The sequence below is a fragment of the Salvelinus fontinalis genome, chromosome 33 (assembly GCF_029448725.1).
Source record: "Salvelinus fontinalis isolate EN_2023a chromosome 33, ASM2944872v1, whole genome shotgun sequence".
Taxonomy (NCBI): Eukaryota; Metazoa; Chordata; class Actinopteri; order Salmoniformes; family Salmonidae; genus Salvelinus; species Salvelinus fontinalis.
In genome coordinates this window covers 37,659,582-37,798,900 of record NC_074697.1, presented here as the reverse complement: position 1 = coordinate 37,798,900, position 139,319 = coordinate 37,659,582, and the positions used below count along the sequence as shown (strand labels likewise).

The 139,319-nt window shown below is 41.9% G+C and overlaps 5 protein-coding genes and 1 long non-coding RNA gene across 16 annotated transcripts; 5 read left to right on the top strand and 1 right to left on the bottom strand.

Moving 5' to 3' along the window:
* Nucleotides 1-18,403: 18,403 nt before the first annotated feature.
* LOC129832159 (alpha-2-macroglobulin-like) lies at nt 18,404-46,158 on the bottom strand. 3 transcript variants are annotated; one of them, XM_055895985.1, is made up of 35 exons: nt 46,073-46,158; nt 45,308-45,488; nt 44,822-44,978; nt 44,515-44,567; nt 43,576-43,596; nt 43,079-43,244; nt 42,875-42,959; nt 41,754-41,904; nt 41,503-41,623; nt 41,070-41,179; nt 40,753-40,923; nt 40,274-40,507; nt 39,997-40,063; nt 37,939-38,084; nt 37,191-37,340; nt 35,189-35,338; nt 34,891-34,978; nt 30,819-30,975; nt 26,947-27,172; nt 26,669-26,795; nt 26,419-26,540; nt 26,280-26,331; nt 26,118-26,201; nt 25,803-25,979; nt 24,844-24,919; nt 24,468-24,624; nt 24,232-24,306; nt 23,666-23,828; nt 23,066-23,256; nt 22,569-22,784; nt 22,261-22,379; nt 19,741-19,831; nt 19,115-19,183; nt 18,850-18,958; nt 18,404-18,748 (listed from the first exon to the last, which is right to left on the bottom strand). In XM_055895985.1, the coding sequence occupies exons 1-35, from the start codon at nt 46,156-46,158 to the stop codon at nt 18,708-18,710; spliced, it is 4,389 nt and encodes a 1,462-aa protein (XP_055751960.1). In that variant the 3' UTR covers nt 18,404-18,707. The 3 variants fall into 3 exon arrangements, with proteins under 3 accessions (XP_055751960.1, XP_055751961.1, XP_055751962.1); XM_055895986.1 differs by having other exon boundaries at nt 30,819-30,972; XM_055895987.1 differs by having other exon boundaries at nt 30,819-30,942.
* Nucleotides 46,159-52,840: 6,682 nt separating this feature from the next.
* LOC129831597 (murinoglobulin-2-like) lies at nt 52,841-62,740 on the top strand. The gene is made up of 12 exons (XM_055894945.1): nt 52,841-53,029; nt 53,340-53,496; nt 53,732-53,784; nt 54,569-54,649; nt 55,131-55,226; nt 55,431-55,500; nt 60,032-60,141; nt 60,287-60,457; nt 60,703-60,959; nt 61,224-61,443; nt 61,602-61,751; nt 62,732-62,740. The coding sequence occupies exons 1-12, from the start codon at nt 52,856-52,858 to the stop codon at nt 62,738-62,740; spliced, it is 1,548 nt and encodes a 515-aa protein (XP_055750920.1). The 5' UTR covers nt 52,841-52,855.
* Nucleotides 62,741-63,176: 436 nt separating this feature from the next.
* LOC129832177 (uncharacterized) lies at nt 63,177-67,296 on the top strand. 4 transcript variants are annotated; one of them, XR_008755876.1, is made up of 6 exons: nt 63,177-63,660; nt 63,809-63,933; nt 64,616-65,567; nt 66,749-66,854; nt 66,964-66,994; nt 67,193-67,296. It is a non-coding gene; the product is annotated as an uncharacterized LOC129832177 (long non-coding RNA). The 4 variants fall into 4 exon arrangements; XR_008755877.1 differs by lacking the exon at nt 63,177-63,660 and having other exon boundaries at nt 63,667-63,933; nt 64,616-64,739; nt 65,037-65,567; XR_008755875.1 differs by lacking the exon at nt 63,177-63,660 and having other exon boundaries at nt 63,667-63,933.
* Nucleotides 67,297-78,427: 11,131 nt separating this feature from the next.
* LOC129832170 (upstream stimulatory factor 1-like) lies at nt 78,428-84,925 on the top strand. Of its 5 annotated transcripts, none has more exons than XM_055896015.1 (11): nt 78,429-78,628; nt 79,203-79,266; nt 79,451-79,500; nt 79,613-79,764; nt 79,942-80,055; nt 80,352-80,505; nt 81,097-81,184; nt 81,422-81,480; nt 81,635-81,747; nt 81,947-82,075; nt 84,405-84,925. In XM_055896015.1, the coding sequence occupies exons 2-11, from the start codon at nt 79,223-79,225 to the stop codon at nt 84,492-84,494; spliced, it is 993 nt and encodes a 330-aa protein (XP_055751990.1). In that variant the 5' UTR covers nt 78,429-78,628; nt 79,203-79,222; the 3' UTR covers nt 84,495-84,925. The 5 variants fall into 5 exon arrangements, with proteins under 5 accessions (XP_055751991.1, XP_055751990.1, XP_055751992.1 ...); XM_055896017.1 differs by having other exon boundaries at nt 78,431-78,628; nt 81,635-81,729; XM_055896018.1 differs by having other exon boundaries at nt 78,432-78,628; nt 79,613-79,731.
* Nucleotides 84,926-85,838: 913 nt separating this feature from the next.
* gkup (glucuronokinase with putative uridyl pyrophosphorylase) lies at nt 85,839-98,355 on the top strand. Of its 2 annotated transcripts, XM_055896006.1 has the most exons (23): nt 85,839-86,049; nt 87,743-87,849; nt 89,302-89,346; nt 89,537-89,690; nt 89,810-89,881; nt 90,012-90,100; nt 90,245-90,401; nt 90,677-90,754; nt 90,985-91,076; nt 91,207-91,312; nt 91,446-91,525; nt 91,615-91,683; nt 91,824-91,884; nt 92,154-92,170; nt 92,354-92,411; nt 92,504-92,596; nt 92,720-92,780; nt 95,716-95,829; nt 96,068-96,125; nt 97,091-97,159; nt 97,460-97,523; nt 97,617-97,688; nt 98,014-98,355. In XM_055896006.1, the coding sequence occupies exons 1-23, from the start codon at nt 85,993-85,995 to the stop codon at nt 98,110-98,112; spliced, it is 1,872 nt and encodes a 623-aa protein (XP_055751981.1). In that variant the 5' UTR covers nt 85,839-85,992; the 3' UTR covers nt 98,113-98,355. The 2 variants fall into 2 exon arrangements, with proteins under 2 accessions (XP_055751981.1, XP_055751982.1); XM_055896007.1 differs by lacking the exons at nt 85,839-86,049; nt 87,743-87,849 and adding an exon at nt 88,701-89,050.
* A 234-nt stretch (nt 98,356-98,589) lies between these two features.
* Nucleotides 98,590-137,220, top strand: LOC129832165 (ubiquitin-associated and SH3 domain-containing protein B-like). The gene is made up of 14 exons (XM_055896005.1): nt 98,590-98,966; nt 119,945-119,998; nt 120,673-120,859; nt 121,446-121,644; nt 122,710-122,879; nt 123,205-123,413; nt 123,663-123,810; nt 124,302-124,425; nt 124,626-124,748; nt 124,867-124,959; nt 132,390-132,534; nt 133,756-133,862; nt 134,218-134,327; nt 134,561-137,220. The coding sequence occupies exons 1-14, from the start codon at nt 98,839-98,841 to the stop codon at nt 134,696-134,698; spliced, it is 1,935 nt and encodes a 644-aa protein (XP_055751980.1). The 5' UTR covers nt 98,590-98,838; the 3' UTR covers nt 134,699-137,220.
* The last annotated feature ends 2,099 nt before the right edge of the window (nt 137,221-139,319 follow it).

Below are 139,319 nucleotides of genomic sequence, written 5' to 3'. Positions count from 1 at the left end.
TCGAGTCAAGATTCAAGACCGTGTCCATGACCGAGATTAAAGTAACTGGGGAAGTTAACTTCACTGGAAAAGTTACCGGTGTCAAGTTTGTACCTAGAGAGTTGGAGAAACTTTTACAGGTCTGGCTTTAATTAGTCTCTCTGTCCCAAGTCCATAAAATATATGTGTGTGTTTTCCCTACTAGATCCCCATCAGCCCTACTAGATCTTGTAGGCATGGTCAGAAGCATTTTGTTCACTTAGGAATATGGGCATATCCTCGTGATGATAAATGTAGAAGTGTACAGTGCACGTACCCAATAGGGGTGTAGTCAAGATTCAATGAGTAAGATTATTCCAAAACACTCTCAAACCACCTGTCAAAATGACTCTCGTCTTCACACTATGAAATAAATGATGTGTCTGGGCCTCTGCACCACTCTCCAAATGTTGTGTCTAAGTCATTCTCTTCATTGGCATATCTGTAATGACTTATAAAGAGGCTACGTAAATAAACTGACACCTCCATAATTCCATGTGATTGACACTTATTTTACCAGGTAAATTGACTGTTGAAACATTCTCATTTACAGCAACAAACTGGGGAATACAGGGGAGTACACAGTGGTGTAGTGGGCATTGCGTATATTAATTTCTTAATCCCCACTGATGCGTATCAATGTAGTGTAGTGGAGGTATATGCCGTATCAATTATGTAGTACAATAGAGAAGTCATGCTCAAAGTAACCTACAACGCAAAGCACGTTAAATATTTGGCATATCCAACCACACGTGAAAAAATGCAAATGTTACATTTAAAAACGGCCGACAAAGAAATAATATGCACGAGAACATCAGCTGAAATGGCTCTGATTGGCTGGTCATTCAGAACGTTACGTGCTTAATCATAGGTTGGCGGTAGGTGGGGGTGTGAGGTCCAGTATAAACAAACTCACTTCCTTGACAACTTCCTTCACAACAGCTCCACTCTGCGAAGTGCAAGAACTACACTATATGTACAGTTTCGTGGAGGAGGAATAATGGTCTGGGGCTGTTTTTCATGGTTCGGGCTATGCCCATTAGTTCCAGTGAAGGGAAATCTTAACGCTACAGCATACAATGACATTCTAGACGATTCTGTGCTTCCAACTTTGTGGCAACAGTTTGTGGGAGGCATGACAATGCCCCCGTGCACAAAGCGAGGTCCATACAGAAATGGTTTGTTGAGATTGGTGTGGAAGGACTAGACTGACCTGCACAGAGCCCTGACCTCAACCCCATCGAACACCTTTGTGATGAATTGAAACGCCGACTGCGAGCCAGGGCCTAATCGCCCAACAGACATCAGATTGACCTTGCAGAGCCTTTAAAGTGTCTGTTTAATACTGTATGTTACAACTTGATGCACGTGCGTTGGTAGCCTAGTAAAGGAGCCCTTTGAAGTGATTGTTTGACAATCATATGAAAACATCATGACTAGTACTGTTTATGCTACAATTAAAAGGTAATACATTTTAAAAGTGAAATGACAAATCTTTATGGATAGGCCCACAAAGATCCTATTTAATTAAGAGATTCTAAATGTAATTATTTGATTAGGCCCATAAGCACGTGCGCACAAAGGAGGTACTGGGAAGAAATTAAATCTACTTTTATCCGTGAGTATACAGTGCATTCGAAAAGTATTCAGACCCCTTGACATTTGTCATTTTGGAACATTATAGCCTTGTTCTAAAATTGAATAAATGTTTTTCCCCCTCATCAGTCGACACAGAATGCCCTATAATAACTTCTTGTCAATATAGGGGGTGCTGTTTCGCATTAGCATAATTTGCTCTACAGATTAAACTGCCTAGTACTCAATTCTTGCCCGTACAATATGCATATTATTATTGGATAGAAAACACTCTCTAGTTTCTATAGCCGTTGGAATTTTGTCTCTGAGTGAAACAGAACTCCTTCTACAGCACTTTTCATGACAGGGAGTCAGATTTCAGACATCTTGGCCCCTGATCCCAGGTCGGTTTAAAGGTCCCTGTAAATGCTATGGAGAAACAGACACTTCTTGTCTTCCCCTGGATGTCAGTACGTGATGACGCTTTGAATGGAGTCAATTGCGCAATCAGGGCCTCTATAAATCACCAAATACCGGAAGTAACTTCCTTTTGCTGCCTGCGCCTGACGCACGAAGGACGTCGGACTAGCCTCCTTCCAACCTGTTGGTTAGCCAGTAATATTTCTCCGGTCATGTTATTACTCGTTATAGGTGTTAACAGCATCATAAGGTAGTTAATTTGAACCGTTTTATAGCAATTTATATCCGTTTAGTGCGATTTTGAGGCATTGCTTTGTGGTGCACTTTGAAGCGCCGGGCACGTTTCGGGGTCCCGGTCGAACGTTAGTGGGTATTTTGACAGACAAGAGGACATTTTTCGACCAAAAGAAGATTAGACCCAAGAAAGGATTCATTGCCCAAGATTCTGATGGAAGAACAGCTCATAGTAAGAACAAGTTATGATGATAAATCGTGTTTCTGTCGAAAAATGTTAAACGCTTATGCCGCCATTTTGTTAGGTGTAGCTTCGCTTGGCGCAACCTGTATTGAAAAGTAAGGATAATTTAAAAAATGTAATTCAGCGATTGTATTAAGAATTAAATTGTCTATCAAATCGCTGTCCACCCTGTATTTTTTTGTCAAGTTTATGAGTATTTATGTATAAGACTAGATCACTGTCTAATATGGCGCACGACATTTTCTGACCAGCTGGGCTACTTTTCTCATTGTCTAACCATGATTTTGGTGGCTAAATATGCACATTTTCGAACAAACTCTATATGTATGTTGTAATATGATGTTACAAGAGTGTCATCTGAAGAATTCTGAGAAGGTTAGTGAAAAAATGTATACATTTTGGTGGTGATAATGCTGTCGCTCTTTTTGCCGTGAATCAATGCTGGGGTAATGTTTGCACATGTGCTATGGTAATATAACGATTTATTGTGTTTTCGCTGTAAGACACTTAGAAAATTTGAAATATTGTCTGGATTCACAGGATCTGTGTCTTTCAATTAGTGTACGCTGTGTATTTTTACGAAATGTTTTATGATTAGTAATTAGGTAATACACGTTGCTCTGTATTTTTTCTAGTCGAGTTGTGATGGTGGGTGCAATTGTAAACTATGATTTATACCTGAAATATGCACATTTTTCTAGCAAAACCTATCCTATACCATAAATATGTTATCAGACTGTCATCTGATGAGGTTTTTTCTTGGTTAGTGGCTATCAATATCTTTATTTGGCCGAATTGGTGATAGCTACTGGTGTTGAGAAAAAATGGTGGACAAAGAAAATTGGTGTCTTTTGCTAACGTGGTTAGCTAATAGATTTACATATTTTGTCTTCCCTGTAAAACATTTTAAAAATCTGAAATGGTGGCTTTCTTCACAAGATCTGTATCTTTCATTAGGTGTCTTGGACTTGTGATTTAATGATATTTAGATGCTACTATTTAATTGTGACGCTATGCTAGCGATGGTACTCAGTGTGGGGGGGGGGGGGGGGGGGGGGGGGTGCTCCCGGACCCGGGGTAGAGACCCGTGAAAGGATAATAAAGCAATAACAGGTTTTTCGATATTTTTTTTGCAAATGTTTTTCAAATTAAAAACTGAAATGTCACATTTACATAAGTATTCAGATCCTTTACTCAGTACTTTGTTGAAGCACCTTTGGCAGCGATTACAACCTTGAATCTTCTTGGGTATGACACTACAAGCTTGGAACACCTGTATTTGGTGAGTTTCTCCCATTCTTCTCTGCAGATCCTCTCAAGCTCTGCCAGGTTGGAAGGAGACTCAGAGACTTGTCCCGAAGCCACTCCTGCGTTGTCATGGCTGTGTGCTTAGGGTCATTGTCCTGTTGGAAGGTGAACCTTCCCCCTAGTCTGAGGTCTGAGCGCTCTGGAGCAGGTTTTCATCAAGGATCTCTCTGTACTTTGCTCCATTCATCTTTCCTTTGATCCTGACTAGTCTCCCAGTACCTGCCGCTGAAAAACATCCCCACAGTATGATGGCTAGGTAAGTTGAGCTTCCTAGGCATAATGCAAGGCAATATCCCTGGGATACATTTTTTTTTTAAATATACATTTAACATTCACTCTTATCCAGAGCTGTATTGCATGCTAGCACAAACCCAAAGACAAACCCAACTACCTCTAACTTTCTTCATATTGGACACAGACATAAAAATGGTATTCACAAGTTCATCTGACTCGGTGGAAGTGTATCCCTTTAAGTGCCCTGCTCAATGGCACATCAACCTATTTTTCACCTAGTCAGCTCAGGGATTCAAACCAGCAACCTTTCAGTTTCTGAGCAAATGCCCTTAACCACTAGGGTAACTGACATGATGAGGTAACAACAGGGCCTGGTCTATAGTAAAAGTGTTTAAAAAAAAGTACAAAGTGTTTTTTAGGTGTTATGTGTGTTTTAAAAGATGCTTAACAAAGAAGTGATTGTGTTGAATTTAGTTTGGGAAATAAAGATAAAGATAGACATGGTTTTAGAAAGGTAGTGGTAATATTTCATCCAGTACAGACATTTGTAGGCGACTTAACTTACTCTGTCATGCGGCTCAACTTACCACATACGTAAGTTGTGCCAAGAGACCGCTTTTTTTGGACAAGCTTTGTTTTCAAAACTAATGTTTACATGAATTCTGATTATTTCCAGGGATACACAACATCCTGAAATATATATATATATATACATCCTTGTTAGAAAGAATACTATAATTTCATTGATGAAGTAATACTGAATGTAAAAAAATGGCTCAACTTACCCCAATCTCCCCTACTCTGTAATACACCTTAATTATTAAAGAGGTTCAGGTTCCTAAACTACACAACTACTGCATGTGTTGATATAAGGCAAGAGATAAGAGGGCTTTCACCCGAAGTTAGCCTCACTGTGCAGTGCTCTTACCCAACTTCCACAAGATCCCATATCCATGTCTCGGGGAAGAACGTACGGACTGTCTGTATGGGTGGTGGAGCTGGAGCGGCAACAAATCCGACACCAGCTACATGATGTTGAAGTCTGGCCGTGGTTACAGGGTAGGAGTAGCATCCGTAGGCTGCCACTAAAACAAAACATAGTCATTATGCTCGTGTTAGAATCAGCCTGATCAAACCAGACTGAATACTGCTCTCAATGGTGATGCATGCAGTGTTCAGACTGGTTTAACCAGACTATGTTTGAATAACAAAAGCCATACATTTCTCAAGATTCACTGAATACTTCTGGCAATGAGAAGAGTAAGAGGTTAGGAAGGATATCTTACCATAGGATCAATGGTACTGTTTCCCCTTGTACGGTGGGGAACAGGAAGGAACCAGATTAGTTGTCAGCTTCAGTCCCAGTTTCTATAAATGTCCAAATCAAAAACAATAGAGTTCAATCTGAATGAATAACTCTGAGTTGTATGTTTCTATTCTGTATGTCTTTTATTAAACAGAAGACAACAGACTGAAACGGGGAGGGACTACTTGGACTTGCTAAACGTTTTTAACCCTCGTACTAACGACTGGGGTCATTTTGACCCGAGAGGCATATTTTTGATCTTATCCCAAAGATGGTTTATTCAATACTTAAAATATAAAAAAGTATTTGAAACCAGGTTTCTCTGGAGATATAATATTAAGTTATACATGTCCGCAGAGGGTGGAGGGGGACCTGTATCAGTGATTTTGACAAAATAGAATGATCACCTGCAGAAAAGAAGAACCTCACGTGCTCAGCTATCTTTATAACTGGCAGTTGTTTTTATCACATAAATATCACAAAATTAGTATTTACTTAAAAATTCTAAAAATGAAATGATGCTGCAATAAAATTATGGTAAATTGGCTTTTTAGTACATTGGAAAAAAGCAGCACATTATTTAAGGGAGAAATGTATATTTTTGTTTTACAGAATAAGCTAATTAACTGTAATTTCGCTGAAAAATACCAACAGCATGATTCTGCAACCACCATGCTTCACCGTAGGGATGGTGTCAAATGTGACGCTTGGCATTCAGGCCAAAGAGTTCAGCTTTGGTTCCATCAGAAGAGAATTTTGTTTCTCATGGTCTGAGAGTCTTTAGGTGCCAATTCTTAAAATGTTTCATGACTTTGACAGTCAACTTGTTCATAATAAATCTAAATAATTGTTTAAATATAGACTTTGTGTTCATTTTTTATACCCCTTTTTCTCCCCAATTGGTAGTTACAGTCTAGTCCCATCGCAGCAACTGCCGTACGGACTTGGGAGAGAGCCATGCGTTCTCTGAAATACAACCCTGCCAAGTCGCACTGCTTCTTGACACACTGCCCGCTTAACCCAGAAACCAGCCACACCAATGTTCGTTCCAAGATGGCATAGCAGTTCAGACGTCTTTTTTGTCCTCGTATTGTCGTGTCCTGTATACATATATATTTACAACTTTCTTCGCATATCTTTATATATTTTATTATCCAAGAACTCAACTACAAAAGCTTTCCTGCAACCCGCCTCACCAATTACAAAAAAAAATATTATTTACCTCAAATCTGAAAATCCACAGTGAAAGCTAGCCAGAGGCTAACCAGAAGCCGGCCGAAACTAGCCAGAAGCTAGCCTGAAGCTACCCAGAAGCTAACTAGAAGCTAGCCAGTAGCTGATCTGAAGCTGCCCAGAAGTTAGCCGGTTTGCTGGCTAGCGTTGGTGTTTCAGCTGCCCACGTTTTGTGGTCTTCAGCTATTCCTTTAGCTCGATAATCTATCGGCACTTTTGTGCAACGCGACTCGGACCGGAGCATACCGGGCCTATTTTTCTCAGTGACCCCGGATTTCAGCCGCAGGCTCTGGACGTTTGCACCTTGATTTCGCAGCTAGCTAGCTGCAAACCGTGTGACTATTGGTTTACGTTTATCCCGGAGCAAACTTAAAATACTCCGGAGCTAGCCAGCTGAGGAGTTCCATCAGCCATTCCTGGGCTACAGTCACCTATCCGGACCCGTTTTTGTTTTTTTGTTGTTGCTGCAGATGCGGAGCCCCATCGGGCCTTCACGACTGACTGCCGACATTATCTGCCCGAGGGAGTTATCCAACTGGCACCTCCGTCGCAACGTTACCTGAACGCTCATCTGGGGCCCGCTAATCGTTAGCTGTCTTATCGGCTGCTATCTGAATAAGTATATCGGACAATTTTTCTTGGGTCACTATATCTATTTTGCCAATTGGATTGATCCCCTCTACCACACGGAACCCCACTAATCTACCGACGGAAACGCACAAGGTGTCTAAAAATAGACATCCATCCTATGCTATCTTGCTACCGATAGCCATCTACCCGGCCAGCTGTCTGGATCGCCGTGACCCCAACCAACCTCTACTCACTGGACCCTTATGATCACTCGATTAAGCATGCCTCTCCTTAATGTAAATATGCCTTGTCCATTGCTGTTCTGGTTAGTGTTTATTGGCTTATTTCACTGTAGAGCCTCTAGCCCTGTTCACTATACCATATCCAACCTTTCAGTTCCACCACCCACATATGCGATGACATCACCTGGTTTCAATGATGTTTCTAGAGACAATATCTCTCTCATCATCACTCAATACCTAGGTTTACCTCCACTGTATTCACATCCTGCCATACCTTTGTCTGTACATTATTCCTTGAAGCTATTTTATCGCCCCCAGAAACTTCCTCTTACTCTCTGTTCTAGACGTTCTAGACGACCAATTCTCATAGCTTTTATCCGTACCCTTATCCTACTCCTCCTCTGTTCCTCTGGTGATGTAGAGGTGAACCCAGGCCCTGCAGTACCTAGCTCCACTCCTATTCCCCAGGCGCTCTCTATTGATGACTTCTGTAGCCCTAATAGCCTTGGTTTCATGCATGTTAACATTAGAAGCCTCCTCCCTAAGTTTGTTTTGTTTACTGCTTTAGCACACTCTGCCAACCCGGATGTTTTAGCCGTGTCTGAATCCTGGCTTAGGAAGACCACCAAAGATTCTGACATTTTCATCCCTAATTACAACATTTTCAGACAAGATAGAACGGCCAAAGGGGGCGGTGTTGCAATCTACTGCAAAGATTGCCTGCAGAGTTCTGTTTTACTATCCAGGTCTGTTCCCAAACAATTTGAACTTCTACTTTTAAAAATCCACCTCTCTAAAAACAAGTCTCTCACCGTTGCCGCCTGCTATAGACCACCCTCTGCCCCTAGCTGTGCTCTGGACACCATATGTGAACTGATTGCCCCCCATCTATCTTCAGAGCTCGTGCTGCTAGGCGACCTAAATTGGAACATGCTTAACACCCCAGCCATCCTACAATCTAAGCTTGATGCCCTCAATCTCACACAAATTATCAATGAACCAACCAGGTACCACCCCAATTCCGTAAACACGGGTACCCTCATGGGATATCATCCTAACCAACTTGCCCTCCAAATACACCTCTGCTGTTTTCAATCAAGATCTCAGCAATCACTGCCTCATTGCCTGCATCCGTAATGGGTCAGCGTTCAAATGACCTCCACTCATCACTGTCAAACGCTCCCTGAAACACTTCAGCGAGCAGGCCTTTCTAATCGACCTGGCTGAGGTATCCTGGAAGGATATTGATCTTATCCCGTCAGTAGAGAATGCCTGGATATTTAAAAAAAAATGCCTTCCTCACCATCTTGAATAAGCATGCCCCATTCAAGAAATTTAGAACCAGGAACAGATATAGCCCTTGGTTCTCTCCTGACCTGACTGCCCTTAACCAACAGAAAAACATCCTATGGCGTTCTGCATTAGCATCGAACAGCCCCCGTGATATGCAACTTTTCAGGGAAGCTAGGAAACATTATACACAGGCAGTTAGAACAGCCAAGGCTAGCTTTTTCAAGCAGAAATTTGCTTCCTGCAACACAAACTCAAAAAAGTTCTGGGACACTTAAGTCCATGGAGAATAAGAACACCTCCTCCCAGCTTCCAACTGCACTGAAGATAGGAAACACTGTCACCACCGACAAATCCACTATAATTGAGAATTTCAATAAGCATTTTTCTACGGCTGGTCATGCTTTCCACCTGGCTACCCCTACCCCGGTCAACAGCACTGCACCCCCCACAGCAACTCGCCCAAGCCTTCCCCATTTCTCTTTCTCCCAAATACAGTCAGCTGATGTTCTGAAAGAGCTGCAAAATCTGGACCCTTACAAATCAGCCGGGCTAGATAATCTGGACCATTTCTTTCTAAAACTATCTGCTGAAATTGTTGCCACCCCTATTACTAGCCTTTTCAACCTATCTTTCGTGTCGTCTGAGATTCCCAAAGATTGGAAAGCAGCTGCGGTTATCCCCCTCTTCAAAGGGGGGGACACTCTTGACCCAAACAGCTACAGACCCATATCTATCCTACCCTGCCTTTCTAAGGTCTTCGAAAGCCAAGTTAACAAACAGATTACCGACCATTTCGAATCCCACCATATCTTCTCCGCTATGCAATCTGGTTTCAGAGCTGGTCATGGGTGCACCTCAGCCACGCTCAAGGTCATAAAACAATATCTTAACCGCCATCGATAGGAAACAATACTGTGCAGCCATATTCATTGACCTGGCCAAGGATTTTGACTCTGTCAATCACCACATCCTCATCGGCAGACTCGACAGCCTTGGTTTCTCTAATGTTTGCCTCGCCTGGTTCACCAACTACTTCTCTGATCGAGTTCAGTGTGTCAAATCGGAGGGTCTGTTGTCCGGGCCTCTGGCAGTCTCTATGGGGGTGCCACAGGGTTCAATTCTTGGACCGACTCTCTTCTCTGTATACATCAATGATGTCGCTCTTGCTGCTGGTGAGTCTCTGATCCACCTCTACGCAGACGACACTATTCTGTATACTTCTGGACCTTCTTTTGACACTGTGTGAACAACCCTCCAGGTGAGCTTCAATGCCATAACTCTCCTTCCGTGGCCTCCAATTGCTCTTAAATACAAGTAAAACTAAATGCATGCTCTTCAACCGATCGCTGCCTGCACCTTTCCGCCTGTCCAACATCACTACTCTAGACGGCTTTGACTTAGAATATGTGGACAACTACAAATACCTAGGTGTCTGGTTAGACTGTAAACTCTCCTTCCAGACTCACATCAAACATCTCCAATCCAAAGTTAAATCTAGAATTGGCTTCCTATTCCGCAACAAAGCATCCTTCACTCATGCTGCCAAACATACCCTTGTAAAACTGACCATCCTACCAATCCTCGACTTCGGTGATGTCATTTACAAAATAGCCTCCAATACCCTACTCAATAAATTGGATGCAGTCTATCACAGTGCCATCCGTTTTGTCACCAAAGCCCCATACACTACCCACCACTGCGACCTGTACACTCTCGTTGGCTGGCCCTCGCTTCATACTCGTCGCCAAACCCACTGGCTCCAGGTCATCTACAAGACCCTGCTAGGTAAAGTCCCCCCTTATCTCAGCTCGCTGGTCACCATAGCAGCACCTACCTATAGCACGCGCTCCAGCAGGTATATCTCTCTGGTCACCCCCAAAACCAATTCTTCCTTTGGCCACCTCCTCTCCTTCCAGTTCTCTGCTGCCAATGACTGGAACGAACTACAAAAATCTCTGAAACTGGAAACACTTATCTCCCTCACTAGCTTTAAGCACCAGCTGTCAGAGCAGCTCATAGATTACTGCACCTGTACATAGCCCATCTATAATTTAGCCCAAACAACTACCTCTTTACCTACTGTATTCATTTATTTATTTTTGCTCCTTTGCACCCCATTATTTCTATCTCTACTTTGCACTTTCTTCCACTGCAAACCAACCATTCCAGTGTTTTTTTTTTTAACTTGCTATATTGTATTTACTTCGCCACCATGGCCTTTTTATATTTTTATTTATTTTTATATATACGTAGCTTCATAGAGACAACAGGTGAAGTGTGTGGGTTACCTCCTCAGTGATAGAGTCCAGTTCTGCACTGTAGGTCCCAGCCGGTGTTAATGACCCGACCGTCTCACTGTGGTTCTGCACTATTTATTTTTATATATATTTTGTTTGCCTTCACCTCCCTTATCTCACCTCACTTGCTCACATTGTATATAGACTTATTTTTCACTGTATTATTGACTGTATGTTCTACTCCATGTGTAACCATGTGTTGTTGTATGTGTCGAACTGCTTTGCTTTATCTTGGCCAGGTCGCAATTGTAAATGAGAACGTGTTCTCAATTTGCCTACCTGGTTAAATAAAGGTAAAAAAAAAAAAGCAGAGTTGATATTATGGTTGGATTATATTGAAGTGGCCTGATAGTCATCTTGGTGATGGTTAGGTTATGATGGTTAGGTTATAATGGTTAGGTTATAATGGTTAGGTTATAATGGTTAGGTTATGATGGTTAGGTTACACACAGATGGTGCATCATGTAATGGACAAGGAAACCTACCGTCTGTCTGTGTTCTATGGCTCGGTGGCGAACTGCTTTGATTGTGCACTACCAGTTCGTCAATGAAAGGACAGCGCAGATCCTAAATCCTATTCTCCGTTTGAGACGCGTTTAAAGATGGGAGCATTGAGTGTAGCGTTTTTGGTTCTATCTGAGTCTCTGTGTACGAGCGAGGGTCCCATCTGGCTAATTATGTTATCGCTGTAAACCTGAGTGCTCGTGAAGGAGAGCTGGGAGAGAGTGGGGGAGGGAGCTGTCCCCTTTTCCTGGTGCTGAAATAGGATACGCATGCACACCCGATTGAGTGGTCTCTGTCGCTCTCCTGTGTCAGATTATTTTTCCTCATTTTGTCTGTCATAGTTGAAGTGTACCTATGATGAAAATTACAGGCCTCTCTCATCTGTTTAAGTGGGAGAACTTGCACAATTGGTGGCTGACTAAATACTTTTTTGCCCCACTGTATGTTTTTTAGCTCGTCTGGTAGGCTCGTGTCACAGGGCAGCTCTCGGCTGTGCTGCCCTTTATAGTCTGTAATAGTTTGCAAGCCTGCCACATATGACGAGCGTCGGAGCCGGTGTAGTACGATTCGATCTTAGTCCTGTATTGACACTTTGCCTGTTTGATGGTTCGTCGGAGGGCATAGCGGGATTTCTTATAAGCTTCCGGGTTAGAGACCTGCTCCTTGAATGTGTCAGCTCTACCCTTTAGCTCAGTGTGGGTGTTGCCTGTAATCCATGGATTCTGGTTGGGGTATGTACGTACAGTCACTGTGGGGACGACGTCGTCGATGCACTTATTGATGAAGCCAGTGACTGATGTGGTGTACTCCTCAATGCCATCGGAAGAATTCCGGAACAATTCACTGCTTCCTGCTTTAGTTTTTGCTTGTAAGCTGGAATCAGGAGGATAGCATTATAGTCAGATTTGACAAATGGAGGGCGAGGGAGAGCTTTGTATGAGTCTCTGTGTGTGGAGTAAAGGTGGTCTATTGTTTTTTCCCCTCTGGTTGCACATTTAACATGCTGGTAGAAATTAGGTAAACCGGATTTAAGTTTCCCTGCATTAAAGTCCCAGGCCACTAGGAGCGCCGCCTCTGGATGAGCGATTTCCAGCTCATTGAGTGCGGTCTTAGTACCAGCATTGGTTTATGGTGGTAAATAGACAGCTACGAAGAATATAGATGAAAACTCTTGGTAGATAGTGTGGTCTACAGCTGAGATACTCTACCTCTTTAGACTTCCTTAGATATCGTGCACCAGCTGTTGTTTACAAATATACATAGACCACACTAAAAGGTGTAATATACATATACAAATATACTGTCTTACGCAACCATACCAAACATAATATATCATACTCATTTGCATGTCCTAGATTTACTTTACTATGTTTTTATTTAACTAGGCAAGTCAGTTAAATAAAGGTAAAAAAAAAAGAAAAAAAAAAGACATCTAGTCTATGAGACCAGGCTGTTTCAAGACAGTTCCTCCATTCAACAGGTTTATTTCCATGCAATATTTCAAGGGGGAAATGTCTTATCTTACCATTTTCACTGTTGACTGTATTTCAGGGCTGTCTTCGATGTTCACTTGGTTCTAGCTTCAGCAATGCAATACGTATGTCTTTTCTTTCTCATTGCTAGGTCATGAGGATTATTGCTGCTTTTCAAAAGTAACATTCTTCACAGTATACTCCTCTGTTCATCATCTCAGTATGAATGTTTTCATGTTTTTTGTGTGTGTTGTCAACGACAGGGCTCTATAGTATCTGTTTTGTGGGTGTATCTGTTTGTGTTATGTTGATGGTTCTGTTACTCTTTCTCTAAATGGATTTGTGTTTGACTACATCTACATTAGTTCAATAAATAAGGAGATATTCATAATGGAGATTATAGCCAGGACCAGTGGTTGATTTTAGCATGTAAATCTTGGTTGGGCAAACAAAGTATTGCCACCAAAGACATTACACTAAACAACACATTAATTGCAGTATAACGGTGACAAGTGGTGCCTACAAACTGTTAGGGCCTACATAAAGCTGTCCCAACAGCAGTGCTTTCTTTTCAGCAGCATGGAGTGAATCCTTAACACCGCTACACCTGGCTGAATCCTTAACACCGCTACACCTGGCTGAATCCTTAACACCGCTACATCAGCGGAGCCTTGTCTGGCAGCGAAACAATTAATTCAGCCTTGTTTACTGACTTTTTAAAAACATAGCTGATATGGCTGACTTGTTTAAACAAATGTGGTTTTTACTGACAATTGAGATGTACAAACTATGGCATAAGGGAATGAAGAGCGGATAAGAGGCATTCCGTTATTTCGATTAAGACATTAATGAGCGAGAGACGACAGACGTAGTCAATATAACTACGTGTTCAGCACTTTTGAAATGTACAGTGACAGACTGCAGAACATGGGCTGCTCTTACAGTATTTTCCCTGTACACCAAAGTCAGAACCATAGGATAAATAAAGGGAGCATATAAGCAATGAAACCTCTTACAATATTAGATGATGACATTTCTGAAAAACAGGTTATATGTGCAGCTCCACCGAGTCAGAACAGTAATGTTAGGCGAAATTAAGAGGTGAAAATAGACCAAATTATTAGGGTGAGGCACTACAGTATACATATCTCCCTGGCATATTACATAATTTATGCAGCAGCATATAAGACATTTTGGGACTCACCTTGTTGTGCGTGGCGGTCCTTTGTTGGCAAATGTTGTCTTCAAAGAAAGATTTACAATTCCGAGTTGGATGACCATTCAAAACTTATTTTCTCAGTCTGAGCTCGTTTTTTCCCGACTTCCAAGGTTAGCCACTGTCACCGATTCCTTCCAAACAACTCATTGTTGAATTTGTGATTTCCAACTTGTTGTGTAATGTTTATGTCCAATGGCTGATGAGCACCGATACGTTTTATCTATAATTTCTATTTATTATTTATCTTCATATGACAAGGATTAAAAAGCATTTGCCAGTAGACTGTCGACTTGATTCATGATGATGACTGCTAGCTAAGATTTTTAAAGTAAGACGTTGATGATCAGTCCAATCAAAGCCACTCTAGATATAATGTGTTTTGACGTAATTTTATCTGTGTCCAATGACCTTGAGCCTTCTTGGAAGGGCACTTCTAATCTAAGTCTATGGCAGGTCCCAAAGGCCTCACATTCTTGATGTCACTTCTTATGGCTGCAATCCCGCTAACGGGATCGATATGACAACAGCCAGTGAAAGTGCAGGGCGCCAAATTCAAACAGAAATCTCATAATTAAAATGTCTCAAACATACATGTGTCTTATATCATTTTAAAGGTAATCTTGTTGTTAATCCCACCAAAGTGTCCGATTTCAAATATGCTTTTCAGCAAAAGCACTACAAACGATTATGTTAGGTCACCACCAAACCACAATAAGCACAGCCATTTTTCCAGCGAAAGATAGCAGTCACAAAAAGCAGAAAGAGATAAAATGAATCAGTAACCTTTGATGATCTTCATCAGATGACACTCATAGGACTTCATGTTACACAATACATGCATGTTTTGTTTGATAAAGTTCATATTTATATAAAAAAATCTGAGTTTACATTGGCGCGTTACATTAACTAGTTCCAAAAACATCAAGTGATTTTGCATAGCCACATCGTTTCAACAGAAATACTCATCCTAAATGTAGATGATAATACAAGTTATACACATGGAATTGTAGATATACCTCTCCTTAATGCAACCGCTCTGTCAGATTTTTTTTAAACTTTACGGAAAAGCAAACCATGCAATCTGAGACGGCGCTCAGAACAATAGCCAAATTAGCCGCCATGTTGGAGTCAACAGAAACCAGAAAATACATGTTAAATGTTTCCTTACCTTTGATGAACTTCATCAGAATGCAGTCCTAGGAATCCCAGGTCCACAATAAATGCTTGATTTGTTCGATAATGTCTGTTATTTATGTCCAATTAGCTACTTTGGTTAGCGCGTTTGGTAAACAATTCCAAAGTCACAAAGCGCGTCCACTATAATGTGACGAAATGTCCAAAAGTTCCATAACAGTCAGTAGAAACATGTCAAACGATGTACTGAATGAATCTTTAGAATGTTGTTAACCTGTTGAGGCTGGGGGCGCTGTTGTCACTATTTATGGTAATCTTGTAATTTTTGAAACGGCTTCCTACAAAATTCTTGATCGTACAATATGCATATTATTATTATTATTATTGGATAGAAAACAGTCTATAGTTTCTATAGGAGTTGAAATTTTGTCTCTAAGTGGAACAGAACCCATTCTACAGCAATTTCCCTGACATGGAGTCAGATTTCAGAAATGTTGGCCCCTGATCTGGAGTCAGTTAAAAGGCCACTGTTATTGCTATGAGTATACGGACACTGCTTACGTCTTCCCCTGGATGCCTTTATGTGATGACGATTTGAATGGGGTCGATTGCGCGTTCACAGGCACTACAAATTAAAAAACCCTGTAGCTAGTCACTCTTTTGGAGCTGCGTCATGCGCCTGGAGGACACCGACCCGCACCTGTTCCAAGCATTAGTGTTGGGAGTAATCTTTCTCCGGTCATGTTAAGACTCGTTATAGGAGTTAAAAACATCATAAGGTAGTTAATTTAAAGCGTTTTATAGCAATTTATATCCGTTTAGTGCGATTTTGGGACATTTATTTCTGAAACGCTGTGAATCGCTGGGCACGCTTCCAGTTCATGCTGAACGCAGTTGGCATTTCCACATGGCAAGAGGACAGCTTTCCACCAAAAGACGATTAGACCCAAGAAAGGATCCTTTGCCCAAGATACTGATGGAAGAACAGCTCAAAGTAGGACATTTTTATTATGATAAATCGTGTTTCTGTCGAAAAATGTTAGTGGCTTAGGACGCCATGTTTTTTGACGTAGCTTCGCTTGGCGCAAACTGTATTGAAAAGTAAGGATAATTTAAAAAATGTAATTCCGCGATTGTATTAAGAATTAAATTGTCTATCAATCGCTGTCCACCCTATATTTTTTAGTCACGTTTATGAGTATTTATGTATACGAGAAGATCACTGTCTAATATGGCGCACGGACATTTTCTCACCAGCTGGGCTACTTTCCCCATTGTCTAACCATGATTTTGGTGGCTAAATATGCACATTTTCGAACAAACTGTATATGCATGTTGTAATGTGATGTTACAGGGGTGTCATCTGAAGAATTCTGAGAAGGTTAGTGAAAAAATAATATATTTTGGCGATGTTTACGTTATCGCTCACTTTGGCTAGAATTAATGCTGGGGTAATGTTTGCACATGTGCTATGCTAATATAACGATTTATTGTGTTTTCGCTGTAAGACACTTAGAAAATCTGAAATATTGTCTGTATTCACAGGATCTGTGTCTTTCGATTCGTGTATGCTGTGTATTTTTACGAAATGTTTGATGATTAGTAAGTAGGTAAACACGTTGCTCTATGTAGTTATTCTAGTCCATTTGTGACGGTGGGTGCAATTGTAACCTATGCCATCTACCTGAAATATGCACATTTTTCTAACAAAACCTATCCCATACCATAAATATGTTATCAGACTGTCATCTGATGAGTTTTTTTCTTGGTTAGGGGCTATAAATATCTTAGTTTAGCCGAATTAGTGATAGCTACTGTTGTTGGTGGACAAATAAAAGATGGTGGATTATGCTAATGTGTTTTTAGCTAATAGATTTACATCTTTACATATTGTGTCTTCCCTGTAAAACATTTAAAAAATCGGACATGTTGGCTGGATTCACAAGATCTGTGTCTTTCATTAGCTGTATTGGACTTTAATGTGTGAAAGTTAAATATTAAAAAAAAAAAAAATTTTGGAATTTCGCGGCTCTGCCTTTTCAGTGGGGGTGGGGGGGGGAGTGCCGCTAGCGGCACCCTCAACCTAGACAGGTTAACATACATCTTGAATAACGTTCCAACCGGAGAATTAGATTGACTTCAGTTGAGCGATGGAACGGAGTTGCCTATCACGTGAACGCGCGTGGTCAAAGCATGGTCAGCTCGTGGCAGTGGTGACTAATTCCTGTCTCCTTCGGCCCCCCTTCACATTAGAGTCACCAGACAAAGTTCTATTGACTGTTGACATCTAGTGGAAGCCGTAGGAAGTGAAAAGTCATCAATATCTCACTGTAATTTCAATGAGAGCTTGGTTGAAAATCTGCCACCCTCAGAAAAAATCCAAACAGGAAGTGGAACTTCAGGTTTTGCCTGCCATATGAGTTCTGTTATACTCACAGACATAATTCAAACAGTTTTAGAAACTTCAGAGTGTTTTCTATCCAATAATAATAATAATAATATGCAAATATTAGCAACTATGACTGAGGAACAGGCCGTTTACTCTGGGCACCTCTGTGCATCTTTCATCCAAGCTACTCAATACTGCCCCTGCAGCCATAAGAAGTTAAAAGGCAGGTGACGTAGTCTTCCCATGAGTGACAGAACACTGAGCCAATCACGGTGCAATGCTACTATTTTCTGCAGGCCTGCCCCACCACAGAAAGCACTGAGCTAGGCTGAAACACCTGCATTTGGAAGCTGCCTGTAAGCGGCTTTATGTACTCAATGATATATTTTTTTTTTTACATTGTTTGCAAGCTGATGTGTGACACATATTAATGCCAAAATAACATGCAAAACAGGCACTTTGTATAGTTGGCAACATCGACGATTAACAGCACATTGCAGCTCTCTGGAACTTAACAAAAACAACCTTTAATATGGTTGGATAGGACAGGTACACCCACAGATACTAATTGCCCAGGAAGAGACTCACTGTCTTACATAAATCCTTTCAATATTCCCCTTGTCTCCTGAGCCTGCACCTTGGAACTAATTTCTTGCCACAGTGTGACATCAAAACTTACACGCAAAACGATCTGGAAAAAATGCTCAAGAATAAGGTTTTAATTAAAAACTTTAATTCCAGTAATTTACATCCTTTACTTTAGAGCTTGAAAGATGCCTCAAGGGTTGCATGTGTGACCTCTGTTAATGTAATTTTCTTCTTACATCTTCAAAGCGGCAAATACAATGAATAGGTCCATGTAAAGAATTCTCTAATAACAAAATAGCCAGCATTTAGGTAAATTAATAAAGGAATATTACATATAGTATAAGGGTCAGGCCAGCAAAATAAATTTACTAATAATTCAACATCACCAATAATTATAGATTTAACATAGGACAGCAGTTTGTAACCCCTACTTGCAAGGGAAGACATATTCTGTCTCTGCCTGGTCACCTGAATAAAACAAAAAATACAGGTAAGTCTCAGGAAATGAACTAAATGTTACTAAAAATGAGGGAAAAATACATCTTGGGGAAGGTTAGATTTAAACTTACTCGGCTGGTAGTAGTCGTAGATCTTGACCACCGCTGGCTTTAGATTTTGTACTGGGAGCTCCTGTATGATGTCCAGGGTGTGGTTGAAAGGTGGGAACAGTGATGGTAACTGTTGGGAGAGAAAAAAACACATTTTTGTTACACTTACTTAAACCCTCCAAGCAGAAGTGGTAATTTTGGTTTTGCTGACTTTGAAGGAGATTAATTCCATTATATTGAGAGTGTTATGTGCACTGTTTCAAACTGATGGATGATTTGGTCTCACCTCTCTCAAGTACATTAACACATGGTCATCTTTAGTATCGACACGATCTACCAGAAGTGAAACCGACAGCTGTGAAGACAAGCCATTCACTGATTATTCATATTGCATCGACAATGTTGTAACTTTAATTAGGTTACAGAGTTAATGTTTACAGTTAATTAATTGAGCTGTATTTAAATATATTTCTCTTTTACAGTTATTTACATACTGTAATTATAAGAGTAATTGTGTTATAATTCATATGATGAGATTGAGCGAACTACAGTATGTACATATTTCTGTTGTATTGGCTGCAAGTACCAGAATGCCTTGCGACAGGAAGTAAGAAACAAGAACGCGCCAGTTATGTACAAGTGACTATTATGTAAAAGTGATTATCCTGGCTTTCGCTAGCAACTTTCTTTTATTGTTTAGTAGAATCTAAAGTGGTAAAATATAATGTGAACCAGTATTATTACTACAATAAGCTTTCATCTTACAACCGACGTCTAGAGTCATTACTTTGAAGATAGTTATTCCATTGACAAAATATATGTTTCAGTAAGGTTCACAGATGAGAGGAAAGAGCTACATGGAAAAAGGTCACAGGTAACACCATAAACGTATGTTATCAACATAAAACTCACTCTCCCCAAAGACTCTGGGTCTGGAGCAAACCCAGACAGCATTTTCAAATCCACTATAATCATATTGGTGGTCAGCTCCTTTCCATGATATCTGTGAAAGAAAAGAGATGCCTGTGATTAGAGGTCGACCGATTCATCGTATTGGACGATTAATTAGGGCCGATTTCAAGTTTTCATAACAATCGGTAATCTTAATTTTTTGGACACCGATTATGGCCGCAAGGATTATGGCAGCAAGGAGCCATGGTAATTTGCTAGCTAGCATTAAACTTATCTTATAAAAAACAATCAATCTTAACATAATCACTAGTTAACTACACATGGTTGATGATATTACTAGTTTAACTAGCTTGTCCTGCGTTGCATATAATCAATGCGGTGCCTGAAATTGTGTCACTTCTCTTGCGTTCAGTGTAAGCAGAGTCAGGGTATATGCAGCAGTTTGGGCCGCCTGGCTCGTTGCGAACTGTGTGAAGACCATTTCTTCCTAACAAAGACCGTAATTAATTTGCCAGAATTTTACATAATTATGACATTACATTGAAGGTTGTGCAATGTAACAGCAATATTTAGACTTAGGGTTGCCACCCGTTCGATAAAATACGGAACGGTTCCGTATTTCACTGAAAGAATAAACGTTTTTTTTTCGACATGATAGTTTCCGAATTTGACCATATTAATGACCTAAGGCTCGTATTTCTTTGTGTTTATTATAATTAAATCTATGATTTGATATTTGATAGAGCAGTCTGACTGAGCGGTGGTTGGCAGCAGCAGGCTCCTATAAGCATTCATTCAAACTGCACTTTACTCCATTTGCCAGCAGATATTCGCAATGCTTGAAGCACAGCGCTGTTTAGGACTTCAAGCCTATCAACTCCTGTGATTAGGCTGGCAATACTATAGTGCCTATAAGAACATCCAATAGTCAAAGGTCTATGAAATACAAATGGTATAGAGAGAAATAGTCCTATAATAACTACAACCTAAAACTGAGAATAATTAAGACTCATGTTAAAAGGAACCACCAGCTTTCATATGTTCTCATGTTCTGAGCACGGAACTTAAACGTTAGCTTTTTTACATGGCACATACTTTCTTCTCCAACAATGTGATTTTGCATTATTTAAACCAAATTGAACATGTTCCATTATTTATTTGAGACTAAATTGATCGATTTTATTTATGTATTATATTAAGTTAAAATAAAAGTGTTCATTGTTCATTCAGTATTGTTGTAAATGTCATTATTACAAATATATATATATATATATATATAAAAATCGTCTGATTAAATCGGTATTGGCTTTTTTTGGTCCTCCAATTGTCACATTTCTGACCTTATTTCCTTTGTTTAGTCTTTGTTTAGTTGGTCAGGACGTGAGCTGGGTGGGCATTCTATGTTTTGTGTTTCTATGTTGGGTTTGTTGTTTGGCCTAATATGGTTCTCAATCAGAGGCAGGTGTTTGTCATTGTCTCTGATTGGGAACCATATTAAGGTAGCCTGTTTGCACTGTTTGTTTGTGGGTGATTGTTCCTGTTTGTGTGTTCATCTGTTCTGTGTTCCCATGTTCAGGACTGTAGCGTTTTCGGTTCCTTCTGTCAGTTTGTTGTTTTTGTTCGTCGTTTAAATATCCTAATTAAAATATGGTTTATCATCACGCTGCATTTTGGTCCTCTTCTCTTTCACCCGAAGACAGCCGTTACACCAATAATCGGTATCGGCGTTGAAAAATCATAATCGGTCGACCTCTACCTGGGATATCAAAGTTTGATTTTGATAAAAAAACTAATTAAACTAGTTTGATTATTTTATCCATAAAAAGGCCAGGTTGACAGATTTTTTTTCTTACTGTTCCTGATCCAAGCCTAGGTAGAAACCAGTGGAGGCTGCTGAGGGGATGTCACACCCTGACCATAGAGAGCTGCTTATTTTCTATGTTGGTTGGGGCGTGACAGTGACTAGGGTGGGTTATCTAGGTGAATAATGATCTATGTTGGCCTAGTATGGTTCCCAATCAGAGGCAGCTGTTTATCGTTGTCTCTGATTGGGGATCATATTTAGGCAGCCATTTCCCCTTTGTGCTTTGTGGGATCTTGACTATGGCCTGTTAGCACTATTATTAGCTTCACGTTTCGTTTGAGTTTTATTGTTTTGCTGTGAGTTTCACTTAGTAATAAAAAGATGTGGAACCCAGATCACACTGCGCTTTGGTCCACTTATTATAACGATCGTGACAGGGGAAGACGGCTCATAGTAATGGCTGGCATAGAATGGCATCAAACACCATTTTTTGATACCATTCCAATATTCCACTCCAGCCATTACCATGAGCCTGTCCTCCCCAATTAAGCTACCACCAACCTCCTCTGGTAGAAACTAGAAGTGAAATAACCAATAGGAAACAAAGTGATTTGGGTCAAGTCCATTCTGTAAGACATGCTCCATAATAACACTTTGGAATGTCATTAATAAACGTATTGAAATAATTATCCTGTAAATGTGTCATTCATTCTTACTGAGACTGGAGTTTCAGCGTGACTCTGGGCCTCAAAGAGTTGTTGTTGCAGTCTGTCTTCACCTGGATACTGAGTGTTGTGCTGTCAGTAGGAGTAGGGATGTTGTAGTGGAGCGCCACCTGGGAAAGAGGGAAGATGTAGTCAGGGGAACAAGGTTGACTAAATATATACATTTTACAAGCTTGATTTTTTAAAACTTTTCATAAACTAGATAACAAGCCAGACAAAGCTTCTTAAATGTTTGAACTTCACAGTAATATAAAAATCTGATCTTGCCACATAGGATTGGGAGGAGTGTCTTCACTGACCTGCACTGAGGCACAAGCACTGCCCTTCACTTCCACCGTGTACTTCCCTTCTGTGTCCTGCAGCGCACTCTCCTGGTAGAGAAGCTTGTTGTTTTTGTTAACTTCAAAGAGGTGCTGTCCCCCGCTGGGAGACTGTACTGTCACTGTGCTGGTGCCCTCTCTACTGAACACCCTGGTGGAGTAGAGAGCCAGGGCCTGGAGGGCCACCACTGTGTCCTAAACACACACACCAACAACAGACAAATCTGTTCAAAATGAATGGAGCTATCCCATTTTACAGAAAGGTTCATTTTACATTGGTCAGTTCCTAGAGTGACTTTCTCATTTCATCCATGATGATTTCTTGGCTCCACTTCAGTGGAAGTTAGCCTCACCAGGCTTGACATGACAAGAAGCACACACATACCTGTGATCTGGTAAAAGTCAAGGTAATAACGCCTCACTACTAGTGCACAGCACCGAATGCCTTTTTGGAACAGAGGCGTTTTGAAGTATACCTGTGTGGAAGAGAAGCCTCCGTAGGCGTTCTGCTGTCTCACCAGCCACCTGACGATGCGAGAGGCGTAGCCCAGGTCAGTGGCAGACAGAGGGGAGGCACTGAGGGAAGCCAGCAGAACGTAGGAGCTGATCTCCACTGCCAGGGAGGCTGAAGTCTCTGAGGAGGTCTGAGTCCAGTGCAGGAGACCCCCTGAGGGATGAGGAGCGCACGTGCACACACACACACACACACACACACACACACACACACACACACACACACACACACACACACACACACACACACACACACACACACACACACACACACACACACACACACACACACAGAGAGAGAAAATAGGGACTCGCTTATTCATCACTATACAGGATACAAAGTTCTTCACTGACCTTCACAATGAATTTTATGACAAACTGAATTTTATTACAGACACCTGAGTTCAAATCGTATTTGTGTTCTATAAAATACTTTGGGTGTTTGATTGAGCCTATTTGGAGTGCCAGACGGGCGGAGGGTTTGCACTTTTGGGATTACTCCATTGACTAACTCAATTAAGTCAAGACAGCACAAACAGATCTTGGACCAGGATATGTTTCACCCTCTTGTAATGCGACCGTGTCCAGGTGCTGCAGAAGTTGGGCCCGAGTCTCCATGTCCCCTGCCAGGGTAAAGGTGTAGGCCAGCAGAGCAGTAGTGTAGGTGTTGGACAAATCACTGGTGGAGTTCTTCAGGCAAGACAAACTGCCGTACACAACAGGATCCTAGAGCACAAAATAACAGAGCAGCACATTAAGAGACATGTTACCCTGGTCCCAGATCTGTTTGTACTGACAAGCCAATACAAACAGATCTAGGACTAGGCTACAGACATTCATGCTGAAGCACATCTAGTTTTTTAGCTTGCAGTAGTAACTAAGCCTACTCAGTTTTAACAGCGCAATACCATTTAGATCTGCTTATGGTAACACATATTCTTATACTTATTGCATAGGCTACTTTGAGAGAGAGATTATTTAACGGAATTTTAAATACACAACTTATTGCATTGCAGATGACAGTTGATGTAAGAGGTACACAACAGACTTCATACAGGAGGCTAAATCAGTTTCCTGTAATGGACGTTGTTGTCTTGAGAAACAATGGTTATCTGCAGATGCTACTTACCGACACTGACATATTGAGCTCCAGCATTGAAGCAGTGATGTAGGCCGTCAGCGTGACTTCATCTGTCACCCCACCCTATAAAACAATGTGTCAAAATACTACAATGTGTATTAAACTACAATTCTGTTGAAAGCATCATTCACAACTTCATGGCTGGTCTGATGAGACACACAACTACATCTTCTTCCATCTTCCTTCAGTTTATTATCAACTATAAATTTGATATCATTAAGTACCTTCATTCTGTTATTAAAGAGTTTCCCCAATCTGACGAAACACCCATGTTTGCCTTGCTGACTTTCCAACCAAGTCGTGGACTCTTTAATTTTCGCCGGGTCAATATAAATGAAAGACTGCGCTTTGCCAAAGGATCTCAAGACAAAAGCAGTCAGCCTGAGGAAAGAGAACTATATTTGAATGTCCCGTCATAATACCCACATAAGGTTGTCATAAACATGACTTAGAGCTTGACATCACATGCAATGACAGCTTATTTTAACTTATGTCACATCCATGGTCTGTCAGAGACAATGCCATTTGATTGGTCAATACTTAATTGAAACAAACACAGTTATAATGTGTTTACCAGGAGTTGAAAAACACTATACTCACCAAGTATTCCCCGAGCCTTGTCCAAATGTGCTGTATGCACCATTATAATGCTTGTAGTTCAGCTGCCTTTGGTAACCTGTCGGTGTGTTTTTAGAGTGAACAATAAAGTGACCAAGTGTTTTTATAGTCACTGAGTGTATGCCCTAAATAATACCCTATTCCGTATATAGTACACTACTACACTAAAAAATAAGTGTACTGTGTAGGGAATAGGCAGGGTTGGGTAGATTACTTTCTAAAATGTAATCCGTTACAGTTACCTGTCCATAATTGTCATCAGTAACGTAAATTGTGGATTACTCAAACTCAGTAACGTAATCTGATTACTTTGTTACTTTTGGATGACTTTCCCCTTAAGTATAGAAGATAAAAAAGTATCCACCAAACACATTTGGTGACTTGTGGTCAGACATCCTCAGGTGGAACAAACTCAAACAGCCTTTTTCAATGCTGAATTGAATGTCATTGAGGAAACAGAAAGGTGTCAATGTGTTTTTTTCAGCAAACATTCTTTCTGAATTTAAGTTAGCAATGATCTAGATTTTGAAAAGTATCTGTAATCCGTTTACAATATTTTAGCTGGTAGCTGATTACAGTGACTATTTTTTCGGGGGGGTAATCAGATTACATGGAACTGATTAGATGTAATCAGTTACTCCCCAACCCTGGGTGTGCCATTTGGGATGCATCCTCAATATTCTCTGATCAAATTATTTCAGTGGGAAAACATCCTGAAGTCCCTACATGTGTTGAGTCAGTGATGCACTGTTGATAAAACACTGTGATGCCATCTCTGCTGGAGCTCTATCATTTACATGATAGCAGGGTCGTAGTCATTAGGGCACACTGTGGTGAAACGTTAAAAAAAGGCTCTGATTGGACAAATCCAGCCCTGTTTCAGTCAGTTGTCTTCCGTTTGGTGTCTAATCAATACGATCTATATTTTGAGGGACTCTTACCACTAGTGAGGAACTTGTTAGCCTTGTCTCGAATTGCTGGAGTGAGCTGCTCTGTGTTCCTCAGGTACTCCAGGATGTAGATATTGGGGGCGAGGAGGGCCATATTCTGCTCTCCACACCCATACGGCATCTGCAGCAGTCCATCCAGGTTCTTGAGGGCCCGACCCAGGATGTCCCCTACAGAAAAACATGGGACTCTGTAAGACTGTCCTCTTTAGCAAGCAGCAGCATTATCGCTGGAGAAGGGTTGCTTTTCCCACCACTATGCCTCAAAAAACTCACTACACCTCTCTAAATGATACAATGGTATATTACCCAGGACTGAGAGAGAAATTCGATCAGATCCATCCACCACATTCTTGGGGAGTTGCAGTTCCACCTCCTCTGTCAGAGCTTCTCCTGTGGACACAGATGATAAGATGAATGGAGATGATCAGTTCAATCACAGTGAACATTCAACGTTCATGCATTACTGACCAGTTGGACACAGCAACCAGTTGTAGGTGTCGGTCTTCTCTGTTCCCTCCGCCTGAGAGGAGAGGAGCTTATTTTCAGTCAAAGGCACTAGATGGTATCTGTACATCAGTAAGTTCCATAACAGCAGTAGACTACATACCTTCACCAGCAGGCTCTTTGTAACTGTGTCGATGCGTCCTCTCTCTGGTACGTTCACAATCTCATTGTCACATGCAGTGTGGGACTGGACAGCCTCTGCACTAACGGACACATTCAAATCCCCTACACACACATTGACAGACAGAGCGCAACACAGGTTACAGAACATCCAATACGGTGACTGAGAGTACACAACTCAGGTTAACATCCATTCTGCTGTTTGAACAGTTGAATGGAGACTGGTGACTTACCCAGGACTGAGGGTGCCATTGTCCAACTGAAGGTCTTTCGTCCATTGGCACACAAGCATGATGAATACTGGACATCATTCAGGGGTGTGAGAGTGTAGTCTAAGGAAGGAGCCGGAGTCACAGAAACCTGCCCAAGAGGAACACTTGTAAGATTACATGGAAATCCCAAGACTGATACACTGGGTGTAATAAAAAATAAATAAACACTGACTAGGCAAACTGCAACAAAACACCACATTTTATACAACTCGAGAAACGATCATGATGCAGTGCCGTACCATGATGCATTTGGACAGGTAGTTGAACACAGTGGCCTTCAGCTCAAAATGCTCTCCACGGATGATGGAGTAGGGCAGGGTTAGCTCTAGGAAGAAAGGCTGGAAGACAGTGATCTCCACAGGAGGAGCCAGACCGAAGCCGCTAGGGGCCAGGCAGAATGCCTCTGTCTCCCAGGTGGTAATGGTGTCTGGGACTGTAAGGGGAATGTCTAGTGTTCCAGATTCCCTGTAATAAAGAAGTCAGAGGTCAAACAGAAAGCCACTAAGTGAAAATAGAAACATTTAGCCAACGGGGTAAATTGAGCCACACTTGTTTCTAGGAAACCATACACAAAATGTATAATTTAACCAAATATTTAGTAAGAGGTCATCATTTGATGGAGTCTGTAAAGGAAGAAAACACATGGAAAAAGTGGTAAGCAACTTATGTCCAAAGAACAGATATTTTACCAAGTCAAATTAATTTATTGTTAAGATTGTTCTATACATCATTTGGGGTCTCTATAAGCTACATTGAATAGATAGCACACTAGTTCCAATTTGGAAATACTCACGTTAATAAATAAAATAATGCTGTATTAGATTAAACTTTAAGCGTTTTAAAATATCTGGTTATAGGGGTGAAGGTAATCCAAAAGTAATCGGATTACATCACTCATTTTGAGTAATCCATTACATTGCCGATTTATTTATTTTTCAAGTACTGTAACTATAATCAGTAACGGATTACATTTTTTCAAGTAATCCGCCCAACCCTGAACAGGCTTAATGCATGGCGTTATCGCTGGGATATGACGTAACAGGCCTGGCCTGTGTTTAAGTGTTGTTTTTTTAAAGTACAAAGCGTTTGTTAGGTTTTATACTTGTGTAAAAAAATGCTTAAAACGCTTAAAACGCTTGTTGTGTTTGTGTTGAATTGTGTTTCGGAAATAGAGAGACATGAACCAAGTTTCCATCCAACCGTTTTGCGCTCATAAAGTATGTCGGATAAACATTTTTATGGCCTGATGGAAACAGATAATTTGTCTATAAAAATGTTTAATTGTAGACCCCCAAAAATATGCAAGACAAGGTGGGACCTTATTGTGTCAGTAAAACAAATTATGCGAGAAATGGAGGTAGAAACGCTTTTATGCGCAAATATTGATATAATAACCATCATATCTAAGTAAAACTTGGAATCATGCGATGACATGGTGTGTGGTCCTCCCACTACGACTAGGAAAAGCATGTAGTTCATTAGGCTACAGATGAAATAAATGATGAAGAACTTCATAAGGTGGTGAAAGTGCAAGGTGATGAGGTTGATGCTCCTTTCCAATAAATATTGAGGGTTTTATCCTGGTGACCGATGCTTGGCCGTCATTTGACAAATAAAAATAATGTCCATAATAATCTCATCATAGTTAATTTGATGGAAACATCTCTGGTGTGCAAATACGCACATTGATTTTATGCAGATTTAAAAAAAATATTTGCATGGAAATCTGTCCCCAATCGGATGGAAACCAAGCTATGGTTTTCAAAAAGGTAGTGGTAATATTTCATTCAGTACAGAAATTTGTAGGCAGCTTACTTATACCCTGTACCGTGGGGTAAGTTGTGCCAAAATAAAAAAAATTGGGACAAGCTATGTTTTCAATACTCTAATGTTTACATTAATTCTGATTATTTCCAGGGATACACAACATCCTGAAATATATGTAGATATCTTTGTTAGAAAGAATACTATATTTCCCTTTGCGGAGTGATGTTGAATGTAAAAAAATGTATACATTTACACCACGCACCTCTACTCTGTAATGCAGTTTAATGAGGTACAGGTTCCTAATCTGGACCACTAATGTATGTTTTGATATAGGCGGGTTGGTTGTTTTACAACAAAACCGACACGTATGCAACTATGGGGCAAAATAGACAGGGTTGCCTTAGATTGTTGACAACAAGTAAACTACACTGCTCAAAAAAATAAAGGGAACACTTAAACAACACAATGTAACTCCAAGTCAATCACACTTCTGTGAAATCAAACTGTCCACTTAGGAAGCAACACTGATAGACAATAAATTTCACATGCTGTTGTGCAAATGGAATAGACAAAAGGTGGAAATTATAGGCAATTAGCAAGACACCCCCCAAAACAGGAGTGATTCTGCAGGTGGTGACCACAGACCACTTCTCAGTTCCTATGCTTCCTGGCTGATGTTTTGGTCACTTTGAATGCGGGTGGTGCTCTCACTCTAGTGGTAGCATGAGACGGAGTCTACAACCCACACAAGTGGCTCAGGTAGTGCAGTTCATCCAGGATGGCACATCAATGCGAACTGTGGCAAAAAGGTTTGCTGTGTCTGTCAGCGTAGTGTCCAGAGCATGCAGGCGCTACCAGGAGACAGGCCAGTACATCAGGAGACGTGGAGGAGGCCGTAGGAGGGCAACAACCCAGCAGCAGGACCGGTACCTCCGCCTTAGTGCAAGGAGCCCTGCAAAATGACCTCCAGCAGGCCACAAATGTGCATGTGTCTGCTCAAACGGTCAGAAACAGACTCCATGAGGGTGGTATGAGGGCCCGACGTCCACAGGTGGGGGTTGTGCTTACAGCCCAACACCGTGCAGGACGTTTGGCATTTGCCAGAGAACACCAAGATTGGCAAATTCGCCACTGGCGCCCTGTGCTCTTCACAGATGAAAGCAGGTTCACACTGAGCACATGTGACAGACGTGACAGAGTCTGGAGACGCCGTGGAGAACGTTCTGCTGCCTGCAACATCTTCCAGCATGACCGGTTTGGCGATGGGTCAGTCATGGTGTGGGGTGGCATTTCTTTGTGGGGCCGCACAGCCCTCCATGTGCTCGCCAGAGGTAGCCTGACTGCCATTGGGTACCGAGATGAGATCCTCAGACCCCTTGTGAGACCATATGCTGACACATGCACATTTGTGGCCTGCTGGAGGTCATTTTGCAGGGCTCTGGCAGTGCACCTCCTTGCACAAAGGCGGAGGTAGCGGTCCTGCTGCTGGGTTGTTGCCCTCCTACGGCCTCCTCCACGTCTCCTGATGTACTGGCCTGTCTCATGGTAGCGCCTGCATGCTCTGGACACTACGCTGACAGACACAGCAAACCTTTTTGCCACAGTTCGCATTGATGTGCCATCCTGGATGAACTGCACTACCTGAGCCACTTGTGTGGGTTGTAGACTCCGTCTCATGCTACCACTAGAGTGAGAGCACCGCCAGCATTTAAAAGTGACCAAAACATCAGCCAGGAAGCATAGGAACTGAGAAGTGGTCTGTGGTCACCACCTGCAGAATCACTCCTGTTTTGGGGGGTGTCTTGCTAATTGCCTATAATTTCAACCTTTTGTCTATTCCATTTGCACAACAGCATTTGAAATTTATTGTCAATCAGTGTTGCTTCCTAAGTGGACAGTTTGATTTCACAGAAGTGTGATTGACTTGGAGTGACATTGTGTTGTTTAAGTGTTCCCTTTATTTTTTTGAGCAGTGTATATTTGGCCTCCAAATGTTTATTGAAAACATAACTACATTAGTACAATGAGCACTTGTTGTATCTCAAATGCATCGTTACAGTTGTTGGTTAGCTAGCTAGAGAATTTTTGCCATATTAGCATAGACATGACATGAGTCAAAACACCTCAAAACAAGACATGTTATCAATAACAAGATACAACGAGCTGAAACGAGCCACCGACTATTCCCCACATGGCAGCTTCTTGTAATTGTTGCTAACTAGCTGACCATTCAGAATCATAACATCACACAGCCTTCTGCCTCAACGATGCGCGCGCATTATTTTTGTGACATTGTCAGCCAACCCATCTATAAGGCAACAGCCTCACTGTGCAGTGCTCTTACCCAACTTCCACAAGATCCCATATCCATGTCTCGGGGAAGAACGTACGGACTGTCTGTATGGGTGGCAGACGGGCTCCGTATATTCCAGGAAGTCCAGCTTCACCCCTTAAAAGGCTGTCCATGGCTATAGGGTGAGAGGAGTGTCTGTAGGATACTACTGAAACAAAACATAGTCATTCTCGTGTTAAGATCAGCCTGGTCAAACCAGACTGAATGCTGCTTTCAACGGTGATGCATGCAGTGTTCAGACTGGTTTAACCAGGTGATGGGTTCTGACTTCTAAACTTGAAAATATGAAATATCCTTATTCATGTCACTGAGGGAGAGAGGGGAATGTATAACATTTACATTCTGTCAGAATATGTTATTGTTAGACATCAGGGATCCTTTGGAAAGGAGAAGAGCCACAGTCTGGTACAAGTCAACAGGACAGCTGTGAGTTGGGAAGGAGTGAGGAAATTGTGCCGAGATCAAGTCAGATGAATTGAGTAATAACCAATATCACTAAAGTTCTGTCTAGCAACAGAGGTGTACTGGCTGTTCCGATGTGTAAGGAGGACACCCAGCATAGGAGGAAGGGTTAAATACCAGTGCTTATGGTGCCGAAGAGGATGGCTGACGTTTTACATGCCCTCAATCAGCCCGACTAACCTGTGTCTGTATGTAGCCTCGCTACTTTTATTGCCTCGCTAATGTATATAGCCTCGCTACTATTATTTTTCACTGTTGTTTTGATTTCTTTACTTACCTATTGTTCACCTAATACCTTTTTTGCACTATTGGTTAGAGCCTGTAAGTAAGCATTTCACTGTTGTATTCGGCGCACGTGACAAACTTTGATTTGATTTTGTGCAATTTCATTCGTTTTTCACGTTTGTAACTTATGCTTTAACTTATTTTGTACATAATGTTGCTGCTACCGTCTCTTATGACCAAAAATAACTTCTGTACATCCGAACTGGGATTACTAACCACAGACTGGAAGAAGCTTTTTCCTTTAACAAGCCCAACGAGAAAGATATACTGCTCTCCCGGGAACAGACCCAGATCCCCGTCATTTGCGTGAAGAAAAGACGGAGGAAAAGAGGACGCAGATCAGGCTGCCTTCTGAGAATCCGTAGGTGAGCGAGTAACTCCCATTGCCATCAATTCTACTTGCTCACATGTAATCATTAGAAAATAAAAATGGATGACCTATGTTTATGATTATCCTACCAACGGGACATTAAGAACTGTAATATATTATGTTTCACTGATGTTTCACTTCTGCACCAGCAGAACAGAGAAGCTACGTATGGTAAGACGAGGGGTGTGTGTCTTTTTGTCAATAACAGCTACTGCGCGATGTCTAATATTAAAGTCTCAAGGTATTGCTCGCCTGAGGTAGAGTACCTTATGATAAGCTGTAAACCACACTATCTACCAAGAGAGTTCTCATCTGTATCATCTGTATTATTCGTAGCCATCTATTTATACCACAGACCGATCTTGGCACTAAGACAACACTCAACCAACTCTATAAGGCCATAAGCAAACAAGAAAATGCTCACCCAGAAGCGGCGCTCCTAGTGGACTTTAATGCAGGGACTTTAATGCAGGCAAACTTAAATCAGTTTTACCAAATTTTTACCAGCATGTCACATATGCAACCAGAGGGGGGGGAAAAACTCTAGACTACCTTTACTCCACACACTGAGATGCATACAAAGCTCTCCCACACCCTCCATTTGCCATATCTGACCATAATTCTATCCTCCCGATTCCTGCTTACAAGCAAAAACTAAAGCAGGAAGTACCAGTGACTCGCTCAATATGGAAGTGGTCAGATGGCGCGGATGCTACTCTACAGGACTGTAGAGTCACGCTTTCAAGGAGCGGGACACTAATCCGGACACTTATAAGAAATCCTGCTATGCCCTCAGACGAACCATCAAACAAGCAAAGCGTCAATGCAGGATTAAGATTGAAAACTACCACACCGGCTCTGACGCTAGTCGGATGCGGCAAGGTTTGAAAACTATTACGGACTACAAAGGGAAACCCAGACGCGAGCCTACCAGACTAGCCGAATGCCGTTAATGCTTGCTTCGAGGCAAGTAACGCTGAAGCATGCACGAGAGCACCAGCAGTTCCGGATGACTGTGTGATAACGCTCTCAGTAGCTGATGCGAGCAAGACCTTTAAACAGGTCAACATTCACAAAGCAGCGGGTCCAGATGGACTACCAGGACATGTCCTCAAAGCATGCACTGACCAACTGGCAAGTGTCATCACTGACATTTTCGACCTCTCCCTAACTGAGTCTGTAATACCAACATGTTTCAAGCAGACCACCATAGTCTCTGTGCCCAAGGAAGCGAAGGTAAGCTGCCTAAATGATTACCACCTGTAGCACTCACGTCGCTAGCCATGAAGTGCTTTGAAAGGCTGGTCATGGCTCACATCAACAGCATCCTCTCGGATACCCTAGACCCACTCCAATTCGCATACCGCCCGAACAGATCCACAGATGAAGCAATCTCAATCGCACTCCACACTGCCCTTTCCCACCTGGGAAAAAAGGAACACCTATGTGAGAATGATGTTCATTGACTACAGCTCAGCGTTCAACACCATAGTGCCCACAAAAGCTCATCACTACGCTAAGGACCCTGGGACAAAACACCTCCATCTGTAACTGGATCATGGATTTCCTGACTGGGCCGCCCCAGGTGGTAAGGGTAGGCAATAACACATCCACCACACTGATCCTCAACACTGGGGCCCCTCAGGGGGGTGTACTTAGTCCCCTCCTGTACTCCCTGTTCAGCCACGACTGCGTGGCCAAACACAATTCCAACACCATCATTAAGTTTGCTGATGACACAACAGTGGTCGGCTTGATCACAACGATGCGACAGCCTATAGGGAGGAGGTCAGAGAACTCGTGCCAGGACAACAACCTCTCCCTCAATGTGAGCAAGACAAAGGAGCTGATCGTGGACTACAGGAAAGGGGGGGGGGTGGGGCTTGGGGGGCGAACATGCCCCCATTAACATCGACGGGGCTGTAGTGGAGCAGGTCAAGAGTTTAAATTCCTTGGTGTCCACATCACCAACGATCGATCATGGTCCAAACACACCAAGACAGTCGTGAAGAGGGCACGACAAAATCGTTTCCCCCTCGGGAGACTGAAAAGATTTGGCATGGGTCCCCAGATCCTCAAAAAGTTCTACAGCTGCACCATCGAGAGCATCCTGACTGGTTGCATCACCGCCAGGTATGGCAACTTCTCAGCATCTGACCGTAAGGTGCTACAGAGGGTAGTGTACGGACCAGTACATCACTGGGGCCAAGCTTCCTGCAATCCAGGACCTATATAATAGGCGGTGTCAGAGGAAAGCCCATAAAATTGTCAGAGACTCCAGTCACCCAAGTCATAGACTGTTTTCTCTGCTACCACACAGAAAGCGGTATCGGAGTGCCAAATCTAGGTCCAAAAGGCTACTTTTAACAGCTTCTACCCCCAAGCCATAAGACTGCTGAACAATTAATCAATTGGCCACCGGACTATTACATTGACCCCCCCATCCCCCTCCATTTGATTGGTACACTGCTGCTAGTCGCTGCACTAGTCACTGTATGCATAGTCACTTCACCCCTACCTACATGTACAAATTACCTCTAACCTGTACCCGCACACACTGACTCAGTACCGGTACCCTGTGTATATAGCTCGTTAACGTTATGTTATTGTGTTCGTTTTTATAATTTTTTACTTTAGTTTGGTAAATATTTTCTTAACTCTTCTTGAACTGCACTGTTGGTTAAGGGCTTGTAAGTAAGCATTTCACGGTAAGGTCTACACTTGTTGTAGTCGGCGCATGTGATAAATAAAGTTGGATTTGATTTGTGTGACTATGTCTTTGTCTGTTCAGCAGTCTGACCCATTGGGTGAATAAACTTGGCTTGAGCTTATTATAGTTGTCCGTTTTTACTCTGTTATTTAGAACCTAACACAAGCTATGTTAGAATAACAAAAACCATACATTTCCCAAGATTCACCAAAGACGTGGTAAGGAGGACATCTCACCATAGGAGCGATGGTACTCGTTCCCCTTGTAACTTAGGCAGGAAGGTGCTCTTATAACCAGGTTAGTTGCCAGCTTCAGTCCCAGGTTCTAGAAATATCAGAATCACAAACAAGGGAGCTCAATATTAATGAATGTCTCCGTTTAATTGTTCTATTCTGTATGTATTTTTTTGACTCAAAAAGGCTATTTTAGAAATGTACAATTTAAGAAGATGAATGCATGGTAACAGAATGGTAACTGATTCTTACGAGAGAGGAAAACAGGCTTCAAGTTAAGAGAAAACAAGGCAGAAGTTACCTGAAAAACTTCAAAAGGTTCATTTTTTTGGTCAGTTGGTCCTGGGTATGGTATTACATATCTCCTTGGTCTTACACGTAAACATGACACTGGATCTTCAAGCTGGTAGGGAATGTATGTTGTCTCCTTGACTGGTAACAAATCAAATATCTGGAATGAGATAATAAGGAGACGTGAAATTACCTTGTTCATTGGGCACCAAACAGAAGGCAGTGACTACTTGGACTTGTCTAATAAGAAATGCTCAATGTCAACAGTGAAGAGGCAACCCCCGGGATGCTGGCCTTCTAGGCAGAGTTGCAAAGAAAAAGCCATATCTCAGACTGGCCAATAAAAATAAAATATTAATATGGGCAAAAGATTACAGACACTGGACAGAGGAACTCTGCCTAGAAGAGCAGCATCCCGGAGTCGCCTCTTCACTGTTGACGTTGAGACTGGTGTTTTGCAGGTAATATTTCATGAAGCTGCCAGTTGGGGACTTGTTATGCGTATGTTTCTCAAACTAGACACTCTAATGTACTTGTCCTTTTGTTCAGTTGTGCACCATGGCCTCCCACTCTTTCTATTCTGGTTAGAGCCCGTTGCGCTGTTCTGTGAAGGGATAGTACACAGCGTTGTACGAGATCTTCAGTTTCTTGGCAATTTCTCGCATGGAATAGCCTTCATTACTCAGAACAAGAATAGACTGACGAGTTTCAGGAGAAAGTCCTTTGTTTCTGGCCATTTTGAGCCTGTAATCGAACCCACAAATGCTGATGCTCCAGATTCTCTTTTTTTTATAAATTTTTTTTTTATCCCATTTTCTCCCCAATTTTCGTGGTATCCAATCGCTAGTAATTACTACCTTGTCTCATCGCTACAACTCCCGTACGGGCTCGGGAGAGACGAAGGTCGAAAGCCATGCGTCCTCCGAAGCACAACCCAACCAGCCGTACTGCTTCTTAACACAGCGCGCCTCCAACCCGGAAGCCAGCCGCACCAATGTGTCGGAGGAAACACCGTGTACCTGGCCCCCTTGGCTGGCGCGCACTGCGCCCGGCCCGCCACAGGAGTCGTTGGAGCGCGATGAGACAAGGATATCCCTACCGGCCAAACCCTCCCTACCCCGGACGACGCTATGCCAATTGTGCGTCGCCCCACGGACCTCCCGGTCGCGGCCGGCTGCGACAGAGCCTGGGCGCGAACCCAGAGACTCTGGTGGCGCAGTTAGCACTGCGATGCAGTGCCCTAGACCACTGCGCCACCCGGGAGGCCCCCAGATTCTCAACTAGTCTAAAGAAGACAAGTTTTTTTGTTTCTTTAATCTGCACAACAGTTTTCAGCTGTGCAAATATAATTGCAAAAGCTTTTTGAATTGATCAATTAGCCTTTTAAAATGATAAACTTGGATTAGCTAACACAACGTGCCATTGGAACACAGGAGTGATGGTTGCTGATAATGGGCCTCTGTACGCCTATGTAGATATTCCATAAATAAATCTGCCGTTTCCAGCTACAATAGTCATTTACAACATTAACAATGTCTACATTCTATTTCTGTTACTTTAATGGACAAAAAAATGAGCTTTTCTGTCAAAAACAAGGACATTTCTAAGTGACCCCAAACTTTTGAACGGTAGTGTATGCTGCTGGCTCATGTGAGTATAGTGTAGAGAATCATTGTACCATCTAAACCATTGTGAAATATATTTTCCATAATCCAAAATATTGGTGTTTCAGCTGTTTGAAGATGGTGTACAAAACCAAAAGTAAAATAGAAATAGCACACATAGAACAGATATACTGCTTCTTAGACTTGCATTCACGTAGATCTATAACTCACATTTCCACTTTAAGTACCAATTGGGATATGCTTTCCAGCACACCAAATGGCCCACTGTGAACAGACCCACTCCATATCTGCTATAGGTACTTCTTATTCCCCTGAAGCTGGTTGTTGTGGCTAGCACCACAAAAGCTGTTTACATGGTGGTTGACATTCACTTCAGTGAGCTGTTACCTTGTCAGCATCCAGCCTCTTCCCTGGCTCCATGATGTGAACACTCTTGTCCACAGTGCTGAGGCCACAGAGGGAGCCGGGCTGGGCCGAGAGCTGCAGCGTGTTCTTCTCCCCTGGGACTGCTTGTGAGGGTGAGAACTCCACAAACACCTGGCACACAGGACATACATAAGTGTACATGATACACCTTTAGTGTCTGTTATAAATATGTACCATTTGTGTTAAAGTGGTTGCTAGCTAGCTCGCGTACTCCCTTTAGCGTTAGCATTAGCATTGTCGTCGGGAATGCATTACTATTTAGCATGCTTATTAGCGATTAGCATGTGTTAGCGTTTGTCTGTGGTGCTAGGCTATTTTCGGTTGTAGGTCGCTCATGCTTATTATGTTTCATAATGTGTTGATCTTTCTACATTGCTCTATTGTTTATTTGTGCATCTAGCATGTGTTTGGGTCCACAGCTTGTTTAGTTTGTTGACATGCAAATAGGCATATTTTTCTCATACTGTGCTATAGCCTAAGTTCTCCTATTTTTTCTTTACAGAACCACAATTAGTATCAGAGAGGGTGGTGTTGTATTTCTGTGTGTGGATCTTCATTAAACCCTTGAACTAGAACTACTGCTTCCTCGTGTTCTGAACGGACACCCGTGGTGGTTGCTTCCAGCCTAAAATCCAGCACCTAAGTTTTTTATTGGTCCTTCGAATTCATAAACGACTCATATTTGTCACATACATACATACACACACACCTTGTGTCTGAAGCATTTCTCCGTGGGGAAATTCATGCTGTGGGCGATTACAGTCTCGCTGGGTAGCAAACTGTACACCAGGACCTGTACCAACGGCGCCATCTCTGGAACCACTGCCAACTTCAAGGTGACTTCACCCTCAGTTACTGCAAAGCAAGAGCATATCACACTGAGTACGTTTACATGCACCGTAATAATTCGATATTAAACTGATTATGGCTGAAAACAGATTATGCAACCTTACTCTTTATCTTAATCGGCGTAAAGCCAAACTCAAACAAAGCATACACCGATTAAAACACCATGGGCATATAAAACGTTGGGTATCCACAAAATATGCCCCTAAACATGCATGCCCAGTTTTCACTCAAAAGTTGGTATTTATAATAAACTGAATTTGAAGTGAGAATGTGCTTATCCTCCTGTAAACTTCAGACCATGCGTACGCACAGTTTCTAGTGGTTGAAGTACTGCATTGCAAGATGGCAAAAGTAGCCTTGTGCAGGAATATATGACACTCTTATTCATAACAAAAAACAGGTAGCTAAATATAATAATACTACTAATAATAATAATAATTTCCCCTTAGCGAAAATCGATGTATTTTATCTTTGCATTCTAAAAGATGGTTATTTCTAATTATTAATTTCATTACCATGATCATTGCAGAATAAATCCTCACCTTTTCTGGCTGTGATGGTTTCATAGGCTACCCCCGAAACAGCCTATAGGCCTACAGCAAGTTAGGATAGGCTACTTGAATTTCTCAAACATAATACATATATCATGCAGAATAAATTCCTCACATTTTCTGGCCATAATGAGTTCATATTCCCGAAGTAGCCATACAAGAAATTACCATGTACATCGCTCATGTAATTGGGCCTATTAGATAGGCTATTATACTGTAATTTCACGTTTTTACTTTTCGCATCGGACAGGGAGCGCGGTTTATAACATACAGTATAATTTAACAGGTGAACAGCAGTTGATTGTTTGTATTGAAGTGTGGAGGCTACCACTGTAAGTAGGCCTACTGTAGTTTTCATTTTAGATAATGTTTCAGAATTCGTGGGCAGTGCAGCATATTTGTTTCGGAAAATAATTCTGCAAAATATTATTGCATTCAAACAATATTTTTTTATTTCACCTTTATTTAACCAGGTATGCCAGTTGAGAACAAGTTATCATTTACAACTGCGACCTGCGATCTGTTTAGAGGTCCACAACAATTTTCAATTGGTTTTGTCTTTCAGAAATGGCCTGGTAGCCTACAGCAAATGTCACTGCAAAATAAATAATTCTGGCAACACCTCCAAAGACATTTGATCAAGTTCGCCATTACTATTTCCTGTGGCTATTGTCTTGGCCTAATTCCAATACCATAAAAGGTGAACGATTAGCGTTTTCTAGGCGGAGTTATAATGCTCGTTGATGCGCTCTCAGTTTTATAACAGGTCTGAAGTATAATCAGAAACATGCGTATGTATGGCATGCACCAAGCTTTATGGATCTCAATATTTGTGTGTATGTGCAGTCTTTTCAGAAATGGTGCACGCAGATATTTAGTGTTAAATTTACGCAACGGTTATGAATGAGGCCCCTGGTTTTCTGTACAATCATTCAAATTATTAGTATTTGTAAATGCCTTATTCGGTGATGCAAACATGTAAACACCTTAATGGTGTTCCAGCAGTGTATTTGAACTGCTCATGTGCTAGCACCAGCCGAGCGATCTGCCTTCTTTAGCGCGAGGGAAGTGAGTTTGAATGTATGTGTTTTATAAGTAGTTTTCACATACAAACTTTATATGTCCGAACTCAGAATAAAATCTTTTTTTATTATTATTTATCAGTAGCCTGATTTCAGACTTCCATGTTAACAGGATTATTAGGGAAAGTGTTCTTCTTGCAAAGCATGTAAACGTTTTAATCTAAGTGTTATATTAATCTGCCTATCCACAATAATCGCATTATTGTGTGCATGTAACTGTACACACTGTCATTGTCATCAAGCACCTCCCAGTAGGTCCAGAATGACTTAATAAAACTTCCTCACCAGGACTCCCCTGCTGTACAGTAACCTTCATATGTCCATGCTGAAGTATCGCCCCTCTGGATAAGGCCTGGAGGAGGGAAAAACAGTTTTCCCATCAAGTCAGGAAGAAGGAGATGAGGAATATTGGTGTTGTATAGGGCATCCTTCCTTTAAAGGTGAGAGGCTGGGACTATGTCTGAAATGACCCTGGTCAAAATAGTGCACAAGGGAATAGGGTGTCATTTTGGATGCACCCTGGGTTTGCAGGTTGTCACAACTTGTTTCTGGTTCTACTCACCAGGTAGATGACATCCACGGAGCCCTTTGGGACGGTCTCCCCTACGATAGCGTACTGGATGGTAATTGACACTTCCTCCCCACATGCCAGTGGTTTCTCTATCTTCTGAATAGCCAGAGAGCTGGACGTTTTACTGTGAGGGACAGTGGGCTGGATCAGTGAGAGTATGTGTTGCCCTCTGTTGAAATAGGGGACCCTGTATCTAGTGTTCTCCGCTTCTGGTGTGTTGCTTATCTGGAAATCAACAGAGGGAAGAGAGAGTATAACTAAAGGCCCAATCCCAAATCGACCCTTAGAGCTCCACCTCACCCTCTGATAGGCTAGTTGGAAGTTTCACCATATTGATTATTATACCAATGGAATCTCCTCAGATCTCCACAAGAGCATGATAGACCTCAGGGAGTAGGGTCAATGGGGTGATTTGGGATTGAGCATAAAGAGTCTGAGTCTTTCAAAACCTTAGAAGGAATCATACTTACTATGAGGTTAATATCCTCTTTGGGCATAGTGGTTGTGTTGAGGGAGAAACTGGCAATACCATGACTGTCCGTGGTTAGGTTCTGGAGACGATGTGAGGACCAGCCTTTCTTCTCCAACAGGTAGACTAACATGTCAGAGATAGGTGTGTTGTTGAAGTGAACAACGTTTATCTGAGGGAAAAAGGAGGAATGTGATGCTACATCTGTTTGTCACTGTTACCTACTATTAGTAGTTAAGTAAACAGGAATGTCAAAGAACAAATGGCATCCACAATTCAACAAAGTACAAGGAACAATAACACTGGATTTGGACTTACCTTGCCCTCGATAATTGATCCATGCTCATAGATTTTGGGTGTGTCGACAAACGTGAGTTTTCCAATCACATAGGAGAGCGCTATGTGTTTTTCCTCTGAGCGTGTAATACCTGTCAAAGGAAAACAAATGAGAATAGGATGGTTTATTTAACAAGAACACATGCCACCATGATGCACAATGACAGTTCACAATGCAGAAACTCAATTGCAGTGCAGCTTACACAAGATTTTAAAACATGATTAAAAACATATATATATATATATAAAACATTATGGTGTAGCACCGAAGGTCAAATACAGGTCTCCACAATCTAATTAAACATATTGACATCATGCCTTTCACTCTCAATAAAAAAAATATGTTTTCATTTGACTGCAGGCAAATGTTGTCATCATATTTCCCAACTCCAAATTGTTGTGATAAATTACTTGCCTGTCCCCTCCTCCTCTACTTTTGCATTAAAACTCAGCCTGTCTATGAGCATTTTCTGTCCGGCATTCTTTGTGAAAATGGACATGTTGAAGACATGAGAAGCACAGCCAGTTTGGTCTATCTGGGAAAAGCAAACAAAACCACAGACATTAAGAACTGATTTAAATACATTTAACCACATCACATTAAAATGTAATATGTTGGTGAAAACAATTATACTGATGATAGTTTCTACAGGAAAGCATACAGACCTTTATTGACTCTTTGTGGCAGGGGGCTGTATAATCAGGAACTCCTTGTTGAGTTGTCACATCAAATCTCATTGATATCAATACATCGTTCCTTAAAGGTCGGCACAACTCTACCTCTGCTTTTCCAGGTACAGGCTGTCCATACGTGTATCTGATTTTATTTCATAATGAAAAGCATCAAAAACATCATAGATTTCCTACTTAGAGAGACATAGTATATTATAAACCTCATATGAGACATTACAAAGGCTCATACATGCGTGCTTACAACAAGTTCAAATGCATTATACCTGCAGGCTTTCTTTAAGTCAAGTACTTTTAACATTGTCAATGCATCTAGACCTGTATTGATAAAGCCTCTCAGTGTATGAGTGTTGATCTAGGATCAGTGTAATCGTTTGTGTCACATGCACAGGGGGAGGGAGACCTGATCCTAGATCAACAATCCTACTCTGAGATGCTTTATGACTAAAGGCCCAGCTGTTCATGTAAATGCCACTGTCTCAAACTTTTAAATTATCAGGGTACTCATAGAAGCAATTTATAACATTGAGGAGTAGTAGCATTGTAGGTCTTCAATTCATTTTTGTCATTAGCACAGATCTGAGTTCAAATACTTGCATATTTAAGTATTTGTTTCCAAATACACTATTTCAAATACCCCTAGGACCAAACAGACATGGGTTGAAATGTATGGAGTATTAAAATATTTGTATTTCAGTATTTCCAAATACATTCCAATACTGAATTACTTGTATTTAAAAAAAAAAAAAAAAAAAAGTATTTATTCAGCTAGGCAAGTCAGTTAAGAACAAATTCTTATTTACAGTGACAGCCTACCCTGGCCTACCCTGGCCAATTGTGCACCACGTTATGGGACCAATCACAGGCAGATGTGATGCAATCTGGATTTGAACCAGGTACTGCAGTGACACCTCTTGCAGTGTCTTAGACCACTGCGCCACTCGGTAAATACTTACTTTGAGATGTATGCAAAAGTAATTAAAATAATTCAATTAGTATTTGACTCAATGTCTGCATTAGCGCAATGCGATTAATTAGACAGTGACATTAGTGGAGTAACAACAGTGCATTGCAAAACGGCGATAGTGTAGACTCACGTTGCACACACTTCTACTTTATACTCCTCTTGAACAATGCTGATCTCATCGGTGAGGTTCATTTTGATCTCAAACTTTGGCAAAACTAGATATAATAGAACAGCAGTTAACTCATGAATGTTCCTGAATTGTGATTTATTGATTCAACTGCCAGATCCATAATATTAACGAGCATGAAAGGTCAAATAAAGAAGCTCAACTTACCATATTTTTTTACCTTGAAGTGATGTTGTATTTTGTTATCACCAATCCACACTACAATAGCATAGGATCCTACAGGTGCTTCAGAGTTCAGCGGGTGAGAAAGCTGCAGAATGTTGCCACTAGATGATGTATTGACCCACTGTCCAATCCTGTTCTGATGAATATCCTGTTTATTCGTAGAACAAGGGACACATTTAGCAGGGCACAACCTTGTGGAACGTTCAGATACAAATATGTTATGTAGGCCAAACATGCCTGTCTGACATGTAGAATAAGGAGTCACGTCAGTTCTATTCATGACATCTCTATCTGAAATGTTCTGAAGTTTGCTTACTGAAGGTGGCCCTGATGTGTTCACATAAAGCTGATATGGAGTCTTCTGGTAACTGCCATGTGGAAATGAATGATGACCTACCTAGCTGGTGGAGTCATCGTCTTATCGTGTTGTAGTATTTAGTGACACTCTTTATAAATTGACAGACTAATAAGGGTCTTACCTCAAGTTCCACAACATTGTACTGTGAAGGGCAAGACAAAAGGTTGGTTAATGTTTTATGAATAACTCAAATTCCCACAAAATGAACAGAGGAGCAAAGCTGTCTACAACTATAGGAATTAGGCAGGTGCTTAGGTTCGTCTCTTCAACTAAATATCACAAGTAGTATTTGCACTGGGACTTTAATATAAATTCAGTAGATCTCATACATTCCAATCTGACCTACAGTAAATTAATTGAAAACCCTATGGCCTGTGGTGAATGTTTGTGGACCCTAAAATCCACCCACGCAGGTTTATTTAGAGAACCTCTGCAGAACCTTTGCACTGTGTGCTATGGGTCTCAAATGTTTGTGTAGCCTTATCAAACAGACATGGCCTAAAGATTTGGATTTTGCCCCATAGTTGTTCAAAACATTTCCCATTTCCAAAGTCTTATTGTTCATGAAGTACTAACGAGATGTGTATAACATGTTGTGGCTAGTTGATTACTGAATTAAAATAACCATTTACAGTATATTGTCCATAATAAGCCTTGTCCCTGTCCATAAGGCACGAGCCTATGTCCTGTTTCTGTAGAGTGAAGGAGCCTGGACAGGACGCTAGTCTATTGCTGGGCATTAACCTCAATCCATCCCCTTAATGTTCAGTGCCAAGTAGAGAGGCATCTGATCCCGTTCTTTGGTAAGGCTTGACACCCTAAACCTTCCATTCTCAAGGAGGACACTAACCACAAGGCCGCAGAGTTGAGTTGGTTGGACAATATCGTACATAGTGTTACATGATAGCTGATTGCTACATCTATCAGACAGTAATGTGAAATGATTCTTGAGATTCTTCTGTATTTGTCTTTTTTTAAGTAATTGAGATGCTGATCTAAATGAAGACCAAATAGAGGTCATTGTTTTCAAGATTCAATTATTCACATTTTCAAGACTCACCAGCTGATTGACAGGGCTAAAATTGGTATCCAAGGCGATCACTCTAAACTGCACTGTAAAAAGACAATGAAAAGACAAAGACAAGCACTCAATGAGACATTTAGAAGCATAATTTAGCTAACTTTCCCAGATTTTCCAGGAATCCCTGTTGAAGGATTCCCAGATTCCAGGAATCTTTCAACCGGGATTTCTGTAAAACCTGGGATTTTCGGGAAAGTTACCAGAATTTTGCAAGAAACTTTCGACAGCTACTCTGGATAGAGCAAGCAGACTAATTGTGTAGGTCACTGGCTCTGTGTAAAATTACCTGTTTGTCCTGGGTTGTAGATTGGTTTATCCGTTTGGATGAATGTCATCGGGCTGTACGGTTTGATCATGACCTTTCTCTCCTCTGTCGATAGAAACGTTTCACCTTGAACCTCCACCTTAAAGTTTTGCACTTCCTCACTCTCCACATGAGGGGCCTGTCAGGGAGACAATGGACCAATAACATATGATCCAGTGTGGCTTAGTTGGTATTAATGTGCTGCAACAATATCAAGGTTAGGAAGATTCAATCACTTCTCCTTCCATCAGTGTGTTTTTAAAATTATTTTTCTTTAGTAGTTAATGTCATCTTTTTTATGTCAAATTTCAGCTTGAATCCCAGAAAAGTTTTGGTAAGCCACCACATTGATATTTCCCATCAAATAAGATAGCATTGCACACAATATGATGAGATGCATCACAAAGCTAAAAAGTACTGTAAACTCTTATTGGAATGGTTCTGGATGTCGACCAGTGCTGGGCTGACCTGAAACTGGAAGCAGCGGTGAAACTCTTGGTCAGAACTCTCTTGGAGAAGAATTCTGCTCTGCTCATCAACAATCAGAGATATGGTCATGACCAGGGTCTCATTGGGCTGCAGAAGACTGGCACAAAGCTTGGCCTCTGAGCCTGCCTGGATCACTGCAGGAATGGCTACCATGTAAACCCTAGAGAGAACATATGCATGCACAGCAGCAAACATACAGGAAAATCAGTACAAAATGAGAGTGCACCTCTAAACAAGAAACTGCAGATGTAGTATCTTAATTTCACAAATATTGTTATGGCAAAATAATCCTGCAGCAACACGATTTGAATGTTATGTCCATAATGTTGCTTGATATGTGGTTCCGCAATTAGCTGGACAAAAGTAGGCTACAGGTTGCATGAAAAGTGCAATACTGTTAATATAACCATGTGTTAATGCAGGTTTTCAATTAATTTATGTCAAACACAATGCTCGTCTGCATTTCCTGCGGCGCCATGCATGTAAAATGTGTGTAGAGAGTACATGTAACAACAAAATAAAATATTTTGTCCTCCAAAGAGGAGGGGTGGACCAAAAAGATAAAAAAAATAATAATAATTAAAATTTAAAAAATTATTCCTTTTTAAAAAGCCTATACTTATAGGTGAAATACACAGAACAAATATCTGCAGAAAGGGTAGATGAAAAACAGTTCTAAATTTGCTCAGGACGAGACACCACATCTGATGACTAAATTCTACCTGACTGTGCAGATTTACTTACGGTCTAGGAGTTTCTTGACAGACACAAAGCCAGTGAAAGCAGGCGAACAGTATCCATCTCCAAACGTGAAGCCCAGAAGGAACCATGACTCAAGGAGAGAAATAAAAAACAGCAAGTCAGCCTATGTCCCAGTATTCCTACTGGCAAGACTATCCTACTGCACTGTGTAGAGGACAAGCAGAGGAACTGGTGTAGCCAGGTTGAATGATTGAGGTAAAAGCCTTGTGAATGTTTGACCAATTTGTGTCAATAACAGTGATTTTCAGTGATTGGCAGATTCTCTGGCATGGAGACTACACATGCACCATCAATATACATACAGTACAGTGCAGGACATTGGCTTGCACTATGACCTGATTACATCTCAATAGTTTGCATGCAATGCCTGTTTTTTACTTTGTCCATATTAAAAATATATATATATTTAACTTGGCAAGTCAGTTGAGAACATCTTATTTACAATGATGGCCTACCAGGGACCAGTGGTTTAACTGCATTGTTCAGGGGAAGAATGACAGATTTGTACCTTATCAGCTCGGGGATTCAATCCTGCTACCTTTCTGTTACTGACCCAACGCTCTATCCACTAGGCTACCTGCCGCCCCTTTATAATATACAGTGGGGTCCAAAATTATTGGATCCCTTGATAAAGATGAGCAAAAAAGACTATAAATAATAAATATTATAAATAAATAATACACATACTGAGCTACAGTGGCAAGAAAAAGTATGTGAACCCTTTGGAATTACCTGGATTTCTGCATAAATTGGTCATAAAATTTGATCTGATCTTCATTTAAGTCACAACAATAGACAAACACAGTCTTCTTAAACTAACAACACACAAACAACTATACGTTTTCATGTCTTTATTGAACACACTGTGTAAACATTCACAGTTTAGGGTGGGAAAAGTATGTGAATCCTTGGATTTAATAACTGGTTGACCCTCCTTTGGCAGCAATAAACTCAACCAGACGTTTTCTGTAGTTGAATGATTTACTTCTGTGTTTTGGGTCGTTGTCCTGTTGCATCACCCAACTTCTGTTGGGCTTCAATTGGTGGACAGATAGCCTAACAGTCTCCTTCAAAATGTCTTGATAAACATGGGAATTCATTTTCCCGTCGATGATAGCAAGCTGTCCAGGCCCTGAGGCAGCAAAGCAGCCCCAAACCATGATGCTCCCTCCACCATACTTTACAGTTGGGATGAGGTTTTGATGTTGGAGTGCTGTGTCTTTTTTCTCCACACATAGTGTTGTGTGTTCCTTTCAAACAATTCAACTTTAGTTTAATCTGTCCCCAGAATATTTTGCCAGAAGCATAGTGGAACATACAGGTGCTCTTTTGCAAAATTCACAGCAGTGGCTTCTTCCGTGGTGTCCTCCCATTAACACCATTCTTGTATAGTGTTTTACGTATCGTAGACTCGTCAACAGAGATGTTAGCATGTTCCAAAGATGTCTGTACGTTTTTAGCTGACACTCTAGGATTCTTCTTAACCTCATTGAGCGTTCTGCACTGTGCTCTTGCAGTCATCTTTGCAGGACAGCTACTCCCAGGCAGAGTAGCAACAGTGCTGAACTTTCTCCATTTATAGACAATTTGTCTTACCGTGGACTGATGAACATCAAGGCTTTTAGAGATAATTTTGTAACCCTTTCCAGCTTTATGCAAGTCAACAATTCTTCTGAGATCTCTTTTGTTTGAGGCATGGTTCACATCAGGCAATGCTTCTTGTGAATAGCAAACTCACATTTTGTGAGTGTTTTTTATAGCACAGGGCAGCTCTAACCAACATCTCCAATCTCTTCTCATTGATAGGACTCACATACCTTTTCCAACCTACACTGTGAATGTTTAAATTATGTACTCAATATAGACAAGAAAAATACAATAATTTGTGTGTTATTAGTTTAAGCACACTGTGTTTGTCTACTGTTGTGACTAAGATGAAGATCAGATCAAATTGTATGAGTAATTTATGCAGAAATCCAGGTAACTCCAAAGGGTTCACATACTTTTTCTTGCCACTGTATATGGTATGCATTTTTTTTTAAAACAATTAAATTATTTTATACTAATACAATTGTTCAGAGAAATATATTTTGTTTAACAAGTAATAACAAAAATCTCCAAAAGATAAGGGTAAAAAGGATTGGATCCCCTGTTTTCAATAATCCAAGACCCTCGCCTTATGAGATTGGAGAACACGTTGGGAGGTATCTTAGATCATTCCTCCATACAGAATGTTTCCCGATTCTTGATATCCTTCATCTGCGCTTATGGACTTTCCTCTTCAATTGAAACCACAGGTTTCTGGAGATGGAGATGGCCATTGCAAAATGTAGATTTTGTGGTCAATTAACCCTTTTTGGGGGATTTTGATTTGTACTTGGGGATATTGTCTTGCTGGAAGATTCACTTGAGGTTGTACCATGTGAGTTCATATGTGTACCAGTGAAGTGTACCTTTTGACTTTTTTGTACCTCAGGGAACAACGCCGTACCCAGAGCCGACTCTACAAGGTGGCAAAGCCGGGCATGGACCCCCCAGATAGAATTTGTGCCCCCCCAGTTTTGTTTCCCCATAAACATAACACATGTTATATGAATTACAGTGCACCTGATGACCTGTTGGACTTTGTTACATCTGCTCCTGCCACGCCCTCTACTTCTCATCCGGTGTCTCCCTAACTTCTCTAGGGTAGGGGGCACTATTTTCATCCTATGTCTCCCCTAGTGCTCTCTCCCTCTCTCTCTCTGTGTGGGTGTATGTGATTGTGTGAGTGGAGACAGGTGTGCTGGAGTCAGAGCAGATCCCCACCAGCTGCAACCTGTTCCATAGTCAAGACCTCTACAAATACTCAGCCCTGCCACTTCCACGCTGCCAGATCTTAGCCTCTACTCAGTCAGTCTGCGATTCAAGCCGTTTGTTCCTGCATAGATCTTGTTATCCTCTTGTGCCTGTTTCCCTAGCCTGATGCTGCTTTTCTCTCCGCTACAGTTCCGTCTGCTCTGACTCTGGTCCCTGTCTCCAGTCCCTCGTCTCGTCAGTCCAGCTTCCCTGCCCTGGACCCCCACTCTAATGCTTCCTTGAATTCCGCTCCGGACCTGCTTACCCTGCCCCTACTCCCCTTGCCCCAGCCTCAGTTTCTGGTTCCCTGCTACCCGCCCCAGCTTCCCCTGGCCTGCAACCATATCTTACGGCAAAAAATAGCTTCTGGATATCAGGACAGCGATCACTCACCTCGGATTAGACAAATATTTTTTCTTCAACAAGCAGGAAGCACAGGACATTCTCCAAACATCTGACATGGCCAACATCCCCATTATTTGCAAGAGGAGGAGACACAGGTATAGAGGACACAGAGCGGGATTCCTCGTGAGGACCTGCAGGAGGCGAGTGGGAAAGCTGCCGTTACCGTCAATATTACTCGCCAGCGTGCAATCATTGGACAATAAATTAGACGAGGTACGATCACAAATATCCTACCAACGGGACATCAAAAACTGTAATATCCTATGTTTCACGGAATCGTGGCTGAATGACGACATGGATATTCAGCTAGCGAGATATACGCTGCACCGGCAGGATAGAACAGCACACTCCGGTAAGACGAGGGGGGCGGTCTGTGCATATTTGTAATCAACAGCTGGTGCACAAAATCTAAGTCTCTAGATTTTGCTCGCCTGAAGTAGAGTATATTGTGATAAATTGCAGGTCACACTACTTGCCTAGAGAGTTTTCAGCTATACTTTTAGTGGCTGTTTATTTACCACCACAGACAGATGCTGGCACTAAGACCGCACTCAGTCAGCTGTATAAGGAAATAAGCAAACAGGAAACCACTCACCCAGAGGCGGAGCTCCTAGTGGCCGGAGACTTTAATGCACGATAACTTAAATAAGTTCTACCAAATTTCTATCACCATGTTAAATGTGCAACCAGAGGAGAAAAAATTCTAGATCACCTGTACTCCACACACAGAGACACGTACAAAGCTCTCCCTCGCCCTCCATTTGGTAAATCCGACCACAATTATATCCTCCTGATGCCTGCTTACAAGCAAAACTTAAAGCAGGAAGCACCAGTGACTCGGTCTATAAAAAAGTGATCAGATGAAGAAGATGCTAAACTACAGGACTGTTTTGCTATCACAGACTGGAACATGTTCCGGGATTCTTCCGATGGCATTGAGGAGTACACCACATCAGTTACTGGCTTTATCAATAAGTGCATCGAGGACGTCGTCCCCACAGTGACTGTACGTACATATCCCAACCAGAAGCCATGGATTACAGGCAACATTCGCACTGAGCTAAAGGGTAGAGCTGCCGCTTTCAAGGAGCGGGACTCTAACCTGGAAGCTTACAAGAAATCCTACTATGCCCTGCAACGAACCATCAGACAGGCAAAGCGTCAATACAGGGCTAAGATTGAATCATACCACACCGGCTCCGACGCTCGTCTTATGTGGCAGGGCTTGCAAACTATTACAGACTATAAAGGGAAGCACAGCAATGAGCTGCCCTGTGACACGACCCTACCAGACGAGCTAAATCACTTCTATGCTCGCTTCGAGGCAAGCAACACTGAGGCATGCATGAGAGCATCAGCTGTTCTGGACGACTGTGTGATCACGCTCTCTGTAGCAGACGTGAGTAAGACCTTTAAACAGGTCAACATACACAAGGCTGTGGGGCCAGACGGATTACCAGGATGTGTGTTCCAGGCATGTGCTGACTGGCAGGTGTTTTCACTGACATTTTCAACATGTCCCTGATTGAGTCTGTAAAACCAACATGTTTCAAGCAGAGCACCATAGTCCCTGTGCCCAAGAACACAAAGGCAACCTGCCTAAATGACTACAGGCCCGTAGCACTCATGTCCGTAGCCATGAAGTGCTTTGAAAGGCTGGTAATGGCTCACATCAACACCATTATCCCAGAAACCCTAGACCCACTCCAATTTGCATACCGCCTAAACAGATCCACAGATGATGCAATCTCTATTGCACTCCACACTGCCCTTTCCCACCTGGACAAAAGGAACACTTATATGAGAATGCTATTCATTGACTACAGCTCAGCGTTCAACACCATAGTACCCTCAAAGCTCATCACTAATCTAAGGATCCTGGGACTAAACACCTCCCTCTGCAACTGGATCCTGGACTTCCTGACGGGCCGCCCCCAGCTGGTGAGGGTAGGTAGCAACACATCTGCCACGCTGATCCTCAACACTGGAGCTCCCCAGGGGTGTGTGCTCAGTCCCCTCCTGTACTCCCTGTTCACCCACGACTGCATGGCCAGGCACGACTCCAACACCATCATTAAGTTTCCAGACAACACAACAGATGTAGGCCTGATCAACGACAAGACAGCCTATAGGGAGGAGGTCAGAGACCTGGCCGTGTGGTGCCAGGACAACAACCTCTCCCTCAACGTGATCACGACAAAGGAGATGATTGTGGACTACAGGAAAAAGAGGACCGAGCACGCTCCCATTCTCATCGACGGGGCTGCAGTGGAGCAGGTTGAGAGCTTCAGGTTCCTTGGTGTCCACACCACCAACAAACTAACATGATCCAAGCACACCAAGACAGTCGTGAAGAGGGCACGACAAAACCTATTCTCCCTCAGGAGACTGAAAATATTTGTCATGGGTCCTCAGATCCTCAAAAGGTTCTTCAGCTGCACCATCGAGAGCATCCTGACTGGTTGCATCACTACCTGGTCTGGCAACTGCTTGGCCTCTGACCGCAAGGCATTACAGAGGGTAGAGCGAATGGCCCAGTACATCACTGGTGCCAAGCTTCCTGCCATCCAGGACCTCTATAGCAGGCGGTGTCAGAGGAAGGCCCTAAAAATGTTCAAAGACTCCAGCCACCCTAGTCATAGACTGTTCTCTCAGCTACCGCACGGCAAGCGGTACCGGAGCGCCAAGTCTAGGTCCAAGAGGCTTCTAAACAGCTTCTACCCCCAAGCCATAAGACTCCTGAACATCTAGTCAAATGGCTACCCAGACTATTTGCAGTGCCCCCCCCCCCCCCCTCACACACACCCTCTTTACAACACTGCTACTCTCTGTTGTCTTCTATGCATAGTCACTTTAATAACTCTACCTACATGTACATACTACCTCAAATAACCGGTGCCCCCGCACATTGACTCTGTATTAGTACCCTCTTGTATATAGTCTCACTATTGTTATTTCACTGCTGCTCTTTAAGTACTTGTTACTTTTAGCTCTTTTTCTTATCTGTATTTTTTTTAACTGCATTGTTGGTTAGGGGCTCGTAAGTAAGCATTTCACTGTAAGGTCTACACTTGTTGTATTCGGCGCATGTGACTGATACAATTTGATTTGATTTGAACTAGACAAAAACATCAAGAGGACCATGACACAACGTTCTAAGAACGTCCTAAAAACATTCTTGGGGACGTCCCTGGAACAAATCTGGAACAGCAAAAAACTTGCAGTGGACCATGACTGTTTAAATTTAATTAATGTAAATGATGCATTTTAAAGTAAAATATTCTCATTGATGTGATCACATGTGAATTGTCATGGGTTTTGTTCGTAACGGAAGCACAGGTCAAGCAACATTATGGACTAAACGGTCAAATCCTGTTGCTACAGGATAATTTTTCTATGACAATACTGGTCAAATTAAGATCCTACATTACATCTGTAGTATCTTGTTTAGAGGTGCCCTATCATTTTGTACAGATTTTCCTGTGTGTTTGTTGGTGTGTGTATGGTCTCTGTAGTGTTTACATGGTAGCCATTCCTGCAGTGATCCAGGCAGGCTCAGAGGCCAAGCTTTGTGCCAGTCTTCTGCAGCCCAACGAGACCCTGGTCATGACCATATCTCTGATTGTTGATGAGCAGAGCAGAATTCTTCTCCAAGAGAGTTCTGACCAAGAGTTTCACCGCTGCTTCCAGTTTCAGGTCAGCCCAGCACTGGTCGACATCCAGAACCATTCCAATAAGAGTTTATAGTACTTCTCAGCTTTGTGATGCATCTCTTCATTTTAGTGCAATGCTATCTTATTTGATGGGAAATATCAATGTGGTGGCTTACCAAAACTTTTCTGGGATTCAAGCTGAAATTTGACATAAAAAAGATAACATTAACACAAAAACACACTGATGAAAGGAGAAGTGATTGAATCTTCCTAACCTTGATATTGTTGCAGCACATTAATACCAACTAAGCCACACTGGATCATATGTTATTGGTCCATTGTCTCCCTGACAGGCCCCTCATGTGGAGAGTGAGGAAGTGCAAAACTTTAAGGTGGAGGTTCGAGGTGAAACGTTTCTATCGACAGAGGAGAGAAAGGTCATGATCAAACCGTACAGCCCGATGACATTCATCCAAACGGATAAACCAATCTACAACCCAGGACAAACAGGTAATTTTACACAGAGCCAGTGACCTACACAATTAGTCTCCTTGCTCTATCCAGAGTAGCTGTGAAAAGTTTCTTGCAAAATTCTGGTAACTTTCCCGAAAATCCCAGGTTTTAAGATTCCTGGAATCTGGGAATCCTTCAACAGGGATTCCTGGAATCTGGGAAAGTTAGCTAAATTATGCTTCTAAATGTCTCATTGAGTGCTTGTCTTTGTCTTTTCATTGTCTTTTTACAGTGCAGTTTAGAGTGATCATCTTGGATACCAGTTTTAGCCCTGTCAATCAGCTGGTGGGTGTTGAAAATGTGAAATATTGAAAACGTTGATTTATTTGGTCTTCCTTTAGAACAGTATCTCCACTATTTTAAACAAAAAGAGAGATACAAGGATCACAACATCATAATACTGTGCGATAGACATGGCAATCAGCTATTATGTAAAACTATGTACAGTGTTGTTCAACCAAATGGTTTAACCCTTATGGTTAAAGTGTCCGCCCTGAGAATGGAAGCTTGGGGGCTCTTTTCCTTCGCATTAGTACTTCATGAACAATAAGGCTTCGGGAATGGGAAATGTTTTGAACAACTATTGGACAAAATCCAAATCTTTAGCTCATGTTATCTGTTTGATAAGGCTACACAAACAGTTGAGACATAGCACGCAATGCAAACATACTGTGCATGTCTGCAGAAGTAAGTAAACCTGTATGGGCTGATTTGAAGGTCCTCAAAAATTTACCACAGGACATGGGGTTTTCCATTCATATAGGTCAGATTGGAATGTATGAGAATGTTTTTCCTGAGATTGAGTTAATCTACTGAATTGACATTGACATTAACTTTAAAGACATTGACATTAAAGTCCCACTGCTACTTGTGATGTTGAAGAGACAAAGCCAATCACCTGCCTAGTTCATATAGTTGTATACATTTGCTAAATGCGGAATACACATTTCAGTTGAAGGCATTCAGTTGTACAACTAACTAGGTATCCTCCTTTCCCTTTCTGTTGAATTTTGGGAATATGAGAGTTATTCATTAAACATTAACCGATCTTTTGTCTTGCCCTTCACAGTACAATGTTGTGGAACTTGAGGTAAGACCCTTATTAGTCTGTCAATTTATGATGAGTGTCACTAAATACTACAACACGATAAGACGATGACTCCACCAGCTAGGTAGGTCATCATTCATTTCCACATGGCAGTTACCAGAAGACTCCATATCAGCTTTATGTGAACACATCTGGGCCACCTTCAGTAAGCAAACTTCAGAACGTTGCAGATAGAGATGTCATGAATAGAACTGACGTGACTCCTTATTCTACATGTCAGACAGGCATGTTTGGCCTACATAACATGTTTGTATCTGAACATTCCACAAGGTTGTGCCCTGCTAAATGTGTCCCTTGTTCTATGAATAAACAGGATGTTCATCAGAACAGGATTGGACAGTGGGTCAGTACTTCATCTAGTGGCATCATTCTGCAGCAGCTTTCTCATTCTGCAGCTTTCGAGTAAAGATGACCACACCCGTGGAAAAGGTCCCTATGGTGATGGGCCTGTCACCGAACTTGTCAGTTCCCGTCCTCCTTGGTTGTGACTGCCCACTCTTCCACGTGTTGTGGACCAATGCAGAGAAGCATGAGAGGGGCCGACGAGAAGAGGAGCTCACAGCACCGCATGGACCTGGCACATAACCTGGTTGCCCGCCATAAACTCCGGGGGGGAAAAGTAAACCACACGGGGCGACTAGCCAGTCTACTAGGGGAACAGGAAGCAGGATGAGGAGTCCACATGATTGCTGCGGAGGAGTCCTGGCCGGGGTTTGGCATGGAGACCAACGACGGCGACATCTATCGCTCCCCACCCTGTCCGACAGCTACAGCAGTTTCCTTTTCCGAAGACCTTATGAGTCAGTTTGGCATGGCCCAACAGCGAGATCCGGAGGTGCAAAGGCTTATGGCCAAAGTGACAGTTATTGATGGGAAGAGGCTACAGGATGAGGGTGAGTTACGTTTCCCATATTTTGCCATACGTACCGGCCTATTATATTGGGTATTTAGGAGAAGGGAGGGGGAGTTTGAACTATTGGTAGTACAGAGGTCATATCAACACACTGTGCTGCACTTGGCCCTCTCCCATGTCTTGGGCGGACATTTAGGATGGGAGAAAACGAGCGGGCACTCACCTGGTTCTACTGGTCGGGGGTGACCAGAGACTTAGCCAAATATTGCAGGTCATGCGACAGGTGTCAATGTACGGCCCCCAGGGCCCATTTTCGCAATCCCCTGGTATCTCTTCCTATTATAGAAACCCCATTCTAAACTATTGCCATGGACCTAGTGGGGCCACTGCCACGGTTAGCCTGAGGACACAAAACATCCTCATAGTAGTGGACTACGCGACCAAATATCCCGAGGCTATTCCATTATGCACCATGGCGACGAAAGGCATAGCCAAGGAGCTGGTCATGTTTTTGCGAGTAGGATTACCCTCGACTATTTTAACAGATCAAGGCACTCCCTTTATGTCCCGGCTCATGAAAGACCTACAGTTGAAGTCGGAAGTTTATATACACTGAGCCAAATACATTTAAACTCAGTTTCTCACAACTCCTGACATTTAATCCTAGTAAAAATGTCTTAAGGTCAGTTAGGATCCCCACTTTATTTTAAGAATGTGAAATGTCAGAATAATGGTAGAGAGAATTATTTATTTCAGCTTTTATTTCATTCATCACATTCCCACTAGGTCAGAAGTTTACATACACTGCATTTGTATTTGATAGCATTGCCTTTAAATTGTTTCACTTGGGTCAAATGTTTCAGGTAGCCTTCTACAAGCTTCCCACAATAAGTTGGGTGAATTTTATCCCATTCCTCCTGACAGAGCTGGTGTAACTGAGTCCGGTTTGTAGGCCTCCTTGCGCGCACATGCTTTTCAGTTCTGCCCACAAATTTTCTATAGGATTGAGGTCAGGGCTTTGTGATGGCCACTCCAATACCTTGACTTTGTTGTCCTTAAGCCATTTTGCCACAACTTTGGAAGGATGCTTGGGGTCATTGTCCACTTGGAAGACCCATTTGCGACCAAGCTTTAACTTCCTGACTGATGTCTTGAGATGTTGCTTCAATATATCCACATAACTGTCCTTCCTCATGATGCCATCTATTTTGTGAAGTGTACCAGTCCCTCCTGCAGCAAAGCACCCCCATAACATGATGCTGCCACACCTGTGCTTCACGGTTGGGATGGTGTTCTTCGGCTTGCAAGCCTCCACCTTTTTCCTCCAAACATAACGATGGTCATTATGGCCAAACGGTTCTATTTTTGTTTCTTCAGACCAGAGGACATTTCTCCAAAAAGTACGATCCTTGTCCCCATGTGCAGTTGCAAACCGTAGTCTGGCTTTTTTATGGGGGTTTTGGAGCAGTGGCTTCTTCCTTGCTGAGCGGCCTTTCAGGTTATGTCGATATACCAATAGTGAATATAGGTAGTGGATATAGATACTTTTGTATCTGTTTCCTCCAGCATCTTCACACGGTCCTTTGCTGTTGTTCTGGGATTGATTTGAACTTTTTCGCACCAAAGTACATTCATCTCTAGGAGACAAAACGCGTCTCCTTCCTGAGCAGTATGATGGCTGTGTGGTCCCATGGTGTTTATACTTGCGTACTATTGTTTGTACAGATGAACGTGGTACCTTCAGGCGTTTGGAAATTGCTCCCAAGGATGAACCAGACTTGTGGAGGTCTACAATTTGTTTTCGGAGGTCTTGGCTGATTTCTTTTGATTTCCCCATGATGTCAAGCAAAGAGGCACTGAGTTTGAAGGTAGGCCTTGAAATACATCCACAGGTACACCTCCAATTGACTCAAATATTGTCAATTAGCCTATCAGAAGCTTCTAAAGCCATGACATAATTTTCTGGAATTTTCCAAGTTATTTAAAGGCACAATCAACTTAGTGTATGTAAACTTCTGACCCATTGGAATTGTGATACAGTGAATTATAAGTGAAATAATCTGTCTGTAAACAATTGTTGGAAAAATGACTTGTGTCATGCACAAAGTAGATGTCCTAACCTACTTGCCAAAACTATAGTTTGTTAACAAGAAATTTGTGGAGTGGTTGAAAAATGAGTTTTAATGACTCCAACCTAAGTGTATGTAAACTTCTGACCTCAACTGTATGGAAGCTATATAGTGAATAGCAGATTAGAACGAGTGTTTATAACCCGCAGACAGACGGGACAGACGGGGAGAGGCTGAATAAAACCATCATGAGCATGTTAAGATGTGTAGTGGATAAGGACTGGAAAAATTGGGGCATGCTGTTGCCCCACCTTATGTTTGCCCTGCGCGAAGTTCCTCAAGCCTCTACCGGGTTCTCACCCTTGGAGTTGTTGTACGGGCGACCATGCAGAGGTATTTTGGATTCAGCAAAAGAAGCCTGGGAGAACCAACCATGTCCCTACCGCTCGTTCATTGAGCACGTAGTCCTAATGCGGGATAGGATGGCCGCTATATGGCTGGTGGTTAACAAACACATGGGGCGAGCCCAGGCTGTGCAGGCATGGTCCTACAACCGTACAGCCCAACCCCGCACTTTAAAAATAGTGGACAAGGTCCTCCTGTTAGTGCCAGCGCCACAACACAAACTCTTTGCACAATGGCTGGGTCCCTATGAGGTGTTAGATCAGGTGTTGGCTTCACAATGGCTATTGTCAAGTCCCGTTAGCCCCGGAAGATCTCCACGAGACCGCATTTCCCACACTGGAGGGGCTTTTCCAATACGTCCAGATGCCGTCCGGTCTCCCAACGGCAATGTTCCAACGACTGATTGATACCCTGCTTAGACCCCATCGGGCTTACGCAGCCGCCCATAGTGACGATGTCGTCATACACACGGAGGACTGGAACGACCACCTCAACAAGGTACGAGCTGTGTTGGCGAGCCTGGAGGCGGCCAGGCTTACGGCCAATCCTAGGTGCTACCTAGGCTCAAAACAAAGCGGAATACTTGGGGTGCGCTATTGGCAGTGGCTTCATCCAACCCCAGAAGGAGAAAATACAGGCGGTGTGGGAGTGGCCCAGGCCCGCTATCAAGAAGGCAGTGCACGCCTTCCTGGGCCTGACATGATGCTACCGGTGCTTCATACCGAACTATTCCACCATAGCAGTGCCACTGACCGACCTGAGCCGAAAATCAGAACCAGTGCGAGTGGTATGGACCGACAGGGCCGAAAAAGCTTTTAATGAACTTAAGACTGTTATGCACGACCCTGTTTTGAGGATGCCAGAATTTAACATGCCTTTTACTGTATTCATAGACGCATCAGACACAGGGATAGGGGCTGTGTTGTCGCAGGGGGAGGAGGAACACCCCATTGTGTATATCAGCCGTAAGTTGTCCCCAAGGGAGCGAAACTATGCTACTGTGGAGAGAGAGGAGCTGGCGATTTAAATGGGCGCCAGGGTATCTGAAGTACTACCTCCTGGGGAGACGTTTCCGCCTGGTCACCGACCACGCCCCCCTCAAGTGGATGGCGGGACAGAGGGACGACAATAGCCGGATAACCAGGTGGTTCCTAGTACTGTAGCCGTTTAAATTCGAGGTGGTTCACAAGCCCGGAAAACTACACGGTAACGCGGATGAGCTTTCTTGCCGAGACCTGGTAGGTCCGGCTGGTGCGAGCCCCCCTGGGTCTGGCTTGAGGGGGGGATGTGTGAGGGATCAGCCAGATCAAGTGGTCTGACTGCGCCCTCTCCTGGAGGTGGGCTGCAGTACAGCCGCTACTGATGAGCTCCCCTGAGGCCAATTGACTGATTATTGTTTGTGCTCTCTTAATAAGGACCTGACTGAAAGGGCAGAGGGAGGAGAGTGATTATGAGCTGGAGACTATAGCGAATTCCAGGACAGTAGGATTCCCTGTTATAGGGTCGGCTCAAGCTGTTGGAGTGGCGTTTAGTACCAACTGTTATTTTTCATTTGTTTTGTGTGTGGTTTTGTTTGGACAGCCATTACCCTGGCCTTCGTTGAGTTGAAAGAACTCCCAATAGTTTCCTTCTTTTTGTTGAAGTCACGTCTGCGTCTCATTACGTGCTGTCCCGCCTAGGATTTTGTCAGTGAATAGGTACGGCCTTTCACAAACCCTATTTGGTTCTAGGTAGAACCCTTTTGGGTTCAATGTAGAACTTTCTGTGGAAAGGGTTTTACATAGAACCCAAACTGGTTCTACCTGGAACTTAAAAGGGTTAAAAGTCAAATGAAAACATATTTTTTTTATTGAGAGTGAATGGCATGATGTCAATATATTTAATTGCATCATGAAGGCCTGTGTTTGACCTTCAGTGCTACATCATAATGTTATATTATATATTTTTTTAGTAATGTCTTTTTTTAATCATGTTTTAAAATATTATGTAAGATGCACTACATTTCAGTTTCTGCATTGTGAACTGTCATTGTGCATCATGGTGGCATGTGTTCTTGTTAAATAAACCATCCTATTCTCATTTGTTTTCCTTTGACAGGTATTACACGCTCAGAGGAAAAACACATAGCGCTCTCCTATGTGATTGGAAAACTCACGTTTGTCGACACACCCAAAATCTATGAGCATGGATCAATTATCGAGGGCAAGGTAAGTCCAAATCCAGTGTTATTGTTCCTTGTACTTTGTTGAATTGTGGATGCCATTTGTTCTTTGACATTCCTGTTTACTTAACTACTAATAGTAGGTAACAGTGACAAACAGATGTAGCATCACATTCCTCCTTTTCCCTCAGATAAACGTTGTTCACTTCAACAACACACCTATCTCTGACATGTTAGTCTACCTATTGGAGAAGAAAGGCTGGTCCTCACATCGTCTCCAGAACCTAACCACGGACAGTCATGGTATTGCCAGTTTCTCCCTCAACACAACCACTATGCCCAAAGAGGATATTAACCTCATAGTAAGTATGATTCCTTCTAAGGTTTTGAAAGACTCAGACTCTTTATGCTCAATCCCAAATCACCCCATTGACCCTACTCCCTGAGGTCTATCATGCTCTTGTGGAGATCTGAGGAGATTCCATTGGTATAATAATCAATATGGTGAAACTTCCAACTAGCCTATCAGAGGGGGAGGTGGAGCTCTAAGGGTCGATTTGGGATTGGGCCTTTAGTTATACTCTCTCTTCCCTCTGTTGATTTCCAGATAAGCAACACACCAGAAGCGGAGCACACTAGATACAGGGTCCCCTATTTCAACAGAGGGCAACACATACTCTCACTGATCCAGCCCACTGTCCCTCACAGTAAAACGTCCAGCTCTCTGGCTATTCAGAAGATAGAGAAACCACTGGCATGTGGGGAGGAAGTGTCAATCACCATCCAGTACGCTATCGTAGGGGAGACCGTCTCAAAGGGCTCCGTGGATGTCATCTCCCTGGTGAGTAGAACCAGAAACAAGTTGTGACAACCTGCAAACCCAGGGTGCGTCCAAAATGACACCCTATTCCCTTGTGCACTATTTTGACCAGGGTCATTTCAGACATTGTTCCAGCCTCTTACCTTTAAAGGAAGGATGCCCTATACAACACCAATATTCCTCATCTCCTTCTTTCTGACTTGATTGGGGAAACTGTTTTTCCCTCCTCCAGGCCTTATCCAGAGGGGCGATACTTCAGCATGGACATATGAAGGTTACTGTACAGCAGGGGAGTCCTGGTGAGGAAGTTTAATTAAGTCATTCTGGACGTACTGGGAGGTGCTTGATGACAATGACAGTGTGACATGCTCTTACGTTGCGGTAACTGAGGGTGAAGTCACCTTGGCAGTGGTTCCAGAGATGGCGTCGTTGGTACAGGTCCTGGTGTACAGTTTGCTCCCCAGTGAGACTGTCATCACCCACAGCATGAACTTCCCCACTGAGAAATGCTTCAGGCACAAGGTGTGTGTCTGCTGAGTTGGTCATATCCTCAGTGACTTCACATCACAAACATATTGTGAATATTTTATGGAAGATATAAAAAGTGTCAGGTATTTCCATGCACATAAATATCATACCTTGTGTAAAGGTGTATCATGTACACTTATGTATGTCCTGTGTGCCAGGTGTTTGTGGAGTTCTCACCCTCACAAGCAGTCCCAGGGGAGAAGAACACGCTGCAGCTCTCGGCCCAGCCCGGCTCCCTCTGTGGCCTCAGCACTGTGGACAAGAGTGTTCACATCATGGAGCCAGGGAAGAGGCTGGATGCTGACAAGGTAACAGCTCACTGAAGTGAATGTCAACCACCATGTAAACAGCTTTTATGGTGCTGGCCACAACAACCAGCTTCAGGGGAATAAGAAGTACCTATAGCAGATATGGAGTGGGTCTGTTCACAGTGGGCCATTTGGTGTGCTTTTATCTGCTGGAAAGCACATCCCAATTGGTACTTTATGGGTTCATACTAGTTGTGTTCATTAGGGCATGGAAAGAAATTTGAAACCGTTTAGCAATGGAAAACAAAGTGACAAGTCTAAGTAGTCCCTGCATTCTGGTTGGTGCCCAATTAACACGACAAGGTCATTTCACGTCTCACAGATATTTGATATGCTACCAGTTAAGGAGACAACATATATATTTAATACAAGCTTGAAGATTCAGTAGCTTGTTAACGTGTAAGACCAAGGAGATATGTAATGCCATACCCAGATGGACCACCTGAGGAGAAAATTGACCCTTATGAAGTTTTTCAGCTAACTTCTGCTTTGTTTCCTGTTAGCTTCAAGCCTCTTTTCCTCCCTTGTAAAAGCAATTCACCGTACTGTCACCATGCATTCCTCTTCTTAGATTATGAATTGCTAAAATAGATTGTTTGAGGCTAAAATAGCTAATATAGAGGCTACTGTTTAAGGCTACGAAGCCCATGAAACTGGCCTGTGAAAGTCTTGATGTGTTTACCAAGCTCAGAGAAGACACACTAGTATCCCTCGATCATATGTAGTACTTACTATAAAATGTTGTAGAATATGGTAGTATTATCCACAAAAACACACAGTTTTTATACCAGAGAATTTAATTAGCATTTACCCTGCTCATTCCCCTCCCCCACCCTTAAGTGAGAAACCTACCATATATTGTGTTCCCTACAGGTTATAGTTCAGAGCTTCTGCTCTTCTCTATAACCTATCTGTTCAGACCCCAGTCCTACTGATCTACAGGTTATGGAAAATTTGCTCTTGTTGTATTTCTCCCGTAGGTTTCCTGAAGGAGAAAGCCTCCACTTTTATATGTTGTGATAATTGCGTTGTTAGCTCTATAAGCAGTTAGTTCATATGCCTTGACACTGTGATAGGCCGAGACAATAATACATAAATTCAACCACACCTTTGTTTGATCACAAAACTGGAGAGCAACCTCTGTCCAGTGAAATCCACAACGCATATTGCATGTAACAAACAGTTGAATGATCAAGCAACTTAATGTTTCTGACATTTTCGGGCTACTAAACAACTATTGATTTAGAATCAGAGTTACCGCAAGTCACAAAGAAAACAGGAGCTGCCTCCACTATTCCAGCACCACTTCAACATTTCAACGTCATCCAATCACTTCTGTTTAGTCTAATACAATGACCAATCAAATGAACCAAAAAGCGATTTAGTACAGTCAACTTAAGGTAAATATGATGTGGCTGTCCATGGTTCCGATTTCTGTCTTTGTGTACGCTCCTCATCCCTCAGGGGGTCTCCTGCACTGGACTCAGACCTCCTCAGAGACTTCAGCCTCCCTGGCAGTGGAGATCAGCTCCTACGTTCTGCTGGCTTCCCTCAGTGCCTCCCCTCTGTCTGCCACTGACCTGGGCTAGTCACTCTAGTAACTGATCAATGTAAACATCTACCCTTTTAGTAAATGGGGTATTTTCTTTCATTTTGGACTGATTTACCTGTGATCTGTTGGGTGTAGTCCTCCAGGCCCTGACTCTCTACTTCACATGGCTGTTCAGTAGAGAGGGCACCAGCACAGTGCGAGTACAGTCTCCCAGTGGGGGACAGCGCCTCTTCAATGTGAACCAAAACAACAAGCTTCTTTACCAAGAGAGGGCGCTGCAGGACACAGAATGGAAGTGAAGGACAGTGCTTGTGCCTCAGTGCACATCAGTGAAAACACATCTCTCCTCCCAATCCAGTTGTGTATATATTACTGTGAATTTCAAACATAAAGATCTTTTCTGGCTTGATTTCTAGTTTATGAAATTGTAATTTTTTTCCTATCTTATAAAATGGTTATTTTTAGGCAACCTTGTTCCCCTGGCTACTTCTTCCCTCTTTCCCAGGTGGCGCTCCACTACAACATCCCTACTCCTACTGACAGCACAACACTCAGTATCCAGGTGAAGACAGAGGTGGACTGCAACATCAACTCTTTGAGGCCCAGAGTCACGCTGAAACTCCAGTCTCAGTAAGAATGAATGACACATTTACAGGAGAATTATTTCAATACGTTTATTGATGACACTCCAAAGTGTTATTATGGAGCATGTCTTACAGAATGGACTTGACCCAAATCAATTGGCTTCATTATGCCTATGTATAGATTATTTCACTTCTAATTTGTAGCTAGGCTTGGATCAGTAACAGAAATAAAACAGATCTGGTATTTTTATGGCCAAAATAATCAAAGTATCCATTCATTTGATTATCACAAGCACTTGTCAAAATCTAACCTTGATGTCAGGGGCCTCTTTTCTTTCACAGATATTCTGGAAAGGAGCTGACCACCAATATGATTATAGTGGATTTGAAAATGCTGTCTGGGTTTTCTCCAGACTCAGAGTCTTTGGGGAGGGTGATTTTTATGTTGATAACATATGTTTATGGTGTTACCTGTGACCTTTTTCCATGTAGCTCTTTCCTCATCTGTGAACCTTTCTGAAACTGAACGTTTTTGTCCATGCAATATGAATAATCAGTGAACGGCTTGTCTTCAAAGCTGAGGAGTTCACTTCTAGTAGATCGTGTTGATACTAAAGATGACCATGTTTTAACGTACTTGACAGAGGTGAGACCAAAACCACCCGTCAGTTTGAAACAGTGTACATAGTACTCACTGGCTTACTGGTGCTCTTCCATGCCGTCCCTAGGAGTGGTGCGTCACTTGAGTGTGTTGAGTCGCTGACGTGATCTTCCTGTTTGGGTTGGCGCCCCCCCTTGGTTTGTGCCGTGGCGGAGATCTTTGTGGGCTATACTCGGCCTTGTCTCAGGATGGTAAGTTGGTGGTTGAAGATATCCCTCTAGTGGTGTGGGGGCTGTGCTTTGGCAAAGTGGGTGGGGTTATATCCTGCCTGTTTGGCCCTGTCCGGGGGTATCATCGGATGGGGCCACAGTGTCTCCTGACCCGTCCTGTCTAAGCCTCCAGTATTTATGCTGCAGTAGTTTATGTGTCAGGGGACTAGGGTCAGTCTGTTATATCTGGAGTACTTCTCCTGTCTTATCCGGTGTCCTGTGTGAATTTAAGTATACTCTCTCTAATTCTCTTTTTCTTTCTCTCTCTCTCTCTCGGAGGATCTGAGCCCTAGGACCATGCCTCAGAACTACCTGGCATGATGACTCCTTGCTGTCCCCAGTCCACCTGGCCGTGCTGCTGCTCCAGTTTCAACTGTTCTGCCTGCGGCTATGGAACCCTTACCTGTTCACCGGACGTGCTACCTGTCCCAGACCTGCTGTTTTCAACTCTCTAGAGACAGCAGGAGCGATAGAGATACTCTCAATGATCGGCTATGAAAAGCCAACTGACATTTACTCCTGAGGTTCTGACTTGTTGCACCCTCGACAACTACTGTGATTATTATTATTTGACCATGCTGGTCATTTATGAACATTTGAACATCTTGGCGACGTTCTGTTATAATCTCCACCCGGCACAGCCAGAAGAGGACTGGCCACCCATCATAGCCTGGTTCCTCTCTAGGTTTCTTCCTAGGTTCCGGCCTTTCTATGGAGTTTTTCCTAGCCACCGTGCTTCTACACCTGCATTGCTTGCTGTTTGGGGTTTTAGGCTGGGTTTCTGTACAGCATTTTGAGATATCAGCTGATGTAAGAAGGGCTATATAAATACATTTGATTGGAATTTGATTACTCACAATGGAATTAATTTGAAATAATATATACGGTACCAGTCAAACGTTTGGACACACCTACTCATTCCAGGGTTTTTCTTTATTTTTACATTTTCTACATTGTAGAATAATAGTGAAGACATCAAAACTATGAATTAACACATATGGAATAATGTGGTAACCAAAAAAGTGTTAAACAAATTTGAGATTCTTCAATGTAGCCACCCTTTGCCTTGATGACAGTTCAGAGGAGACTGTGAATCAGTCCTTCACCACTAGTAAAGGACACCATTAAGAAGACTTGCTTGGGCCCAGAAACACGAGCAATGGACATTAGACCGGTGGAAATCTGTAATTTGGTCTGACGAGTCCAAATTTGAGATTTTTGGTTCCAACCGTCATGTCTTTGTGAGACGCAGAGTAGGTGAATGGATGATCTCTGCATGTGTGGTTCCCACCGTGAAGCATGGAGGAGGAGGTGTGATGGTAAGGGGGTACTTTGCTTGTGACACTGTCTGATTTATTTAGAATTCAAGGCACACTTAACCAGCATGGCTACCACAGCATTCTGCAGCGATACAGCATCCCATCTGGTTTTCACCTATTGGGACTCATTTTTTTTAACAGGACAATGACCCAACACACCTCCAGGCTGTGTAAGGGCTATTTGACCAAGAAGGAGAGTGATAGAGTGTTGTATCAGATGACCTGGCATCCAGAAACACCTGACCTCAACCCAATTGAGATGGTTTGGGATGAGTTGGACCGTAGAGTGAAGGAAAAAGTGTGTGCAAAACTGTCAAGGCAAAGGGTGGCTACTTTGAAGAATCAAAAATCTAAAATATATTTTGATTTGTTTAACACATTTTTGGTTGCTCCATGTTTTCATGTGTTATTTCATAGTTTTGATGTCTTCACTTTTATTCTACAATGTATAAAATATTTTAAAAAGCAAGCATAACTCTTGAATGAGTAGGTTTGTCCAAACTTTTGACTGGTACTGTATATTATGATGTACTTGTCGTGACATATTTCTACTCTGAAATTATTTGTGTAGAATGTCCTTCAGTCAGAAAAACTGAAATTACACTTCTGCTTAGAGCATTTCAATAATTGTGACCAATATGTTTTAAAAAATTGTATTTAATCTCCCAACAGTTACCATCACTATTGCCTTTCAACCACACCCTGGACATCATACAGGAGCTCCCAGTACAAAATCTAAAGCCAGCGGTGGTCAAGATCTACGACTACTACCATCCAAGTAAATGAATATCTATCCCTCCCCAAGATGTATTTTTCCCTCTTTTTAGTAACGTTGGGTAAACTTGTGTTCATTTACAGAGACTTACCTGTCTTATGGTTTTATTCAGGTGACCAGGCAGAGACGGTCTTCCCTTGCAAGTAGGGGTCACAAGCTGCTGTCCTATTTTAAATCTAGAATTATTGGTCATCTTTTATAGCTGACCTATATACTATACATGTACTATAAATTATTTTATTTAACTGAGTCAATATTCCTTTTACCTAAATGCTGGTCAGTTTGTTAAAGCATTCATTCCTTACATGTATCTATCTATCATTGTATTTACTCCTCTGCAGATATAAGAAGAATTACATTCACAGAGGTCACACCTGCAACCCCTGAGATATATTTTAAGCTCTAAAGTAAAATATGTAACTGGAATTAAAGTTTTCCATTATAACCCTATTCTTGAGCATTTTTCCCAGACAGTTTTGTCACACTGTGGCAAGCAATGAGTTCCAAAGTGCAGGCTCAGGAGACAAGGTGAATATTGAAAGGCTTTGTGTAAGACAGTGGGTCTCATCCTGGGGTACTAGTACCCATGGGGGTACCTGGCCTATCCACAGGGGGTACTTGGGAAGACTTACGAGGAGAGAAATATGTGATTGGGGGTACAGTAAACAAAAAAGGTTGAGAACCACTGTTTTGGACCACATCAAAGGGCAAAAAAAACTATCCCTTCTGACACAAATTATTGCAGCTCTCTGAATCTTAACAAATACAATGTGCTGTTAATCGGTGTTGCCAAATATACAAAGGTGTGTGGGCCAATGCTCTTTCTCAAGTTTGCAGGTTCTCGTCTTTTTTCTTCCTCCATCTGTAATCATCATGGACCCCCTGTAGTAATAATAAAGGCGTGGGTCTCTTTATTTCTCATCAGGGAATGGGATCCAGGAAATCCACTCACTCTAAATTCCATCAACAAGGGGATGTGTCCTGTACTGATCAAACCCATAATGAGTCCTGGCTATAATCTCCATTATGAATTTCTCCTAATAATTTATTGAGCTAATGGAGTGGACAAGGCATGGAAAGATGTAGTCGAAAATACAAATCCATTTAGAGAAAGAGTAACAGAACAATCGAGAACACAAACATATACACCCACAAAACAGATACAATAGAGCCCTGTTGTTGACAACACAGCTCACGAAATATATCAAAACTTATACTGAGAATTATGAACATATGAGTACGCTGTGAAAAACACTACTTTTGAAGAGCAGCAAGACTCTTCGTGACCTAACAATGGGGAAATTAAAAACGTCCTTGTTATGGGTTAACAAGTGTACCTGCTGAGCTGATATCAAGAAAGAGTATTCAATCACACTCCACTTTAGATGTCAATACAATACATCCTGTTTTGTTTGCTCAGAGAAGATGCAACTCAAGCCCACTTGATTGGACAGTAGCTCTTTAAACCCCATCCCCCCCTCCTCTTATTTTTCCTCCTGCTCTCTTCATTTGTGCCCTGCCCAACCTACAACAGTGATTCTCAGATTTCTGTGTTCTTATATTGCTATTGCTGAAGCAAGAACCACATGAACATCGAAGACAACCCTGAAATACAGTCAACAGTGACAACGGTAAGATAAGACATTTGAAATATTGCATGGAAATAAACCTGTTGAATGGAGGAACTATCTTGGAAACACTCCAGCCAAATTCTAAACAATTGAAAATGTTGACATGTACTCTTTGGGATCATAATACTATGGAAAACATGCTTTTCAGAGATGCTGTACAAGTACTAAATACAACTCATGGATCATCTGGTCATTTTTTTAACAACATATTTTACAGTTTCTAGTGCCCTTTGACTTCCTGTCTATTTAATCCCAATTAGATAAACAATGGCAGGAATTCTTGAATGATTTGAAGACCAATGGATAAGAATATCACACCCAATTCAGTGGTTACTGTTTTTAAGGGTAAAAGGAAATCAACTGTATTCTAATCAAAAGTTATTTTGGAACAATGTTGTCGATTTTCAAAAGAGTCCACAAGACAGGGGACACTTTTGCCTCTTGCAAAACAATAAATGTATTTTCAAAACGTAGTTCCCTTCTCAAAACACAAATACATTAATCTAAACTATATTATACCGTCAAAATTGCTAATCCACTCATCAAAAGAACACAACTGCCTGCAAAAGGATTAATGCAACCATACTTATCTCGGCGCAGACAAAACAGAAAGTTAGTCTGTCTTTAAAGATCCATGTAGATCAATATATTTTCTTGACAGTCACTAAATCATGATGATCAAAATTGGAACTAAAACTATCCAAAAGTTCAGAATTATGGGCAGTTACTCTCCTTTTATGCATATTTCACCAAACAATTTCAGGACTAGTAACCGAAAGGTTGCAAGATCAAATCCCTGAGCTGAAAAGGTAAAAATATACTAAAATAATGGAAGGTCACAATGCTGGAGAGTATAACTTAGGAGTAACCTAAAGTTATGTAGAAGTAACCCAACTTCATTCTCTGCCTGTCCGCAATATTGTAAAATATCATAGATTGCTGTTCTGCTACAGATACATTTCAACAGAGATCCAAAAAGTATTTGTATGCGATTGAGAAAAATTGTAAGACTAGGACAGCTGTAGTCAATGTTGGATACAGTAATGCATTGTTGACCCAACCACCATGTAGGCTCATGGGGGGTACTCAATCACCTGTGGACTACCCGTCTGGTCTACTGCAACTCACTGCTGGCTGGGTTCCCCTCTTGTGCCATCAAACCAATGCAACTTATCCAGAATGCTGCAGCCCTCCTGCTTTTCAACCTTCCCAAGTTCTCTCATGTCACCCCGCTCCTCTGCAAACTCCACTGGATTCAAGTCATAGCTCACATCCACTACAAGACCATGGTGCTTACCTACGGAACTGAAAGAGGAACTGCCTCTCCCTTCAGGCTATGCTCAAACCCTTCATTCCAACCCAAGCACTCCGTTCTGCCACCTCAGGTATCTTGGCCCTCCCACCCCTAAAGGAGGGCAGATCCCGCTCAGACCAGTCCAAGCTCTTCTCTGTCCTGCCACCCCAATGTTGGAACCAGCTTCCCCCTGAAGCTAGGACAGCAGAGTCTCTGCCCATCTTTCAAAAACATCTGAAACCCTACCTCTTCAAACAGTATCTTAAATAATCCTCCTCACCCCACCCCTCCCCCTTCTAGTTCTAACTCTACTGATAGCTACTTTATTGAGGAAAAATGTACTTTCTATGCCTGTGGTTTGTGGTTGTCCCACCTAGCTATCTTAAGATGAATGCACTGTAAGTCGCTCTGGATAATAGCGTCTGCTAAATGACTAAAATGTAAATAGATAGATATTCATAGTTATTCATTATAGTCAGGATTATGGGGATAGCTTCAACTTGCCTTCAACCTTGTGATGGGTGGAAATGTTGCCCCATGCTCAGACCTATTCAATTGTTTCAGAGTTCAGATCTACAGGGAGTTCCTAGAGGTGAGGCTCGAGTTGGAATTCAGAACCAGTGTGTTTTATCTCCCGCAGAGCAACACTGGTGTGTCGGGAACATGTTCCTCTTTTCCACAACACTTCTCTTCCTGTTTCTGGGTGGGTAAGCTAGGAAGCTCCAGACCAGTGCTGCACGCACAACAAGCTCATAAATCAGGAGAATCCCTGTAATCAAATCTGTCTGCTGATTGAATTACCTCGCTAGATGCATGTTGGACTTTGTCATGCTTTTCTTTTTTCTCCACTTGTTAAATTCATATAAAGACTTTATTTCATATAAAGATACATACGTTCTCTTTGCATCACATTTATACCTATGTGGGAGCTATTAGAAATGTCAGGCTTACACATGCACACTATAACAAGTAATGTGATGAAGCACTGTTTATGTTACATTCTCTTAAAGGGACATTACACTTTCAAATCAAAGTTTGTCAGACGTTTTGACCTCCAAAGTAGTCTAACGTCAAGACAAAACCATTTCCCACAACATTGGCTGAGTGCAGATCCACCTATATGCTTCCACCCTAAGTGAGTGGAAAAGATAGGCACTGAATAAAACCAGAGAATTAGATGGTGCTTATCTTTTCCATTCGTTTGAGATTGAGGCATATAGCTGGATCTACACAACAGACGGTCTAGGCTGTTGACATGGAGTACCAGTCAAAAGTTTGGACACACCTACTCATTCAAGGGTTTTCTTTTTTTATACCATTTTCTACATTGTACAATAATAGTGAAGACGTCTTCAAAGCTGAGGAGTTCACTTCTAGTGGATCGTGTTGATACTAAAGATGACCATGTTTTAACGTACTTGACAGGGGTGAGACCAAAACCACCCGTCAGTTTAAAACAGTGTACATAGTACTCACAATGGAATTCATTTGAAATAATATATAGTACCAGTCAAAGGTTTGGACACACCAACTCATTCCAGGGGTTTCTTTATTTTTACATTTTCTACATTGTATAATAGTAGTGAAGACGACATCAAAACTAAACTGTCCCTTTTTCAGGACCCTTTCTTTCAAAGCTAATTCGTAAAAATCCAAATAACGTCACAGATCTTCATTGTAAAGGGTTTGAATACTGTTTCCCATGCTTGTTCAATGAACCATAAACAATTAATGAACTGCCACGGCCGATGCTGGAAGAAGACCAAGGTGCAGCGTGGTACGCGTACATTTTCCTTTTTATTTAAAAAGTCGCGAACAAAACAACAAACGAAAGAAACAACCGTGAAGCTTACAGGGCTATAGTGCCACTAACAAAGATAACTTACCACACTGAAAGGAGGGAAAAAGGGATACCTAAGTATGGTTCCCAATCAGAGACAACGATAGACAGCTGTCCCTGATTGAGAACCATACCCAGCCAAAACATAGAAATAAAGAAATATAGAAAACAAAACACAGAATGCCCACCCCAAATCACAACCTGACCAAACAAAATAGAGACATAAAAAGGCTCTCTAAGGTCTGGGCGTGACATGAACGTGCACCTGTGGAACGGTCGTTAAGACGCTAACAGCTTACAGACGGTAGGAAATTAAGGTCACAGTTCTGAAAACTTAGGACACTAAAGAGGCCTTTCTACTGACTCTGAAAAACACCAAAAGAAAGATGTCCAGGGTCCCTGCTGATCTGTGTGAATGTGCCTTAGGCATGCTGCAAGGAGGCATGAGGACTGCAGATGTGGCCAGGGAAATAAATTGCAATGTCCGTACTGTGATATGCCTAAGACAGCACTACAGGGAGACAGGACGGACAGCTGATTGTCCTCGCAATGGCAAACCACCTGTAACAACACCTGCACAGGATCGGTACATCCGAACATCACACCGGGACAGGTACAGGATGGCAACAACAACTGCCCGAGTTACACCAGGAACGCACAATCCCTCCATCAGTGCTCAGACTATCTGCAATAGGCTGAGAGAGGCTGGACTGTGGGCTTGTAGGCCTGTTGTAAGGCAGGTCCTCACCAGACATCACCGGCAACAACGTCGCCTATGGGCACAAACCCACCGTCGCTGGACCAGACAGGACAGGCAAAAAGTGCTCTTCTCTGACGAGTCGCAGTTTTGTCTCACCAGGGGTGAAGGTCGGATTTGCGTTTATTGTCAAAGGAATGAGCGTTACACCGAGGCCTGTACTCTTGAGCGGGATCGATTTGGAGGTGGAGGGTCCGTCATGGTCTGAGGCGGTGTGTCACAGCATCATCGGACTGAGCTTGTTGTCATTGCAGGCAATCTCAATGCTGTGCGTTACAGGGAAGACATCCTCCTCCCTCATGTGGTACCCTTCCTGCAGGCTCATCCTGACATGACCCTCCAGCATGACAATGCCACCAGCCATACTGCTCGTTCTGTGCATGATTTCCTGCAAGACAGGAATGTCAGTGTTCTGCCATGGCCAGCAAAGAGCCCGGATCTCAATCCCATTGAGCACGTCTGGGACCTGTTGGATCGGAGGGTGAGGGCTAGGGCCATTCCCTCCAGAAATGTCCAGGAACTTGCAGGTGCCTTGGTGGAAGAGTGGGGTAACATCTCACAGCAAGAACTGGCAAATCTGGTGCAGTCCATGAGGAGGAGATGCACTGAAGTACTTAATGCAGCTGGTGGCCACACAAGATACTGACTGTTACTTTTGATTTTGACCCCCCCTTTGTTCAGGGACATATTATTCTATTTCTATTTCAGTTTATGTCTCAGTTGTTGAATCTTGTTATGTTCATACAAATATTTACACGTTAAGTTTGCTGAAAATGAACGCAGTTGACAGTGAGAGGACGTTTCTTTTCTTGCTGAGTTTATGAAATAATAAATATGGAATCATGTAGTAACCAAAAAAAGTGTTAAACAAATCAAAATATATTTTAGATTCTTCAAAGTAGCCACCCTTTGCCTTGATGGCAGCTTTGCACACTCTTGGCATTCTCTCAAACAGCTTCATGAGGTAGTCACCTGAAATGCATTTCAATTAACAGGTATGCCTAGTTCAATGTTAATTTCTGGAATTTCTTTCCTTCTTAATGCGTTTGAGCCAATCATTTGTGTTGTGACAAGATAAGGGTGGTATACAGAAGACCAAGTCCATATTAAGACCAGAACAGCTCAAATAAGCAAAGAGAAATGACAGTCCATCATTACTTTAAGACATGAAGGTCAGTCAATCCGGAAAGTTTCTTCAAGTGCAGTAGCAAAAACCATCAAGAGCTAAGATGAAACTGGCTCTCCACGGGAAAGGAAGACCCAGAGTTACCTCTGCTGCAGAGGATAAGTTCATTAGAGTTACCAGCCTCAGAAATTGCATCCCAAATAAATGCTTCACAGATTTCAAGTTAACAGACACGTCTCAACATCAACTGTTCAGAGGAGACTGTGTGAATCAGACCTTTATTTTTAAATTTAATTTAACTAGGCAAGTCAGTTACAAACAAATTCTTATTTTACAATGACTGCCTACATCAGCCAAACCCGGACGATGCTAGGCCAATTGTGCGCCACCCTATAGGACTACAGATCACAGCCGGTTGTAATACAGCCCAGGATCGAACCAGGGTCTGTAGTGACACCTCTAGCACTGAGATGCAGGGCCTTAAACCACTGCACCACTTAGGAGCCCCCTGGTTGAATTGCTGCAAAGAAACCACTAGTAAAGGACACCAATAAGAAGAGACTTGCTTGGGCCAAGAAACACAAGCAATGGACATTAGAACCGGTGGAAATCTGTCCTTTGGTCTGATGAGTCCAAATCTGAGATTTTTTATTCCAAACGTCATGTTTGTGTGAGACGCAGAGTAGGTGAACGGATGATCTCTGCATGTGTGGTTCCCACCGTGAAGCATGGTGGAGGAGGTGTGGGGTGCTTTGCTGGTGACACTGTCTGTGATTCTTTTTAGAATTCAAGGCAGACTTAACCAGCATGGCTACCACAGCATTCTGCAGTGATACGCCATCCCATCTGGTTTGCGCTTAGTGGGAATATAATTTGTTTTTCAACAGGACAATGACCCAAAACACATCTCCAGGCTGTGTAAGGGCTATTTGACCAAGGAGAGTGATGGAGTGCTGTATCAGATGACCTGGCCTCCACAATCACCTGACCTCAACCCAATTGAGATGGTTTGGGATGAGTTGGACCGCAGAGTGAAGGAAAAGCAGCCAACAAGTGCTTAGCATATGTGGGAACTCCTTCAAGACTGTTGGAAAAGCATTCCAGGTGAAGCTGGCTAAGAGAATGCAAGAGTGTGCAAAGCTGTCATCAATGCAAAGGGTGGCTACTTTGTAAGTGTTTAACACTTTTTTGGTTACTCCATGATTCCATATGTGTTATTTCATAGTTTTGATGTCTTCACTATTATTCTACAATGTAGAAAATAGTACAAATAAAAAACATTGAATGAGTAGGTGTGTCCAAACTTTTTACTGGTACTGTATGTATCTCAACATTAGTCTATTTTTGAGGTCTAAAAACATCGGACAAACTTTCATTTATGAGTGAAATGTCCCTTTAACCTTTTACCTGTATCAATACATGGAGTTGTTATTAAAACCAAATGAAGCAATATTGTAAGTCTTTGTATGTCTTGTACTTTCAGTCACCTGTTCACCAGAGAAGAAAGGTGATTTTGGAAAACTTACTGCCTGTATCACTGAAAACAACAGCCTCATGTTGGAATGCGAGTACCCACCATGTCCAGAGTCACCGTCCTTTGATTGTGACTTCCTCACCACAGAGGACGGGGTCCTGTTGGGGAGCTCTTACAGAAACTTTCAGATGACAAATGACTCGACCTTTCACATTACAGCAAAAGGTCGGTGTCAGCTTATTCTCATTGGCCATGCCCTAATTCATTCCAACGAGACAAAGAGTTATAACTGTACTTTGATACGGAAACGTAGAGAAGAGAGGAAGAACATCACTATAAACTACATGAACCCCCACAAAAAACGTGAGTATCAATCAAAAGAATAGATAAATACAGGTGAAATTACTTATTGACCTACAGGTAACTGCCAAAATAATTGAAACACTTGAGTAAATGAGGGATACAAAGTATATTGAAAGCAGGTGCTTCCAAACAGGTGTGGTTTCTGAGTTAATTAAGCAATTATCATCCCATCATGCTTAGGGTCATGTATAAAATTGCTGCGCAGGACATTATTTTGGCTACCATTGCTATGCCCCCATAGGATAGCAATGCCCCCATCCACAGGGTACGAGTGGTCACTGAATGGTTTGATGAGCATGAAAACGATGTAAGCAATATGCCATGGCCGTCTCAGTCATCAGATCTCAACCCAATTGGACACCTATGGGAGATTCTGGAGCGGCGCTTGAGACAGTGTTTACCACCACCACCAACAAAACACCAAATTATGGAATTTCTCATGGAATAATGGTGTCACATCCCTCCAATAGAGTTCCAAACACTTACAGAATCTATGCCAAGGTGCATTAAAGCTGTTCTGGCTCGTGATGGCCGAATGCCCTCATGACACTTTATGTTGGTGTTTCCTTTATTTTGGCAGTTACCTGTATATGCCTTTTGAAGCAATGCCAGCTACGTTACGACATTGTATAATAAGACAAAAATGTATGTCAGTGGATTTAAAAAAAACGCTGTTCCAGTCTTATGGACAAAGTTCATAAGATCTCTATTTCAAATATATTTCTGAAATCTAGCATGACCTGCATGCATTCCTATGTATTGTCAAAAGACACATATGACTGGGGAAAGTTGCAATGCAGCCCTAAAAGCTTGATGAAATTAGGTGGATAAAAACAAACGATGATAGCTGAGTGTAAAAAACACCAATGTCCACGATATAACAAGAACGCAGATTAGACCCACTGCTGACGAGAGAACTCATCCTGACAATATTCATCAAGTGGATGACTTTGTACATGTTAATGAACACAATAACCTTCCTCTCCCCAGAACACATCAAACCTTGCTCTACCATGGGGTGGATGTTGCATCAAGCTCCCACCCTGCTATGGCCTGTGGTATTCATGTCACTATGGAAGATCCTCTCCTGAATGCACAACCTACCCTTACAAGCTGAAGCTCAACTCTGTCTGAATTAGGATACTCTGTACAATTCATGACATGAAAAATAAAAATGAAATATAAATATTTAGCCTTCCTGTGGCCTAATTTAAAATAAAACAATCAACATTTGGAGTGATTTTCTGTTGAGTAGATTATTGTAAATCTTGCCATATAGGTCTAGTGAATCCCTCACTCTCAAACAGACAACCTCAGTGACTCCAGTCTGTTGTAACATAATCCAGTGGCGGATATAGGCATAGGCGACATGGGCAGCCGCCCAGGGTGGCGTCTCGTCGGGGGCGGTACGGGGCGCCCGCACAAAAACATTCGGAATGGTGACATTTGCGCGATCGATTTTCTGACCTGACCTCACCATGTGGGTCAATTAACCTTGTCGGAGTGGGCGCCCTGATTGTAGTTTGTGAGCTAGGCAGGCTACTGTGAGCTAGGCAGGCTACTTACCAGGCTACTGCCTGGTAAGGTCTCCCACTCAGAAGTACAAGATGGGGAGGGGTGTAGGTTGACCTCAGGTCTCCCCACTGGAAGCCCGAGGTAGGGGGAGCGGGGGAATCTATCAAATAGCGCATCTCTAACTTTGTACAGTACTAATGCAATTAGTAAAATCCCTCACACTATGAAATGCTACCAAATAAACCACAATTCATTCATAATACTGTGAATATATAGATTCACAGACATATTGTTGCATTTTTTTCTGGTTTGTGCGAAATCGTTAAGAATAATATAAAACCAGTCTGCACACCACCAAGGTGAATTGGTTTAGTCATGACTCTTGGTTGACAGTGTTGGGGGATGGGTAATGTATTGATGCTCGAGTGCTCGAAATTTGTCTTTGTTACTTCTTTTTTATATTTATGAGTCTTATTTATATATATAGTTATATAGTTATATAGTTTTAAATGTTATGATTATTTATTTGTGTTGTTTCAAATGTCTGAATAAAAACAGTTAGTGCAGAATGTTGAAGGGGTGGTTCGCCCAGGGAGCCATACAAGCTAGAACTGCCACTGATAATATACACACGAGACAACAATCCACAACAAGCATTATGAAGAAATGTATGGAATAACATACATTTTATCAAATAGATTACGTTCTATAGTTCGAAGACTCATATTTTCTTTTCTTGCTAAGTCACATTCTTGCTGTCCATTTTTAAACATGGAGTAGCATATACAATGTATTGAAACAAGATGTGGACGACATCGCGGTTTATGTATAATAAACGCATTTACCATACAACATACTACGCTGGTGTAGCTCAGTGGTTACTTTGAACACTTTCTTTATCAGAAATATTCTCTACCTCTGCAAAGGGGTTCGAACCACGGGCGCCGTCCAGCGTTTTGCCAGTCACGTTTTCATCACTATAGCGAACCTTTGATTATTTTGAGTGGGAAAATAAAGACTACAAGAAAACAAGAGTTTATAGTGTGTGCATACCAGGCATCGTTCGTTTGGGAATTTAGTGAACCTCTTTGGCCAAAAATAACGTTTAGTAAATGTAGCCTACCTCCCCATTGTCCCAGATCCAGCACGGTTTTAATGTGTCGCCTTGTATGATTTATAGCTACCACTTCTAAATAAAAACCCATATTTTGAATATTTTTTTGTTAAGTAGCTAGATAACTGTAAACTCGCCAGTCATATTTTCATCACTGTAGCAACTTGATGGGCATTGAGCGGGAAAATAGAGACTACGACAAAACAAGAAAGAGTTACGTTGCATGCAGGCAACATTCGTTTGGGAATTTAGATTAACTTTATCTATAATTGTCTATGATATAAAGTTGTGAAACAGTGAACCCCTTCGGCCAAAATAACTTCTAATGTAGGCTACTTGCCCACAGTCCCAGATTCAGGATCGGTTATATATTGTGTCTCCTTCTGATTTATACCAGGGGTGTGGTTAGAATGCTGATCCAAGATCTGCACAGTTGATGAGGGCCGGTAAAGATGGCCACAACACTAGATCTGTTTGATTTATTTTACCGGGCGCAGGTCTAAGGAGCAGTGGCATGGTATAAACAGGCCAAATCTGCTCAATGAGCGCGCCAGGCGAGGTAAATTAAGCGCACCTAAAATGTTGTACATGCGCAGACCATACAGTCATTGGCGCAGACAGCCAGTAATGTTGACAAACAACTGGGGAGAGGCCAATTGCACGGTAAGTGAAATATTCCGATCTTGTATGTAGCTATTGTACAAATAATGTATTCTCTATGCAATTAAATGTTTCAAACAGCGTTGTACAAATGGCTTTATTACTGGCTAAATAGCTAACGTAAGTTTACGTTAATTCACAACATTAGCTAGTAGCAGCTAGCTATAGCAAAGGTGCTTTGTTTAACTGACCCGTCGCAGCTTGAAGGAACCGCTGGAATAATGCAGATTTGGCTTTTCGAATTTTGACATTTAGCTGCAGCTGTTTGCATGACGTTTTCGCCAATGAAATGATCTGGAAAGTTACAGGGTAACAGTAGTTATTTGATGAATGAGGTTTCAAGCTCGCGGCTACATTGTAGGGGGCAACATCCACTGTAACTACTGAAGGGGCCTAAAGAGTACTGTTTCACTCCAATCAAACATACCGTATAACTGGTTCCTTGGAGGCTTTCTAGATGGATACACGCCGAGCCAGTACCAGTTTTTGGAAATCAGAGGTTTCAGGTTTGTGATTGGGTATCTATAGCCTAGTTTGTTTTCCCCAAAAGATTTCCAACTTTACCTTTTTCCTCAAGCCTGTTTAGCTCCCGGGTGAATGAAGGAGATTCTCTTTCCAGTTGACACTGTGGAAATGAAGGGGTGAGCTAACAATGCATTGATTTAACCATAATCCATTTGAACCAGAGCTACTTCCACATGATTTGTTGTAATACATTTGAGTGTTGGGCTGGATGGTCATATTCTAGCACAAGTTGAAAGAGCAGTGTGTTACTGTATATTTGTTACTGTGTATTAACATTGTTCTTCTCATTTTGTTATGTAGTCAACAAAAAAGCCCTGACCCGGATGAAAGTGCACATGTCATTGAAGAAGGTAATGTCATGTAGAAAGAAAATAACGACCCTCAAAACATCAGAAGACAAGACACCCATGGTATTTTCTTGCTGATGTTATAGAGACTGTATTCTGATTTTTGCTCTACCAGGTGCAGTGGCTACAGCAGATGACCCATCAGCTGCCATCGCCACCATTCAGTCTGCCGCCACCTTCTCCTCAGAGAATCCAATAAAGTATCTATTCAAGACGGAGGGAGCTGGGGGGCAGGTAGGGGAGCTGTACTACCCTCCCGCTGGGCAGGTACAGTTGTGAAAAGCATACTGTACAGGGCTCACTAGATCTAGCCGAAGTCCCTGAGCTGGAGCTCTGAGCCCAGCCAATGCCCATCCAAGGTTTTCTAAGGCTCAGTCTTCTGTCATTACTAATGACCGATTTGATGTTTCGCTCAACAAACCTCTGTGTTTTCTTTTGCTAAAGGTGACATACAGAGTTATCCAGGTGTCTGATGGACAGTTGGAGGCTCAAAGTGATGGAGCCACAGCGGTCAGTGTGCTAACTGGATTTCCTGCAGCCACACAGCCTGTGACCCAGGTGAGAATTTATACGAGCAGGACTTGGGGCCCTCTCAGCGGGAAACACTGGTTGAAATGATGTCAAAATAAGTAATATCAACCTATTTTTGGTTGTAATTACGTACATTTCAACCAGTTTTGCCCACCAGGCTAGTAGTATTTGATTAAAGTCGGATTCTGTAAATCAAACATAGCATTGTTTTTAATCTGGGATAGCAAAGATGATCTACTATATTCTATTCCTCTACTTCTACTACTCACTGTATACAGTTTTGATTGTTGTTCAACACTGACAAAGGTGTCCTCTTGCTGTAGGCTTTGTACTCTCAGTCCGAGGGGTTGGAGGGGGACGGCACTGAGACGCATTACACCTACTACCCTGCAACCATCGCTGATGCTGCACCAGGCGCCATGGTAACCAGCGTGGTGCAGGCATCTGATACACATCTAAGTCAGAGCACTCCCACTGGTGAGGAGATGGAGACTCAATCACAAAGAAATAGAATGAATAGATCCTATTTCTATGTTCCATCAGGTTGGGCATTTATTTCCAATTGGCTTTCCATTTTGATTGCCATTTGATATTGATACAGTTAGAGTACCAGTCAAATATGGACATAATAACAAAATAATAACAAAATAGGACCCCCAACCCTACCATGTCACAACACAACTGATTGGCTCAAATGCATTAAGGAAAGAAATTCCACAAATTAACCTTTAACAAGGCACACCTATTAATTGAAATGCATTCCAGGTGACAACCTCATGAAGCTGGTTGAGAGAATGCCAAGAGTGTGCAAAGCTGTCATCAAAGCAAAGGGTGGCTACTTTGAAGAATCTCAAATATAAAATATATTTTGATTTGTTTGACACTTTTTGGTTACTACAAGATTCCATGTGTTATTTCATAGTGTTGATGTCTTAACTATTATTCTACAATGTGGAAAATAGTACAAATCATGAAAAACCCTTGAATGAGTAGGTGTGTCCAAACCTTTGACTTGTACTGTATATTGACAATTTGGATTGAAGGAAGCAAGGGACTTCTTTGTTTCAGGGCAGTTGTATGTGATGATGTCCCCCCAGGAAGTGCTGACGGGAGCCAACCAGAGGTCCATTGCACCTCGCACACAACCTTACAACACGTAAGCTGCCATTTTGATCAGTACAGTGGGTACTGGACTGGAGAAGCCAGGAGAGTCATCACAGATACCATACTAGTTAGTCACACTGTCCTGTGTCCATTCATGAGTTTCTTTGTGTTTTTTAGCCTTGTTACTGTTTTAGCTGCACACATGGATGTGTGCATGAGTATGCTGTGTATGCCAAAGTTTCCATGGTAATATCTGTTTATTCATGTCTATACTAATTGTGTCTTGTAGAAAATCAGAGGTCCCACGCACTTCTAGAGATGACAAAAGACGAGCCCAGCACAACGAGGGTGAGACCTAGATACCCATCATAAATTACTCATACAATACTTCATATGAAATGTCTCTTAAATGCTAGTTGGATTTGGATGTCACGATGAGCACAGAATCACATGTTGCCCTGCCTACCTACTTAAATGTGTTATTGTGTAATTTGTCTTCAAGTTGAACGTAGACGTAGGGACAAGATCAACAACTGGATCGTCACGCTCTCCAAGACCATCCCAGACTGCAACATTGACCCTACCAAGTCAGGGCAGGTCAGTATCAGCAATGAGGTCAGTATCACCATAAAATGGGTCACTGTCAAGTCTCATGGGTATGGCCAGGAGTTTTTCCTGACCATGTCACCTGACTAGAAAAAACATAGCTATAAAAAGGAGTACCAAGAGTTTTTTTCTTGTCAGAACACATTCTCAAGAAAACCTCCTGGCCCTACATGGGAGAGGGTGACACGGTCTTTGTGTTTTGGTCCAGAGTAAAGGTGGGATCCTCTCCAAAGCCTGTGACTATATCCAGGAGCTTCGGCAGAACAACCTCAGACTGGGGGATGACCTAAGCACCCTGGATAGGCTCAGAATGGACAACCAACTACTGAGGCAGGAGGTAAGATACTATGGCTCTGTTTACACAATTCTGATATTTTGCCCAATTATTGTAGAAAGAGCTAATTGGTCAAAATATCAAAAAGTGGGAAAAGATCCGAATTGGGCTGCCTGTGTAAACGCAGCCTACTTTAATTTGTTCATGCTTTGTAATAGGTTCAAATTAGGTTCTGATTTGGATTTTGATGATCAGGCTGTAGCATTAGTGAGTGAGAGAGGTTTTTGTGCTGTCAATCCTGTTTACCTAATTACTGCAACACTAATCGGCTGTAGCATTAGTGAGTGAGAGAGGTTTTTGTGCTGTCAATCCTGTTTACCTAATTACTGCAACACTAATCGGCTGTAGCATTAGTGAGTGAGAGAGGTTTTTGTGCTATCAATCCTGTTTACCTAATTACTGCAACACTAATCGGCTGTAGCATTAGTGAGTGAGAGAGGTTTTTGTGCTATCAATCCTGTTCACCTAATTACTGCAACACTAATCGTATGCAATCTCACAGAACCACAGAAAACATTTATTTGAGATTTGACTACATTCTAGTCGGACTGCACAGTCGTGGCCAAAAGTTTTGAGAATCACAAAAATATTAACTTTCACAAAGTCTGCTGCCTCAGTTTGTATGATGACAATTTGCATATACTCCAGAATGTTATGAAGAGTGATCAGATGAATTGCAATTAATTGCAAAGTCCCTCTTTGCCATGCAAATGAACTAAATCCCCCCAAAAACTATTTCCACTGCATTTCAGCCCTGCCACAAAAGGACCAGCTGACATCATGTCAGTGATTCTCTTGTTAACACAGGTGTGAGTGTTGACGAGGACAAGGCTGGAGATCACTCTGTCATGCTGATTGAGATTGAATAACAGACTGGAAGATTCAAAAGGAGGGTGGTGCTTGGAGTCATTGTTCTTCCTCTGTCAACCATGGTTACCTGCAAGGAAACACGTGCCGTCATCATTGCTTTGCACAAAATGGGCTTCACAGGCAAGGATATTGCTGCCAGTCAGATTGCACCTAAATCAACCATTTATCGCATCATCAAGAACTTCAAGGAGAGCTGTTCAATTGTTGTGAAGAAGGCTTCAGGGCGCCCAAGAAAGACCAGCAAGCGCCAGGACTGTCTCCTAAAGTTGATTCAGCTGCGGGATCGGTGCACCACCAGTACAGAGCTTGCTCAGGAATGGCAGCAGGCAGGTGTGAGTGCATCTGCACGCACAGTGAGGCAAAGACTTTTGGAGGATGGCCTGGTGTCAAGAAGGGCAGCAAAGAAGCCACTTCTCTCCAGGAAAAACATCAGGAACAGACTGACATTCTGCAAAGGGTACAGGGATTGGACTGTTGAGGACTTGGGTAAAGTCATTTTCTCGTATGAATCCCCCTTCCGATTGTTTGGGGCATCCGGGTAAAAGCTTGTCCGGAGAAGACAAGGTGAGCGCTACCATCAGTCCTGTTTCAATGCCAACAGTAAAGCATCCTGAGACCATTCATGTGTGGGGTTGCTTCTCAGCCAAGAGAGTGGACTCACTCACAATTTTGCCTAAGAACACAGCCATGAATAAAGAATGGTACCAAAACATCCTCCGAGAGCAACTTCTCCCAATTATCCAGGAATAGTTTGGTGACAAACAATGTCTTTTCCAGCATGATGGAGCACCTTGCCATAAGGCAAAAGTGATAACTAAGTGGCTTGGGGAACAAAACATCAATATTTTGGGTCCATGGCCAGGAAACTCCCTAGACCTTAATCCCATTGAGAACTTGTGGTCAATCCTCAAGAGGCGGGTGGACAAACAAACTCCAAGCATTGATTATGCAAGAATGGGCTGCCATCATTCAGGATGTAGCCCAGAAGTTAATTGACAGCATGCCAGGGCGGATTGCAGAGGTCTTGAAAAAGAAGGGTCAACACTGCAAATATTGACTCTTTGCATCAACTTCATGAAATTGTCAATAAATGCCTTTGACACTTATGAAATGCTTGTAATTATACTTCAGTATTCCATAGTAACATCTGACAGAAATATCTAAAGACACTGAAGCAGCAAACTTTGTGGAAATTAATATTTGTGTCATTCTCTAAACTTTTGGCCACGACTGTACAAATCACCTCGCATCCAAACAATAACTTATTAACTACTTATACAGTGATCGAGGTTAAGGGTTCTGCACCTCGTCGTGCTCAAACTGTACCCCTCAAATATGCTGAAGATGTAACTTGCAAACAAAATACCAACAACTGTTCACGAAAATCCATGCATCAGATGTAATAATAGGCTTGTAATAATAGGCTTTGTTTGAGCTGCTTTTCCCATCTAATTTTGCACAGGTAGAAGACTGGAAATCCAAGAACCAGATTCTGAGGAACCAGATGCGACAGAATGGCATTGTTGGAGCAGCAAGCGCAGACCCTCAGTGAGGAGCAGCAAGGGTAGTCAGGGGAGAATATCTCAGTGGAATGGAACTTTGGACCTCAAACTAAAAGAAAATTCTCACTACACAAACTTCACTACAAAATCAGTCTGAAGGAGTTTGCAAGATAGTTCATTAAATGGCTGCATTTTACATAAGGAAAACCATGTTAGCTCTTGTAAGTAAAGATTTTTCCCGCAGCTCTTCAGCTGTTATGTACATAATTGTTTAGCTTTTTTATCTTTTTGACACAATTGCGCTTCATTGTATCAGGTATATATACTAACTCATAGTATAGGTTTCAAAATACATTTGACACATCTAGAGTATCGGATGTCCCCACTTGCAGAAATGACTCAATGTTGTTTTTCTAAATTTGTCAACGGGAAATATATTATAATGATATATATTGTAATAAAGGATATTTGTATTGATAAATTATGATGGAACTTCATATTTGAGTGGAAAAACTTCATGGGATTGAGAGCTTTCTGTTCAGTTTACTTATTGAATCAAAACAAATTTTATTGGTCACACACATGATTAGCAGATGTTATTGCGGGTGTAGCGAAATGCTTGTACTTCTAGCTCCAAAAGTGCAGTAAAATCTAATAAGTAATAACTAACAAATTACACAACATATACCCAATACACACAAATCTAAGTAGGAATGAATTAAGACTATATACCTATGGACGAGCGATGTCAGAGCGGAACGGACTAAGATACAGTAGAATAGTATAGAAAACAGTATATACATATGAGTTATGTAAGCATTATTAAGTGAATGAGATACTGTAGAATAGTATAGAAAACAGTATATACACATGAGATGAGTAATATCAGTTATGTAAACATTAAGTGACAAAGATACCATAGAATACAGTATAATACATATGAGATGAGTGCCAGATATGTAAACATTATTAAAGTGACTAGTGTTCCATTCCTTAAAGTGGCCAGTGATTCCTAGTCTATGCCCATAGGCAGCAGCCTCTAATGTGCTAGTGATGGCTGTTTAACAGTCTGATGGCCTTGAGATAGAAGCTGTTTTTCAGTCTCGGTCCCAGCTTTGATGCACTTCTACTGACCTCGCCTTCTGGATGATAGCGGGTTGAACAGGCAGTGGCTCTGGTGGTTGAATCTACTAAGAACATCTGGTATCATTCAGAGTTTTCATTTAATCATTGGCTAACCTATTACATAATGTATGATTGTCATTAGACTTTTTTATAAAACACATTTACGAGTAATATGGATGTACGAACTATATTTTCAATAGTTTTACTGTTTCCTGAGTGCATGCAATTTATGTGAACTCGCCGGCAGGGGGGTCATCATTCGGAGACACGGGCGCTTTAAGAAGGAGGCTACAGTGTAGCAGTCCTGTCGTCACAGTTCAACGTGAAATTGTATGGTTAACAATTTCACTATTTATTGTACCGAATCGCATAAACCAAGGTATTTGATGTCGTTTACACGCGAATAAGACAAAGGCCAAGAAAATGATCTGCATTTTATTGGTAGCTGGCCACGGCACTGTTCTAGAAACTCAAATAAAGGTAAGTTGTTTATGTGAGCAGACGAGTTTTGGGTGCAGAGGTCGTATAACTTACATGGTTAATTTCACAACACAAGCAGGTCAATGCACACAAAAACATACACTGCACTTAAATAATACCAAATCAGACTTTCCTCTGAACAAGGTAGGCTAACTACCAAAATAATTGAAAGATGTAGTTTATTCCTGAACATAACGTTTTCTCAGGAAGAAAAAGGGATGTTCAATGACACAACGTTCAGTCAGTCTTGGAGTGTTACATACAGTGCATTCAGAAAGTTTTCAGATCCATTGACTTATTCCACATTTTGTTACGTTTCAGCCTTATTTTAAACTGGATTACATTGTTTTCCCCCCCTCACCAATCTACACACAATACCTCAAACACAAAGCAAACATTTTTTGTTGTTGAAATGTGCAAATGTATTGAAGGTCTGAGGTTGAATGCTCTGGAGCAGGTTTTCATCAAGGATCTCTCTGTACTTTGCTCCGTTCATCTTTCCCTCGATCCTGACTAGTTTCCCAGTCCCTGCCGCTGAAAATCATCCCCACAGCACGATGCTGCCACCACCGTGCTTCAGACCTAAGGGATGGTACCATGTGTCCTCCAGACGTGATGCTTGGCATTCAAGCCAAAGAGTTCAATCTTGGTTTCATCAGAACAGAGAATTTTGTTTCTCTTGGTCTGAGAGTCCTTTAGGTGCCTTTTGGCAAACTCCAAGCGGGGTGTCATGTGCCTTTTTATTGAGGAGTGGCTTCCTTCTGGCCACTCTACCATAAAGGCCTAATTGGTGGAGTGCTGTACAGATGGTTGTCCTTCTGGAAGGCTCTACCATCTCTACAGAGGTACTCTGGAGCTCTGTCAGAGTGACCATCGGGTTTTTGGTCACCTCACTGACCAAGACCCTTCTCCCCCGATTGCTCAGTTTGGCCGGGCGACCAGCACTAGGAAGAGTCTTGGTGGTTCCAAATGGCCACTGTGTTCTTCAGGACCTTCAATGCTGCAGAAATGTTTTGGTACCCTTCCTTTGATCTTTCTCGACACAATCGTGTCTCAAAGCTCTATGGATAATTCCTTCGACTTCATGGCTTGGTTTTTGCTCTGACATGCACTGTCAACTGTGGGACCTTATATAGACAGGTGTGTGCCTTTCCAAATCATGTCTAATCAATTGAATTGACCACAGGTGGACTCCAATCAAATTGTAGAAACGTCTCAAGAATGATCAATTGAAACAGGGTGCACCTGAGCTCAATTTTGAGTCTCATAGCAAAGGGTCTGAATACTTAAGGTATTTTGTTGTTGTTTTATTTGCAAAAAAGTCTAAAAAAACAAACAGTTTTTGCTCTGTCATTATGCGGTATTGTGTGTAGATTGATGAGGGGGGAAATTATTTAATCCATTTAAGGCTGTAACATAACACAATGTGGAAAAAGGGAACGGGTCTGAATACTTTCTGAATGCACTGTAAGTCTCTTTTTCCCTGTTCACCTTTATGACTGTAGGGCAGGCTGAGCTGTGTGTGAGCGAGGGAGAGAGTAAAAACTGGTCACTATGCTATAAGCTTGCTGAAATATGTCCAAGTATCAACATCTTTTGGAGAATATTATTTTAAGAGGAGTAAATAAAGTTCTACGGTGTGCAACAACTTCCAAACCCACATCCCTTCACTCCTTATTTGTAATTTCTCTAGAATGATGTCACTGGTTTGTATGGACAGCTGACTGGGGTGCCAAAGGCATTGTTGCCTGGGATAGGAGGAAAGAAAATCCTAGACTTCTGGTGGGAGACGGTGAACACGTGAGTAATCAGCCAAATTTAATGACTGTCGACTGCCCTTACAGTTTTCCTGTACAACATGTCTTATACTCAGTCCCAGTTGACATAATTACATGATTAAATCCCTTTAACTTTGGAATACAGTGCCTTCGGAAAGTAAAAATCCTTGATGTTTCTACAACTTCATCGTAGTATACCTGTGGTAAATTCAATTGATTGGACATGATTTGGAAAGGCACACACCTGTCTATATACACCTGTCACAGTTTACAGTGCACGTAAGGGCAAAAACCAAGCCATGAGGTTGAAGGAATTGTCCGTAGAGCTCCGAGACAGGATTGTGTCGAGGCACAGATCTGGGGAAGGGTAACAAAACACTTCTGCAACATTGAAGGTCCCCAGAACACGGTGACCTCCATCATTCTTAAATGGAAGAAGTTTGGAACCACCAAGACTTCCAAGAGCTGGCCGCACGGCCAAACTGAGCAAACGGGGGAGAAGGGCCTTGGTCAGGGAGGTGTCCAAGAACCCGATCGTCACTCTGACAGAGCTCTGGAGTTCCTCTGTGGAGATGGGAGAACCTTCCAGAAGGACAACCATCTCTGCAGCATTCCACCAATCAGGCCTTTATGGTAGAGTGGCTAGACGGAAGCCACTCCTCAGTAAAAGGCACATGACAGCCTGCTTGGAGTTTGCCAAAAGGCACATAAAGACTGTCAGACCATGAGAAACAAGCGTCACATCTGGAGGAAACCTGGCACCATCCCTACGGTGAAACATAGTGGTAGCAGAATCATGCTGTGGGGATGTTTTTCAGCGGCAGGGACTGGGAGACTAGTCAGGATTGAGGCAAAGATGAACAGAGCAAAGTACAGATAGATCCTTGATGAAAACCTGCTCCAGAGCGCTCAGGACCTCAAATTAGGGTGAAGGTTCACCTTCCAACAGAACAACAACCCTAAGCACACAGCCAAGACAATGCAGGTGTCGCTTCGGGACAAGTCTCTGAATTTCCTTAAGTGGCCCAGCCAGAGTTTGGACTTGAACCCGATCAAACGTCGATGGAAAGACCTGAAACTAGCTGTGCAGGAATGCTCCCCATCCAACCTGACAGAGCTCGAGAGGATCTGCAGAGAAGAATGGGAGAAACTCCCCAAATACAGGTGTGCCAAGCTTGTAGCGTCATACCCAAGAAGACTCGAGGCTGTAATCGCTTCCAAAGGTGCTTCAACAAAGTACTGAGCAAAGGGCCTGAATTCTTATTTAAATGTAATATTTCTGGGGGGTTTTCATAAATTAGCAAACATTTCTAAAACAGTTTTTTGCTTTGTCATTATGGGTTATCGTGTGTAGATTGAGGGAGAAAACCCCCCAATTTAATTAATTTTAGAATAAGGCTGTAACGTAACAAAATATGGAAAAAGTCAAGGGGTCTGAGTACTTTCTAAATGCACTGTATGTATTTCTCTCCAGGCGGCAGTTGTTCAGTGAGGTCTATCTGGTCACAAACGCAGACAAGTAAGTACAGTAACATGTGGTAACAGTGTTGACACGTGCTGTATTTCATCATAGCAGACTGAACTGATCCTGCCTCCCATGTATTTACATTTAAGCCAATTGTATTGGGAGTTGTTGTCCTATGAGCTGGGAATGATTGATTATCTACCAGTTACTGCTTAGCTGTTCCCCTATTTGTCTCCCATTCCAGGTATAAGCACTATGAGCGCTGGGCAACGGCCAATGACTTCCCTGTGGAGAATGTAGTGAACGACGGCAGCACAACCCTTGAGGGCCGGCTAGGAGCAGTGGCTGACCTGGAGCTCGCCATCCGCAGCCGCAAGCTACAAGACGATATCATGGTGGTACGGCACGGCACTGATCCTAGATGTCACTTCATTATAATTTTATAATTTCCTAATTGTGTGGATTGAAATGTTCCATTCTGTGGGCATTATTTTTCAAACAACATGTTTGTGGACAGATTGCAGGGGATATGCTCTGTGCAGACCAGAACTTTGATATTGCTCAGGTTCTCCGCTTCTTCAGGTCCAAGGTAAGATAACATATGTGCTCCTTCTGGTGAATAACAACATATACCTCACCTCTGAGAAACTGTAACCACGCTCATAGCAGAGTAGGTTTTTGGCTTTGTTTACATGTTAGTATCTCTCTATTTGACTTAGCCTGGAGAGTTGGCCATATACTATGAGCTAGAGGAGGGAGAGAAGAGCAGCTCAAGGGGTATAGTGGAGGTATGCCCTGAGACCCACAGGTAGGCAACAGGAAAAATAATCTTTGGCAGAACTTATCTTGATGCCAGTATATTGTTGATAACAGTACTCCCATTTAATCACTGTATGGGTAATTTGCCACCAACAGGAAAGTCTAAAAGCCTGGGTATCTCTGTGTATTTTAGGATATCTCGCTTCCTTGAGAAGCCACAGGAGGGAGTGACAGCATTGCGTCTGGCCAGTGTGGTGTTCTACTGCCTTCGCAAAGCCACACTGCCTTACCTCTCAGATTTCCTCACCCTGCAGCCACAAGCTCAAGACAGGACCTTCGGCAGGTTCTGGGTCAGTAAGAACTGTGAACATGGGAATCTTTGGGTTTTGGCTCAGTTCAGTTTTCAATTCAGTGACTTCCGGAAGTGAATTGAAATTCAATTAATTAATTGAAAACTGTCTGTTTTATATGAGGATTTTCTAGTCATGATTTGAATATCAATTCACTTTCTGAATTGAAAAGTTGATTGACCCCAACCCAGGTTATTTTTGTATCGTTAGTACTATTTATCAAATTGGTTAGCTACTAACACATCACGAGACTCACTGTTTGTCTTTTCACCCAGGAGTGGATCATCAATGAGGAGAAGTTACCTGTGTTTGGCATGAAACTGCCCACAGGGTTCCAGCTCATTGGACAAGTGGTGGGTTGCTTTTTTCCTCACCCATACAGACTACTGTTGATTAACAGAATATTCTAATTGTCACTATTGTGTAAGTTTCAGGTCAAGTTGTTATGGCAATGAGATATGTAACTCTCCACTGGAGTGCATGTGAATAGATTGACAATCATTTAGATTATCAGCTCTATTGGAAAGAGTGATTTGATGATGATGTATATTGACCATATGTATTTATCTTCTGGATATCACAGGGGCTGTCAGACTACACCAAGTGGCTTGCCCACTATTCTGCCCAGCAACAGCAATGCCTTGCCAAACCTATAACATGCCGCTCATACGCAAGGTAGATTGCACCGCTACAAAGACTTAATGAAAAATAGTATTGATGGGTTGTTCTCTCTCCTTTTGGACTATATTCAGTGATATGTCATTTCAGTGAATGTGAGCTAACATCATCTTTCACTTCCTCATAGAGTTGGACTGATGGGGAATCCTTCTGACGGCTTCAATGGAAAAACGATCGCCATGACTATCTCCAACTTCTGGGCTGAGGTCACACTCATGGAGAGCCAGACCCTGGTAACAGTCAGGATTTACTCCAGTTAATATACACGACAGGACAAACAACATGCATAGTGTCATCTCTGATCAAATGTTAATGTATTCAACCATAAAGATAGTATGATTGATATATTTGCTCTGTTTTCTTCAGGTTCTTCTGCCTCATCCGCTCAATGACCCGACTGAATTTGGAAGCTTGCAGGATCTGTACTGTATCAGCCGTAAGGAAGGGTCAGTGTAAAAGACCTAATGCCACACATGCATGCAGGATGTTTACATGATTAATTCCCAAACCTTATTGATATTATTTTGATATACAGGTACTTGGGAGGTCTACGGTTACTCCAGGCTACCTGTAAGAAGTTTTACCAGTTCTGCTCAAAACAAGGGTGAGAAAAAAATATAATTGGAGCAAGTAACAGCAAATGCAGAGTATTCAATAACTCTGATGTGGGGGGGCTACAGCTGAACATTCTTATTCTGACATGGTTAATGCTCATTTGAGTCCCATGCACGCTTTCTTTGGCAGTATCGCTTTGACAAAGCAGAACTTCACTCTCAAGTATGATACCAACATTCCTCGCCAGGTGGTAAGTGTCTACACTACAGTCTCTATATTTAAAGGCTCACTCTGTGATATTTAGTAGGTGTTTTTGTTCATTTGAATTAATGATACCCATTCATTCTTGAAGAACATCACTTATAAATGTCTCATGAGCCGAGTTCATGACAGTGTATCCTGAGAAAGTCCCTGAGAGATCCATATGAATACTGTTTTCAATTATGTAATGCCAAAAGGCTAGTGATAATGTTAGTGACTGATTTAATTATTATTTCCCCCCTCTCTGCTTTGTTGAAGGGCCTGGCTGGAAGTAGGTAAGTGCTGCCTGGTGAACTGTTATTTTTTTTCCATATTTTATAGGTTAACCACATACTAATCAATATTTCTTCTGAGTTATATACATATGTTTTTGCCTTTTTTGGTCTTGTCATCTTTTCTAGCTCATAATTACATTTCTGTTTATTTATATAATTTTATAACGTTCTCTTCTCTAACAGTGCAATAGTGTCTGCCACCCTGAAGTGTCTGATGAAATTCTACAACATCACAGAAAGTGTAAGAAGAAGAATATGTTACTCTGGAGTTCACTCTAATCATGTGCCAAATGATCAACCTGTGTTTAAGTTGTTTTGTTCTGTTTGCCCTAGGACCTTCCCAAACCCACCAGGGCCAACTTCATCCTCAACGTTGAGACGGATGAACTCTTCATCACTGCTGGTCTTCAGGACAGAGTTGTGCAGGTCAGCAATGAAAAGACAACACTCCCCTTTTCACAATACTGAGCCGAGCTGGACTGTACTGCCCTGGCCTGGTTACTGTAAATAGTTTTTTTTCTGACAAAAATGTTCTTCTTTTCATTGCAGGTCTATGAGGGCTTGGTCTACATGGACTTTAGCAAGCAACTGATGGATGAACAGGGCTATGGTATTTGAAATGTGCAGTCTCAATAGCTGTTATGGCACATAAACACATTTTATGAACTCCTATACATAATAAGGACCGCCAATATATTAACGCTAATAATAATGGTAAATACAGCAGTGAGCAGCAATGAACAGATTTGACAGACAGGGTTCACAGGATGTCAGAAATGACATAAGATCAGTCTCATAACAAAGCAAGCACTCTATCCTGTAGGAACTTCCTTTATGTGCAACCAGTGAAAGCACTACCATGTTTATCTCTCAGTACTACAAGGATGACGCAAGTGAAGTTAAGTCTAGTGCGGTAGGTTATCTTGGAATGCAGCAGGTAATCATACTTACCGGTAATGTATTGAGTTTACTGTATATATGAATATTTATAAATATATACTATATACACTGAGTGTACAAAACCGTAAGAAAACATGCTCTTTCCATGGTATAGACTGACTAGGTGAATCTAGGGGAAAGCTATGATCCATTTTCGATGAAACTTGTGAAATCCACTTCAATCAGTGTTGATGAAGGGGAGGAGATTTTTAAACCTTGAGACAATTGAGACATGGATTGTGTACATGTGCCATTCAGAGGGTGAATGGGTAAGACAAAATATTTAAATGCCTTTGAATGGGGTATGGTAGTAGGTGCCAGGCGCACCGGTTTGTGATCAGAACTGCAACGCTGCTGAGTTCTTCACGCTCAACAGTTTCCTGTGTGTATCAAGAATGGTCCACCACTCAACGGACATCCAGCCAACTTGACACAACTGTGGGAAGCATTGGAGTCAACATGGGACAGCATCCCTGTGGAACGCTTTCAACACCTTGTATAGTCCATGCCCCAACGAATTGAGGCTGTTTTGAGGGCAAATGTGGAACGTGCAACTCAGTATTAGGAAGGTGTTCCTAATGTTTGTACACTTTGTGTATACGCTCACTGCGCAGGACTTCCAGTTTCTTATTTTCCAAAATAAAAGATCTACTTTTCACTACGTTCACACCACATAATAGGGCAATAATATGTGATTATACAGATATACTAATCACGATATTTCACATTGTTCGTCTGCATAATTCAAATCTAACATTCATTTGCATGAGACAAAGTCCACTTGATCAATAGTTATTGCTTTAGTATCCTCTGGTGCCACAGGTGCCAATGCCATCTATAGTGCCACCAACAGGTCTTGTAAGGTTGCCATCTAAGGTTGCAGTGACTTCATATTCACACAGCTTCTAAGGACATGTACATAAGATTTACATACCAAATGTCATGGCCCCATGTCCATCGGTTCAGTTCTTATAGCCCTGGTGTGATATGCTGCCATCTAGTGGTGTGGCATGGCCAACTTTGAATGCAGCAACTAATCATTCTCAGATTAATTAGAGGCTAATTCATTCAGTCTATATATCAAGTCTGGAGTCAATCTGACGTATGGTTCATGAGAAGATTTATAAAGTATTTTGTAGCATTAGCATATGTGCTAACGCAAATCTATAGGTACAGTGCGGCCATATTTGAATGCAATTTTCTTTTCTCAAAACCATTCAAGACTGATATAATGAGATATCAATACCAAATTCGGTGTGGTTCATCTTCGGGACATCCATGATAGCGACAACGCGTTTCAAGTTGATAGGCCACTGTGGTGTTGATTTTAGAGTAGTTTAAGTGGACGCATGAAATCAAATTTTTGATTTGTCAATAGCTCAGCCATCTTTTGTAGCTTTTCTCAAACTAGTTAAGACGTACCATCGGCCTTCATTCCACATTTGGTGTCATTTGGTCCTATGGTTCATGAGAAGAAGATTTTTGAAGTTTTTCTTTTACATATTGTAGGACATTAGCATATGTGCTAATATGCTTCTACTGTTATAGTGTTGCAATCTTGAATGCGTCAACATCATTTCTCAAAATCTTAATGGACTATTGTTACAAGTCCAAAGACCAGATTTGGAGTGAATCTGACATTTAGTCAATGAGATGTTTTATTATGATTTTAAGCATTAGCATTACAAAGTAAAATAAGTGTTAATAGTTTCCTTATTTTTTGAAGATATAAATGCCACACAACATGGTTCATCATAGTAATGGATTTGATGACCCTAAAATGTTTCAAATTGATAGGCCATTGCGAAGTGGATTTACAAAGGATTTAAATGAACACGTACAATCAGATTTCCTGATTTATCAATAACTCAGCTATCTCTTATCTAATCCCTTATCTTTTCTCAAACTAAGTTAAGAAATGTACCATGGACCTACATACCGAATTTGGTTCATGAGAGAAAGTTCTTTTAAATATTTTCTCAAATTTCCAAGATGGAGGAAAATCTATTCTGCTGGACCATATGGGTCCTTGAGGCAAATTTGTTCAACATGAGGAAAGACACCTACATACAAAGATTCAAGTCTCTAGGTCAAACCGGGCAACAGACATAAGGGTTTCATTGAGACTGCTTATAATAGTGCCACCTATAGGCCAATCGATGCCATTCTTTTTGATCAAGTTACTCATGATCTCTAATTTCGGTGTGCCAAATTAGGAAAAAAGTTATCAATCAATGCTTAACAACTGTGAATCCCTGCAGGGATGTCAGACTCATTCCACTGAGGTTTTTGATTTTTCCTTTCAATTAAGACCTTAATTCATCAGTCAAGTACAAGGGTGGAGCGAAAACCCGCTGACACTCGGCCCTCCATGGAATGAGTTTGACACATCTGCGGCCTAATGATTGATTAATGATAATGATTTTTGAAAGGTAATTCATTCTTCTGGGGTATGGGAGTTTTGCATGTGAGTTTAAGGCACCTGTGCATGTCTTTGTGTGCATCCTCTTACATATATCTAGAGCTGAACATTTATGTATACATTATGAAACTGAGTTTACAATGAACCTTTTACATGTTGATGTTTGTGTGTTGACTGTACACAGGGGATTACATTCCTATGGACATGAGCAGCTTGCCACCATTCTGGTTAGCTTATCTGAGTGATCCCAGTGACTCTGGTCGGATTCACAGCAACGTCAGACAGCGCTGGCTCAACGGTAAGACACATACATACATGCATACATACACACACACACTGTAAGTTCGGTTGGCAGGCAGCAATGTTCACCAAGGTCGGGGTCAATTCCATTTGGAATTTCAGTTTACTTCCTGTATTGATGGAATTATCACTTCATAGATTTTAAACTGTAGGCTAGAGGAATCAGATGATAATAAACAGGAATACCTTTGTTCTCTATCTGTATTTAGGCCCTCTGTTCACCTCCTTTTTTTCAGGAGAAGCTGAAGTGGTTGAGGCCATGAAGTCTTTTGCGGCGCTCACAGATCAAGCCAGGTTTGTGTAAGATGTTTGGAGGCTCACAGGATCAGTGGCAGTAGTGCCCCTGGTGCGATAGCAAAGGCACACCACCAGTGGATGGTAGTCATGGGATTTGAACCAGCAGCCCTCCGGTGCTGGTCTGCCCATCTAACCTCTGTCTACATACTCCCCCACAAAGTTATTGCGTGTCTCTTTGATATGGCTTAATCATGCCATCTAGGATCTTAAGCACAACAAATTCGTAACATGTAAAACATTTTTTTTTTTTTTAAATAATATTTGCAGGACGTAACATATCATATCATACTAAAGGGGGCCTCCCGGGTGGCGCAGTGGTCTAGGGCACTGTATCGCAGTGCTAGCTGCGCCACCAGAGTCTCTGGGTTCGCGCCCAGGCTCTGTCGCAGCCGGCCGTGACCGGGAGGTCCGTGGGGCGACGCACAATTGGGCTAGCGTAGTCCGGGTTAGGGAGGGTTTGGCCGGTAGGGATATCCTCGTCTCATCGCGCTCCAGCGACTCCTGTGGCGGGCGGGCGCAGTGCACGCTAACCAAGGGGGCCAGGTGCACGGTGTTTCCTCCGACACATTGGTGCGGCTGGCTTCCGGGTTGGAGGCACGCTGTGTTAAGAAGCAGTGCGGCTTGGTTGGGTTGTGTTTCGGAGGACGCGTGGCTTTCGACCTTCGTCTCTCCCGAGCCCATACGGGAGTTGTAGCGATGAGACAAGATAGTAATTACTAGCGATTGGATACCACGAAAATTGGGGAGAAAAGGGGATCAAATTTAAAAAAAAAAATCATATCATACTAAATGGATGATGTAATACAACATTTTATGACTTTGTTACGCAAAAAACGGGGACCCCTTTTGGCTAGTAGGCACCACTCAAAACTACTGGCTGAAAGTATACAAACATTTGAGAGTGCATCTTTAAGTGAGCATTACCTGGTAATGAAACGGTTGGGTTCTCTTGTCCTCCACAGGGATGCACTGCAGGGAATGGACTGGAGCAGGCTGGCCCAGTTGATGGATGAGAACTTTGCACTGCGACGGTAAAGACAAGCGTGACATCCTTTGAGTCTGTCATTGGTTTGAGGAAGTTCATCTCTTTGCTCCCATGAAGTTGTTGGGCTTTTATATATGTGACCTTGGAAAGATAAAACATGATCAGCAACTGTCATAGGGCCAGAAGATTTTCCTGACCCACATGACTTGATCAGCAAAAACTCTTGGCCCTAAAGAGTTAATTTTCATCACCGAACAGGATGATTTTACGTAGTAAGATGTACAGTAAGTGCACCTCATTGTTCACACAGGAAACCACTAATACTGGAACAATCTCTGTCCTATAGGTCTGTGTACACAGAAGACTGTTTGGGACCAGGCAATCTCAAGATGGTGCAACTGGCAAGACAGGTAAAGTATAGAGTTAAAATTTCCAAGATGATCTTATCTTTTCCTATGATGTTTCTGTGTAGTTTTTGTTTATTGTTCGGTGTGTTTGCTTAGTTTGGCTCAGCTGTGAAACTTCCCGGCAGTGGTGGTGCTGTAGTGGGCTTGTGTCTGGACCAAGTAAGACTGGTAAGACTCATACTTTCATATCTTAAACAGCAATGTATACTGTATGCTCTGTGTAATCATTGGAAAAGAGATTGTGTTTCATACTTTGGTCACTTTATTTTGATAGTCCTGTATAAACGGTTAATTGATGCTCAAGCTATCAACTGCAACTCTGTTATATAACTCGACTTAACTTGATACACCACAGCTTCCTAGGGTTAGGGCTAAAGTTTGATAGTTACTTAAGCATCTATAAACGGGTCCGTCTGTAGACCTACATAGACTATCCAAATCCAGTGTTACCGATACAGTAGTAATGCTGTGCATGTCTTTGCTTTGACACTAGGTGGAGATGAGGAAAGCGTTCCAAGAGGCTGGCTGTGTGTTCTGTGTGATTGTGCCATATAACCCATCTGGTACCATTGGAACTAACAGCCAAGACTGATTTTAAATGATCTATAATGGGCATCTTAATAATCAATCAAGTGTCAAATCTGTAGCTAAGCTGACACAACATTCTATTTTTCTGTTCATGTGGGCAAATTTGTAGCCCATGATTTCCTGTATGAATGGATTATGATGAGACCGTTGTGCCTTGGTTTGAGTATGTGCCTTGGCTTGAGTAATTTTATAAATTGAACACATTTGTATTTTTATGAACATTGAATAAATATGGTTTATTAATTTATTATGCAAATGCAGTGTGAGTAGCCTAATTTCACTTATTTATTTAATCTACCATATTAGGCTGGGTCTAACGTTACTCTGTATTACATATTGCTCACTTTATCTAAAATTCCCTTTATTTTTGGAATCAAACGTAACCTAACGTTTTGAGGACACATTGTAAACATCAAAGCTACACTGAATGGGCTATTATTATGCCATTCTGCCAATTATTATTAGGCTACTGTAATTAGGACACTCCTTGGGTCGCACCCAGAGTACATGCGAAAATTCAGAATAGATCCTGTGCACTCTGCACGTAACTCTGCTTTTTATACACAAAACGCAGCAGCAGACATAATTTGCGTTTTTGGGGGCGGGGAGGAGGGAGCGCCCGCGACCACACTGCTCACAATAATAATCGGTTGTAGTCTATTAGTTATCTTTATCCACCGCTCGCTACAGTACCGTAGACTGGATCTGAACACCAATGTAATCCTGAATCATGGCTGCAAAAGAGGATCTCTACAGCAAAATCATCCCGCGAAGACTTCGGCCGAAAGTACCTGGCACTGTGAAATATGGATCGAATTTGGACGTCCTCTTATCGATGGGTTTCCCCAAAACCAGGGCGTAAGTAGGCTATTGTGTATAACACCCTCTACTGACACTTTATTTGAGTCACTCGTAGAGGTGGACACCAGCGCTTTGGGTACAGTTTGGCATTTCTTAAAATGACTATTTGTATTTGGTTAAAAATACAATGTTTTCTGACGCGCTGTCGTATTTTACCTATAAGGCAACTTATTGATCCCCATATTCTTTGTGCAATTGGCTGGCAGCGTCCTACTTTTCCTCATGACCAGAAACTCTCACACAATATGGACTCAATAATGGGTAGACATAACATAGTAAACGAAAATCCTGGACACTCAAATTAGTATGATATGTTGCGTTTGGTATGGTATTAATTTGTTGATCCATTTTGTATGATATGTTACGAATTACACTTCGTATAATAAACTATATATACAAAAATATGCAGACACCCTTTCAAATTAGTTGATTCGGCTATTTCAGCCACCCCGTTGCTGAGCACACAGCCATGCAATCTCCATAGACAAACATTGGCAGTAGAATGGCCTTACTGATGTGGCACCGTCGTAGGATGCCACCTTTCCAACAAGTCAGTTCTCAAATTTCTGCCCTGCTAGAGCTGTCCCGGTCAAATGTATGTGCTGTTATTGTGAAGTGGAAACGTCTAGGAGCAACAGCCGAGAAGTGGTAGGCCACACAAGCTCACAAAACAGGACTGCTGAGTCCTGAAGCGCATAGCTCGTAAAAATCGTCTGACCTCGGTTGCATCACTCACTACTGAGTTCCTAACTGCCTCTGGAAGCAACGTCAGCACAATAACTGTTTGTCTGGAGCTTCATAAAATGGGTTTCCATGGCTGAGCAGCCACACACAAGCCTAAGATCACCATGCGCATTGCCAAGTGTCGGCTGGAATGGTGTAAATCTCGTCGCCATTGAACTGGAAGCTGTTATAGCAGCAAAGGGGAACCAACTCCATATTAATGCACATGACTTTGGAAAGAGATGTTCAATGAGCAGGTATTCACATATGTTTGGTCATATAGTCTGTTATGAACTGCAATTCGTACAATATGTTACGAATTTGCAATAAGTACAATGCCTTCAGAAACTATTCACAACCCTTGACTTTAACCACATTTAGTTGTTTGACAGCATTCATTTAAAATTGATTAAATTTAGATTTTGTGTCACCGGCCTACACACATTACCCCATAATGTCAGTGGATTTATGCTTTTAGACATTTTTACAAATTAATAAAAAATGTAAAGCTGAAATGTCTTGAGTCAATAAGTGTTCAACCCCTTTGTTATGCGGCAGGTAGCCTAGTGGTTGGAGCGTTGGGCCAGTAACTGAAAGTTTCCTGGATTGAATCCCTGAGCTGACAAGGTAGAAATCTGTTGTTCTGCCCCTGAACTGTTCCCCGGTAGACCGTCATTGTAAATAATAATTTGCTCTTAACTGACTTGCCAAGTTAAATAAACGTAAAAAATAAATGGAAGGCCTAAAGTTCAGGAGTAAAAATGGACTTACTCTCTATGTAATAATAGTCTTTAACATGCTTTTCGAATGACTACCTCATTTCTGTACCCCACACATACAATTATCTGTCAGGTCCCTCAGTTGAGCAGTGAATTTCAAACACAGATTTAACCACAAAGATCAGGGATGTTTTTCAGTGCCTCACAACGAAGGGCAGCTATTGGTAGATGGGTAAAAAAAAAACAGACATTAAATATCCCTTTTGAGCATGGTGAAGTTATTAATTACACTTTGGATGGTGTATCAATATACCCAGTCACTACGAAGATACAGGTCGTCCTTCCTAACTCAGTTGGAAACTGCTCAGGAATTTCACCATGAGGCCAATGGTGACTTTAAAACAGTTACAGAGTTTAATGGCTGTGATAGAAAACTGAGGATGGATCAACAACATTGTAGTTACTCCACAATACTAAACTAATTGACAGAATAAAAATAAGGAAGCTTGTACAGAATGACAATATTCCAAAACATGCATCTTGTTTGCAATAAGGTACTAAAGTAAAACTGCTGAAAATGTGGCAAGGAAATCAAATGTATGTCCTGAATACAAAGCATTATGTTTGGGACAAATCCAACACAACACTGAGTACCACTCTTCATATTTTCAAGCATGGTGGTGGCTGCATCATGTTATGTTTATGCTCGTTATCGGAAAGGACTAGGGAGTTTTAAGTAACAGCCTGGTCTCATAGACTAGACGTAACAATCCGGGCCACTCAAATTAGTATGATATGGTAGCCCTTTCCACACGTACCTGTATACGTGTTGAAAATGGTGGATTTGGGCACTAATAAGCACCTAAATTAGAACTTAGTGGCTGCTATACATGATGTCAGAGCTCTGGCTCTGCGCTTCACAGCGATGTATGGGTTTTACAAGCAGCCCATTAGTCATTTCATGTGACCACTAACGGTTGATTAAAAAACAAAATCCAACACTAGAAAATCAAGACAAACAACCAACACCATTAAAACAAGGAATCCAAAGATTGCGTGTTCGAATCTCATTGCGGACAACTATAGCATTTTAGCTAATTAGTAACTTTGCAACTACTTACAACTTTCTAACTAACCCTTCCCCTAACCTTAACCCTTTAACTTGTCTATTAAACTTAACGCCCAACCCCTAGTTTAGCTAACGTTAGCCACCTAGCTAACATTAGCCACAACAGTTCGGAATTCATAACGTGTCATACGTACTGCAAATTCATAATATATTGTACAAATTGGAATTTGTAACATATCATACGAATTGTAATTCGTGACATATTAAATGGATCCACAAATGAATACATACAATACCAAACGTAACATATCATACTAATTTGAGTGTCCTGGATTTTCATTTACTATATTACATCTATCAATGAGTCCAGGTTGTAAGTAACCTCCTGTCTATGTAACCATACCAAACATCATTATACCCTGATGAAGACAGCTTGTCTGTTGAAACGTTGGTTGTTAGGTTATTAAATTATTGCAGCTCAGCTCCTAGAGTGTGCGGCTCTCCTTTTCTTTTTCAAGGGTTCTACTCCGCTAGCCAGCACCTCGCCCAAACAGGTGTGTGTTTCTTTCTTCTCCAGATTAACCATACCAACATATATCATTTTTTTGGTTACTATGTTATGTCTAGTCTATGAAACCAGGCTTGGAAGTTGGAGTTCGGTGCTTAATAGGCATTGATGGTAGTTGGTGGAGACTGTAGATAAGCTATAATTCTTATAAATACTGATGGCATTGATGAGATGAGATACACTTCACTTACACATATATACAAATCTACAGAAAACATTTATGTCTGAGAGAGAGAGAGAGAGAGAGAGAGAGACAGACAGACAGACAGAGAGACAGAGAGAGAGAGAGAGAGAGAGAGAGAGAGAGAGAGTGTGTGTGTGTGTGTGTCATGGATCATGCTCAATCTGATCTGAATGGACTGACTGTTCTTGATGTGACCAAATTACTGCAGCACAATGTACAACTGTTATGTCAGCTGGGTCCTCACTAGGAGAGACTCACAGACAGACCCACCATGTAAGGAAGCAGTTGTCCTAATGTCACCATTATAGAGAGTAAATGCATTGTTAACTTTTAAACCTACATCAATTGCATAATTTCTATGTGATCAGGATCACAACCCACATCCTTTTTCAGTAAAATAATACATGTGCTTCCCAGTGGTTATGATCATAGTTATTCACAATAGTATTGTTTTATATCGCCCACATTTAAGTCCCGGTCTCAAGTCTGTATTATCTCCTAGACATTGAGGTCAGATGTCATAGGGAGTCTGTTGTGACTTACATTCTGAATGGACACAGACGGTACGCGTGCACACACACACACACACTCACTCACACACGTCAGAAGGAATGCCTCGAGGCTCCCTTTGTCAGCAGAGAGAGAAAGAAAGAAAGAAAGAAAGAGGGAGAGAGAATGCCTAGAAGCTGTGAGAGACGCCACAAGCTCTTTTACATTGGACAGCCCATGACTGCTTGGCCCTGACAGAGCAAGTTATGAATAGCCTCTTCCTCCCTCTCTCAAGGATTGACCCCCTACATTTCCTGACCGACTTAAAGGGACATGCCCTAGGAGATTTGTCATGTCTGCCTGCCACCAATGTCACTGACTAGCGTTTTTGATTCAGGGAGGGGGAGGGGGACAATGCAGAAGGGGAACAAAGCTGGGTCAGCATCAACAGACATTTACTAGAACCTCTCTGATGGGATGAACCACAGTAGCTACAGTGTGTGAGAGATCACTGAGGAGTGAAAGAGCAAAAGCAATGTACCGAATAACATCTGGGATGTTGAAACCCACAGTCACGAGGTGCTGTTTTTCAGACTTGCTTTCGGCACATAGTCATTTTGCCAAACATACAACCCTTCAGCAGGGTTTTGATTCCAGTTGTAACCAGGGGTGCGTGCTGTGCACTCCCAAAACAAAGATAAATATAGCTGCAAGCAGCCATTCACGCTTTGGCCCCATAGCTACACCATCAAGACAAATTGGCCACATTTCCCTTGGATGAGCTGCTCCAACACCATCATTCAGTTTGCTGACGACACAACAGTGGTAGGCCTGATCACTGCCAACGTTGAGACAGCCTATAGGGAGGAGGACAGAGACCTGGCAGTGTGGTGCCAGGACAACAACCTCACTCTCAATGTGAGCAAGACAAAGGAGTTGATCGTGAACTATAGGAAAAAGAGGTCTGAACAGGCCCCCAATAACATCAACGGGACTGAAGTGGAGCGGGTCGAGAGTTTCAAGTTCCTTGGTGTCCACATCACCAACAAACTATCATGGTCCAAACACACCAAGACTGTTGTGAAGAGGGCATGACAACACCTTTAACCCCTCAGGAGACTGAAAATATTTGGCATGGGTCCCCAGATCATCAAAAAATTATCCAACTGCACCATCGAGAGAATCTTGACCGGTTGCATCACCGCCTGGTATGGCAACTGCTCGGCATCTGACCTTAAGGCGCTATAGAGGCACATATGTACCGACCTTTCAATTGCTTGTTATAGCACCACCATGTGGCCAATTGCCATGGCAATGCATGAGAGAGTGTGGCACATGGGCCTTTACCATCATGCAAAGTTGCACCCTCCTAGGCCTTACCATTTCACTGGAATTCACATCTTTGACTAAATCCACAGAGAACCAGAATAATACACGCCTACAAATACAATAGGGTTTCACACAGCTTCGCTGCTTGAACCCCTAATGAATATACATTTTTTTAGGGCACCCCCAAGAGCCAATGATTAGTAGTTGTTGTGTCTAATGTACAACTCTGCCCTTAGGGGGAAAAGCCCTCTCTCATTTCACTTCAATGTCTGTTTGGTGTTAGTTCCTTTTGATTTGGTTGATAGTAAATGATGCACTAAACATACAACACAAGAATAGAGGGTAGGAAACAATGACCAGAGGGTATGAAACAATGACCAGATACCCTATTTTCTGCCACTGACTGACATCATTATCCCAGTCTACAAACAAATGACTCTTTTGGTTTGCATTAACATCAAGGGTTCAAAGCAATACAGCCTCAGAGATGCTTTTGTCAAATGCTGCCCTTGTGGTTTGTCGTTTCTCCCTCAGTATCTGCTACAACTGACTAAAACAGTGTTAATTAATTGGAACACGGGACAGAGTTGAGCCCTGGTATAGTTTGGATTTTTGATTTGATTAGTTAGGATCCCCATTAGCCGACACCAATGGCGACAGCTAGTCTGGAATAGCACATTATTCTTCTACTTGATTTAAGCTGATGATGACCAAAAATATATTTAGTAAGACATAGCCTATACATTGTCTTTATAACAAAACATTTACTCAATATATATATTCTGTATAACTATGTACTGTATGTCTTATCATGTTTTGATGATTATATTTACTCCCAGGAAAAGCTGGAAAAGAGTAGGTGTATAATATCTCATTATTCTGCACATGACTCTTTTCCAGAGATGTTCACCACATATTTCCTGTGTAGTAGTAAATGCGGCTTTCAGCAATTAGCTACGCTCACCGCATAATCCAAAATTGCAATGCATTGCAGGTTCCAGGGATATTTCTGGCACATACGATTTGGTTTAGCGCAGGCAAACACTGTTTTTGAGATCTCAGAACATTGCAGCGTAGTCGCAGTTCAAGTAACACAGTATGCTACGAATGCTACGAATGCTACGAATGCTGTTTTAGCACATTTCCCCGTGTTTCTGAGCAGTTTAGTTTATACTTAAAAATAAATAATCTCCACACCTCTGTAATGTTCTGAGTATTTGCTGGGGAGGTTTGTGGAAAATTGTGTAAATATGCTGGTCCCTATGTGCTGTTCCTGCCTTGCCTTCCGCTGTGATGATGAGTGGGACTTTGTGAGGCTGAGGCAGCAGTAAGCCATATCTGTTAACTGTGGCTGGAAAGTCTGAAGCGTTGGAACATGTGTGGACATTACAGGGGCCGACACAGTGGAACCTGTCTACTTTCAAGGGGATTGCTGTAGCTGCCTCCCCCTTCTTAGGCAGCAACATTGGATATAGAAGAACACTTGTATTATCCATGATGAGAAAAGATGATGGAAATGTTTTTTGTTCTTTTTTTGTTCAGGTCATTTTCTCTGTCTTTGAAATCGTTTTGTAAATGAGAGTTCCTTGGATTGCTTTGTTTAACGTGTCAGTCGGGTTCACATGTTTACCACTGGAGCCTTGAGGCATTTTATCATACATATTCAAATTCTAAGAGCAGGTGTTACGTTTACAGGCCAACTTTGCACTAACGCTGCATTAACGCCACATCACTGTCGCTCTATATCAGGAGGATCATGCTAGGGTGTGTACATGTCATGTGTTTCCTTCCTAAGAGAGTTACATCACTGAAGATAACTCTCATGTCCCTTATGCCTTTAAAATGCTGTCTGGAAACTCAGGGCACCAGATAATGTAATCATTGTTCTCCAACATCACGCAACAGGACCAGTTAAAGAGGCTATACAGAACATTTCGACAGAAATATTGTCCTGAAATGACCTCAATTGGCCAGCAAGTGGCACACCTCCCCACACCCATGAGCAAAAATATATTATTTGATTAAAACTAAGAATTTGTGTGGTTTCATGAGATAAGAAATTGATTCATATTATATCATGAACCTCAGCCAAGATTGAAGCCAAAATTGAACGTAAACAATTAGCAAACAACTAAACCTCCATAGTGTATCTTTGCTCTGTCCAGACGCTCAGATACCAAATCATGTCGTCATTGTTGTCTCCAATATCACGCAGTAGGGTCAGTTAAGAAGACTCTTTTTCAAAACTCCGTGGGTGACCTGCACAAAGGCAGAAGTGTGCCAGTCTGCTCTCCTCAATACTACCTATTGTCTCTCCAGGCTGACGACTTTGACGAGGCCTGGCCACAGTTGCTGACATACCCGCAGGTGCCCGCCTTGGCATATTTTGGGACTGACAGCTGTGCTCCTTCTGTCCCCTCTGCTACTAGTACCGTCTCTGCCCCTCTCTCAGTCCCCGTGGCCTGCGAGGCAGCTGTTGTTTGCATTAAGGCATACGGGGCTCGTTCAGAGTGAGACTGACAGTGCTGCATCTGTTCAGTGATGCCATCAGCGACGGACCACTTGGAGCTTTGCAACAGACACATGGGAGACCAAGCACATTACAGTCCAGCCTTTTTGTCCCTTCCCCTCACACAGGCATGAGCAGTAGCAGAGCTAATCCTGCTTGGAAATGTGTGGATGCAATTTGGTCTGTTGGTAATTGCATTTTAGCTAGCCATCCTTTTTCCCCTTTTATGTATTTGACTGTGTGTGTGTGTTCTCGCTCTGTGTGTGTGTGTGTGTGTGTGTGTGTGTGTGTGTGTGTGTGTGTGTGTGTGTGTGTGTGTGTGTGTGTGTGTGTGTGTGTAAGTTGTGGCCGGGCCATATGTGTCTGTGCTACCTTTGCCAGAACTGCGACAGCCAATCCAAGAGCTAGTGTCCTTCCAGCCTCATGCTTCCAGCCTCATGCTTCCAGCCTCATGCTTCCAGCCTACTACAGCATCCATCCACTGACTGGAGTCACTATGTGAGGGAGCTCCAACTCCTTGCCAGTTCTCTGTAGATTGGGTCCAAATGATCAGAAATGAAATCACAATTGATGCACTTTTACTTACAAGCCAAATTTTATATGATGACGGCGCGTGCGTGAATGATGAAATGATTACATCAAAATGCATTTGCCCTCATACTGTGTGCCTATGCAATGATATTCTGATGCCCATATGTGAGGCAGCCTACGTTATCATTGTTATGTACACAGTACATGGCTACTCTATGTATGCTGGTAATATTGTTATGCATATTTCATGTTGAGCATACTGTATTCAGCTTTCACCTACTGCCCCACTAGCAATGTGAAAAAAAGGTGTGTACCAACCCAGAGTCAAAACAACTCACTGGAGAAACAGCAATGTGTTTTATAGCCTAAATAATGCCATTAGGCTTAGTTACAAAGATACCCTTGTTTTCTGTGACCGTAGAATAGGCACTGAACCAGAGGTGGTTTCTTGGCTCTGTAGTAGAGCTGTAATGACAAGGCAAGTGTGTTTGAGGCTTGGTTTGGCAAGCACAAGGTACTTACAGTTGTGGGGAATCTTTTACGGGCTGTGGCTGTGCACACTGTCTTTCTGAACTAGATGGTTCATTTCTGAACAGGATGGTTCCTTCCTTAACCAGCAGTCTCTTCATCTGATTTTGATCAAATAGGCTAGCATTTGAATGTATAACACATGCCATATGTACAGATGCGTTCCTATTTGTATACAGCAGTTCCCTTACTATGAAAATATGCGAGAGTATCTATTTTACACCATAACAGACAATAGAGACATGCAACAGCATTTTATTTAATACAATGTGTATTAGAGTGGTATTCTACTGTAGGCCTAGGTACTCAGGTGGACTATATTGTTTGTGGGGGAAGGAAAGCTGTGTCTAGTTTGTAAAAAACAGTTCACTGACTGTTTGATTCTATGTTCCCAGGCATACAGTATTAAATTAATATTGCTCATCATACCTGCATAATAAATGTGTTTTCCTTTACACTTGACTAATAATTTAAAAAGCAAAAACAGTTCAAGGTGCAAAAATGCACACGTTTCATGGTTCTGAATATTTCAGTACACTATTGTTTTTACACATTTATGTCAAATTGAGAAGGCAGAATTGTTGTGTTCCAATATTCATGTGAAGAAGTTCAACAGTAGCCACTTCTCAATGTTATATATTTGGAATATTACATAGTTAAGCACAATCTTTGTCTGGGTCAAATTGTTTGACCACCGTTGTGTGTACCCCTGTGATTTGTTTTGTGGAGACACAAATTGGCCCTGACTGCATTAGTAGATATAATGAGGCAAGAGAAACACTTTTGTGACTCGTTTGGCAGTTTATGGATGACAGCTTTGTGAAAACAAACTGTGGACAAGTAAAGGCCTCCCTCACAAATAATTAGAGCATAATTGTAGCATGGTAGATAATTGCAGTCAGTGTGGTAGAGCACAGTGGGGGAATTTTGTCTGAACAGTAAGTCCTTCATTTACCCCTCGAGTCTTCCTCTAGACATCAATGAAATGCATAATGAGAGGAGAACACAGCAGAGAATTAGTCGTCAGTAAAAGCCTCACTGATGTTGCTCAGGGAGCTCTGAATCCAGCGAGAGTCTGCATGTGAGTGAGGGATTACAATATTCTACATTGACACGAGGTTATTAATAATAATGTGTGTGTGTGTGTGTGTGTGTGTGTGTGTGTGTGTGTGTGTGTGTGTGTGTGTGTGTGTGTGTGTGTGTGTGTGTGTGCCTGCCTGCGTGCATGTAAGTAAGTTACAATGCCTTTTAAATTGGTTCAATTTATTTCAATTCATTAAATTGAGAACCTCTGACTTTCAATTCAAAACACATCTTCTTCACAGCTCCTGTGAGTAGATCAACAAAGACCCAGATCTCAAGTTATTATACTACTTCCTTGTGTTTCTGTTTGGCTGTCTGAGAGTAGAGGCAGGCAGACACATAGAGGCTGTAACAATGTACAGGAAAACATGAAAAAGATGATTGGTTCTATTAATGTTAGGAGGACGGAATTCTCCCCCCATCACAGCACAATGCAGGGGGAAACAAAGTCTCCCAGAACAAATACAACCTTCTGTGAATAGAACAAAGCAGTTGAGAGAGAGAGAGAGAGAGAGAGAGAGAGAGAGAGAGAGAGAGCTAGCTAGCTAGCTAGCTAGCTCGTGGTCAGTGGCTTAGCCTCAGTGTGACAAGGTCTCTGGCAGGTTTGTAAACAGGAACTGTCTGGATGCAGGGGCCAGAGCCATGGGATTTCCCCACAGAGCTGAGGTGGGAGGGGTGAGAGTGCGTCTGTCTGGGTGGTGGCATTTGGTGTTGAAATGGTGTGGGATGTCCTGGGGAGACATTTCCTGTGAATCGTTGATGGGTGGTGTGTGTGTGAATGAGTGGATGGGGATGATGAGCACAACTGTTGTCAGACAATGAGGTGGGGCCATTGAATATCCAAAATCGGCCACGTTTTCTAGCATACAGACAACTTTCTTTTGAGCCTTCCCATTGCTCCGATCATCCCCCACTGAGATAGCCAGAGTTATAAAGTGAAAGCACTTTTTCACACATTTTTATAATAGATTTCACTCGTCTGATACTGACAGGCTATAATAAATATTAACTTAGTTCCCCCATTTCCAGCAATACAGTTTTCTATTTTATAGTGCAGTAATGATCAGCGTGTCACCCTTTTGAAAACAGATAAGTGCCAGAGAGAGATAGATCAGAAATATCTCAGGCACTTTGTTTAAGGCTTGGCCATTCCATGCAGTGTCTGCATTTGTGGCTTTTTCCTTCCTTCCTGGTGAGTCATGTGTCATGTGACATCACACTGTCTGTCTGCTGCTCTGGTTGGCCAAGAGTAGACTGGGAGGAGAAGAAGCCAGGGGGAATAATCATAAACGCAGTAGCATTCTGAGCTGTAAATATTACATTGAAAGGCTTTAGTGCACATGGTAACTTTGGAATGAAACAAGGGCCCTGTTTGAATATTTAAGAAATACATCCTTCCCCTCCTCCTTTCGTTGACTTAGGCCATGATTCAATACGCGTTATAGAGCAGCACACTAGACAGCTGACAATCCACCTTTTAAAAGTAATTTCCTCGACGTTTGAGGAGATCGCATTCATGATAAACACTGGAAATATCGGCTCAAACATTACTTACCTTTTAAAAGGCGTATTGTCGGCTGTCTATTGTGCTGCCCGACTAAAACGCGCCCTGAGTTGAAACCCAGCCTTAATGCCCTATATTGCTATTGCTGTCTGAGCCTGGCCTGATCACCTTGACATTTCATTGTCTCCTTGTTCATCTTGTGGTCTGCACAACACCTTGTAGGTATCAATTGTTCCTTATGATTCAGTCTTTCAACACGTGGAAATAAAGTGACTAAGGTTCAGCTTAAGGGCTGACTAAACCCCTGGTTTCCTCAGCTTCGTAGTTCATTCTTTTTCAGAACCTTTGGACAATATTAGTCATTGTCTCCATGTGTACTTGTTTTTCTGCCTCATTATGTGGGCAGTCATACATTGTGTTTGTCAGAAGGAGTAATGTAATGTTCTCTGCAGTGCTGCATAAGGACATATTCGTTTTTTTGTACACCTCAAAAACACGCACAGCGTGCGCGCGCACACACAGACACACACATATACACTCGGTGTACTATACAATACATACCTACATGAGTGAGCTGATTGTGGGGGCGTCCTGCTTAGTGCCTTGTCTGTTCCTCTTCCTGTCTGGAGAAGCTCACAGGATCTCTCTGGTTGGTAAATCTCACTTTCATAACGTAGTGGGCGTTAAACAAAGCGAGTGGTTTTCTCACCTTCAAGAATGTATAGTTTGTGTGATACAATCATTTACAACCACTGAGTGTGATCTTAATAATATGCAATCCATGTAACACAAGGCGAAACAATCGACTGAAAAGTATTATATGGGTTGTATATTATGCTGCATTGTCAGTGGTATATCAATTGATTATGGAATGGTAGATTATCTATCTAGGCTGTAAGCATTTCACTATTAATAATGACTAACTGTTTTCCAAAGCACATGCACTGTTTATTGTATTGCAGGGTACTGTAGGGGGAACAATCGATACAGTTATATATCGAGATATTATTGTTGATGATATATCGTATTTTATCGTTTTGACAATATTATTTTGCCGCTGGTGTGCTGTACCTGCACCAAACTCCAGTATTTTTCCTTCATAGCTTGTTTCCCATCTTCTTTTTAAAAAAGGAGCCAATTTTTTTCAGCACTTTGATTTCCATGACTGATCAAAACTTGTTTTCTCATGGCTCTCTCTTGTCCCTCTGCAGGAGACACACGATGAGCAATATGTTTGGAACATCAAATCGCAATAAAATCACAGTATTTCATTGTAATACACATAGATACGTGAGAATCGCTATACATATCGTATCGGGAGGTCCGTGGCAATTCCCAGCACTAGTACTATGTGTGGGTTTCCATGGGTATAGAAATACACTAGAACAGATCATGAAGCATGGACTGAGAGAAGCTGACTTCCCATGTCGCTCAATACACTGTAGTAGAGGATGTATTTCAACGTTATTTGAACAGTTATTATTGCACTACTCTCGGCACCCACAACCAAGCCACTAGATGTTAAGGCTGTCACGAGAGATTGTTATATACAGTGCATTCGAAACATATTCAGACCCCTTGACTTTTCCCACATTTTGTTACATTACAGCCTTATTCAAAAATGTATTAAATTGTTGTTGTTTTACTCATCAATCTACACACAATACCCCATAATGACAAGGCAAATACAGGTTTTGCGATTTTTTTGTAAAAAAAATCATGAAATATCTAATTTACAAAAGTTTTCAGACAATTTACTCAGTACTTTGTTGAAGCACTTTTGGCCGCGATTACAGCCTCGAGTCTACATTGGTATGACGCTCCACGTTTGTCACTCCTGTATTTGGGGAATTTCTCCCATTCTTCTCTGCAGATCCTCTCAAGCTCTGTCAAGTTGGATGGGGAGCATTGCTGCACAGCTATTTTCAGGTCTCTCCAGAGATGTTCGATCAGATTCAAGTCTGGGCTCTGGCTGGGACACTCAAGGACATTCAGAGACTTTTCCCGAAGCCACTCCTGTGTTGTCTTGGCTGTGTGCTTAGGGTTGTTGTCCTGTTGGAAGGTGAACCTTTGCCCAAGTCTGAGGTCTGAGCCCTCTGGAGCAGGATCTTGCTGTACTTTGCTCTGTTCATCTTTCCCTTGATCCTGGCTAGTCTCTATGTCCCTGCCGCTGAAAAACATCCCCACAGCATGATGCTGCCACCACCATGATTCACCATAAGGATGGTGCCAGGTTTTGTCCAGACCTGACGCTTCGCATTCAGGCCAAAGAGTTCAATCTTGGTTTCATCAGAACAGAGAACCTTGTTTCTCATGGTCTGATAATCCTTTAGGTGCCTTTTGGCAAACTCCAAGCGGGCTGTCGTGCCTTTCACTGAGAAGTGGCTTCCGTCTGGTCGGTCTACCATAAAGGCCTGATTGGTGGAGTGCTGCAGAGATGATTGTCCTTCTGGAAGGGTTTCCCATCTCCACAGAGGAACTCTGGAGCTCTGTCAAAGTGACCATTGTCAGGGAGGTGACCAAGAACCCAAAGGCCATTCTCCCCAAATGCTCAGTTTGGCCAGGCAGCCAGCTCTAGGAAGAGTCTTGGTGGTTCCGAACTTCTTCCATTTAAGAATGATGGAGGCCACTGTGTTCTTGGGGAACTTCAATGCTGCAGAAATTTTTGGGACTCTTCCACAGATCTGTGCCTCGACACAATCCTGTCTCGGAGCTCTACAGGCAATTCCTTCGACCTCATGGCTTGGTTTTTGCTATGACATGCACTGTCAAATGTGGGACCTTATATAGACTAGGTGCCTTACCAAATCATGTCCAATCAATTGGATTTACCCCATTTGGACTCCAATAAAGTTGTAGAAACATCTCAAGGATGATCAATGGAAACAGGATGCACCTGAGCTCAATTTCAAGCCTCATAGCAAAGGGTCTGAATACTTATGTAAATAAGGTATTTACATTAGAATTTTTTTAATAGTTTGCAAAAATTTGTCATGGGGGTATTGTGTGTAGATTGATGAGGAACAGAATTATTGTATCAATTTTAGAATAAGGCTGTAATGTAACAAAATGGGGAAGAAGAGAAGGGGTCTGAATACTTTACGAAGGCACTGTATGATATGAAGAGACTCCTAGAGAGTGGTACCTTGGGGTATGGTGAGAAGGCTCTCACGGACGGTCTTCTACGTTGATTTCCCCCATACTTTGATCAGTTGCAGACAACATAGTGTGTTTTGAAATGTATATATTTATTTTATTATTCCTAGAGAGATTGGACCAAAAAATTGATTAGCTTGCAAAACAGAATGTTGTACAGCATCTGTACTTCATCCGTTCTGGAAAAAAACGGATCCCACTGGATCCAAGCCTCTCGGTTCCCTTGAACCCAAACTCACAGAGCAAAATGTAGTTGATTACAAGTGCACATGAACCTGTGGGATGGTTGATATCATGTTGTTGTAGGACAAATGTGATAGGTTGGGAAACTGAGAGCAAGACATGGGTGTGTGGGGATAATAGTGTAAATGAATACCTCACGTTGAAGCTCTTCCATGCTACAAACAAACAACAGTCTAATAACTCTTCAAATATAATTCAAATTCAGTCATAATGATATTCATTTGAAATCCATTTCTAAATTGATCCCAGCCCTGGTAAAACTACTTTACTGCTCAATCAAAAGTCTATTCTGGGAACTTCATTTATTGTAATAGCCCTAGGGGAAAATAAAGTTTAATTGAATTCAAATTAATTCAGGGAGCAGAAAAAACAGAAGTTAGGATCAGTTAAGAGTCAGTTTCTTACACCATGTTCATACTTGATGTAGTTCTCATCCTACTGTGGGGGATGACCACAGCACAGCCCTGCTGGCTTTCAGTGTCTCTGTCAACTTCGCCTATGATGTGTTCACATGTGGCCGGGATCTAGCAGTCACGTTGATTCTCTCTTCATTCCAGCCGTTCCCGTTGATTGCCAGGCGTATGATCTTCACCTTTAAACACCAGTGACCACGGCTTATTTTACACCTCGTTCAGATCTGAGAAAGACCGACCACATTGTCCTCAGCTGATGTACTTCTGAGGCTTTTCCTGTCAGAAGCATATGAAGTGTGGATGGGGAAGCACTGCGATACTCTTGGGGGTTTCATTTCAGCGCAGCCCATAGACAGCCTGACAGGCTCTCGCTACCTGTTTCAGGAGGTTGGACTGAGGCCTGTGCGGTTCACAGGGGATCTCATGAACAGAGAGCAAGCCACAAGTCAAAAGCAGATGGCTGTTTTTTCCACTGCGGTCTGAACTATTCTGAGCTGAATGTAGCTGAACTCATACAACTGTGGCTTTTGTATGTATGATTGTGTTATGCACCTAACATATTCAGTTAGAGTGATGAGATCGCTACACCTCTCTGATGCACACTTGGTACATAGGCCACATTTAGCTTCCACTCTGGGACAGGGCTTGTCATATACACAGATGTAGCAGAGGTGGTGTGGAAACACACGCACTTTAGGTTTATTAAGGAGTAACTGCTCCTTAGACCTGAAGAAGAGAGATACAACAACAGAAAAAGAGATACAACAACAGAGACAAAGCAACAAAAAAAACAGCACTCACTTACACATACCTGCGCATATACAGTGGGGAGACAAAAATCCAGAAAATCACATTGTATGATTTTTAAGTAATTAATTTGCATTTTATTGCATGACATAAGTATTTGATCACCTACCAACCAGTAAGAATTCCGGCTCTCACAGACCTGTTAGTTTTTCTTTAAGAAGAAGCCCTCCTGTTCTCCACTCATTACCTGTATTAACTGCACCTGTTTGAACTTGTTACCTGTATAAAAGACACCTGTCCACACACTCAATCAAACAGACTCCAACCTCTCCACAATGGCCAAGACCAGAGAGCTGTATAAGGACATCAGGGATAAAATTGTAGACCTGCACAAGGCTGGGATGGGCTACAGGATAATAGGCAAGCAGCTTGGTGAGAAGGCAACAACTGTTGGCGCAATTATTAGAAAATGGAAGAAGTTCAAGATGACGGTCAATCACCCTCAGTCTGGGGCTCCATGCAAGATCTCACCTCGTGGGGCATCAATGATCATGAGGAAGGTGAGGGATCAGCCCAGAACTACACGGCAGGACCTAATCAATGACCTGAAGAGAGCTGGGACCACAGTCTCAAAGAAAACCATTAGTAACACACTACGCCATCATGGATTAAAATCCTGCAGCGCACGCAAGGTCCCCCTGCTCAAGCCAGCGCATGTCCAGGCCCGTCTGAAGTTGGTCAATGACCATCTGGATGATCCAGAGGAGGAATGGGAGAAGGTCATGTGGTCTGATGAGACAAAAATAGAGCTTTTTGGTCTAAACTCCACTCGCCGTGTTTGGAGGAAGAAGAAGGATGAGTACAACCCCAAGAACACCATCCCAACCATGAAGCATGGAGGTGGAAACATCATTCTTTGGGGATGCTTTTCTGCAAAGGGGACAAGACGACTGCACCGTATTGAGGGGAGGATGGATGGGGCCATGTATCGCGAGATCTTGGCCAACAACCTCCTTCCCTCAGTAAGAGCATTGAAGATGGGTTGTGGCTGGGTCTTTCAGCATGACAACGACCCGAAACACACAGCCAGGGCAACTAAGGAGTGGCTCCGTAAGAAGCATCTCAAGGTCCTGGAGTGGCCTAGCCAGTCTTCAGACCTGAACCCAATAGAAAATCTTTGGAGAGAGCTGAAAGTCCATATTGCCCAGCGACAGCCCCGAAACCTGAAGGATCTGGAGAAGGTCTGTATGGAGGAGTGGGCCAAAATCCCTGCTGCAGTGTGTGCAAACCTGGTCAAGAACTACAGGAAATGTATGATCTCTGTAATTGCAAACAAAGGTTTCTGTACCAAATATTAAGTTCTGCTTTTCTGATGTATCAAATACTTATGTATTAAAATACTTATGTAATAAAATGCAAATTAATTACTTAAAAATCATACAATGTGATTTTCTGGATTTTTGTTTTAGATTCCGTCTCTCACAGTTGAAGTGTACCTATGATAAAGATTACAGACCTCTACATGCTTTGTAAGTAGGAAAACCTGCAAAATCGGCAGTGTATCAAATACTTGTTCTCCCCACTGTATATATACATATACATACACACACACACACACACACCCATACATACGTACACCATTTTCCTCTCCCCTCTTCTCTCACCCATCCCCATCATTGCGTCTCTCAATACATACATTTTAAACAAACTTACAAACAGAAATTAAACAAAAAAGCTCAGTTTAAACTAAGAAGTTAGGTTCCACACATGGAACGTACAGTGTAATTCTGAAATACATAGATCACCACCATTCTAAGAGAATCTTTGCAGCATAATAGCTGATACCTCAGGTTCTAGGTAATTTAGATAGGGTTCCCATACTTTGTAGAACTGATCTGTTTTAGAATGCAATGTACATGTCAGATATTCCAGAGGTACCCATTCAAATAGTATCTTATGTCAATCTTTAATAGAAGGAACCTTATCACTAATCCACTGTAAAAGGATGTTTTTCCTCGCTGCAAAGGTAAGGATGTTGTAAAGCCTCCTCTTACTCACAGAAGTAACATGCCTACTAGGGAGACCCAACAGTAAAGAAACTGGGTCCAATTCTAGATCAACCCCTAGGATCTTTTAAATTTCTTGCAGAACACCAGACCAGTATCTTTGTATTTTGGTACATGACCATAAACAATGTGTTAGGGTGCCTGTATCAGTTTTGCATTTAAGACACTGAGGAGAAGAGGAAGAGGGGCTAAAAGCATGTCTGCGATTTGGGGATATATGCAATCTGTGTATTATTCTTAATTGGATTGCTCTAGTACGATTACATATAGATATTGTTTTTGCATATCTCCAAATGTCCTCCCACATCTCTTCGTCAATAGTAACAGACAATTCTTTCTCCCACACTTGTTTCACCCTCTGTGTGTCGACAGCAGAAAAGGACCTTAAAGCATCATAAAACAGACTTACAGACATTTTCCTTTGTGGGAAAAAAATCATTCTTTCAATGACAGACATATCAGGGTTACCAATTAAGGTGGTGCGCTTCACAATATAATGTCTTACTTGTAGGAAGCGGAAAAAGTCCTGCTTTGGGAGTTGATATTTCTCCACCATCTGCTCAAATGACAATAAAAAATAAGTAAATAAGTAATTTAGTCTGCAAATGCCCTTATTAAGCCAAAAGTTAAAGCCAGCATCCAGCAACCCTGGACCAAAATCTGGGTTGTTAAGAATTAGGGTAGGAGGATGACATTTGAAGCTGTCTGTTTGAGATTCAAGTTTGAGGTGTTTAAAAATTATATATTTATTTGTTTATTTATTTATGCTTTGGCCACAAATACAAGTACAGGATGAGTCAACAAAATGATTGGTGTAAGAGTTAACAGAATAACAGGGATTTCCCCTGGACAGTTACTTTAAAGACGTACAAGTAGTGAACTATCCCAATAATTCTGTTGATAGGCAAGATGAATATAACAATGGCAGATATTGAGGATGAAGAGAAGGAGGAACGAGCGATCAGGGACTGTGTGGGATCCTCAGCGGAAGCACGGAGCTGTGGTTATTGACTCAAGTTTCTGTTTGCAGATTACATCTGAACAATCTCCCTTTTCAGCTGTGATGTCGTTCTTCCAGATGACCTGGCACTTGGGGGTTCCCTAGGGGCTTCTGCTGGGGAGTGTGATGCAGGAGAGGAAGGCAACACTTCTCTGGGACACTCTACCTCTGTTGCGTGGAGTATGATGAAATATTGAAGAGACACATGCACACATTGAGTTTGTTGTTCCTATGTATTTGCTCTCCCATACCCTTTTGACACTATTGCGTCGACCTGTGTGCGGGTACAGAAGTGAGCTGAACTGGAGCAATATTGTATTTGGTCCCAGACCACTTTGAAGTGTAGTCATGCCCTGTCCAAACCAGACCTAGATCAGAGCCCTGAGACGCTCTGCATCCCTCCCGTTAGTCAGAAATGTACATAAACATTTACATTGGAGAGGGTCTCTGCACCACCTGGTCTCACTACTAGTGTCCGGCAGGTCTCGGTACTAGGTCCACTCTTGTTCTCCACCACTGCGGGTGCCATGGAGATTATAGTCCCCAGAGTGGAAAATCGCATTAGCAATTTCCACGTTTTTTTCCCCCTTCCCTTGAGTAGTCTCTAATTAGATTCTGAGGGCCTAATAAGAATAATTCAGCATGCTCCCTCCACTGCTTGTTAACCAGGCCTCCAGGTGTTGCCGGATTTAGGAAGCTGTCTCACAACGCAGTAGTAGAGGTAGTCATTTCGTCACATACTGTGCAGTCTGCCATTTTGGAGAGTGACTGAGGATGTGTGTCTATTTTCATCGATGAATTGATTTTGACATTTGAAATGGCTAAGTGGAAATGATGTGAGGTGGGTTGTTTATTTCACACCTCTGTGTTTAAGTCACACTCATACAATATTGAGTAATCTCCTCCACCCTTTCCTCTGGAGTGTCTTATTAAAACTGTATGATTAGCTTAGCATAACTGTCCACTATATCAGACTGAGCTGTTTAGTCCGTCATTGTAAATAATAATTTGTTCTTAACTAACTTACCTAGTTAAATAAAATAAATATATATTAATAAAGGCTGTGCCACTCCTGCTAAACCATACTCCCCATGACTAAAGATACGGGACTGTTTTGAGTCCACTGACTGGGCGGCCCTGACGGACAGCGCCGATGACCTGGGAGAGGCAGCGGATACCGTCTCTGATCTGTTTCTGTGAGGATCTCGTTAAAAAAGAAAGGCAGCATCTTCCCCAGTAACAAACCGTAACTCAGGACTTAAAAGAGCTTCTCAACCCGACAAAGTGAGTGTTTAAATCAGGTGGCAGTAACAAGGACAGGACAAATATTCAGAGGCAACTCAAAAGCAAAATGAAAGAGTGCAAGGCAGCATACAAAGACAAATTAGAAAACCTTTTCAAGGACAAGGACAGTATGAAAGCCTGGGAAGGGCTACAAACCATCACAGGCTACAAACCAAAGAGACATTGTATGACCGTTGAAAATGACCTTGCTTTTGCAAATGCGCAGACCAGCTCACATTACCGTTCCAGAAGCTGTTCTAGCTGTCACTGAACAGTGGGATAATTCCAGACTCATGGAAGAAGTCACTGATTTTCCCAATACCTAAAAACAACAGGCCAAACCAATTGGCATCGCGCGCCTCCAGGGGTGTTGATGATGCGTTACTGGACATGCTGAACCATATCTACCAACATTTAGAAGAATGCATTTAGTGAACTCTACCTCAGTATTGCTTTTTACCACTGTGTGAATTTGTGCCTCATCCAAATGGCGTCCTTTTCCCTATATTGTGCACTACTTTCGATGGGGTCCAATAGGCAATAGGGTGCCATTTGGGATGTAACCTTTGTCACTTATCTGAGACAAATAGGGAACAGAGATGGTGAACTCTGACTTTGTGCCTCTCAGTATGGCTATAAAGAGAAGTGAGATTCAATGCACATACGTAGGCTATATATGCCTTTACCATACAACATCTCTTAAATACTAGTTTAGTAACAACGTCACAATATACCATAAGTGCATGCAAGTAAGGAAACTGCATACAAGCAATGGAAATAAAACCTTCAAAGGGAAGCATTGTAGCCATCACTGTTCTCTGTCTTTGCAGATTGAAGGCACTAGTATCAACAGGAGGCAGGAGTGTACAGGCAGCATGTGACTGGTGAGTTCTAACACACACATGCATACACTCCCAGAGATGACCCATGTTGAACTGTGATAATGTTATGGCAAGTGTGATGCTGCCCTCTGCTGTACTGCGTATGTGTGTACTCTTACTATTTAGCCAGGTGTGAATGACTCTACTTCTTTCAAGGCTCACTGCAGTCAAAAACTAGATATTCTAGTGTTTTATATATATTTCCACACTATGAGGTTGAAATAATACTGTGAAATTGTGGAAGTTATGATAATGCACTTTTAGTGTACGAGCTGTTTGAAAAGATTGCCTGAAATGTCTGCTTGTTTTGGTAGGATGGAGTTTTGGCCTGCCTGGTGACATCACCAGGTGGTAAATTAGTTAATAGACCAATAAGAAAGAGAGTTCCAAACCTCTCTGCCAATAAAGGAAGTTTTTCAGTTTCCCCCTACCTACTCAGACCACTCCCAGACAGTCCTAGCTAAATTCTTGCTTGGCTCTTTCCTAAGAAGCTATTTCTTGCTTTATTTTTGACAATTTTAATTGAAAACAATCACAGTAAGGTATTTAATTGTTACCCAGAAATGATTTGATATTGAGATAAAAACAGCTACATTAGAGCCCCCCCACCCCCACACATCTTCTACCTCAGTCATTGTTAAGCCTCCTCCTCCTCCTCTTCTCCTGCTCTTCATCAGGCTGTTCTCCCATGTTGATGACCCCTTCCTGGATGACCCGTTGCCCAGAGAGTACGTCCTGTACCTGCGCCCTAGCGGACCCCTGCAGAATCAGCTCCATCACTTCTGGCAGCAGTCCCGCATCACCTGCGGAAAGAACAAGGCCCACAACATCTTCCCCCACATCACACTCTGCCAGTTCTTCATGGTGAGCCTAGGGGGAAATGACACGCCTCACGCTCATACATCAACACATGGATGCTCCTCTAATTCAGCTCACCATGAAGTATTATGATTATGTTACTTAACATTGACGTATGGCTCTTTATTTTAACATTTTAATTGAACCTACACTCACAAAGGTGTTCTTTGGCTGTCCCAATAGGAGAACCCTTTAAAAAATGCTTTTTGGTTCCAGGTAGAACCCTCTGTTAAAAGGGTTCTACACAGAACCCCAAATAGTTCTAACTGTAACCAAAAAGGGTTCTACCTGTAACTGAAAAGGGTCCTCCTATGGGGACTGTGAAGAACCCTTTTGTAACCCTTTTCTCTAAGTGTGTATTTATCCAGGAAGTCCCGTTGAGGTCAAGAGACTGTATCATCTGTCTAGTACGGGCCAGTTTCCCAGACACAGATGAATCCTAGTCCCAGACAAAAAGGTGCTTTTAATGGCGATTCTCAATTGAGCAGACTTCTAAGTCCAGGACTAGACTATCTGTGTTTGGAGAACTGGCACTAATGTTGATGTAAGACTCAGTGTTTGTGTGGTACTCAGACTCTACCCTGACCCCCAGTGTGCAGACAACAAGGTGGACGCCCTGTTGGAGGCCCTGCAGGCCACGGTGGACCAATGGAGGGGTCGTTTCCCTAGCCCTCTGCCCCTGGAGCTCTACACCTCCTTCAACTTCATAGGCCTCTTCGTTGAGGAGCAGATCGCAGAGGTCCTCAAGCAGTTTGCTGCTGACTTTGCTTCCGAGGCTGCCAGAAAAGCTGGTAGGGACTCTCTCTGCCTGTGACACTTGGACACACACCCAATCTCCAGAATGCATGCACTCAGCTCTCCAGAATATTCTCAGCTGTCTCCCGCCAATTGTTGCACATTCATTGTTTCATTGTGTGAATTGTTGGCCCTTTGATAAAAAATAAACAATCAATCAACATTACATATGTAACCAGTGGGCCTAGTAAATGTAGCATTAATCTCCTTCATTTGGTTACATACATTTCTGTTAACGCATGTATTACAGTAATTTACCGTTCTCATTCTCAGAGTGGAAACGTTATTTGCAGAGTTCACAACCTGCTACACTTGTGAGAAACAAGTTTTGGTTTATTTCATAACCATCATTTAGGAGTTTTGTCAATTTGTTCATTGACTTTTGTTTGGAGTAATCCATGTGAGCAATGAGCATGTGTGTGGTTTCTCTGGTCTGATAACGTTGAGGGCAAGCGCCGCCTGAGCACGTAACCTGCTGAGTTGATACAATGTTGCACTTCACTAAGGATAGCTCAAGACAGATAAAGTGAGGCAGATAGGTGGAGTAGAGATTTTCATCTGGATATTTTCTACTGTTTTTATTTGTTGGCTTTAGGCCTATGTATTTTACTTAGTTGAAAGTGGAAGGTATCAGCTCACTGCTGCATTGGCCTATAGTTCCATGGCACGCAGATAGGTAGAAATGGTAGGATAAATTGTAAGCTTCCACAAACTTGAAACTCACGAGCTGCCTACAATCTTAGAAAAAAGGGTTCCAAAAGAGGAGAACCCTTTTTGGTTCCTGGTAGAACTCTTTTGGGTTCCATGTTAGGACCCTCTGTGGAAAGGGTTCTACATTGAACCCAAATGGGGTGCTACCTGGAACCAAAAAGGGTTCTTCAAAGGCTTCTCCTATAGGGACAGCTTCCAGTACCCTTTTGGGTTCTAGATAGCACCTTTTTTTCTAAGAGTGTATGGTCTTTATCATAACACCCATTAAGAAAATGTGTGTGCGAGCACAGGAGGTGACTTTCTTCATATTCTTTACCTTTATTCACTCGTTCCTCTTCTCTCTGTCTCAGATGTCCATTTAGAGCCCCATAAGAAGCAGCTCCATGTGACTTTAGCCTACCACTTCCCCACCAGTCACCTGACCTCCCTGGAAAAGCTGGCTAAGGGAATCGAGGTGAAGCTAGGCTGTGATTGGCTGGCTGTCCTTTTCTCCCGGGACATACGTTTTGCCAATCATGAGGTAATAATAACCACTTTGTTTTCTGACGCAAACCCTGTCCACCTTCATTTCACATCCAATACTACTCTTGTACTTTCTACTAATCAATACCATGACATTGTCCTTGTACCTTTTACAATACAAGCTCATGAGGCATTTATAATAAGTGATATTCTTCAAGAATCAATGGGAATATACAGTATAATTAATTTAGAAACGGCTGTAAATATCAGTGACCTTTTACGAGCTTGCCCATTTACACCTATAGCCTTGCATAGTACTATATTTTGGTGCTAGATAAGGCATGGGTGTTCTCAAGCTGTGTCCTTCCCTCCCTCTGTTGCAGACGTTGCGTGTGATGTATCCCTACGCCCCTCAGAATGAGGACGAGCTGGAGCTGGTCCCGGGTGACTTTGTCTTCATGTCTCCCTTGGAGCAGAACAACACTAGCGAGGGCTGGGTCTACGGGTCCTCCCTGGCCACGGGGCTGTCCCGCCTATTGCCTGAGAACTACGTCAGCCGGGCAGACGAGTGTGACACCTGGGTCTTCCACGGGTGAGCCCTCAGAATGTGCTGTGCCAGTTTGAGAATGTATTATTTTCACCAGCTTCTTACTTACAGCTCTCGGTCCACAACATGGGGGCTGGGGTCAATTCCATTTCAATTCATTCAATCCCAAAGGAACTATAGAAGAGCGTGGAGAGTTCTGCTCAGTAGTCAGTAGTGATGAATGAGTAGTAGTGAGTATGTGTGTCCTCTACCCTGTCCTCTACTCTTGTCCTCTGTGTCCTCTACTCTGTGCAGATCACACTCCTTCTTCAGTTGCTCCGCCCCCTCGGACAAAGTGAGCAGGGAAAGGAGCCTATTCGATGGGCTGCTGGACAGCCGTCTCCTCGACAACACAAGCCCTGGGGACACACCTACCTTGAGCCTCATCTGTCATCCCATGCAGGTACTGGACAGAAGTCTCTTTAACTGAACCATGCATTTGTGATGTTTAGGGCCAGGAGCTTTTCCTGACCAGGATAACTAGTGCCTAGCATTTAATCATGAAAAAGGACGATTCTTATTCTTGAAGAATGACTTCAATTCAAGGCTATTATTGTAAACGAAAACAAAACGAATCATGAAAAAATGATTTAGTAAACTGAAATAAAAGAATTAACAAACAGGTTTGAAAAAATAAAACTACACGTAAAATATTATCTTTGACTCCAAAAACGAACTCAAATATAATAAAAACAATCATGAATTATGTTTTAGTTTTAGTTTGTACGTTTTTTTTCTCACAATTTTTTTTAAAATAAAAAACAAATATAAAAGACAAAACTATAATACCCTTGCTTCAATAGCAAAGCTGTTTTTCTGGTGTACTGATCAATTCTCAAAAATGTTGGGAAATGTTATGGATTTGAATCCCCAATTCACTGTATTGTTTCTTAGGTGCTTCGGGTCAGCAGCAATCACTCTCGGGTCCCCAAGCGGACCCTGTTTGTCTGCCGGCACGGTGAGCGGATGGATGTGGTGTTTGGGAAACACTGGCTTTCACTGTGCTCTGATTCCAAAGGTGAGCAGAGTCAGACCAATGGTACTGGAGGTGCAATCCTAAGAGCAAGTGTGCTTTCAAAGGAGTCGTACATTTTGAGTTTGGATGAATCTGTTTGGATGAATCTGATGTTTTTGATTGGATAGATAAAAGAGCAGTATTGTTTGTAGGTTTTGAAACCATAACAGTAGTGTGCTGTGTTGTGGTGTTCTGTTCTACAGGTAGATATGTGCGCACTAACCTGAACATGCCAGTCAGCCTGCCCATGTGGAGTGGAGGACACAGAGATTACAACATGGACACCCCCATCACTGTGTTTGGTTCCACACAAGCACGAATAGTGGGTATGTGGTTGTCAACACATAGTAGTAGGCTATGTTATCTGCCCAATTCCATATCTCATGTTTCATTGCAGCGTGATAATAATCTATTCCCCTGTCTATCTGTCTGTCTGTGTTGCAGGCGAGGCGTTGTTGGAGAGCAACACAGTGATAGACTTTGTGTACTGTTCGCCCTCTCTGCGCTGTGTCCAGACTGCTCAGAACATCCTCAAAGGTAACCAGCCTGTAGCTACTTGCCACTACAAATCCTACTTAGGATTTTTTTTAAACATATCCATAATCCTCTCTAACACTTGATGAAGACTAGGCGGGCTGCCCCGATGTCGGTACACTTATGACAACATCCAGCTCTATTGCAGGGCGCGAAATTCAAAATCTATTTTTTTTTTTAATATTTAACTTTCACACATTAACAAGTCCAGTACAGCATTTGAAAGATAAACATCTTGTCAATCCAGCCAACATGTCCGATTTTTTAAATGTTTTACAGAGAAAACACCACATATATTTATGTTAGCTCACCACCAAATAAAAAAGTGGACAGACATGTAGCAGCAGCACAAGTAGAATTCAAGTAGCATGCACAAGCCAACCTAACTAACCTAGAACCAACCGAAACAACCTAGAAAAAACTACCTCAGATGACAGTCCTATAACATGTTACACAATAAATCTATGTTTTGTTCATAAAATGTGCATATTTTAGCTATAAATCAGTTTTACATTACTGCTCCCATCATAGCTACATTATAGCTACAGTCTGAAATCGCACGGGAGTAGCCAGAGAAAATACAGACACCAACGTCAACTACTAATTACACCTCATAAAACATTTCAGAAAAACATATGGTGGATAGCTAATGAAAGACAAAGATCGTGTGAATAGAGACAATATTTCCGATTTTTGAAGTGTTTTACAGCGAAAACACAATATATCGTTATATTAGCTTACAACATTAGCTAGCATACGGCAGCATTGATTCTAGTCAAGCGCTAGCATAGCACAGTTCGACAGATATATGAAAAAGCATCCCAAATTGGGTCCTTATCTTTGTTGATATTCCATCAGAATGTTGTAACGGGGTCCATTGTCCAGTACAGTCTTTAGTTGGGTTCCAGAACGAACTATTTCCCTCTTTGGTTAGCAAGCACAATGGCCGTGCGGCGCTAATCTCTCTTTCTTCAAAAAATTCTTCCGTCGCATCACGTCTAAAGTCCAGAATAAATTGCAATAATATAATTAAAGTATATTGAAAAAACATACTTTAGGATGATTTTGTGACATGTATCAAATAATATCGTAGCCAGAGGTCATATTCACCTTTAACGAGCGTATTCCAGGAGCCGAGTCCAGGTTCTACCTCGCGCCCAGAAAAAAAATTAAACTGCGCAGGTCTCACTAGAAGATGTTGTGTTCAGTCCCTGGAAGAGATATTCGACTGCATTTTGCTCTCACTTCCGCATTACACCCAGATGAAGGCGTGTGACGTGTTTCTACGGTCCTAAGTGACATGCCCTTTTATAGACAAGGTCTTAAAGAGAGACATAGCATTTTGGAAATCTCAATTCTGGATAGGAAATGGGCTGTAAAAATAGTTCTGTTCAACTTAGAGAAATAATTCAAACGTTTTTAGAAACTATAGACTGTTTTCTATCCAATAGTAGTAAATATATGCATATTGTAAGATCAAAAATTTCTTAAGAGGCCGTTTGAAAATGTGCGCATATTTTCCAGTTTTTTCAATATTCACCCTGCAGCCAGAAGAGGTTTAAAGAGGCAATCTGCAGTTGCTACATCCATTTTACAGGGGTTGAGGTTGGAGTGTTGTGGCGTCTGTTCTTGCAGCGACACGGTCATTTGTGCTCGTCTCTTCCTGTTTTTGTTTTTCTGTTTAAAGTGTTTTAAAGTTGCGATCTACCTCAACCAACCAAGTTTTTAGTGGTATTAATAATGAGGCAAATAACAGTACTTTGGCTGTTAGTTTTAATCCGTTTTTTTTGTGAAACGCACCAAACAAGCTGTCGACCTAGCCCTCAATGGATACAGCGAGCCGCAACAGCGGATATCATACACAAGAGATGTCCTGCTTAATCTCCGACCCTTTGCTGCAAGTTTACACTGCAATGGAATACCACCATCATTACAATCAACCTGTTCCCAAGGAAAGGCTTCTAAACCAATGAAGCGTGGCAGTAGAGGGGGAATTCAGAATCAGATGAAAAAACAGCCCTTCAGAACACCTCTTCCATCTATTATGCATGGACATGTACAAAGCATGAGGAATAAGACTGAGGAGTTATGGGCTTGTACCCAATACATCTCAGAGTACCGACAAGCCTGCTTGATCTGTCTATCTGAGGCCGTACGGAACAGGATCCCGACTCCGTTGTGGAGCTGCATAGCTACACTATTGTTAGAATGGACCGAAACATCAACTGTGGTAAGAGAAATGGTGGTGGTGTTTGTGCATTCATCAATGAAAAGTACTGCAATCCTGCCCATATTACAACTAAGCACAAGGTCTGCACTAAAGACATTGAACTCATTGCTCTTAACCTACGGCCATACGACCTGCCACAGGAAGTAAATCAGGTCCGATTATTTATTGTTTACATAGCGTCCTCCGCTGACATCCAAATAGCTGCCGACTTGATTCATGACCTTGTATCCCAGGCTGAGACAGAGTCACCTGAAGAGGTAAAGCTATTCATGGTAGACTTTAACATGTGCAATCTATCTGAACATTTACCATCATATCAGCAATATGTTACATGTCCTACCCCAAATGAAGCCTGTCTGGACGTCTGATATGGTAACATCCCAGGGGCGTATTTTTCCAGAGCATTACCCAATCTTGGGGGTTGGGATCATAACATGGTTCAGCTCATGCCAGTCTACAAAGCGCGTCTGCAGGGAGAGAAGGCCGAAAAGGTGGAGATTAAAAGCTGGACTCCTGAAGCTACTGAAGGCCTCCAGGACTGTTTTGAGTCCAATGACTGGGCGGCCCTGACGGACAGCACCGATGACCTGGAAGAGGCAGCGGATACCGCATTACCATTCCAGAAGCTGTTCTAGCTGTCACTGAACAGTGGGAAAGTTCCAGACTCATGGAAGAAGTCGCTGATTTTCCCAATACCTAAAAACAACAGGCCAAACCAATTGGCATCGCGCGCCTCCAGGGGTGTTGATGATGCGTTACTGGACATGCTGAACAATATCTACCAACATTTAGAAAAGGCAAATAGCCTAATGACAATTGTATTCATTGACTTCAGTAGCGCATTTAACACCATTCAACCCCACCTACTGGTGGATAAGCTGGTGAATTTGGGTTTCAACTCTCTACTGATCAAGTGGATTAATAGTTTCCTTGGGAACCGTACTCAACAAGTGAAGTTTACCTCCGCAATCTCTACATCTAGAACGGTGAATACGGGAGCCCCTCAGGGTTACGTGCTTTCACCGATACTATACACACTGTACTGTTAGGTTCTAAATATCAGAGTAAGAAATTGACGGACACTATAAAAGCTCCAACCAAGTAATTCACCCAAAGGATCGAACAGCTGAACAGATAAAAACACATTTCCACCAGTGGTAGTGTATATACCCCAATTTGGGTGGAGTCTCCTCTCTAAACATTACATCTTTATTGCTAGGCAGGAAGTTAAGTGATACGGGCAATAAACTGTTCTTTCTCCCTTAATGTGACCTGACCTGACCTCGACCCCCTTCCTCACTAAACCACATCTCTCCATCCTTATCAGTGTCTGCCACATGTGATTACCTTTACTTTACTCATTACATTCCAAGCTTAATTGCCTCCACCATATACATTCCTCCAACAGATAACCATTAACTTCTGGTGTAGACCCTAGACTATAGCACTCAATATTTCAATAGGATACCTGATAATTAACAATATTCCAAGTTTAGCCAGAACTCATCAGTACACAAATGATTGTCAAGCCTCTGACGCAGCCCACACTTTTTTAAATAATATGCAGATGACACCGCTGTGGAGGGTTTCCTCCACCCAGACCAAGCCTCTCTTCAAGGTTTTGAGAGGAATTGTGTAACGGCTTTCTTCCTGGGATGAAGGAGAGGACCAAAACGCAGCGCGGCTAGTGTTCAACATGTTTAATAAAGAATAAGAACGTGAACACTACAAGCTACAAAACAATACATGTGAAAACAGTCCTATCTTGTGCAGAACACAAAGACAGGAAACAATCACCCACAAACCAACAGTGCAAACAGGCTACCTTAATATGGTTCCCAATCAGAGACAATGACAAACACCTGCCTCTGATTGAGAACCATATTAGGCCAAACAACAAACCCAACATAGAAACACAAAACATAGAATGCCCAACCAGCTCACGTCCTGACCAACTAAACAAAGGAAATAAGGTCAGGAACGTGACAAACTGCAACATTTGTCCAGTGGTGTGCAAATAACTTTCTTGAAAGAAACGTTAAGAAAACAAAAGAGATGGAAATTGATTTCAGAAGGAACAAAACTCCACTACCACCCACGAAGATCAATGGGGAATCAGTCGATAAAGTGACCACATATAAATACCTGGGAATCAAAATAGAAAATAAACTGAAATTCAATGACTGCGCCTTTGCAAAGATAAAGAAATTGTAACAGATGTTTTTTTTATGCAAACTGAACCATTTTAATGTTGACCGCCGTATCTTACAAATGTTCTATAAATCTGCCCAGAGTGTGCTGTACTCTGGTCTGATATGCGTGCTCGGAAACATGAGAGTAAAAGACCAAGTCAAGCTTCAGCGCTTGATTAAGACGGCGGGAAGGATAATTGGTATAGATCATGAATCAGCCACCAACCTGTACACAAAACTCATCCTCCTAAAACGTGAAAGCATTTTACAGGACAGTACTCATCCCCTTCACTCAAAACTCAGTCACAGCAGCAGCCGGACAAGGGGAAAGAGATTCTTCAAAAGAAAATTTAAACAGATAGATATGGGGACTCTTTTACTCCAACAGCCATTAGGTTGTATAATAGATAGTCTATTTGTCCCTCCAGTATATAGTATATTGCACTTTCACTTTAAATGTGAAGATATTGCACTTTGAATTATTTTGTGTAGTTTCTGTGTTTTCATGTTTTATGTACTGTCTTTTCAAGCACATGACCAAATTAATGAATCTGAATCTGAATTATATGTAAACGATCTAATTTATAAATGCTTCATCAGCTTAACAACTGTCGTACCCCATCAGAACCAAAATATATGTTTTTTTACTCCAATGTTTGTAAACAAACGAAATGTAAACATACACTGTATAGCCTACAAACATGGTTAAAAATATCATATTACATCATGGATGGTCAGTTCTTGCATCCATATCTCTGTCCATAGCTTTGAAAATGGTTACATTTCTCCGGCCCCATCCCGAAACAGTGGCAGGGAGTATGCTTTGTTATTGTTTCAACTGTGGATTGCCCCTTTAATGGTTGAAATGTTGTCAATAAACATAGTTGAGAGCATTTAACGTGTTCTGGTACTGTCCAGAGCTCCCCCCCCCCCCCAACCCTTTCCCCCGAAGCAGATCTGAGAGGGGTTTGATACCATTAGTCAATATGATAGTAGTTCCCTTTCCTTCTGTTGGGCAGTAGCGGTGCGCGGGTAAAATCACTGGGGAAGCCAGAAAAAAAATACATTAAAACCTATGTGTTGTGATAATCGCATTGTTTGCTCTATAACCGGTTAGTTCATATGCCTTGCTATGATATATATAGGCCTAAGGCCCAGACAATAAGAAGACACAGTGGCAGAATAAATTCAACTACACCTTTGATTCATCACAAAACCGGACTCTACAAAGCATATTGCATGTAACAAACAGTGACCAACAGCAAGTTAATGTTCCAACATTTTCAGAATACTAAACAACTATTGATTTAGAACCACGGAGAGTTACCGCAAGTCGCAAAGAAAACACGAGCTGCCTCCACTATAACAGCACCCTTTCAAATTCAAGATATCAACATCATCAAATCCCTTATGCTTAGTCTAATACAGTCTAAAATATACCAAAAACAATTTAGCCCAATCAACATAAGCTAAATATGATGTGGCTGTCCATGGTTCTGATTTCTGTGTGTCTGCGTGCACGTTCGTGCAAGTAGAAAAAACATGTTGGCTCACCCTACTTGTAGAGAAACACCAATGCCATCCTCCTCTCATGTTGACGAACGGTCTATTACTGTGTCATACAGCACACGCTCTTATTTTTTCTTGTCCTAGGCTACCTGGCTAAAATGCTTACTCGCTAGCCTGACTTCCTTTCATTGCCAACGTTAGCTAGTTAACATAAACCTTCTACATCTAGCTACATATTGAACTTCTATCCCTTCAGGCCAGGGGGACAATGTATGAATGAATGGTTGGATCAGAATTGCCGTTATAATCATTGGCCAGTACAGAGAATTAAGTAAAACCACAAGTCCAAATCCCTATCTCCATCCATGGCTAATTTATGAAAGGAACAATTTTTAGCTAGCTAGCCAGCCACCAGAGGACAACAACACAACGAGATGCAACAATGAAAAAAAATTCTGTCAATGACGTATGCTCTCAATGTGATTTGACGCCAAATCTAAACTGGCTTCCCTTGAGACTTTTTTTGGTGCGCCAGGACCATTCACAGTTGAGCTCACTCAGTTTAGCTCAATGCTGATTGGCTATTATTTTATACGGGTGGCAACAATGTCATACTCTTTTGGACCAAACAGTATCAGATAGATGACCTACACATACAGAGACAGAAGGGCGTTGTTTTGCTCGCTCGGATGCATTCTCCGGTGAAATACATTCAGCCCCTTGTGAATTGAAGGAGAATTATGAAGCACAGAGAGCCGAAAGATTTAATAAATATATATATATTAGTAAATTATTATTATATATACAGTACCAGTTAAAAATTTGGACACCTACTGATTCCAGGGTTTTTGTTTATTTGACTAATTTCTACATTGTAGAGTAATAGTGAAGACATCAAAACTATGAAATAACACACATGGAATGATGTAGTAACCAAACATTTTTCTAACAAATCAACTGGCTCTCATGAGGATTGCTGAAGGAAAGAGTGTACAAAGTTGTCATCAATGCAAAGGTGGCTACTTCAAAGAATATCAAATATAAAATATATTTGATTTCACTTTTTTGGTTACTACATGATTCCATATGTGTTATTTCATAGTTTTGATGTCTTCACTATTATTCTACAATGTGGAGAATAGTACAAATAAAGAAAAACCCTTGAATGAGTAGCTGTGTCTAAACTTTTGGTACTGGTACTGTATATATATATATATATATATATATATATATATATATATATATATATATATATATATATATAGTAAAAATTTGGCATCCATGAATATACGTCACTGCTAATAGGCTAAGGGAAATTGTCTCCATATCGCTTACATTAATCCGATCGTTTCAATCCAATGCTTTCAGATCTACATAAGTGCCTAGGGGCTAGGGGACTAGGGGCTAGGGGACTACGGGTTGTTTTTGGACAGGGCTTTTGTGTGTAGCAGAGGCTGCAGTCTTCCTCTTTTGCTGATGTGCCTCTCTGTCTCCCCTTGCAGGTCTGCAGCAGGATGGCAAGCTGAAGATCAGAGTGGAGCCAGGGCTATTCGAGTGGACCAAGTGGGTCTCTGGGAGCTCTCTTCCTGCCTGGATCCCTCCCACAGACCTGGCTGCATCCCACTTCACTGTTGACACAACATACAGGTGATACAGGCAAGACTATTTCCTGGTTCACCTCCAACCTGTACTCTTACTGGCCATTTACACTATACAAGCGTCACTCATCTAGCCACGATAGCCTCGCCCTCATGTGGGTGCTAACAAGCTTGAAAGCAAGCTAGGTAGTGCTATGTATCAACAGCTATTGTCAGCCAATCCAGTAGGGGTTGGAAGCTATGGTGAGATTCGATTGGTCACTCGCATAGCGATATCACCGAGGATCTGAAGAAAATTCTGCCTGCCCTTTTCAGCTTCCACGTCCGTGCTCGCATCGCTCAACAGTCCCCCATCCACTCCGCTTCTTTTGCTTTCCTTACATTTAAAATGAACAGTGGTGTAAAGTACTTAAGTAAAAATACTTGAAAGTTATTTTTGGAGTATCTGTACTTTACTATTTATATTTTTGACATCTTTTACTTCACACATTCTGAACGAAAGTGATGTTCTTTTTACTCCATACATTTTCCCTGACACCCAAAAGTACTCATTACATTTTGAATGTTTAGCAGGACAGACAAATTGTCTAATTCACACACTTATCAAGAGAACATTCCTGGTCATCCCTACTGCCTCTGATCTGATGGACTCACTAAACACATGCTTCATTTGTAACTTAAGTTCTGAGTGTTGGAGTGTGCCCCTGGTTATGCGTACATTAAAAAAATAAGAAAATGGTGCCGTCTGATTTGCTTAATATAAGGAATTTGAATTGATTTATACCTTTTTCTTTTGATACTTAAGTACATATAAAACCAAATACTTTTCGACTTCTACTCACGTTGGTATTTTACTGGGTGACTTTCATTTTTACTTGAGTCATTTTCTATTAAGGTATCTTTACTTTTACTCAAATATGACAATAAGGTACTTTTCACACCACTGAAAGCGAATGGCTTCCAATGTTTCACAGCACGATGCCGCTTCGATGTGTAAACGCAGAGTTAGGCCCAACCCCTAGTCCCTCCAGCCTTGGACCTAGGCACAGCTATAAAGAAACCAGATATATACAAATAATATGGTCAACATTCCATTAAGACTATCATAGAAAATGATGGAGCGACTACGATATTGCCTATGCTTATTTAATTCCTTCTGACCTACGTACATGAAGTGGTAAAGGTAGGGGCTAAGGGTTGTTACTGGATGAGGCCAGAGCCTTTTCAGCCATACCTCTGTCTCACATGTTCTCTCTGTTTCTTCCCACAGACCTCTCATACCGATAAGCAAACTTAGTGTGTCGGAGTCCTATGACACGTACATGAGCCGGAGCTACCAAGTGACCAAAGACATTCTGTTTGACTGCAAAAACATGGGTAATTATGATGCAGGGTTCAGTCACTGCTGTGGCTTTGGATGGGATGTGAATTTAAAAAACAGTCCTGGGTTCAATTAGTACTTATCTTTCAAATCCTTTGGCTGTGCTCGATTGAGCTTGCCTGGCGCAATGGAATCAACGGATTCCAAGACGGATCCCAAAAGTGCAAACACTTCTTATCTCCCACTCCACTCTAGACAGGTTCAATCAAACGCTCAGGGTATTTGAAAGAAAACAAATACTTTTTTTAACCCAGATGTGATACAGAAACATCATGTGTGGGATGAACATTGGGATTCATTTGGTCCGTGTTGTTCTTCCGTTCCCTCATTTCCTCATCTCCCACTCTGTAGGAAACAACATACTGATTGTTGCCCACGCTTCCTCTCTGGAGGCCTGCACCCGACAGCTCCAGGGCCGCAGCCCCCAGACCTCCAAGGACTTCATCCAAGTAGTCAGGAAGGTCAGCTGGAGTTTATTTTACTCGCTCAATGTGATCTTTTCTTTTGATCTCATTGTGTCTTCCCCCTCACTCTTTTTCACTCTTACTTTCACTCTATGCCGGTCTCTCTGTACCTGTGTTTCTGCCTGTGTTTCTGTCTGTCTCTCTCTCTGTCTGCCTTTCTCTTCCCCCCCCTGCCTTTCCACCCATACTGCCTTTGTTGCGGCTGACGAGAGCCTCTTTCCCTCCTGTAGATCCCCTACCTGGGTTTCTGTTCCTGCGAGGAGCAGGGCGACACAGGGGTCTGGCAGCTGGTGGACCCGCCCATCCTGCCCCTCACACATGGACCCAACCACAGCTTCAACTGGAGGGAGACCCTCCTTCAGGAATGACATCCGCTTCCCTGGAGAGCAGACTTGCTCAGCCCCATCCTGAGGCTTAAGTTTCTTAAGAGTCAATGGGTGATTGGACCTGGATGTACTGTACTGTACATATGGTCATTTGACAGTATTGTTGACATTTCTAATTTGACAGTATTGTTGTTAGTGAGAGCAGAGAGAGAAGAGAGTGAAGTTGGAGAGGGCAGGGCTACTGTAAGTCTCAGGGCCTGGTTGATTGTGGAGGCTATCACTCAGCTGGCTACAGCAAGCACATGGACCATTACATATGACACCGCTGCGAGTCAACAGCGTGCCAGAAGGGAGTCACAAGGTTGAGAACATTGACCTAAAGAAATGAGCAGAATTGTTTGTGTTTGGAAAAGCAATTGCATTCCTTGTCCCGCTTGCAGATTAACTGTTGACGAGGGCAAATGTTATCCTCAAAAGCCCTTGACTGTAGCCGCAAGTCATCTCACAGATGTTCCCCAGCGTGGAATCTGTGTGTATAAAGTTGATCTCGTTGGGGGAAAAAACCTGCTAAACTTAATCCATGCTCTCTTGAATACTGTACGTATAACCACTTATTCATCCATTTAAACGGATTGCAGTGTGGTCAATATGATGTCTTTTATGACTTTATGGTCACGTTGTATGCTGGTTGTATAAAAACTTTGTGTTAATGTAAGTAACCAGAAAAAGACATCTTCGCCTGGTTGTAATGTGTTATGTGACAAGATAACAACCAACATATGACATATTTACTATGAAATCCTGAGCTCGTCATAAAAAATACATCTTCATGTGGTTGTAACCGAGACTAGTTGGAAATCTGGTTTTATGACTTCTTCCCAACCAGAAAACTGGTTTACAACTAGTTTACAACCAGAAAATGACATCATTAAGACAGCATGTGCCAAATGTTTTTCACTGGGTGGCTTGTCACCTGGTTTGTTTGAAACAGTCTCAATGGCACAAAGTGCACTATTGACAATCACAGGTGAGCCTTGGTGAGGCTGGTCGAATAACCAGTAGTTAGGAAATTGTATGTGTTTATTTTACATAATGTAAGGTCTTATGGCAGAATAGTTGTTGGCCACTGCACTAGAAAACATCTTTCAGTCTTCCAGTTGTGAAATATCATATACAAAAGACCTGTCCCATGGTAGGGAAATACATGTTTTTCTCAGGTGTAGATTTCATTGTGACCTTATACAGTATGTGCATTTCATTGGGCCATGAAAATTGTTGTAAGCGCCTCTTAAGATTGAACCTGATTTCTCTTGATGTCTCAGTGATGTCAGAGAGATGTTCTCTGTTCATTGAGTCAGCTTTTGTTTAGCCTCATCTAAATCTATCTGATCTAATCTTTCTGCAAATATTGATTATTAAGGAAGCTCTTAAACAATGCTCTGGTGCTGTTCTTCCATTGATACATGCAAGTACGATACTTACAAGTACAATTACAAATTTGTGATAAAAGTGTCAGTGAGGAACAAAGCAGGCCTACATCAGAGGTTATCCACATGCACTGTTGAGGAAACCCTGAAAACCTAAAAACTGAGGAGGAAGCCATCTCTGTCATTTTGTGTTAATTTATTTTCTCCAATATTATATTTCCAAATGTATATAAACGTTAATTTAAGAAATACATTTTTCACCTCACATAGTTTAGAGGACTAGTGTGCTAAGATGTGCAAAAGATTGAAATGAAAACAAACTGATTGAAGGAGGAGATGATACAGTATTCCCTGTATATACAGATATGAGCATCTCTGAGGTGTGTTCTTTATTTTGTTTCAAATATTGTCTGGACCCCCCCCCATATGATACTGACAGTATCACTGTTTCAGATATGTAGAAGTTACATATCAAATTAAAGAAATCAGGTCATTTTGTTTTGTATTGTTATCTTTTTGGGGGGGGATGGAGAATTCCTTCAACAGTTTGTTCAATATGTAGTATTATGGTTTAGCCACTAGGTGTAGGTGTAAGACCTTTGGAGTTGATTACATACAGTATCTATCTTAGCAGAGGCGTCATGCCCATATGGGCACAGGGGCACGTGCCCCCTCAGATTTGTCTTTTTTGTTTCAGATGTTAAATTAATTATTAACCTTAATTTTTAAGTCCACGTTTTATCATAATTATTTATAAAAATTATCTGTCAGCTGTATTTTGTGGAGGGGGCACACTTACTGGACCAGGCAAAGAGTACCCCCACCCACGTATAATTGAACAGGTAAAGAGGTATGCTTAGATAACCTATGCAAGAAAATAGACATATTTTTACATATAATTAGGCATAATGATTATGGATTTAGATTGCATGAAAAATATGTTTCAGGTGTTTGCAAAATTCTCCATCATTACGTACTTTGTGCCCCCTTTAAAATAATAGGTGCATGACATCCCTGCCTGAAGTGATTTAAAAACAAAGAAATCCTTAGAAAGGGATGATGGAAGTAGACATAAATAACAAAGTGAAAGGAATAAGATACTGTGATATTGTGTAAAATTAAAAAATCTAATCTTTCGAGCTTTTGGTGGGATGGATTTTTGGCCTGCCTGGTGACATCAACAGGAGGTAAATTAGACCAATAAGAAAGAGAGTTCCAAACCTCTCTGACAATAACAGCTAGGTTTCACTTTTCCCCTCCCCACTCAGACCACTCCCAGACAGTCCTAGCTAAATTGTTGTTTGAGAAAGTGCTCTTTGCCAAGCAGTTTCTTTTTGACCTTTTAAATTGAAAAAAATCACATTAAGGTACTTAATTGTTACCCAGAAATTATATGATACTAGCATAAAAACAGCTGTGTTAGACCTTTAAAGGGATACTTCAGGATTTTGGCAATGTTTATGTCTGTCCAGTATAAGCGAAGTTAGAGGTAGTTTTGTGAGACAATGCTAACTAGCGAAACACAATGACTGGAAGTCTATGTACCCATAGACTTCCAGTCATTGCGCTAACTCTAGTTAGCAACTTCCTTAAAACTGCACACAGGGACATAACAATGGTATCCAGAAATTCATCTGACTCTGAGGAAGTAGATAAAGGGCCTTATGGCTAAAATCCTGAAGTATCTCTTTAAGTCAGGTTAAACCAGACTGAGCTCTGCCGTCAGTCTGATTTACCAGGCAAACGTGACCATATCACACGTGATGATGATGCATTTATGTCGTCAGCACCACTGATAATGTACCAAGCAACACACGTAATCATGCATACAAGTAGGCTATACAGCCCCACAGTGGCGCTGTCATAATACCCATAAAACCTAGAGGTCAAACAGGGAAATGGTTCTAATAATTTTTCCCATATGGAATTTTAGAAACACTTAAAATGTTTTGTGTAGGCTTACCCTGGCGTGACGTTTTGATAACCATGTAAATCTCTCTCGGACAAGGTGACTTTTATCAAGATATTCGGCTCTATCTAATATCAGAATCGAAAATGCCACTTAGCATCAAGTAGACATCATGCAAGACTACAAATCCCTGCAAGCTCCTGCACGTCATCTCTAGCTGACACCTTTGCCTTCAGGTATTGTTTCAATATAAAACTTGCACAAGACAGTTCCCAGAATTGTCAATTTAAAGAAATGTTGCCAATTTATTCATTACTAAATGTAGCTAACATTAGATAGTTAATCCAGAGATTCTTACCTTTGCCTCGATTCTGCAGTCTTGCCCAGATCATCATGGCATTTGTAGTTCTTTATGATAGCCACATTAGCAGCTAATTAGTGTTTCATTTTGAAGGGGGTAAATACAGGCCTTGTCCTAGGAGATTTACATGGTTATCAAAACGTCACGTCAGGTTAAGCCTACACAAAATACAGCCCTTATTTTAAGTGTTTCTAAAATACCCTATGGGAATGGTGGAAATACGATTGGAACCATTTCCTCATACTGTGGTACTCTATGGTATGACTACAAATCTGACAACCAACTCATACCTCTGATTATATGCATAAAACTTCCATGAGTCAATTGTGTATCAATCATCTTGTTGAGTTTTTTGGGAAACAAACAGCATCCTTCTATCAATAGTATCTTTCTCACTTGTTGAATCCTTATCTCTGTGTAATTAGAGACCCAAATGCTACATTTATTTACTCTGACGCTGGGTTATTGTTGCACAGACTTCCAATTATATTTTGTGGCCTGCTCATCCCTATTTACTCCAGTGTATAAATACACCTGGGGCTTTGGGGCTCTGGTTTCAGACACTGTTTCAGCACCGGCAGCAGCTTAAAAAGCCTGGCCAACGGGTTTATCCGAGCTGGGGATATTCGATCTCTTCCACTCTTGTCCTGATTTAACCTGAACTCTCCTTTAATGAGCCAGTCCTCCCCCATCCCCAACAGAACTCTGATTTGGAGGCCAAATTAAATGTATTAGTTAGATTTTTGGTATGTGCTATGATTGCCCTCTTCTAAAATACCTAAAGTAGACTGGGAAATGAGAGAAGTGATGCTGTTAAGGCAGTCAATGTTGTTCTCCTCCTCAGACGAGGAGGAGCATGGATCGGACCAAGATGCGGATTGGTAATTGTACATGTTTAATGTAAAAACACAAGAAAACACTACAAAATACAAAACAACAAACGTGACTAACCTCAAACAGTCCTGT

Bases quoted from the DNA above. Each gene is read 5' to 3' on its own strand.
- LOC129832159 (XM_055895985.1), bottom strand. From the start codon at position 46,158: ATGGTTCCTTCTGGGCTTCACGTTTGGAGATGGATACTGTTCGCCTGC. The intron at 40,508-40,752 runs GTAAGTATGATT...GTTGATTTCCAG, and splicing joins AAGAGGATATTAACCTCATA to ATAAGCAACACACCAGAAGC. The intron at 30,976-34,890 runs GTGAGATGTCCT...GTTTTGTTTCAG, and splicing joins CGAGTACCATCGCTCCTATG to TAGTATCCTACAGACACTCC.
- LOC129831597 (XM_055894945.1), top strand. From the start codon at position 52,856: ATGGTAGCCATTCCTGCAGTGATCCAGGCAGGCTCAGAGGCCAAGCTT. The intron at 53,497-53,731 runs GTAATTTTACAC...GTCTTTTTACAG, and splicing joins CTACAACCCAGGACAAACAG to TGCAGTTTAGAGTGATCATC. The intron at 55,501-60,031 runs GTGAGTTACGTT...TTCCTTTGACAG, and splicing joins GAAGAGGCTACAGGATGAGG to GTATTACACGCTCAGAGGAA.
- LOC129832170 (XM_055896016.1), top strand. From the start codon at position 79,223: ATGAAGGAGATTCTCTTTCCAGTTGACACTGTGGAAATGAAGGG. The intron at 79,501-79,612 runs GTAATGTCATGT...TTGCTCTACCAG, and splicing joins TGCACATGTCATTGAAGAAG to GTGCAGTGGCTACAGCAGAT. The intron at 80,506-81,096 runs GTGAGGAGATGG...TCTTTGTTTCAG, and splicing joins AAGTCAGAGCACTCCCACTG to GGCAGTTGTATGTGATGATG.
- gkup (XM_055896006.1), top strand. From the start codon at position 85,993: ATGATCTGCATTTTATTGGTAGCTGGCCACGGCACTGTTCTAGAAACT. The intron at 89,347-89,536 runs GTAAGTACAGTA...CTCCCATTCCAG, and splicing joins CTGGTCACAAACGCAGACAA to GTATAAGCACTATGAGCGCT. The intron at 92,412-92,503 runs GTAAGAAGAAGA...TGTTTGCCCTAG, and splicing joins TCTACAACATCACAGAAAGT to GACCTTCCCAAACCCACCAG.
- LOC129832165 (XM_055896005.1), top strand. From the start codon at position 98,839: ATGGCTGCAAAAGAGGATCTCTACAGCAAAATCATCCCGCGAAGACTT. The intron at 121,645-122,709 runs GTAGGGACTCTC...TCTCTGTCTCAG, and splicing joins CGAGGCTGCCAGAAAAGCTG to ATGTCCATTTAGAGCCCCAT. The intron at 122,880-123,204 runs GTAATAATAACC...CCTCTGTTGCAG, and splicing joins TACGTTTTGCCAATCATGAG to ACGTTGCGTGTGATGTATCC.